At 44.4% G+C, this 144179-nt stretch overlaps 5 protein-coding genes across 8 annotated transcripts in view; 3 read left to right on the plus strand and 2 right to left on the minus strand.

Moving 5' to 3' along the window:
* The first annotated feature begins 30830 nt into the window (after window positions 1-30830).
* slc6a18 (solute carrier family 6 member 18) lies at window positions 30831-40631 on the plus strand. Its single transcript, XM_046361358.1, has 13 exons — window positions 30831-31372; window positions 33125-33265; window positions 33468-33605; window positions 35321-35502; window positions 35802-35912; window positions 36343-36455; window positions 36635-36763; window positions 36937-37093; window positions 37257-37325; window positions 37536-37671; window positions 37875-38034; window positions 39418-39580; window positions 40023-40631. Exons 1-13 carry the CDS (start codon window positions 31222-31224, stop codon window positions 40224-40226), a joined length of 1854 nt encoding a protein of 617 aa, XP_046217314.1. The 5' UTR covers window positions 30831-31221; the 3' UTR covers window positions 40227-40631.
* Window positions 40632-48341: 7710 nt separating this feature from the next.
* LOC124042651 (sodium-dependent neutral amino acid transporter B(0)AT1-like) lies at window positions 48342-74454 on the plus strand. The gene is made up of 13 exons (XM_046360728.1): window positions 48342-48945; window positions 52285-52425; window positions 52629-52766; window positions 52958-53139; window positions 53590-53700; window positions 61812-61924; window positions 62108-62236; window positions 62410-62566; window positions 62730-62798; window positions 66000-66135; window positions 66269-66428; window positions 68411-68573; window positions 73921-74454. The coding sequence occupies exons 1-13, from the start codon at window positions 48795-48797 to the stop codon at window positions 74122-74124; spliced, it is 1854 nt and encodes a 617-aa protein (XP_046216684.1). The 5' UTR covers window positions 48342-48794; the 3' UTR covers window positions 74125-74454.
* Window positions 74455-76136: 1682 nt separating this feature from the next.
* Window positions 76137-96788, minus strand: tert (telomerase reverse transcriptase). 2 transcript variants are annotated; one of them, XM_046361359.1, is made up of 16 exons: window positions 96142-96786; window positions 94315-95845; window positions 93996-94185; window positions 90814-90967; window positions 90549-90716; window positions 89724-89885; window positions 89508-89597; window positions 88132-88217; window positions 87761-87877; window positions 87062-87133; window positions 85134-85322; window positions 79338-79464; window positions 79168-79229; window positions 78205-78329; window positions 77914-78051; window positions 76137-76558 (listed from the first exon to the last, which is right to left on the minus strand). In XM_046361359.1, the coding sequence occupies exons 1-16, from the start codon at window positions 96355-96357 to the stop codon at window positions 76455-76457; spliced, it is 3531 nt and encodes a 1176-aa protein (XP_046217315.1). In that variant the 5' UTR covers window positions 96358-96786; the 3' UTR covers window positions 76137-76454. The 2 variants fall into 2 exon arrangements, with proteins under 2 accessions (XP_046217315.1, XP_046217316.1); XM_046361360.1 differs by lacking the exon at window positions 87761-87877 and having other exon boundaries at window positions 96142-96788.
* A 4138-nt stretch (window positions 96789-100926) lies between these two features.
* Window positions 100927-116220, minus strand: nup42 (nucleoporin 42). The gene is made up of 7 exons (XM_046360729.1): window positions 115965-116220; window positions 108474-108738; window positions 107864-107952; window positions 105940-106016; window positions 105383-105469; window positions 105040-105166; window positions 100927-101436 (listed from the first exon to the last, which is right to left on the minus strand). The coding sequence occupies exons 1-7, from the start codon at window positions 116107-116109 to the stop codon at window positions 100940-100942; spliced, it is 1287 nt and encodes a 428-aa protein (XP_046216685.1). The 5' UTR covers window positions 116110-116220; the 3' UTR covers window positions 100927-100939.
* Window positions 116221-125579: 9359 nt separating this feature from the next.
* Window positions 125580-144179, plus strand: part of LOC124042653 (WAS/WASL-interacting protein family member 3-like) — a 29989-nt gene continuing 11389 nt past the window's right edge. The window contains exons 1-3 of one of the 3 annotated variants that reach the window (XM_046360732.1): window positions 125580-126165; window positions 141044-141140; window positions 143426-143561. In XM_046360732.1, the coding sequence (XP_046216688.1) occupies window positions 141066-141140; window positions 143426-143561 (211 nt within the window). In that variant the 5' untranslated portion in view covers window positions 125580-126165; window positions 141044-141065. Of the gene's footprint in view, window positions 126166-138540; window positions 139169-141043; window positions 141141-143425; window positions 143562-144179 lie in introns of those variants that run through there. The other 2 variants (XM_046360731.1, XM_046360730.1) reach the window with 2 other exon arrangements.

Below are 144179 nucleotides of genomic sequence, written 5' to 3' on the forward strand. Positions count from 1 at the left end.
CCAGTCCTCCAGTACCCCCCAACTCCAGTCCTCCAGTACCCCCCAACAGTACACATTTTCGTTGTGGCCCTGGACAAACATACCTGATTCAACTCATTGAGGACCTGATGATTATATGGTAAGTTGAATCAGGTGTGTTTGTGTACTGTTGGGAGGACTGGAGGACTGGAGTTTGGAACCACAGCACTAGAATACTAGTTATATGCATCTGTACATGGTGCTGCAGACAGCCACAGAACACAGGTTATGTAACCAACAAACCACGTCAGCCCTACGTCTTCCTGTTTATGGGAATTGTTCAAATTTACATGTCAGCACTACGTCTTCCTGTTTATGGGAATTGTTCAAAGGTACACATTAGCCGTACTTCTTTTGGTTTAATCAAATCAAATCAAATGTTAATTGTCACACTTCGTAAACAACATGTGTAGACTAAAGGGCCCTTCACAACAATACAGAAGACAATGCAAAAATTACAATACTAATAAGACAAAAAATGTAACACAAGGAATAAATACATCTATGATCGCAATGAGTAATGATAGCTCGGCTATATATAACAGGAAGTACCAGTACTGAGGTAATAACATGGCTATATACAGGAAGTACCAGTACTGAGGTAATAACATGGCTATATACAGGAAGTACCAGTACTGAGGTAATAACATGGCTATATACAGGAAGTACCAGTACTGAGGTAATAACATGGCTATATACAGGAAGTACCAGTACTGAGGTAATAACATGGCTATATACAGGAAGTACCAGTACTGAGGTAATAACATGGCTATATACAGGAAGTACCAGTACTGAGGTAATAATATACAGGAAGTGTACTGCTATATACAGGAAGTACCAGTACTGAGGTAATAACATGGCTATATACAGGAAGTACCAGTACTGAGGTAATAACATGGCTATATACAGGAAGTACCAGTACTGAGGTAATAACATGGCTATATACAGGAAGTACCAGTAGTGAGTCGATGAGCAGGGGTATGAGGTAATAACATGGCTATATACAGGAAGTACCAGTACTGAGTCAATGAGCAGGGGTACAAGGTAATAACATGGCTATATACAGGAAGTACCAGTACTGAGTCGATAGGCAGGGGTACGAGGTAATAACATGGCTATATACAGGAAGTACCAGTACTGAGTCAATGAGCAGGGGTACAAGGTAATAACATGGCTGTATACAGGAAGTACCAGTACTGAGTCGATAGGCAGGGGTACGAGGTAATAACATGGCTATATACAGGAAGTACCAGTACTGAGTAGATGTGTAGGGGTACGAGGTAATAACATGGCTATATACAGGAAGTACCAGTACTGAGGTAATAACATGGCTATATACAGGAAGTACCAGTACTGAGTCGATAGGCAGGGGTACGAGGTAATAACATGGCTATATACAGGAAGTACCAGTACTGAGTCGATAGGCAGGGGTACGAGGTAATAACATGGCTATATACAGGAAGTACCAGTACTGAGGTAATAACATGGCTATATACAGGAAGTACCAGTACTGAGTCGATGAGCAGGGGTACGAGGTAATAACATGGCTATATACAGGAAGTACCAGTACTGAGGTAATAACATGGCTATATACAGGAAGTACCAGTACTGAGTCGATAGGCAGGGGTACAAGGTAATAACATGGCTATATACAGGAAGTACCAGTACTGAGTCGATAGGCAGGGGTACGAGGTAATAACATGGCTATATACAGGAAGTACCAGTACTGAGTCAATGAGCAGGGGTACGAGGTAATAACATGGCTATATACAGGAAGTACCAGTACTGAGTCGATAGGCAGGGGTACGAGGTAATAACATGGCTATATACAGGAAGTACCAGTACTGAGTCGATGTGCAGGGGTACGAGGTAATAACATGGCTATATACAGGAAGTATCAGTACTGAGTCGATGTGCAGGGGTACGAGGTAATAACATGGCTATATACAGGAAGTACCAGTACTGAGTCGATAGGCAGGGGTACGAGGTAATAACATGGCTATATACAGGAAGTACCAGTACTGAGTCGATAGGCAGGGGTACGAGGTAATAACATGGCTATATACAGGAAGTACCAGTACTGAGTCGATAGGCAGGGGTACGAGGTAATAACATGGCTATATACAGGAAGTACCAGTACTGAGTCGATAGGCAGGGGTACGAGGTAATAACATGGCTATATACAGGAAGTACCAGTACTGAGTCGATAGGCAGGGGTACGAGGTAATAACATGGCTATATACAGGAAGTACCAGTACTGAGTCGATAGGCAGGGGTACGAGGTAATAACATGGCTATATACAGGAAGTACCAGTACTGAGTCGATAGGCAGGGGTACAAGGTAATAACATGGCTATATACAGGAAGTACCAGTACTGAGTCGATAGGCAGGGGTACGAGGTAATAACATGGCTATATACAGGAAGTACCAGTACTGAGTCGATAGGCAGGGGTACCAGGTAATTGAGGTAGATATGTACAGTGCCTTCAGAAAGTATTCATACCCCTTGAGTTATTACACATTTTGCTGTGTTACAGCCTGAATTTTATATGGCTTAAAAATATATATTTTTCTCACCAACACAAACATTTACATAACTATTCACACACATGAGTCAACACATGTTAGAATCACCTTTGGCAGCGATTACAGCTGTGAGTCTTTCTGGGTAAGTCTCTGTTTGCACATTATTCTTTTGAAAATTCTTCAAGCTTTGTCATTGCCATTTTGTTATCAATTGATTAGTCGTATTGCATGGGGATAGAAGCTGTCCAGGAGCCTGTTGGTGTCAGACTTGATGCAGTGGTACCGCCTGCCGTACGGAAGCAGAGAGAATAGTGTATGGCGATTGGGTGGTTGGAGTCTTTAATGATTTTCACACTGCATGATATAGAGGTTCCGAATGGCAAGGAGCTCAGTCCCAGTGATGTGCTGGTCTGTCCCCACCACCCTCTGTAGCGACATGGCAAGGAGCTCAGTCCCAGTGATGTGCTGGTCTGTCCGCACCACCCTCTGCAGCCCCATGGCAAGGAGCTCAGTCCCAGTGATGTGGTGGTCTGTCCTCACCACCCTCTGTAGCCCCATGGCAAGGAGCTCAGTCCCAGTGATGTGCTGGTCTGTCCGCACCACCCTCTGTAGCCCCATGTGATGGAGGGTAGTGGTATTGCCGTACCAAGCAGTGACGCGGGCAGTCAAGATGCTCTCAATGGTACAGCTGTGGAATGTTTTGAGGATCTGAGGGCCCATGCCAAATGTTTTCAACCTCCTGAGGGGGAAGAGGCACTATCACACCTTCTTCACGACTGTGTGTGTGTGTGTGTGTGTGTGTGTGTGTGTGTGTGTGTGTGTGTGTGTGTGTGTGTGTGTGTGTGTGTGTGTGTGTGTGTGTGTGTGTGTGTGTGTGTGTGTGTGTGTTTGGACCCTCGGGCACCCGAGTGTCGCAGCGGTCTAAGGCACTGCATCTCAGTCCTAGAGACGTCACTACAGACCCTGGTTCGATTCCAGGCTGTATCACAACCGGCCGTGATTGGGAGTCCTATAGTGCGGCGCACAATTGGCCCAGAGTCATCCGGTTTAGGCTTTGGCTGGGGTAGGTCAAATTTGTAAATAAGAATTTGTTCGTAACTGACTTGTCTAGTTAAAAAAGGTTAAATAAAAAATATACATATATTTTTAAGTCTTTAGTGACTTGATGCTCTTGACCTGCTCCACTACAGCCTCGTGAATGTGGATGGGGGCGTGCCCGTTTCCTCTAGTCCACGATCAGCTCCTTGATCTTTACGTTGAGGGAGAGGTTGCTCTGGCACAACACTGCCTGGTCAATGACCTCCTCCCTATAGGCTGACTGTCGCCGGTGATCAAGCCGTCGTGGTGTTGATGACGTGCATGGTCACACAATCGTGGGTGAATTTGGAGTACAGGAGGGGACTAAGCACACACTCCTGTGGGGCCCCTTTGTTGAGAATCAGCATCGTGGAGGTGATGTTTCCTGCCCTCACCATCTGGGGTCGGCCCGTCAGGAAGTCCAAGATCCCGTTGCAGAGGGAGGTGTTCAGACACAGAGTCCTAATCTTGATGACGATATTGGAGGGGACAATGGTGTTGAACATTGAGCTGTAGTCAATGAACAGCGCTCTCACATAGGTATTCCTCATATCTAGGTGGGTGAGGGCACCAACAAACTAGCATGGTCCAAAAACACCAAGACAGGCTTGAAGAGGGCACAACAACACCTTTCCCCCCCTCAGGTGACTGAAAAGATTCGGCACGGGTCCTTTGATCCTCAAAAAAGTGCTCCATCAGCACCATGCACACTGGTTGCTTCATTGTCTGGTACGGCAACTGTTCAGCCCTCGACCTGCAAGGCACTACAGAGGGTAATGGGGTCACTGGGGCCAAGCTTCCTTCCATCCAGGGCCTTTTTCCAGGAGGTGTCAGAGGAAGGACCTAAACACTGTCATAACATTTGCTGTGTCAGCCAAGGGAGTACCCCAGGGTCCCACATCCTTCTCAATGTACATCAACAACATATCAAGCAGTAGAAAGCTCTCTCATCCATTTATATACAGATGTTACAGTCTTATACTCAGCTGCACACTCCTCTGATTTTGTGTGAAACACTCTACAACAAAGCTTTCTTAGTGTCCAACAAGCTTTCTCTGCCCTTAACCTTGTTCTGAACACATACAAAACAAAGGTAATGTGGTTTGGTAAGAAGAATGCCCCTCTCCCCACCGGTGTGATTACTACCTCTGATATATGTTACTTTATAGTTTGGATGTGTCAGGATTTGGCCAGGGTTGTTCCGGTTTTTGGTCACTAGATGCCCCCATTGTGCCTTTTGACCTTTTGTTTTCCCTTGATCCCCATTATTATTTGCACCTGTGCCTCGTTTCCCCTGATTGTATTTAAACCCTTTGTTTTACTCAGTTCTTTGCTCTGTGTCATTGCTCCGTCTCAAGTACTGCTGTGTCTGCCTCATCTTCTGGGTTCTGCTGACTATTCGTAGCTCAGTTGGTTTAGTGACTGTTTCTCACTCCGGAGACCTGGTTTCGTAACCGGGTCCTGACAGAAACACAGAGCCAGAAATGAACCCAGAGGCAGCTAGTTCCCAGGACCTTGTTGCCATGCTGTCCCACCACCAGGAGACTGTCCAACGCCACGAAGCCGCCCTAGTTCAGCAAGAGGCCTTAATGGCTAGACATTCTCATCTTTTGTCGGAGATGCTGACTTCCATAAAGCAGATATCTGATCGACTTACCCCGGCAACAGTTCCCGTCCCAGTACCTCAGATTCACGTACCCATGGCAGTTAACCCTCTGGCTGAACCTCATCTTCCACCTCCCCAACGGTTCTCAGGTGATCCAAGTGCTTGTAAAGGGTTTCTCACCCAATGTTCTCTCTCCTTCGAGCTGCAACCCTCGTCGTTCCCCACCGACCGGTCTAAGATCGCATATATCATCACCCTGCTGTCGGAAAAAGCCCTGGCCTGGGCTACTGCTGTGTGGGATGCCCATAGTTCCTGCTGTGCCAGCTACTCTGCCTTTGCTGAGGAATTCAAACGAGTGTTTCAAGGCCCAAGCAGTGGTCCTGACTCAGACAAACAGCTCCTGACTCTCCACCAAGGTCGGCGCAGCGTGACGGACTATGCCATCCAGTTCTGCACGGTGGCAGCAGCGAGTGGCTGGAACAACGAGGCGCTCACGGTGTGCTTTCTGAAAGGCCTTTCCGGCACTATCCAAGATGAACTGGCCACTCGGGAACCACCGGACAATCTCGAGTCCCTGATCAAGTTGGCCTCACGTATTGACCAGTGTCAGAGAGAGAGAACTCAACCGTAGACCTCTAGCCCCTATCAGTCCCAGCTCCGAGTCCCCACCTTTATCCTCGCTGGCTCCACCGGAACTCATGCAGATTGGACGCATCTCCCAGGCTGAGAGAGACCGCCGGATGAGGGAGCGACGCTGTCTATATTGCGGCAAACCGGGCCATTTCCGTTCCACGTAATATATAATAATATATGCCATTTAGCAGACGCTTTTATCCAAAGCGACTTACAGTCATGTGTGCATATATTCTACGTATGGGTGGTCCCGGGGATCGAACCCACTACCCTGGCGTTACAAGCGCCATGCTCTACCAACTGAGCTACAGAAGGACCACGTGTCCCGGGCTCCAGGGAAACGCTCTGTCCCGTACAGACCGGGGGGAACTGTAACGGGAAACATAACCTCCTCCCATCCGTCCAACTCCCGTCTGCTCATTCCAGTCAACCTTTCCTGGGACAACCACAAGCTTCACCTTCAAGCCTTGGTAGACTCTGGAGCCGCAGGTAACTTCATGGATGGTGTCTGGGCGAAGGAGAATGGCGTTCCCTCTGAACCTCTAAGTGACCCCATGAGGGTTACTACATTGGATGGAAGCCCTTTGGGATCTGGACTTGTCACTCATGTCACTACCTCCTTGCGACTTTCAGTTTCACAACACCAGGAATTGATGAACTTTCATTTGATCTCCTGTTCCGAGTTCCCTCTCGTCCTTGGATACCCCTGGCTTCACAGCCATAACCCTCACATCGACTGGTCTGTGGGCACTATCAAGCAGTGGGGTCCTACGTGCCAAGCTACTTGTATTTTCCCGAATTCCCCGAGTTCTACTCCCGAGTCTTTAGAATCTATCGACCTGACCCGAGTTCCCGAGTGTTACCATGACCTCAAACTGGTATTTAGCAAACAGAGGGCCACCATGCTACCACCCCATAGACCTTATGATTGCCCCATCGAACTGTTTCCGGGCACTTGCCCCCCCAGGGGTCGGATCTTTTCCCTATCTCCACCCGAACGAGCTGCTATGGATACCTACATCAAGGACGCTCTGGAAGCAGGCCTCGTGCGTCCACCTCCCTGGCGGGAGCAGGGTTTTTCTTTGTGGCCAAGAAAGACGGTGGATTACGTCCTTGCATCGACTACCGGGGACTCAATGCCATAACCGTCTGTAACCGTTACCCGCTACCCCTTATGGCCACAGCCTTCGAGCTGCTCCAGGAAGCAGTTGTTTTCACTAAGCTTGACCTGCGGAACGCATACCATCTTGTGCGGATCAGACCTGGTGACGAGTGGAAGACCGCTTTCAACACGCCTACTGGTCACTATGAATACTTGGTGATGCCCTTCGGCCTGACCAACGCCCCAGCGGTGTTCCAAGCGCTCATAAACGATGTGCTTAGGGATATGCTTAACATATTTGTGTTTGTTTACTTGGATGACATCCTCATCTTTTCGAGCTCTCTTCAAGAACACGCAAAGCATGTCAGACAAGTACTCAAACGCCTCCTAGACAGCCATCTGTACGTTAAGCCGGAAAAATGTGAATTCCATTCATCCCGAGTACAATTCCTGGGATTTGTAGTGGAACCCGGTCGAGTCCAAATGGACCCCAGGAAGGTAGGGGCGGTAGCGGATTGGCCCACCCCCAAATCCGTTAAGGAAGTTCAGCGTTTCCTGGGCTTCACTAACTTTTACTGCAAGTTCATCAAGAACTTCAGCTTGGTGGCAGCCCCTCTCTCAGCTTTAACCAAGGGTGGCAATGCAAAGTTTTTGTGGGGAAGAGAAGCTGAGACGGCCTTCCAAGGACTCAAGCAGCGCGTCCTCTCTGCTCTCATCCTGATACTACCGACTACGGATGAACCGTTTGTGGTGGAGGTAGACGCCTCAGAGGTTGGTGTTGGAGCTGTCCTATCTCAGAGGGGTGAAGACAAGAAGCTTCATCCGTGCGCTTTCTTCTCACACCGGCTTACCCCGGCTGAGAGGAACTACGATGTGGGGGATCGTGAACTCCTAGCGGTTAAGATGGCATTGAAGGAATGGAGACACTGGCTCGAGGGGGCTTCTCACCCGTTTCAAGTGCTTACGGACCACAAAAATCTGGAGTATATCCAGCAGGCGAAGCGGTTGAACTCTAGACAAGCTAGATGGTCTCTTTTCTTCAATCGATTCCAGTTTATCCTCACCTATCGGCCCGGGTCGAAGAATCTCAAACCGGATGCCCTGTCCCGAGTCTACGCTCCTGCCATTCGAGATGACACGGACATGCCTGTCCTTCCTGCTGCTAAGATCGTGGCTCCGATCTCGTGGCAAGTTGAGGATACCGTGAGACGAGCTCAAGCTATTGAACCGGACCCGAAAGGAGGTCCTGCCAATCGGTTGTTTGTCCCCAAGGCAGTGAGGACTCAGGTCCTTCTGTGGGGGCACTCCTCTCGCCTCACCTGTCACCCGGGCGTAGGTCGCACCTTGGAGTTCATCCAGCGTAAGTTCTGGTGGCCTACCATAAGAGAAGACGTTGCCACTTTCGTCAATGCTTGCCCCGTGTGCTGCCAGGGCAAATCTTCTCACCTCCGCCCGCAAGGACTCCTTCACCCTTTACCTGTTCCCCACAGACCCTGGTCCCATATCTCGTTGGACTTTATTACTGGCCTTCCTCCATCCCATGGCAATACTACTATCCTAGTCATAATCGACAGGTTTTCAAAGGCGGCCAGGTTCGTCCCTCTGACTAAGATACCTTCTACCAAGGAAACGGCTGAGTTGGTAATTAATCATGTGTTCAGAGTCTTCGGCATTCCTCAAGATATGGTTTCTGACAGAGGTCCCCAGTTCGCCTCTAGGTTTTGGAAGGCCTTCTGCCAACTCATGGGGGCTTCTGCCAGTCTATCTTCAGGGTACTATCCGGAGTCCAACGGCCAAACAGAGAGGATGAATCAAGAGCTAGAAACCACCCTCCGATGTATGACTCGTAACAACCCGTCCACATGGTCGTCCTTCATTGTTTGGGCCGAATACGCGCACAACACCTTGCGCTCCTCCTCCACTGGTATGTCCCCGCACGAGTGTCAGTTTGGCTATGCCCCTCCATTGTTCCCGGACCAGGAGGGAGAAGTCAGAGTGCCTTTCAGCCTTGAAGTTCGTCAGACGCTGTCGGCTTATGTGGAGGAAGACCCGTCTTAATCTTATGCGTTCCTCACAGAGGTACCAACAACAAGCCAACAGACGTCGCCGTCCCGGGCCTACCCTGCGCCCCGGCCAGAGAGTCTGGCTCTCCACAAGAGACTTACCACTACGGGTGGAGTCTCGCAAGCTGTCCCAAAAATACATCGGTCCCTTTAAGGTTGCCAGGAGATTTAACCCTGTTTCTTATCGCCTACACTTACCCAGATCCCTTAAGATTAATCCCACGTTTCACATTTCCTTATTAAAACCTGTTGTTTTTTCTCCCCTTGTCCCGGCAGACAGACCTCCCCCTCCGCCTCGTGTCATTGGAGGCCAGCCGGCTTATACCGTCCATTGGATACTGGATTCCCGCCGGGTGCAGCGGTCCTGGCAGTATCTGGTGGACTGGGAAGGCTACGGTCCCGAGGAGCGCTCCTGGGTTCCTGCCAAAGACATACTGGACCCTGACCTCATTCGTCAGTTCAGGGCCCTCTACCCTGAGAGAGCTGGTAGGAATGTCAGGAGCCGTTCCTAGGGCGGGGATTCTGTCAGGATTTGGCCAGGGTTGTTCCGGTTTTTGGTCACTAGATGCCCCCATTGTGCCTTTTGACCTTTTGTTTTCCCTTGATCCCCATTATTATTTGCACCTGTGCCTCGTTTCCCCTGATTATATTTAAACCCTTTGTTTTACTCAGTTCTTTGCTCTGTGTTTGTATGTTAGCACCCAGCCCTAGTACTCTGTGAACTCTTGTTGATCCCGGTGGACTCTCTTGTGGAATTCTGTTTTTTGTTCTTGTTTGTTTGTTTTTGAGTATCTTTTGAGGCTTTTTGTGCTATACCTTCCACCTTGTGGATTTACCTTTTTTGTCTTGGAGGATTACCTTTGTTCTTGTGGAATTCCTTTTGAGGTTGTCGAGTTACATGTTTTCCTGAAGAACTTCACTTTTTACTTCATTAAATACACCGTCTCAAGTACTGCTGTGTCTGCCTCATCTTCTTGGTTCTGCTGACTATTCGTGGCTCAGTTGGTTTAGTGACTGTTTCTCACTCTGGAGACCTGGGTTCATAACCGGATCCTGACAGGATGTCTTCACTATTATTCTACAATGTAGAAAATAGTACACAAAGAAACCCTGGATTGAGTAAGTTTGGTCAAACTCTTGACTGGTACTGTATATCAGTAAATGTATTTTTTTCTATATTTGTACTATTTTCTACATTGTATAATAATAGTGAAGACATCAACACTATGAAATAACACATATGGAATCATGTAGTAAGCCAAAAAGTGCTAAATGTTTTTCCAACAGTCTTGAAGGAGTTCCCACATATGCTGAGCACTTGTTGGCTGCTTTTCCTTCACTCTGTGGTCCAACTCGTGCCAAACCATCTCAATTAGGTTGAGATCAGGTGATTGTGCAGGTCAGGTCATCTGATGCAGCACTCCATCACACTCCTTACAAAGGTGTGTTTCGTGTCATGTTGGAAAAAAAATGATAGTCACACTAAGCGCAAACCAGATGGGATGGCGTATCGCTGCAAAATGCTGTGGTTACGTGTGCCTTTAAGTGTGCACAGACAATGTCACCAGCAAAACACCCCAACATCATCGCTCCTCCATGTTTCACGGTGGGAACCACACATGGTGAGATTATCCGTTCACCTACTCTGCGTCTCACAAAGACACGGCGGTTGGAAGCAAAATTCTCACATTTTGACTTATCAGACCAAAGGACAGATTTCTAACGGTCTAATGTCAATTGCTCGTGTTTCTTGGCCCAGGCAAGTCTCTTCTTCTTACTGCTGTCCTTTAGTAGTAGTTTCCTTGCAGATAATCGACCATGAAGGCCTGATTCACACAGTCTCCTCTGAACAGTTGATGTTGAGATGTGTCTGTTACTTGAACTCTATGAAGGATTTATTTGGGCTGCAATTTCTGAGGCTGGTAACTCTAATGAACCTATCCTCTGCAGCAGAGGTAACTCTGGGTCTTCCTTTCCTGTGGCGGTCCTCATGAGAGCCAGTTTCATTATAGCACTTGATGGTTTTTGCGACTGCACTTGAAGAAACTTTCAAAGATCTTGACATTTTCCACATTGACTGACCTTCATGTCTTAAAGTAATGATGGACTGTCATTTATCTTTGCTTATTTGAGCTGTTCTTGCCATATTATGGACTTGGTCTTTTACCAAATAGGGCTATCTTCTGTATACCACCCCTACCTTGTCACAACACAACTGATTGGCTCAAATGCATTTAGACGGAAAGAAATTCCACAAATGAACTTTAACAAGGCACACCTGTTAATTGAAATGCATTCCAGGTGACTACCTCATGAAGCTGGTTGAGAGAATGCCAAGAGTGTGCAAAGCTGTAATCAAGACAAAGGTTACTTTGAAGTATCTCAAATATAACATTTATTTTCTTTTGTTAAACACTTTTTTGGTTTCTACATGATTCCGTATGTGTTATGTCATAGTTTTGATGTCTTCACAATTATTCTACAATGTAGATAATAGCTAAAAAAACTCTTGAATGTGTCACACCCTGATCTGTTTCACCTGTATTTGTGATTGTCTCTATACCTCCCTCCAGGTGTCGCCCATCTCCCCTCATTATCCCCTGTGTATTTATACCCGTGTCCTCTGTTTGTCTGTTGCCAGTTCGTTTTGTGCCTTGCCCCACTTCACTGGATTATTGACATCTGCCTGCCTTTGACCTGTCGTTTGCCTGCCTTTGACCTGTCGTTTGCCTGCCTCTGTACTAGAAATGAACTTGTTTCTTCGACATTTTGCATCTGGGTCACATGTGATAGATTGAGAAGGTGTGTCCAAATGGGTACTGAAGGTGGATGCAGTGGATTGAGACGCATACAAAAAAAAACATCCCCTCCTTTATTAACAGACATATGTTTTTATTATTATGTTAATTGAATCAACAAACAGGTCAATAATAGACTCTTGAGCTTTCTGGGAAGGGGGTTCCGTTAGCGTCCTCGCCAACAGCCAGTGAAATTGTAGGGCACCAAATTCAAACAACAGAAATCTCATCATTAAAAAGTCCTCAAACATACAAGTATTATACACCATTTTAAAGATAAACTTCTTGTTAATCCAGCCACAGTGTCCGATTTCAAAAAGACTTTACGGCAAAAGCACACCATGTGATTATGTTAGGACAGCGCCTAGCCACAAAAACCATACAGCCATTTTCCAACCAAGGAGAGGTGTCACAAAAGTCAGAATTAGCAATAAAATGAATCACTTACCTTTGATGATCTTCATCTGATGGCACTCCCAGGAATACATGTTACACAATAAATATTCATTCTGTCCGATAAAGTTAATCTTTATGTCCAAATACCTCCTTTTTGTTTGCGCATTTAGTTCAGTAATCCAAATGCACAGTGCGGGCACAAAGTCTAGGCGAAAAGTCAAAAAAGTTCCATTTGAGTTCGAGAAACATGTCAAACGATGGTGTTTTTATCATAAATATTCAATAATGTTTCAACTGGACAATACTGTTTTCATTAGAAAGGAAAGGGAACGGAGCTCGCGCTCATGGCCACGCACGTGACTAAACGCTTTCAGCTGAGCCACTACTTTGACTGGTCTTATTTGCTTCGCTTTCACAATAGAAGCCTGAAACTGTCATGCAGGTGATAGAGGACCCAAAAGCGACTTAACAGAAACAGAGTTTATTCAAGTCCAAACAGGGAATAACAGAAATCCTCTAGTCTGTAGAGGGGAATGACAAGAGAAGCGCCACAGACTGCAGGTCGCTCCTGGCGCAGGCCGTAGTAGACAGAGACACCTGCTCACACGCAGCATCTGATGAAGGCAAAAACACGACAGGACAGGGCGAAACACAATCACAGCATGGTGAATACAAAACAAGGAACCGACAACAGGAACCGGAACACAAAGGAATAAATAGGGACTCTAATCAGGGGAAAGGATCCCCCAGGTGTGGGAAGACTAAATGATGATTAGGGGCATAGGAACAGCTGGGAGCAGGAACCCGGGCGATAGAGAGAGGAGTTCAGAGAGGGAGGGGAGTTCTGGGGCCTAGAAAAGGAACGAACCTAATAAGACCAGCAGGGGGAAACGAACAGAAGGAAAAGCAAATGACAAGATGATATAAGACAAAACATGACAGTACCCCCACTCACCCTGGCGCCTCCTGGCTTTATTACTGGAGGAGGAACACCTCCAACGGAGGAAATCATAGGCAATAAACGGTCCAGCACGTCCAGAAAGAACCCAACTCCTCTCCTCAGGACCGTAAGAAAAACGATAAAAAGGAAACTAGGGTACTAATCAAAAAAAAAATGAGAACTAGGGACAGACTTCGAGACACAGCAAGGGCAGGAACAAGAACAGGAGAGATGCGATGGCAGGGAACAGACTGAGACCCAGCAAGACCAGGAGGGCAGAAAAAAAATTCTGCCAGACTTCTTCAGGGTACTATCCAGTCTGAACACGCAGCCACGAAATCAAGAGCGCGTGTCACGCTCCTGAGACTCGGCCACCAAATGCGCTGTTTGCGAATAGACGCAAACAGTGCCTCGAACACCTGGATGACCAGCTAACTTGGCAGAGTGAGCCCACTGAAGAACAGCCAGACCAGGAGTGGAAACAGGACCAGTGCCTTTCAAGGAGGTTACTAGACAAGCGCGCGGCGATGTGGAGGAAGACCCGTGCGTGAGTCTTATGCGTTCCTCAACCTGTCTTTCAATTCCCAACAGACTGTCAACCCGACAACACGCCCCGGCCAGGAAGAATCCCTCTCAGTAGAAGCCACAGAAGAACTAAACAGACGGGTAAGGTCTCAGGCTTGGTGTTCTTGCTACCCGGACGGTAAGAAATCACAAACTCCCAAAAAAACAACGCCCAACGAGGTTGACCAGGCATTAACCCTTTTCAGAACGGATGTACTTACTTATGGTCTGTCCAAATTTCGACAAAACCTGTTGTTTTTCTCCCCTCCAACCACTGTCAGACCTCCCCTTCGCCTAGGGTAAGCGGATGGCGAGGCCAGTTCACGGTTACCCACATCATTGGTTGCTCAGATGGCGACAGGCGTGAGAAAAATAAGCAGTATCAAGGATGAACCTTATCGTCCCGAGGAGACTGGAAGCGCTGGGTTAGAATGGCTCCCACGCCTACCTCTGAAGTCGTCAACCTCGACAATGAATTGTCTAGTGACGTCAGGAGTAACGAGGATAGGAGCGGACGTGTTCTTTTAGAAGATCAAAAGCTTGTTCCGGAACCGGTCCACTTGCACCCATTGACAGAAGTGCCTTTTGACCTGTTTTCCAGCAACTTGACCCCATTATTATTTGCACCTGTGCCTCGTTTCCCCTGATTATATTTAAACCCTTTGTTTTACTCAGTTCTTTGCTCTGTGTTTGTATGTTAGCACCCAGCCCTAGTACACTGACAGCTTGGACTCTCTTGTGGAATCCATCTGAATTTGCTTGTTTGTTTGTTTTTGAGAAAAGTAACGGAGAGACATTTTGTGCTTCTTCACCTTTACGTAGACAATTCTTGGAGATTACACGTTGTTCTGTGGACATTCTTTTGAGGTTGTCGGAGAAAAATCAGTTTTCGTCAAGATAGACAAAAACAAAATGTTCAAGTACATGTCTCTCAGAACATCATTAACTAATGCCTGAAAAACAGCTGGCGCATTGGCGAGTTGGTTTACTGTTTCTCAACTCTGGAGACCCGGTTCAAAATGCCCTACACGGATGTTCAACGCTACAATGTTCCAAAATAGCGCACAAAAACCCTGGATTGGTCCAGTTTGGTCAAACACTTGACTGGTCCTGTATATCAGTAAATGTATTTTTTCATATTTGTACGGATTTCTAATTGTATAATGTATTCAGCATCAACACGATAAATAACACATATGGAATCATGTAGTAAGCCAAAAAGTGCTAAATGTTTTTAACAAAGAAGTTCCCACAGAGGAAGAAGAGCACTTGTTGGCTGCTTTTCCAAATCACTCTGTGGTCCAACTTCGTGCCAGCCACTCAATATAGTCTTGAGATCAGGTGATTGTGAAGGAGATCATCTGATGCAGCACTCCATCACACTCCTTGAGGAGGAAGGTGTGTTGGCACCGACTGAAGACCGTGCGCAGATCATGATATTCCTCCAAAAATGCACTCCTGTCAAATCGCCAGGTTCCTCCATGGGAAGTAGGGACAGAAGAAACAGGGATGGCAGACATTAAACACTTCACATGACAAAGAAACGTTCCAGGATAGGATAGAATTACTAGACCAATTAATGAAGGATTATGACATACTAGACCAAAGGATGACCCAAAACAACAGGTGTAAACGGTGTTTCTTGGCAAAAAAGAAATAGTCTCACTGTGGTTACCAGATACTTTAGGGTTAAAGTAGTGTCCTCAAATCTGATACCATGGGAAGATGACTACCATCTAAGGCTGAACAGTGATGTTGAGATGTGTTGTTACTAACGGTCTGAAAGGAATGTTATGTTTCCGAACCCATGGCTGGTCCATGAAACAACCCTCAGCCCCAGAGTCAATCAAGGCTTCTGCATGTAGCACCTCATGAGACCAGTCCAGCGTTATATGGACCGACATGATGGTTTTTGCAAGATCTAGATGAAGAGACCAGAGTAGTAGCGCTGTCTTGATCAGTAGCCCTCCGCTTACTGATGGACTCTGGCCTCTTACTGGACATGATATTAAAACTGTCCAGTCTTCCAAATAGAGGCATCAGGCGGTTGGTGATCCACCCCTACCTTGTCACAATCCCTCCCAGCTGCATTGGCTCAAATGTCTCAAAGCCAAAGAATGGTTCCACAAATGAACGGAACAAGGCACACCTGTTAATGAAATGCATTCCAGGTGACTTCCACATGAAGCTGGTTGACGAGAATGCCAAGAGTGTGCAATGGCTGTAATCAAGACAAAGGTCCACATCTGAAGGAACCTCCCGGGATATAACTTTATTTTCTTTTGTTAAACACTTTTTTGGTTTCTCCATGATTCCGATGTGTTATGTCATAGTTTTGATGTCCACTCACTAGATTCTACAATGTAGATAATAGAATAATCTCTTTAATGTGTCACCCCTGATCTGTTTCACCTGTGGCATTTGTGATTGTCCATACCCCTAGAAGCCTCCCTACAAAAACTGAACGGTCAAAACCCGTGTCATCTCCTCTTTGCCAGTTCTGGAACTTGTTCACTGGATTATTGACATCTGCCTCCCAGACCTGTCTGTGCCCCTTTGACCTGTCGGCCAGTCTGTACTAGAAATGAACTTGTTTCTTCGACATTTTGCATCTAGAGTCATGTGTTAGATTGAGAAGAACACAATCCAAACTGGTGACTGAAGGTGGATGCACTGGTGGGCTGCCCGGAAAAACATCCCCTCCTTTATTAACCCATATGTTTTGGATTATGTTAGGAATCAACAAACAGGTCAATAATAGACTCTGGAACTGTCCAGGAAGGGGTTCCGAAACCTGAACAGCCAGTGTTCTCCACGGCATTCAAACAACAGAAATCTGCTCATGTCCTCAAACATACTATTATACGACGGCAGTTTAAAGATAAACTTCTGTTAATCCTGCCACAGTGTCCGGTTCCTTCTGTCATGCACACCATGTGATAGAGGACCCAAAGCGACAAAAGAAACACCATTTATTCAAGTCCAAACAGGGTGTCAAAAGTCAAATTAGTCTGTAAAATGAATGACAAGAGAATCTTCCATCAGACTGCACTCCCAGGAATACATAGTTACACAATAAATATTCATTCTGTCCATAAAGTTAATCTTTATGAAGGCAAAAAACACGACAGGACAGGGCGAAACACAATCACAGCATGGTGAATACAAAACAAATGGAACAGACGGGCACAAAGTCTACAGGAACGGAACACAAAGGAATAAATAGGGACTTAATCAGGGGAAACATGATCAAACAGGTGTTTTTAAGACATAAATATTCAATAATGTTTCAACTGGGACAGGATACTGTTTTCATAGAGAGAGGAAGAGGGAGGGGGAGAGAGAGGGATAGAAAACGCTTTCAACGCTGACCTAATAACTGGACCAGCAGGGGGAAACGAACAGAAGGAAAAGCAAAATGACAAGATGATATAAGACAAAACATGACAGAAACAACTTCTAAAGACTGTTGCCATCTAGTGGAAGCCTAAGGAAATGCAATCTGACCCCACAGACACTGGATATTCGATAGGCATTCAGTTGAAAGCTACAAACCTCAGAATTCCCACTTCCTGGTTGGATTTTCCTCAGGTTTTCGCCTGCCATGTGAGTTTTGTTATAATCAGACGTTATTTTAACAGTTTTGGAACGTTGGAGTGTTTTCTATCCAAATCTACTAATTATATGCATATTCTGTACCATATGCATATACGTGTACTAATTATATGCATATTCTGGCTTCTGCGCCCGAGTAACAGGTAGTTTACTCTGGGCACGCTTTTCATCCAAACTTCCCAATGCTGCCCCCTATCCCTGAAAGGTTTTCAGGATAAAAGCATCAGGGGGCACTTCGGTGAGACAATGTGTTGACCCATAGGTGAGACAATGTGTAGACCCATAGGTGAGACGATGTGTAGGTACTTAGGTGAGACAATGTGTAGACCCATAGGTGAGACGATGTTTAGGTACTTAGGTGACAATGTGTTGACCCATAGGTGAGACGATGTTTAGGTACTTAGGTGAGACAATGTGTTGACCCATAGGTGAGACGATGTTTAGGTACTTAGGTCTTGTCCCCAAGTCAAATCTGACTTGGGGGCATGTATAATGCTCTACAGTCTTCAGATTTAAAATCTAGCCCCAGCTCAGTCATTAGGCAGACGTGTTCCATACTAGACTTGTACGATACTAGACATGTGTTCCATACTAGACTTGTGTTCCATACTAGACACGTGTTCCATACTAGACTTGTACGATACTAGACATGTGTTCCATACTAGACTTGTGTTCCATACTAGACACGTGTTCCATACTAGACTTGTACGATACTAGACATGTGTTCCATACTAGACATGTGTTCCATAATAGACACGTGTTCCATACTAGACTTGTGTTCCATACTAGACACGTGTTCCATACTAGACACGTGTTCCATACTAGACACGTGTTCCATACTAGACACGTGTTCCATACTAGACACGTGTTCCATACTAGACTTGTGTTCCATACTAGACACGTGTTCCATACTAGACACGTGTTCCATACTAGACACGTGTTCCATACTAGACACGTGTTCCATACTAGACACGTGTTCCATACTAGACATGTGTTCCATAATAGACATGTGTTCCATACTAGACATGTGTTCCATACTAGACTTGTGTTCCATACTAGACATGTGTTCCATACTATACACGTGTTCCATACTAGACACGTGTTCCATACTAGACACGTGTTCCATACTAGACACGTGTTCCATACTAGACACGTGTTCCATACTAGACACGTGTTCCATACTAGACATGTGTTCCATAATAGACATGTGTTCCATACTAGACATGTGTTCCATACTAGACTTGTGTTCCATACTAGACATGTGTTCCATACTATACACGTGTTCCATAATAGACATGTGTTCCATACTAGACATGTCCCATACTATACACATGTTCCATACTAGACATGTGTTCCATACTAGACATGTGTTCCATACTCGACACGTGTTCCATACTAGTCACGTGTTCCATACTATACACGTGTTCCATACTCGACACGTGTTCCATACTAGACACGTGTTCCATACTAGACATGTGTTCCATACTCGACACGTGTTCCATACTATACACGTGTTCCATACTATACACGTGTTCCATACTAGACACGTGTTCCATACTAGACACGTGTTCCATACTTGACATGTGTTCCATACTAGACATGTGTTCCATACTAGACACGTGTTCCATACTAGACACGTGTTCCATACCAGATAGGTTTTCCATACTAGACGTGTTCCATACTAGATATGGAACAAGACCTAAGTACCTAGATATACAAGACCTAAGTACCTAGATATACTAGACCTAAGTACCTAGATATACTAGACCTAAGTACCTAGATATAGAAGACCTAAGTACCTAGATATACTAGACCTAAGTACCTAGATAGACCTAATATATACAAGTACCTAGATATACCTAAGACCTAGATATACTAAGTACCTAGATATACTAGACCTAAGTACCTAGATATACAAGACCTAAGTACCTAGATATACAAGACCTAAGTACCTAGATATACTAGACCTAAGTACCTAGATATACAAGACCTAAGTACCTAGATATACAAGACCTAAGTACAAGACCTAAGTACCTAGATATACTAGATACAATGAATGTTGTTGATATCAAAAGTGCGTCCCAAATGACACCCTGTTCCCTTTGTAGTGCACTACTTTTGACCAGGTCAAATGGCAACCTGTTCCCTTTGTAGTGCACTACTTTTGACCAGGTCAAATGGCAACTTGTTCTCTTTGTAGTGCACTACTTTTGACCAGGGCAAATGGCAATCTGTTCCCTTTGTAGTGCACTATTTTTGACCAGGTCAAATGGCAACCTGTTCCCTTTGTAGTGCACTACGTTTGACCAGGTCAAATATATATATATATATATATGCCATTTAGCAGACGCTTTTATCCAAAGCGACTTACAGTCATGTGTGCATACATTCTACGTATGGGTGGTCCCGGGGATCGAACCCACTACCCTGGCGTTACAAGCGCCATGCTCTACCAACTGAGCTACAGAAGGACGGCACCCTGCTCCCTTTGTAGTGCACTACTTTTGACCAGGGCCCAATCGGAGGGACACATTCACTTCTATGCATTTTCTCCTTATTCTAAGTAAAGATTACGTTCTCTTGTTGAAGTTTAACCCATATGTTGCTCTAATGCGTCAACAACTCAGCTGAAAGATCTTTTTCAGGATTACTATTGGTCTAAGTCTTCAACACTTTTTTAAAAGTGGTACCATGCGCCCATGCGTCCAAACAGCTGTTGCACTAAAACCAGTAGCAGCTAATAGGTGACTAAGAAGTTATTTTCCTAATGAATTATTAATCTCGCATGGACTGACTAGGTAAACATACATGGCACCGTAAATGCGTCATGATAAAACAATGCGATTTGTCACTGGTTATTTGGATAAATCACGATTATGCAGGTGTTAGCATCTTTTGAATTTCGGAAGTGGAAGGGGAGATTTGGCCTATAGACGTGTCCGTAAGGAGTTGGAGCTCTTCCTTCTGGTTCTCTTCTCTTAACACAATATGGACCCAGAACTTAATTGAGCATCTGAGCAATTACGCAAAACTTTAGTTCTGGGTTAACCGAGATTAATATATTATCAACAAATGAAAACCCTATTGAGGATAAACAAAATAAAGTTCAGTAAGTGAAGTTAGTTGTTTTGTTGTTGGGCCTGATTTCCTTCAACTCCCAGGTTCCAGGAGGAGTTCCCTACACTGACAGTCCGTCAGTATCCACTCACGTGTAAAAAAACAATTAAACAATGAATTTGTACATTAAGGAAAGAGGGGAATATCTAGTCAGTTACACAACTGAATACATCGGGAGGGGAGTGGGGAGTGGGGTCAACGGGAGGGGAGTGGGGAGTGGGGTCAACGGGAGGGGAGTGGGGAGTGGGGTCAACGGGAGGGGAGGGGGAGTGGGGTCAACGGGAGGGGAGTGGGGAGTGGGGTCAACGGGAGGGGAGTGGGGTCAACGGGAGGGGAGTGGGGAGTGGGGTCAACGGGAGGGGAGTGGGGAGTGGGGTCAACGGGAGGGGAGTGGGGAGTGGGGTCAACGGGAGGGGAGTGGGTCAACGGGAGGGGAGGGGAGGGGGTTCAACGGGAGTGGGGGAGTGGGGAGTGGGGGGTCAACGGGAGGGGAGTGGGGAGTGGGTTCAACGGGAGGGGAGTGGGTTCAACGGGAGGGGAGTGGGGAGTGGGTTCAACGGGAGGGGAGTGGGGAGTGGGTTCAACGGGAGGGGAGTGGGGAGTGGGTTCAACGGGAGGGGAGGGGGAGTGGGTTCAACGGGAGGGGAGTGGGGAGTGGGTTCAACGGGAGGGGAGTGGGTGGGTTCAACGGGAGGGGAGTGGGGAGTGGGTTCAGGGAGGGGGAGTGGGTTCAACGGGAGGGGAGTGGGGAGTGGGTTCAACGGGAGGGGAGTGGGGAGTGGGTTCAACGGAGAGGGGGAGTGGGTTCAGGGGAGGGGTTCAGCGGGAGGGGAGTGGGGAGTGGGTTCAGCGGGAGGAGTGGGAGTGGGTTCAACGGGAGGGGAGTGGGGAGGAGGAGTGGGGAGTGGGTTCAACGGGAGGGGAGTGGGGAGTGGGTTCAACGGGAGGGGAGTGGGGAGTGGGTTCAACAGGGGAGGGGGAGTGGGTTCAATGGGAGGGGAGTGGGGTCAACGGGAGGGGAGTGGGTTTCAACGGGAGGGGAGTGGGAGGGGAGTGGGGAGTGGGTTCAACGGGAGGGGAGTGGGGAGTGGGTTCAACAGGAGGAGTTGGGAGTGGGTTCAACGGGAGGGGTGTGGGGAGTGGGGTCAACGGGAGGGGAGTGGGGACAACGGGAGGAATGTGGGGAGTGGGGCATTTCTCTTGCATTTCAAAGATGATGGCACAATTTATTTTCAAATGTTAATATTTTACCAGATCTAATGTGTGTACTCTTCTACATCAAATGCTTACTTACAAGACCTTAACCAACAGTGCAGTTCAAGAATATTTACCAAATAAACTAAAGTTTTTTTTTTTAAGTAAAAATACTACCTGGGGGCGGCCCATCAGAAAGTCCAGGACCCAATCGCACAAGGCAGGGTCGAGACCCAGGGTCTCAAGCTTAATGATGAGCTTGGAGGGTACTATGGTGTTTAATGCTGAGCTGTAGTCAATGAAAATCATTCAGCCATACAGTTGAAGTCGGAAGTTTACATACATTTAGGTTGGAGTCATTAAAACTCATTTTTCAACCACTCTACAAATTTATTGTTAACAAACTATAGTTTTGGCAAGTCCGTTAGGACATCTACTTAGTGCATGACACAAGTCATTTTTCCAAAAATTGTTAACAGATCGATTATTTCACTTCTAATTCACTGTATTACAATTCCAGTGGGTCAGAAGTTTACATATACTAAGTTGACAGTGCCTTTAAACAGCTTGGAAAACTCTGGAAAATGATGTCATGGCTTTAGAAGCTTCTGATAGGCTAATTGACATCATTAGAGTCAATTGGAGGTATACCTGTGGATGTATTTCAAGGCCTACCTTCAAACATGTAGATGACATCACATTACTTCTGGTGGACCACATAAAACATATTTGCTTGACATCATCGGAAAATCAAATGAAATAAGACAAGACCTCGGAAAAAAAATTGTAGACCTCCACAAGTCTGGTTCATCCTTGGGAGCAATTTCCAAACCCCTGACAGTACCACGTTCATCTGTACAAACAATAGTACGCAAGTATAAATACCATGGGACCACGCAGCCATCATACCGCTCAGGAAGGAGACGTGTTCTGTCTCCTAGAGATTAACGTATGTTGGTGCGAAAAGTGCAAATAAATACCAGAACAACAGCAAAGGACCTTGTGAAGATGCTGGAGGAAACAAGTACAAAAGTATCAATATGCACAGTAAAACGAGTCCTATATTGACATAACCTGAAAGGCCGCTCAGCAAGGTAGAAGCCACTCCTCCAAAACAGCATAAAAAAGCCAGACTACGGTATGCAACTGCACATGGGGACACAAAGATCGTACTTTTAGGAGAAATGTCCTCTGGTCTGATGAAACAAAAATAGAACTGTTTGGCCCTAATGACCATCGTTATGTTTGGAGGAAAAAGGGGGAGGCTTGCAACCCGAAGAACTCCATCCCAACCGTGAAGCACGGGGGTGGCAGCATCATGTTGTGGGGGTGCTTTGCTACAGGAGGGACTGGTGCACTTCCCAAAATAGATGGCATCATGAGGGGAAGATTATGTGGATATATTGAAGCAACATCTTGGTGGCAAATGGGTCTTCCAAATGGACAATGACCCCAAACATACTTCCAAAGTTGTGGCAAAATGGCTGAAGTCAAGGTATTGGAGTAACCATCACAAAGCCCTGACCTCAATCTTATAGAAAATGTGTGGGCAGAACTGAAAAAGCGTGTGCGAGCAAGGAGGCCTACAAACCTGACTCAGTTACACCAGCTACCCTGAAACATTTGACCCAAGTTAAACAATTTAAAGGCAATGCTACCAAATACTAATTGAGTGTATGTGAACTTCTGACCCACTGGGAATGTGATGAAAGAAATTAAAGCTGAAATAAATCATTCTCTCTAGTATTAGGACACTGTCAGGAATTGTGAAAAACTGAGTTTAAATGTATTTGATTAAGGTGTATGTAAACTTCCAACTTCAACTGTAACACAGTTACAGGTGTCTAATGACCCAGAGTACATATAGAGATCACTAGTTCTGCTGACCATTTATTCATTTCTTTAACTAGGCAAGTCAGTTAAGAACACATTCTTATTTTCAATGACGGCCTACAAACAGTGGGTTAACTGCCTGTTCAGGGGTAGAACAACAGATTTGCACCTTGTCAGCTCAGGGGTTTGAACTTGCAACCTTCTGGTTACTAGTCCAACGCTCTAACCACTAGGCTACCCTGCCACTATCCTGAAATGTATAATGGCCACACAATTCTCAATAAATGTCCTTCCCTACAAGCACGCTGAAAGCCTGTCAATTTGTAAAATAGCATTGTATCTGGTCAAACTCAAATGTTTTCGAACTTTGCGTAATGAACATGAGGGGTGACAGAGAGCTGGTTTCAAGCACAGGGCGCAGCAGGTGTTTATTTGTAAAGGACCACAGTTGGAGGCAGGTAGCTGGGTCAGGCAGAAGGTCATACACAGGAGGAGGCAGGTAGCTGGGTCCAGGGGCAGGCAGAAGGTCATACACAGGAGGAGGCAGGTAGCTGGGTCCAGGGGCAGGCAGAAGGTCATACACAGGAGGAGGCAGGTAGCTGGGTCAGGCAGAAGGTCATACACAGGAGGAGGCAGGTAGCTGGGTCAGGCAGAAGGGCATACACAGGAGGAGGCAGGTAGCAGTACAGGCAGAGACAAGGCTAGTAACATAGTCTGGGAGATCAGGGAATAGGTAGCCCGGCTAAAGTACAGGCAGGGAATAGGTAAAGTTAGTGAGGCAGGCAAAAACTATCATACACAGGAGGAGTAAATCATTGTAAACCTAGCGCTCTGAATAGATGTGTGTCAAAAACAAACAATACCTCACAGTGATGGGGTGCAAAGAACTGAACTAAATAGTGTGTGATAATGACATGCAGGTGTGTGAACAGGTGATCAGAATTAAGGTGATTGGGATCTGGAGAGTGAACCGCGTTCAGGGGATGTACGTGTTTGAGAATGTGAGCTGGAAGCAGAGGTAACACTGTGGTTTTCCTAGATATATTATATATATATATATATATATACTATATTGTGATCACTACATCCAAAGGATTTCAAAACTGCTTTCAAATCAATTTTGGCAGAGTTAGTAAAGATATGATCAATACATTTTGATGATTTCATCCCTGTATGGTTTGTAAATACCCTGGTTGGTCATTTAATAACCTGACCCAGGTTGCAGGCACTGGTTACAGTTTGAAGTTTGTTCTTGAGTGGGCGTGGCTTGAGAGCCAGTCAATATTTAAATCACCCAGAAAATATGCTTCTCTGGTATTACATACATTGGCTCATTCATCCCTCTCCTCTCCACTGTAGCTATTCCCCAGGTCGTTGCTGTAAATGAGAACGTGTTCTCAGTCAACTTACCTGGTAAAATAACAGATAAATAAAAAGTACAAAATCAAGCATTTCACACATATTATCCAGATACTGACTGTTAGCACTTGGTGGTCTATAGCAGCTTCCCATCAGAATGGGCTTTATGTGGGGCAGATGAACCTGTAGCCATATTACTTCAACAGTATTTAACATTATCCAGATACTGACTCTTAGCACTTGGTGGTCTATAGCAGCTTCTCACCAGAATGGGCTTTAGGTGAGGCAGATGAACCTGGAGCCATATTACTTCAACAGTATTTAACATTATCCAGATACTGACTGTCTATAGCAGCTTCCCACCAGAATGGGCTTTAGGTGAGGCATATGAACCTGGAGCCATATTACTTCAACAGTATTTATCATTTGATCGTCTCTAAGCTTTACAGGAATGTGGTTTTGAAAATAAACAGCCACACCTCCGCCTTTGGCATTTCATGTATTGCTACCACTTTATCATTAAATGTATTATTTAAGTGAGTTTCAGATATTGTCAGAATATGAATTTCACCTGTCACTAGCAAATGATTGATTTCATGAACTTAATTTCTTAAGCTACATATGTTAACGAATAGGATGGTAAAATCCTGCAGTACAGCGACAACAACTTAGACAGGACGTACAGCCTGTGATAGCTGGGCTGGGATTCAATCCATAGACTGTCCAACTAAAGATATAGTTCTCGGGTCATGTTCTTGAAAACAGCTATTTTGGGCCTTGGTTCTCAGGACTGAATGTGGATGACAACATTCACATGTTGTTTTTTCAAGCCTCCTCTGAACTGTTTCTGTCTCCGTGACAACTGGGAGTTCATGAAAGAACGTACACCTGTTCCAGAGGATCTGCTGAATGGTCATCAGCTGTCTGATGCTGTTGTTTGTGAAGGTGTTCCCACATATGCTGAGCACTTGTTGGCTGGAGTCCAACTCATCCCAAACCATCTCAATTGGTTTGAGGTCGGGTGATTGTGGAGGCCAGGTCATCTGATTCGGAACTCATTCACTTTCCTTGGTCATTTAGCCCATACACAGCCTGGAGGTGTGTTGGGTCATTGTCCTGATGAAAAACACATGATAGTCCCACTAAGCGCTAACCAGATGGGATGGTGTATCGCTGAAGAATGCTGTGGTAGCCATGCTTGTTAAGTGTGCCTTGAATTCTAAATAAATCACAGAAACTGTCACCAGAAAAGCACACCCACACCATCACACCTCCTCCTCCATGCTTCACGGTGGGAACCACACATGCAGAGATCATCTGTTCACCTACTCTGCTTCTCACAAAGACATGGTGGAACCAAAAATCGCAAAGTTGGACTCATCAGGACATATTTCCACCAGTCTAATGTCCATTGCTAGTGTTTATTATTATTGGTGTCATTTAGTAGTGGTTCCTTTGCAGCAATTCGACCATGAAGGCCTGATTTACGCAGTCTCCTCTGAACAGTTGATGTTGAGATGTGTCTGTTATTTGAAATCTGTGAAGCATTTATTTGGGCTGCAATGTGAGGTGCAGGTAACTCTAATTAATTTATCCTCAAGCCCTTAAATTAGAGCTAAGGAGCAGTGAATATTGGGTTGACCAACCTGTTGGTAGTATCACATTTTCACTTCATTTCATTACAGTACAACGGTTTGATTTGTTTGATCATAGCTAGCTACATAGCTAGCTACATAGCCGTCTTTGTATCAAAGATAATTGTGTAGTCTAGAGCGACTTTCTAGGTTAGCTAGCCAGCTATTGTCGTTCTTTTAACGCAACGTAACGTAAACAACACTGCTAGCTAGCCAGCTAGCCCCCGAATAGCAGCACTGTAGAAACTATTACACTCAACGGAACGACTTGATTAGTGTAGTGTCAACAACGCAGCCACTGCCAGCTAGCCTACAAAGTCAACAACGCAGCCACTGCCAGCTAGCCTACTTCAGCAGTACTGTATCATTTTAATCATTTTAGTCAATAAGATTCTTGCTACATAAGCTTAACTTTCTGAACATTCGAGACGTGTAGTCCACTTGTCATTCCAATCTCCTTTGCATTAGCGTAGCCTCTTCTGTAGCCTGTCAACTATGTGTCTGTCTATCCCTGTTCTCTCCTCTCTGCACAGACCATACAAACGCTCCACACTGCCCCTACTCGGATGGTATCGCGCCGTCCCAACCTTCGCTCTCTCTCCCCCGCTACTCGCTCCTCTTCCATCCTATCATCTCTTCCCTCTGCTCAAACCTTCTCCAACCTATCTCCTGATTCTGCCTCCTCAACGCTCCTCTCCTCCCTTTCTGCATCCTTTGACTCTCTATGCCCCCTATCCTCCAGGCCGGCTCGGTCCTCCCCTCCCGCTCCGTGGCTCGACGACTCATTGCGAGCTCACAGAACAGGGCTCCGGGCAGCCGAGCGGAAATGGAGGAAAACTCGCCTCCCTGCGGACCTGGCATCCTTTCGCTCCCTCCTCTCTACATTTTCCTCTTCTGTCTCTGCTGCTAAAGCCACTTTCTACCACTCTAAATTCCAAGCTTCTGCCTCTAACCCTAGGAAGCTCTTTGCCACCTTCTCCTCCCTCCTGAATCCTCCTCCCCTCCCCCCTCCTCCCTCTCTGCAGATGACTTCATCAACCATTTTGAAAAGAAGGTCGACGACATCCGATCCTCGTTTGCTAAGTCAAACGACACCGCTGGTTCTGCTCACACTGCCCTACCCTGTGCTCTGACCTCTTTCTCCCCTCTCTCTCCAGATGAAATCTCACGTCTTGTGACGGCCGGCCGCCCAACAACCTGCCCGCTTGACCCTATCCCCTCCTCTCTTCTCCAGACCATTTCCGGAGACCTTCTCCCTTACCTCACCTCGCTCATCAACTCATCCCTGACCGCTGGCTACGTCCCTTCCGTCTTCAAGAGAGCGAGAGTTGCACCCCTTCTGAAAAAACCTACACTCGATCCCTCCGATGTCAACAACTACAGACCAGTATCCCTTCTTTCTTTTCTCTCCAAAACTCTTGAACGTGCCGTCCTTGGCCAGCTCTCCCGCTATCTCTCTCAGAATGACCTTCTTGATCCAAATCAGTCAGGTTTCAAGACTAGTCATTCAACTGAGACTGCTCTTCTCTGTATCACGGAGGCGCTCCGCACCGCTAAAGCTAACTCTCTCTCCTCTGCTCTCATCCTTCTAGACCTATCGGCTGCCTTCGATACTGTGAACCATCAGATCCTCCTCTCCACCCTCTCCGAGTTGGGCATCTCCGGCGCGGCCCACGCTTGGATTGTGTCCTACCTGACAGGTCGCTCCTACCAGGTGGCGTGGCGAGAATCTGTCTCCTCACCACGCGCTCTCACCACTGGTGTCCCCCAGGGCTCTGTTCTAGGCCCTCTCCTATTCTCGCTATACACCAAGTCACTTGGCTCTGTCATAACCTCACATGGTCTCTCCTATCATTGCTATGCAGACGACACACAATTAATCTTCTCCTTTCCCCCTTCTGATGACCAGGTGGCGAATCGCATCTCTGCATGTCTGGCAGACATATCAGTGTGGATGACGGATCACCACCTCAAGCTGAACCTCGGCAAGACGGAGCTGCTCTTCCTCCCGGGGAAGGACTGCCCGTTCCATGATCTCGCCATCACGGTTGACAACTCCATTGTGTCCTCCTCCCAGAACGCTAAGAACCTTGGCGTGATCCTGGACAACACCCTGTCGTTCTCAACTAACATCAAGGCGGTGGCCCGTTCCTGTAGGTTCATGCTCTACAACATCCGCAGAGTACGACCCTGCCACACAGGAAGCGGCGCAGGTCCTAATCCAGGCACTTGTCATCTCCCGTCTGGATTACTGCAACTCGCTGTTTGCTGGGCTCCCTGCCTGTGCCATTAAACCCCTACAACTCATCCAGAACGCCGCAGCCCGTCTGGTGTTCAACCTTCCCAAGTTCTCTCACGTCACCCCGCTCCTCCGCTCTCTCCACTGGCTTCCAGTTGAAGCTCGCATCCGCTACAAGACCATGGTGCTTGCCTACGGAGCTGTGAGGGGAACGGCACCTCAGTACCTCCAGGCTCTGATCAGGCCCTACACCCAAACAAGGGCACTGCGTTCATCCACCTCTGGCCTGCTCGCCTCCCTACCACTGAGGAAGCACAGTTCCCGCTCAGCCCAGTCTAAACTGTTCGCTGCTCTGGCCCCCCAATGGTGGAACAAACTCCCTCACGACGCCAGGACAGCGGAGTCAATCACCACCTTCCGGAGACACCTGAAACCCCACCTCTTTAAGGAATACCTAGGATAGGATAAGTAATCCCTCTCACCCCCACCCCTTTAAGATTTAGATGCACTATTGTAAAGTGACTGTTCCACTGGATGTCATAAGGTGAATGCACCAATTTGTAAGTCGCTCTGGATAAGAGCGTCTGCTAAATGACTAAAATGTAATGTAAAAATGTAAATAAGAGCTGAGGACCAGTGAATGTTGGGTTGACCAACCTGTTTAAATAAGAGCTGAGGAGCAGTGAATGTTGGGTTGACCAACCTGTTTAAATAAGAGCTGAGGACCAGTGAATGTTGGGTTGACCAACCTGTTTAAATAAGAGCTGAGGACCAGTGAATGTTGGTTTGACCAACCTGTTTAAATAAGAGCTGAGGACCAGTGAATGTTGGGTTGACCAACCTGTTTAAATAAGAGCTGAGGACCAGTGAATGTTGGGTTGACCAACCTGTTTAAATAAGAGCTGAGGACCAGTGAATGTTGGGTTGACCAACCTGTTTAAATAAGAGCTGAGGACCAGTGAATGTTGGGTTGACCAACCTGTTTAAATAAGAGCTGAGGACCAGTGAATGTTGGGTTGACCAACCAGTTTAAATTAGAGCTGAGGACCAGTGAATGTTGGGTTGACCAACCTGTTTAAATAAGAGCTGAGGACCAGTGAATGTTGGGTTGACCAACCTGTTTAAATAAGAGCTGAGGACCAGTGAATGTTGGGTTGACCAACCTCTCCGTACAATAACAATGGCCTGAGTCATTACTATATCTTTGTATATAGTGTGTTATTTTGTGTCTTTTATCACAGAGAAAAGACATGAGAGAATATTGTCAGCTATTCCTTCCTTGTTTCTTTCAGGAACAACTACTTCTAAATTATTAACATTACTTTACTAAGAAACTACCACTCTCACTCCTAAATCATTAACATTCTCAAAGAGGTATATATGTAGGGTAAAACCTCATCAACAGGAAAATCACTTTTACTAACGCGCAAAACATACATAAATAACTTTGTATAAAATACTGGGATACATTCTGTATTTCTTCTAAAGAACTATCCAAAGCATTTTGATGTTATTATCTGTCAAATGAAAAAGCTCCACTATCAATGTATTATCAATAGAATCTGAGAAAAGTCTAAATTTGAACTATCATTTTGCAAACTGAATGATGTTCAGCTATTGCTTCCATAAATATTGGGGTCTAAGGGGGCGACGAACCCTAAGAAGTGATACAATCTCGGATCTCGGCCTCGTATCTCTCTTCACAATCTTCTGTGTTTTTCCACGACCTCTGAACTTTGCCTGGTTCCCGTCTCTGTTCCCATCTGAAACTGATGCAAGATTCCATAAAATAAAAAACAAAAACATAATATGGTTTCTAAATTGTTTACAGCCTGTGTACTCATGACCCCATCTCTGACGGTTAAGTTTTTTTATTGACTGGTGGAGAGGTTAAAGAGGTTGGGACGGTGGTTAGTTACCCCGAGGGATCGACCAGTGGGGGTGGAACCATCATCCGGTTATCCATTAGACAGGAGCTTTCTACAATCTGATTCTAAACAAACAAACAATAAAGAACATTAAATGATGATGTCAAATCACTCTCACACTCTCTTACTGGTGACTAGCTGGCTTTGTTCCCTCCCCCAAATATATACAAGTGTGACATCCCTGATACTGGCTCTTACATCTGAGGGAAGCATCAGACAGACAGATAAGTCAATCCTCCGAGGTAAATCAAGGGGAAGATCATAGCACTGGATGGTGCAGGATAGGATATCATTGAAGGACCTTCACAGCAACCTGCAATGAGACAGAGAAGCGATTCAGATGACCACATTAAAGAGCCACACTGAAGCAGCATCAAACCTGAGAGTGGATTACAGATCAAACACTGGAGTAAAGATACAAACACGCAACCAGTGAATTCAAGTGGACAACAGAATATCTGTGTTCCCTCTACAGAATAAGCGTTGGTTCAGAGTGCTAGAACCTCGGGCTAAAACACACTGGACTAAACTGGAAACCAGAAGGTTGATCTACTACTGAGCTAAAAACTACTGTTGAGATGCCAGAGGAAGGTATGGAGAACAGCAAGGAGGGAGAGGAGAGACCCAAGTGGAACAACAAGGCAGAGTACCTGCTGACCTGCATTGGCTTCGCAGTGGGGCTGGGCAACGTGTGGCGCTTCCCCTACCTCTGCCAGATTTACGGAGGGGGTATAGATGCTTTTACACAGATTTTCTTTTCTTTTGTTTTACAACTTTGTTCATGTTAAAGAAGCCCTCTGGAGACCTGAGCGGTTGTTATGTTTCGGTGAAATTCTATAATTTTAACGTTTTAACTCAATTTAATGAACTAAATTCCCATTGTTTAAACACCATTATTCAAATTGAAACTCCATTTAAAATGAACATTCTAACTCCAAATTAACTATTAAAAAAAATGTAACTCCATTAAACATGTTACCTTTATTTAATATTAATATTATAATATAATACCATTTTCTGTTTGTGTTTCCTTGATTTTAACGTAATTTATATAACATTTTAACTCCATACACTTTTAGGGTATGTCCATTTTTATTTGATTTGTCATTGTTCTGTTTTTATTTTAAAGTATATCTGTGTTTTGTGAAGTATACGCTGCAGTAGCAACTATGACACTTTGCAGACACTTTGTACAGCACTGTGTCCGACTGCAGCAATGACATCAGAACCCACGTCGGTGCGCTCCGGCTGTTACATTTGTATGTTTAATCTCGCCTGTGAGAACCACAGCCATTAGCACCACTGAGTCTGGTTAGACTGAACTGTACCTACCACAGCTTCTGCCATAGAAACAAACGGAACATGGTTTGGTGTGTCGGTGGTTGCACGTTTACTATGCAGAAAAACGCTTGTCTCTAGCCCAAAACCGTGAAAAAAAATTAAAAAGATTTTAGTGGAGCAAAATACAATTATTTCTAGAATGGATTCGCGGGACACTCTTAAAGTGGTACACATAAATTATCATCATGAGTAAACGACTATGAAAATAGCGCAAATAAACCCTATTTAATCTATACAGAATGTTTGTCACAAAAAAACAAACTTTATTTGCAGCACGGATCAGATGAGATGTAGGTCATTACCACTAAATAAATAATAGGTGTTCACCATCATTTTTTTAAAATCCCAGAACAAGGATGGGAACCACTGCCCAACAGTACTTCTACCTGTGACCAATTGAACTGCATATCTTAAATTGTATTGGATCTGGGTCCGGTCTGTAAATCAGGGCTCCAGAATCAAACATTTCCCTGGTGACACTGGTGCTCTTAATTAGGTCTCAAATAGTCAAAGTCCAATCCCAGGAATGCTACTAAAGCTCTATTTAAACTTGGGGCGGCCGGTGACCTTGTTACGGGCCGGAGTTGTCGTAGCAGGCACTTGGAACCTCTCCCTGAATTCCCATGAATTCCAAAAATGGGGTTAAATTTAGGGTTAGGATTAGGGTTAAGGATTAGGCATGGCTAGTTAGTTGAAATGTTGATGACAGTTAGGTGAACATTTACAAACCAAGCATATATTTAGGAAAGTGTTACCATGATCACAAGATCAAAGGCTCCTTTCCAAACGGCACCATATTCCCTATGGGAAATGGTGAAAAGTGCTGTAGTTTACGATATGAACACTTAAAAAGCCTAGGAACAACATCGTTGACTGAAATACTGATACCAATAGATACCGTGTTGACTGAAATACTGATACCAATAGATACCGTGTTGACTGAAATACTGATACCAATAGATACCGTGTTGACTGAAATACTGATGAAAGTAGATACCGTGTTGACAAGGGAATATGGGTCAAAAGTACTGTAGTTTACGATATGGACACTTAAAAAGCCTAGGGACAAACATCGTTCGACTCTGAACTGATTCCACATTAACCTTCGTTTGTCCCGTGTCCCATTTCTCCTCTCTCAAGGTGCGTTTCTGATCCCCTACCTGATCGCCCTGGTGTTTCAGGGTCTGCCTCTGCTCTACTTGGAGCTGGCTATAGGACAGAGGCTCCGCATGGGCAGCATCGGAGTCTGGAACTCCATATCACCCTACCTGGGAGGAGTAGGTAGGTGATGAAACCCTGATGAAGACAGTTTAGCTGTTGAAACATTGGTTAAATCAATTATTTCATTGGAGTCAATCAATTAAAAGTGCAGGTTTTTTTTATTCTCAGGAGTAGGTGGGTGGCGAAAACTAACACCCAGACAGGAAACATCCTCTACTAGCTGCTGTTTGGTGTTTCTGATCTACTATCCCATGTCCATCAGGTGTTGCCTCAATGGTGGTGTCCTTCTGTGTGAGTCTGTTCTACAACACTATCGTGGCCTGGGTCCTCTGGTACCTCTTCAACTCCTTCCAGGAACCCCTGCCCTGGAGCCAATGTCCCCTCAACCACAACAACACAGGTATGAGGCGCTTTGAGAACGTCAATTGGTAGAAAAGCGCTACAGTTGAAGTCGGAAGTTTACACAAACTTAGGTTGGAGTCATGAAAACTCGTTTTTCAACCACTCCACATATTTCTTGTTAACAAACTTTAGTTTTGGCAAGTCGGTTAGGACATCTACTTTGTGCATGACACAAGCAATTGTTTTAACACTCGTTTACAGATCACAATTCCAGTGGGTCAGAAGTTTACATACATTAAGTTGACAGTGCCTTTAAACAGCTTGGAAAATTCCAGAAAATGATGTCATGGCTTTAGAAGCTTCTGATAGGCTGATTGAGTGCTTTGGAGGTGTAGCTGTGGATGTAGTTAAAGGCCTACCTTCAAACTCAGTGCCTCTTTGTTTGACATCATGGGAAAATCTAAAGAAATCAGCCAAGACCCCAGAAAAACAATTGTAGACCTCCACAAGTCTGATTCATACTTGGGAGCAATTTCCAAACACCTGAAGGTACCACGTTCATCTGTACAAACAATAGTACGCAAGTATAAACACCATGGGACCAAGCAGCCATCATACCGCTCAGGAAGAAGACATGTTCTGTCTCTTAGAGATGAGTGTACTTTGGTGCGAAAAGTGCAAATCAATCCCAGAACAACAGCAAAGGACCTTGTGAAGATGCTTGAGGAAACAGGTACAAAAGTATCTATATCCACAGTAAAACGAGTCCTATATCGACATAACCTGAAAGGCCGCTCAGCAAGGGAGAAGATACTGCTCCAAAACCGCCATAAAAAAGCCAGACTACGATTTGCAACTGCATATGGTGACACAAAGATCGTACTTTTTGGAGAAATGTCCTCTGGTCTGATGAAACAAAAGTACAACTGTTTGGCCATAATGACCATTGTTATGTTTGGAGGAAAAAGGGGGAGGCTTGCAAGCCAAAGAACACCATCCCAACCGTGAAGCATGGGGGTGGGAGCATCATATTGTGGGGGAGCTTTGCTGCAGAAGGGACTGGTGCGTTTCAAAAAATAGATGGCTTGATGAATGATAATTATATGGATATATTGAAGCAACATCTCAAGACAAGTTAAATTTTGGTCGCAAATGGGTCTTCCAAATGGACAATGACCCTTACCATACTTCCAAAGTTGTGGCAAAATGGCTGAAGGACAACAAATTCAAGGTATTGGAGTGGCCATCACAAAGCCCTGACCTCAATCCTAGAGAGAACTTGTGGGCAGAACTCAAAAAGTGTGTGCGAGCAAAGAGGCCTACAAACCTGACTCAGTTACACCAGCTCTGTCAAGAGGAATGAGCCAAAAATTCACCCAACTTTTTGTGGGAAGCTTGTGGAAGGCTACCCGAAACGTTTGACCCAAGATAAACAATTGAAAGGCAATGCTACCAAATACTAATTGAGTGTATGTAAACTTCTGACCCACTGGGAATGTGATGAAATATATAAAAGCTGAAATAAATCATTCTCTCTACTATTATGCTGACATTTCACATCCGTAAATTAAAGCTTTGATCCTAACTGACATAAAACAGGGAATTTTTACTAGGATGAAATGTCAGGAATTGTTGAACAGTGAGTTTAAATGTATTTGGCTCAGGTTTATGTACACTTCCGACTTCAACTGTATTTATATATATATATATATTATAACTGTATATATATATATATTTATATACTCCATTCCTTTCAATGATCATTTGAACCAGGGTACGTGGAGGAGTGTGTAGAAAGCACGCCGGTCAACTACTTCTGGTACCGTCAGACCCTGAACATCACTCCTAACATGGAGACCAGTGGCTCTCTACAGTGGTGGATGGTGGTCAGCTTAGCTACCGCCTGGTCTATCGTTTACATCTGTTTTATCAGGGGGATCGAGACCATCGGCAAGGTGAGATGCAGACAGTCTGCTGCATTTTACCTCAGGGGGGGTAAAGCTAGGACCGGGGAGAGAAGTGCTACTTGGACCTGTGCCAGTATTTTAGAGGACAAAACAATGTAAATATTATTAACTGGTTATGACTGACAATTCATAAAGAATGGCCTTTGTTTTCTGCTATGGCAGACGGGCTTTTAAAACATTATAATTACATTAGCCAACTTTGGAATTATGATATTTGTTGAAGTTTTTTGTTGCAGTGTGCAAGCAGCTCAAAACAACATGCTCTTTAATTTCTTGTCGTACTACAGGCTGTGTACGTCACAGCAACGTTCCCCTACCTGGTTCTAACCATCTTTCTGGTGAGAGCCCTGACCCTTCCTGGATCATCTGAAGGTCTGATCTACCTGTTCACACCTGACGTAAGACCTCTGTCTGTCTGTCTGTCTGTCTGTCTGTCTGTCTGTCTGTCTGTCTGTCTGTCTGTCTGTCTGTCTGTCTGTCTGTCTGTCTGTCTGTCTGTCTGTCTGTCTGTCTGTCTGTCTGTCTGTCTGTCTGTCTGTCTGTCTGTCTGTCTGTCTGTCTGTCTGTCTGTCTGTCTGTCTGTCTGTCTGTCTGTCTGTCTGTCTGTCTGTCTGTCTGTCTGTCTGTCTGTCTGTCTGTCTGTCTGTCTGTCTGTCTGTCTGTCTGTCTGTCTGTCTGTCTGTCTGTCTGTCTGTCTGTCTGTCTGTCTGTCTGTCTGTCTGTCTGTCTGTCTGTGTTTCAGAGAGAGCGATGGAGAGACAGAGGGAAAGTGACTTGTCTTGACAATCCACCTCATTTGTAATATTGTCTGTCTGTGTGTCTCATCAGTGGGAGATCCTGAAGAACCCCCAGGTATGGCTGGATGCTGCCACTCAGATCTTCTTCTCTCTGTCAGTGGCCTTTGGTGGACTCATCTCATTCTCCAGTTACAACAGCCAGAAGTGAGTTCAGTGGTCTATTAGTAACATCAACCTTTATGGGTCCAGCATGTCAGTCGTCCCCCAAGGCTTTTAATTTGCCATATCGTTCACCTCCCTTGACAAGCCTCCCTCGCTGTTTCACCGTTGACCAATAATTTGCATTCACTCTGTTTTTTGTTGTTGTCTGTGTGTTTGGTCAGGAATAACTGTGAAAGGGATGCTGTTTTAGTGGGGGTTATAAACAGTGCTACATCTATCTATGCCTCCATCCCCATCTTTGCCATCCTGGGATTCAAGGCCCACACCAACTATGTCACCTGTCTGAATGGGTAGGTGTGATAAAATGGACATTTATTTGGCAACATTTGCTAAATCATGAAATTAGTTTGCAGTCAAGTTGTTAAACCTTTATATTCTACCTTGTGTGTTTGATATCCTCTGGAAAAATAGATGCAAACTCAACCAAAGCAAATGACCAATATGTTTCTCTTGTAACTTACAGTAACATCTTAGCACTGACCAATGAGTTTGACATTAGCGACATGAACATAACGGTTGAAAACTACGAGCAGTGGTTTGACTCTTTAAATGGGACACATCCATCTAGAGTATCCGATCTCAACCTGAAGACATGCGACCTGCAAACCTTCTTGGATCAGGTACTATACTCAGGAGTTGAACTACCTCAGGGCAACAACAACAAAAAACGACCTCAGGACAAATGTGGGTTGAGCCAAGTTTTCTTGTTATTCAACCTACCATCGCTGCATAAAATAAGCTAATTGGTCGTCTTGTTTCCATCTCTCTGCATCCTCCCTACAGAGTGCGTCTGGTACTGGGTTAGCTTTCATCGTGTTCACAGAAGCGGTGATATCGATGCCTGGCTCTCAGGTATGGCCTGACTCTTTTTATTTTTTATTTTATTAGTTCTTTAAAAAGAAACTATAGTTAACATACAGTGTTAAACCCAGTTAAACACATCTGGATCTGATTAGATTCCTGTCTGATTGACCAGGGGTGTGGGCTGTTGTTGATGTGATTCCTGTCTAATCGACCAGGGTTGTGGGCTGTTGTTGATGTGATTCCTGTTTGTTTGACCAGGTGTGGGCTGTGCTCTTCTTCATCATGCTGTTCAGCCTGGGTCTGTCCTCCATGTTTGGTAATCTGGAGGGCGTCCTCACGCCCCTTTATGACCTCAAATTGGTGCCCAAGTGGATGCCCAATGAGCTCTTCACAGGTAAAAGCCAAAAAGGAAATGATCAGATTTTTGAATGTTTCGATATTGAATAATGTAGGACAGACTGCAGCCCTGGTTTACCCCTTGCCAATGTGTGACAAATAACTGTTCGTTTGGGTATGATCTTAACACCATAGTGGTTTTCTCCGTCTCTTCCCACTTTCTCTTTCTTTCCCCCCCTCGTTCGCCTTTTCTCTCTGCAGCGTTGATCTGCCTCGTATCGTTCCTGGTGGCTCTGATATTCACTATGGGTTCGGGGAACTACTGGTTGGAGATCTTTAACAGTTACGTGGGCTCTGTACCTCTCCTCATCATCGCCTTCTTTGAGATCATCGCTGTGGCATACATCTACGGAATAGGACGGTAAAGAGCCTCATAATACTATAGTTGTCCTGGTGTGAACTGTAATGAGCGTCTTCCCACTGGGCACACACACTGGTTGAATGACTATGAACCAATGTGGTATAGATGTTGAATTGACATCTGTGCCTCAGTGTATTTTCTTTAGAATGGGGCAGATTGCTAGGAACATGTCTGTCTCCCCATATGTCTGTTGTTAAAACCTTTAAATATAGCAGTTCACCTTATCTTTGGGTTCAGCATTTTCCACTTGAGCAAATGTATGATTCCTGACACAATCCACTTGTGACCGATTGGGTATTAATCCTGGATCATCTGCAAGTCCTTGATCCAGGGTCACCTGCGAGTCCTTGATCCCAGGACTTCTGCAAGGCCTTGATCAAGGGTCATCTGCAAGTCCTTGATGCTGGGACATCTGCAAGTCCTTGATCCTGGGACATCTGCAAGTCCTTGATCCCAGGACATCTGCGAGTCCTTGATCCAGGGTCACCTGCAAGTCCTTGATCCTGGGACATCTGCAAGTCCTTGATCCTGGGACATCTGCAAGTCCTTGATCCCAGGACATCTGCGAGTCCTTGATCCAGGGTCACCTGCAAGTCCTTGATCCTGGGACATCTGCAAGTCCTTGATCCTGGGACATCTGCAAGTCCTTGATCCCAGGACATCTGCAAGTCATTGATGCTGGGACATCTGCAAGTCCTTGATCCCAGGACATCTGCGAGTCCTTGATCCTGAGACATCTGCAAGTCCTTGATCCCAGGACATCTGCGAGTCCTTGATCCAGGGTCACCTGCGAGTCCTTGATCCCGGGACTTCTGCAAGGCCTTGATCAAGGGTCATCTGCAAGTCCTTGATCCTGGGTCACCTGCAAGTGGCAGTGCAGGTGGCCCTGTATCAATGACTTGCAGATGTCCCGGGATCAAGGACCTGCAGATATCCCGGGATCAAGGACTTGCAGATGACCCAGGATTAAAATAGCCTTGTGGTTAGAGTGTTGGGCTAGTAACCGAAAGGTTGCAAGTTCAAATCCCCGAGCTGACAAGGTACAAATCTGTTGTTCTGCCCCTGTAACCCACTTTTCCTAGGCCGTCATTAAAAATAAGAATTTGTTCTTAACTCAGTTAAGGTCCAAAAAATATATATTTTTAAACAATCGGTCACAAGTGGATTGTGTCGGGAATCGTAAATGTGCTAAAGTTGTGGAAAAAGCTGAATCCAAAGATAAGCTGAACTAATATATTTAATGGTTTAATAGACCAACAACAGACATATGGGGAGGCAGATGCCTGTCTACTCTTTCATCAGATCCTCTTCCATCTCTTCTGTCTGCGCCTGTAATGACATGTTATTTTTAAAGCCTCTTCTGACACGTTTCTGTCTCCGTAGGTTCAGTGATGACTTGGAGTTCATGACAGGACATAGACCCAACATCTTCTGGAAGGTTTGCTGGTTGGTCATCAGCCCTCTGATGCTGATCGTGGTGTTGGTGGCGTACGTTGCCGTCCAGGCCCAGACACATCCCACCTACCCAGCATGGAATCCTGACTATGTAAGACCAAGAGTGCAAAAATTCGGTAACTTTCCCAAGTTTTCAAGAAATCCTGGTTGAAGGATTCCGGATTACCTGCTTATTCCGTCCTGATTCAGGGAATCTTCCAACAGGGATTTCTGGTAAACATGGGAATTTTGTGAATATCTATCAGGAACATGTACGAGGTATTAGTGTGGAGCATTTTATGTATTCTCGTCAGATCAGCTAGGTTGTAGGTGTAATTTAAGAGGCTCAATAGTAGTGCGTGATAATTGTTCATAGTAGTAAGCGGGAATAGGGTTTCATTTGAGAGACAGCCACAGTTAGATGACTACATAGTACTCACCTAATAAGCAGTACACTACAGCCTACAGGGAATAGATGTCATTTGCGATTTCCCTGTGAGATGTAATTTGTTGCAAAGCAATTACATTTTCTGATTCTAATTCTGTCTGTGCAGGTGAACTTCCCCGACACAGAGGTTCTGCCGTATCCAGACTGGGTGTTTGCCATCTGTGTCCTGCTGTCTTCAGTACCAGTTATCTCCATCCCTCTGGTGGCCATCTACAGACTCATCTGCTGCATGTCAGGAAGACACTCTGAAGACCGTCTCCACAACGATCCGAATCCTTATGCCAACGAAGGCTACGTTGTAGAGAGCTAGACCCTAGAAGACACTGTACTTCCTGTTTGAGCTTTTATTGTAAACGGGAATCAGGAGGCCAACGAAGACTACGTTGTAGAGAGCTAGACCCTAAAGACACTCTATTTCTATCTATCCTCATCTGAGCAACACTGTAAAACAACGCTGAGGTGAAGTAATTGCCTCACATCAACTGATCTCGACATTCCTTACACTCATGAATCAAAAGGGTGTTTATTTGTTTTTATTTCGTAATAATGAAGGACGGACGATCGGTTGCACTAAATTTGAACAGTGATTTTTTTAAATGTTTCCAGGAGTAGTTTTTTTGTCTTTTGGGTGACACAAAGAGGATTGGAAAGCTGAGAATCGGTGAATGTTGGGTGTACCAATTTTGACCAATTGAAAATTGAATTGTTGGTCAAAGTATTTTTATTTTATTGTTTCTCACACAGAACATAAAGATAAGAGCTCATTTAAACAGCATAGAGCTTTCCGTGTAAAGATAGTGTCTGTGCCATTATGTTTTCTACTGGAAATGAAATGACATCTCTGATATCAAATGTACTTCCTTATTTCTTTCATAGGTCCTACCACTCCTAAATCATAAACATTAGATATAATACAGCAATTAGATGGAGATTTAACAGAGGCGTTGAAACCACAGTATGACAACATGAAAAGATACTTTTGGTTTTACTAAAGCACAAAACATAAATAACTTGTATTACATATTGGTAGTGTGCAATATTACTTTATTTCAGTCACATCGCACTGACACTAGTAGACTGATCTGTTTGCACTTTAGCTAGCTAACTCCTCTGTCTGTTGTCATGGCACTTTAGCTAGCTAACTCCTCTGTCTGTTGTCATGGCACTTTAGCTAGCTAACTCCTCTGTCCTGTCTGTTGTCATGGCACTTTAGCGAGCTACCTCCTCTGTCCTGTTCGTTGTCATGGCACTTTAGCGAGCTACCTCCTCTGTCCTGTCTGTTGTCATGGCACTTTAGCTAGCTACCTCATCTGTCCTGTCTGTTCTCATGGCACTTTAGCTAGCTACCTCCTCTGTCTGTTGTCATGGCACTTTAGCTAGCTACCTCCTCTGTCTGTTGTCATGGCACTTTAGCTAGCTAACTCCTCTGTCCTGTCTGTTGTCATGGCACTTCAGCGAGCTACCTCCTCTGTCCTGTTCGTTGTCATGGCACTTTAGCGAGCTACCTCCTCTGTCCTGTCTGTTGTCATGGCACTTTAGCTAGCTACCTCATCTGTCCTGTCCGTTGTCATGGCACTTTAGCTTGCTACCTCCTCTGTCCTGTCCGTTGTCATGGAACTTTAGCTAGCTAACTCCGCTGTCCTGTCCGTTGTCATGGCACTTTAGCTAGCTAACTCCTCTGTCCTGTCTGTTGTAATGGCACTTTAGCTACCTAACTCCTCTGTCATGTCTGTTGTCATGGCACCTTAGCTAGCTAACTCCTCTGTCTGTTGTCATGGCACTTTAGCTAGCTAACTCCTCTGTCCTGTCTGTTGTCATGGCACTTTAGCTACCTAACTCTTCTGTCCTGTCTGTTGTCATGGCACTTTAGCTACCTAACTCCTCTGTCCTGTCCGTTGTCATGGCACTTTAGCTAGCTAACTCCTCTGTCCTGTCCGATGTCATGGCACTTTAGCTAGCTAACTCCTCTGTCTGTTGTCATGGCACTTTAGCTACCTAACTCCTCTGTCCTGTCTGTTGTCATGGCACTTTAGCTAGCTAACTCCTCTGTCTGTTGTCATGGCACTTTAGCTACCTAACTCCTCTGTCCTGTCTGTTGTCATGGCACTTTAGCTAGCTAACTCCTCTGTCCTGTCCGTTGTCATGGCACTTTAGCTACCTAACTCCTCTGTTCTGTCTGTTGCCATGGCACTTTAGCTAGCTACCTCCTCTCTCCTGTCCATTGTCATGGCACTTTAGCTAGCTAACTCCTCTGTCCTGTCTGTTGCCATGGCACTTTAGGTAGCTACCTCCTCTGTCTGTTGTCATGGCACTTTAGCTAGCTAACTCCTCTGTCCTGTCCGTTGTCAAGGCACTTTAGCTACCTAACTCCTCTGTCCTGTCTGTTGTCATGGAACTTTAGCTAGCTACCTCCTCTGTCCTGTCCGTTGTCATGGCACTTTAGCTAGCTAACTCCTCTGTCCTGTCTGTTGTCATGGCACTTTAGCTAGCTACCTCCTCTGTCCTGTCCGTTGTCATGGCACTTTAGCTAGCTAACTCCTCTGTCCTGTCCGTTGTCATGGCACTTTAGCTAGCTAACTTCTCAGTCATGTCTGTTGTTATGGTACTTTATCTAGCTATTTCCTCTGTCCTGTCCGATGTCATGGCACTTTAGCTAGCTAACTCCTCTGTCTGTTGTCATGGCACTTTAGCTACCTAACTCCTCTGTCCTGTCTGTTGTCATGGCACTTTAGCTAGCTAACTCCTCTGTCTGTTGTCGTGGCACTTTAGCTACCTAACTCCTCTGTCTGTTGTCATGGCACTTTAGCTACCTAACTCCTCTGTCCTGTCTGTTGTCATGGCACTTTAGCTAGCTAACTCCTCTGTCCTGTCCATTGTCATGGCACTTTAGCTACCTAACTCCTCTGTTCTGTCTGTTGTCATGGCACTTTAGCTAGCTAACTCCTCTGTCCTGTCCGTTGTCATGGCACTTTAGCTACCTAACTCCTCTGTCCTGTCTGTTGTCATGGCACTTTTGCTAGCTACCTCCTCTGTCCTGTCCATTGTCATGGCACTTTAGCTAGCTATTTCCTCTGTCCTGTCCGTTGTCATGGAACTTTAGCTAGCTAACTCCTCTGTCCTGTCCATTGTCATGGCACTTTAGCTACCTAACTCCTCTGTTCTGTCTGTTGTCATGGCACTTTTGCTAGCTACCTCCTCTGTCCTGTCCATTGTCATGGCACTTTAGCTAGCTATTTCCTCTGTCCTGTCCGTTGTCATGGAACTTTAGCTAGCTAACTCCTCTGTCCTGTCTGTTGTCATGGCACTTTAGCTAGCTTTTTCCTCTGTCCTGTCCGTTGTCATGGAACTTTAGCTAGCTAACTCCGCTGTCCTGTCCGTTGTCATGGCACTTTAGCTAGCTAACTCCTCTGTCATGTCTGTTGTCATGGCACTTTAGCTACCTAACTCCTCTGTCCTGTCCGTTGTCATGGCACTTTAGCTACCTAACTCCTCTGTCCTGTCTGTTGTCATGGCACTTTAGCTAGCTACCTCCTCTGTCCTGTCCGTTGTCATGGCACTTTAGCTAGCTAACTCCTCTGTCTGTTGTCATGGCACTTTAGCTAGCTAACTCCTCTGTCCTGTCCGTTGTCATAGCACTTTAGCTAGCTAACTCCTCTGTCCTGTCTGTTGTCATGGCACTTTAGCTAGCTACCTCCTCTGTCCTGTCCGTTGTCGAGGCACTTTAGCTAGCTAACTCCTCTGTCCTGTCTGTTGTCATGGCACGTTAGCTAGCTAACTCCTCTGTCTGAAAAAGAGGGGTGGGCTCATAAGATATTCTGCCCAGCAACAACTACACCTGCTAACGGGAGCGCCTGGGGCTGGGACCAGCCTGTGCGCCAACGATAGGCTGAGTGAGTCTAAACCACGCTCAGCCTCTACTCTGATAGGCCAGCTCAGAAGCGGGAACTACTTATATAAGAGTACATTAGAAGAACTTTGTCAGGAACTAGTTAGTTCTCTGTACTGTCCTGTGTGGTGTTACAGTGAACCCGTATATATGAAAATTGCATTTACCATTTATTGTTTGACTAATAATAAAGACATAGAAGATTCTCGGTGTCTCCGTGTCACCTTCTGTCCTGATGCCAGATTCAATTGACGCAACCCTAACATTAGCTAACTCCTCTGTCCTGTCCGTTGTTATGGCACTTTAGCTAGCTAACTCTTCTGTCCTGTCTGTTGTCATGGCACTTTAGCTAGCTATTTCCTCTGTCCTGTCCGTTGTCATGGAACTTTAGCTAGCTAACTCCTCTGTCCTGTCTGTTGTCATGGCACTTTAGCTAGCTATTTCCTCTGTCCTGTCCGTTGTCATGGAACTTTAGCTAGCTAACTCCTCTGTCCTGTCTGTTGTCATGGCACTTTAGCTAGCTTTTTCCTCTGTCCTGTCCGTTGTCATGGAACTTTAGCTAGCTAACTCCGCTGTCCTGTCCGTTGTCATGGCACTTTAGCTAGCTAACTCCTCTGTCATGTCTGTTGTCATGGCACTTTAGCTACCTAACTCCTCTGTCCTGTCCGTTGTCATGGCACTTTAGCTACCTAACTCCTCTGTCCTGTCTGTTGTCATGGCACTTTAGCTAGCTACCTCCTCTGTCCTGTCCGTTGTCATGGCACTTTAGCTAGCTAACTCCTCTGTCTGTTGTCATGGCACTTTAGCTAGCTAACTCCTCTGTCCTGTCTGTTGTCATGGCACTTTAGCTAGCTATTTCCTCTGTCCTGTCCGTTGTCATGGAACTTTAGCTAGCTAACTCCTCTGTCCTGTCTGTTGTCATGGCACTTTAGCTAGCTTTTTCCTCTGTCCTGTCCGTTGTCATGGAACTTTAGCTAGCTAACTCCGCTGTCCTGTCCGTTGTCATGGCACTTTAGCTAGCTAACTCCTCTGTCATGTCTGTTGTCATGGCACTTTAGCTACCTAACTCCTCTGTCCTGTCCGTTGTCATGGCACTTTAGCTACCTAACTCCTCTGTCCTGTCTGTTGTCATGGCACTTTAGCTAGCTACCTCCTCTGTCCTGTCCGTTGTCATGGCACTTTAGCTAGCTAACTCCTCTGTCTGTTGTCATGGCACTTTAGCTAGCTAACTCCTCTGTCCTGTCCGTTGTCATGGCACTTTAGCTAGCTAACTCCTCTGTCCTTTCTGTTGTCATGGCTCTTTAGCTAGCTAACTCCTCTGTCCTGTCCGTTGTCATGGCACTTTAGCTAGCTAACTCCTCTGTCCTGTCTGTTGTCATGGCACTTTAGCTAGCTACCTCCTCTGTCCTGTCCGTTGTCTAGGCACTTTAGCTAGCTAACTCCTCTGTCCTGTCTGTTGTCATGGCATGTTAGCTAGCTAACTCCTCTGTCTGAAAAAGAGGTGTGGGCTCATAAGATATTCTGCCCAGCAACAACTACACCTGCTAACTGGAGCGCCTGGGGCTGGGACCAGCCTGTGCGCCAACGATAGGCTGAGTGAGTCTAAACCACGCTCAGCCTCTACTCTGATAGGTCAGCTCAGAAGCGGGAACTACTTATATCAGAGTACATTAGAAGAACTTTGTCAGGAACTAGTTAGTTCTCTGTACTGTCCTGTGTGGTGTTACAGTGAACCCGTATATATGAAAATTGCATTTACCATTTATTGCTTGACTAATAATAAAGACATAGAAGATTCTCGGTGTCTCCGTGTCACCTTCTGTCCTGATGCCAGATTCAATTGACGCAAACCTAACATTAGCTAACTCCTCTGTCCTGTCCGTTGTTATGGCACTTTAGCTACCTAACTCTTCTGTCCTGTCTGTTGTCATGGCACTTTAGCTAGCTAACTCCTCTGTCTGTTGTCATGGCACTTTAGCTAGCTAACTCCTCTGTCTGTTGTCATGGCACTTAAGCTAGCTAACTCCTCTGTCTGTTGTCATGGCACTTTAGCTAGCTAACTCCTCTGTCTGTTGTCATGGCACTTTAGCTAGCTAACTCCTCTGTCTGTTGTTATGGCACTTTAGCTAGCTAACTCCTCTGTCCTGTCTGTTGTTATGGCACTTTAGCTAGCTAACTCCTCTGTCCTGTCTGTTGTCCAATTTGTAAGTCGCTCTGGATAAGAGCGTCTGCTAAATGACTTAAATGTAAATGTAAATGTAAATGTTGTCATGGCACTTTAGCTAGCTAACTCCTCTGTCCTGTCTGTTGTCATGGCAAATGCTAGAAAGAGCGAAATATGACACTCTTTGATGCGATGAATCAACAGGACAAAGTCCAAAGATAGAGATGGGAGGAAGTTTTGTCTTGTTGATTTCAAATTCAATCTTTATAGATTTTTTACATGCCATGTTAAAGAGAGACTTTTATGATCCTTATCTCTCTACTGTTTTATATCAATTTAATTATGTTTTGCTCTCTCACTCTCTCCCCCTTTCTCTCTCTCTCTCTCTCTCTCTCTCTCTCTCTCTCTCTCTCTCTCTCTCTCTCTCTCTCTCTCTCTCTCTCTCTCTCTCACCGGGGGCAAACTACCTGCCCTCCAGGACACCTACACCTACACCACCCGATGTTACAGGAAGGCCATAAAGATCATCAAGGACATCAACCACAGGAGCCACTGCCTGTTCACCCCGCTATCATCCAGAAGGCGAGGTCAGTACAGGTGCATCAAAGCTGGGACCGAGAGACTGAAAAACAGCTTCTATCTCAAGGCCATCAGACTGTTAAACAGCCACCACTAACATTGAGTGGCTGTTGCCAACACACTGTCATTGACACTGACCCAACTCCAGCCACTTTAATAATGGGAATTGATGGGAAATGATGTAAATATATCACTAGCCACTTTAAACAATGCTACCTTATATAATGTTACTTACCCTACATTATTCATCTCATATGCATACGTATATACTGTACTCTATATCATCGACTGCATCCTTATGTAATACTTGTATCACTAGCCACTTTAACTATGCCACTTTGTTTACATACTCATCTCATACTGTACTCAATACCATCTACTGTATCTTGCCTTTGCTGCTCTGTACCATCACTCATTCATATATCCTTATTTACATTTAATGTACATATTCTTTATCCCCTTACACTGTGTATAAGACAGTAGTTTTGGAATTGTTAGTTAGATTACTTGTTGGTTATTACTGCATTGTCGGAACTAGAAGCACAAGCATTTCGCTACACTCGCATTAACATCTGCTAACCATGTGTATGTGTCAAATAAAATTTGATTTGATTTTTCTCTCTCTCTGTCTCTCTCTCTCTCTCTCTCTGTCTGTCTCTCTGTCTCTCTGTCTCTCTCTCTCTCTCTCAAATGATCTTGTGAAAAATATGTGTTTTAATCAGGTTGTTTGTGCCAAGTCAAGGATCTGCCAAACCTCAGCCCGCATCATCACTGCATCCCTAGTTAGACCATAACCTGGGATGGTCAAATAAACCAACCACCACCACTCTACGACTATACATTACACCTGGTACTATTTCCACTTGCTTTAAAGTACATTGGTATAAAAAAAATAAGGTAGAGCCAAAACAGAATATTAAAACAAATACTAAATGTCCATATATAAACAGATGCAACAAGGCTCCTTCCTACCTGTGCTGTACTTTGCAGAAACCCTGGTACACTGCAGTGGTTTATTGGCCGTGGAGGAGGGGGCTGAGATTCTCGACTAGGCCCGGATGGCCTTGAAGTCCTCAGGTGTTTTGGGTAGCCTGTCTGACTCGTGCTAGTCTGAAACCACCCAGCTAGTCTGAAACCACCCAGCTAGTCTGAAACCACGCTGCTTATGAGAGCTAAAATGAACTATGGTTTTTACTTTCTAATAACAAAGTCAAGTTTAAACATTAACCCCCATTTGTGTGCTAAATGAATAATTAGCACTAACTTTGCTCTCACATCAGTGCTGATATTGCCACTGTGGTCATTTGTCACATGGCTATTTATTGTCTACTAAGCGGGCCTCTCACCTGTAAAGACAATACTACACGACACCACTTCGATACAGCTATGACCGGAAGTGACCTGTTTGTAGCAGGTTAGGAGAGCATTTTCGCTAAACCTTAACCCTTTTCCTAACCTTAACCTAATTCTCTTGACCAGCTATGTTATTTAACCTAACCTGCTGCATAAGTTCTCCTAACCTGCTACGAAACAAAAAAGTCACTTCCTTTCGTAGCTCTATCGAAGTGGTGGTTTAAAGGAATCTTCACACTACACACCACCAAGGGTCTGACAAGGAGGCTACTGGAAAACTACAAGGACATGGGAAAACACTGGAGAGCTTTTCACACATTGACCATTAACCCAAATGAGCTACTGCGACTTTACACTCTCGTCAGATCTGATATTGGCACTTTTGACTTGGACCCCGTGACCCTTAAGTAACTGTGTTGTTTTCTGTCTCTTTCCTTGCCCCGAGCTGGGCTCAACCAGGGACCCTCTGAACACATCGACATCGACAACGACCACGAAACGTCTTTACGTCACTCCACAAAAGCAAAGGGAAACAACTGCTTCTGGGTCTTAGAACGGGTGAGGATGTAACCTTCCCACTGCTAACTCGGTGGCCCATTTCACATCGGCTGCACTGACTGAACACCACTCTACTGGAAAACTACAGTGGACACGGGAAAAACACAGGAGACTCGTAGAGCGCCCTCACACATTAACCATGTGCTTCAGATCAGACACTGTAGTAAAGATACAAACACGCAACCAGTGAATTCAAGTGGACAACAGAATATCTGTGTTCCCTCTACAGAATAAGTGTTGGTTCAGAGTGCTAGAACCTTGGGCTAAAACACACTGGACTAAACTGGAAACCAAAGGGTGATCTACTACTGAGCTAAAACTAACGTTGAGATCTGAGCATGCCAGAGGAAGGTATGGAGAACAGCAAGGAGGGAGAGGAGAGACCCAAGTGGAACAACAAGGCAGAGTACCTGCTGACCTGCATTGGCTTCGCTGTTGGAGTGGGCAACGTGTGGCGCTTCCCCTACCTCTGCCAGATTTACGGAGGGGGTATAGATGCTTTTACACAGCTTTTATTTTTTTTTCCCCTACAACTTTGTTCACTTCCTCTCAATTTAACAGCTTGTAAGTCGCTCTGGATAAGAGCGTCTGCTAAATGACTTAAATGTAAATGTAAATGTTAACTCCATGCATGTTTTTTCTATGGTGTATTTGAAGATTATTTTATTATGGTATCAGAGATAACTCCTAACATCTTCATCTCTTAGATAAAAAACCTTCAAGCCTCAATCTTGTGATTTCTGTCCATGTTGCATCAATATGTACTGTGCAGACCAACTAGATCATGTTTGAGGATCCAGAGGAACTGACAGAGGTTAAACATTATCTACTCGGTTTCTATATCTGAATATGTAATGAACAGAAACTGCACGATTGTGGCTTAGAAGTGTTATCTATAATATGCCATCCATACAACACCAGGCTTCTATTCTCATAGGCTCTCCTACAACATCAGGCTTCTAATCTCATAGGCTCTGTGTCCTTCACGATTTGCCCAAATGTGGCTGGGTGACTTCACACTAAATGTCATGTAGCTTGCTCATACTTCAAGTTATCAGTCTGAAACTTTGCACATGCACTGTTGCCCTCTTGTGGACACCATCGGAATTACAACCAGAGTGATGGCTAGAACTGGGACCCTGATGTGTGGGACTTTTGTTGCATTTCAAAGATGGTGGTAGAAAGAATATACAAAAAAATATATATATATTTTTTTCTTCTACCATATCTATTGTGTTATATTCTCCTACCTTTCCACAAACTTAAAAGTGTTTCTTTTCAAATGGTACCAAGAATAAGCATATCCTTGAGGTCAGGCAGTTAAATTTGGGTATGTCATTTTAGGCGAAATTAGAAAAAAAAGGGGGCTATCCCTAAGAAAAGCCGTTAATAAATTCTTAAGGCTAGGATGCACTAATTTCACGTCTGGATGAAAAGTGTGCCCAAAGTAAACTGCCTGCTACTCAGGCCAAGATGCGATATGCATATAATGGTAGAGTTGGATAGAAAACACTCAAAAGTTTCTAAAACTGTTTAAAAAAATTGGCAGGCAAAACCCAGAGGACAAACCATCCAGGAAAACAAAATGTTTGAGGTCACTCTCTTTTTAATGACTTTTCTTTGGGGATCGAGATTTCTAAGGCACTTGCTTGCAGTTCCTATCACTTCCACTGGATGTCAACAGTCTTTAGAAATTGGTTGATGTTTTTCCTTTGAGAAATGAAGAAGTAGGGCAGTTCAGAACGAGGGTCGAGTGTAGTGTACTGTTGTGGTTGGGGTGTGTGACCCGAAAGCTCGCTCCACTTTGTTTTTATCCGCTATTGAACACAGTTTATTCCGTCTTAAATTTTATCGATTATTTACATGTAAAAATACCCAAAGTTGGAATAGGGAAGTTGTTTGAAATGTATGGGGGGGGGGGGTCAATGTAAATTGTCCGGTAGCTATTTTATTAATTGGGACGAAGGTTGAGTCATGGGTCCTCTGAAACCCGCCTGGCCACCTGCTTCTTATCACACCGCCTGCTGGACCCGGATGTCAGCCACACCAACGTGTCAGAGGAAACACCGTTCGACTGATGATCGGGGTCAGCTTGCAGGCGCCCGGCCTGGTCACAAGGAGTCACTAGACCACGATGAGCCAAGGAAAGTCCCACCGGCCAAACCCTGCCCTACCCCGTACAGCGCTAGGCCAATTGTGCGCCGTCCTATGGGGCTCCCGGTCACGGCCGGTTGTGACACAGGCTGGGATCGAACCCCAGGTACCGGTACCGAGTCAATGTGCATGGGTACAGATTAGTAATGAGTCTATATACAGGAGGTACCGGTACCGAGTCAATGTGCATGGGTACAGATTAGTAATGAGTCTATATACAGGAGGTACCGGTACCGAGTCAATGTGCAGGGGTACAGATTAGTAATGAGTCTATATACAGGAGGTACCGGTACCGAGTCAATGTGCAGGGGGTACAGATTAGTAATGAGTCTATATACAGGAGGTACCGGTACCGAGTCAATGTGCAGGGGGCACTGGTTAGTAATGAGTCTATATACAGGAGGTACCAGTACAGAGTCAATGTGGAGGCTATATACAGGGGGTACCAGTACAGAGTCAATGTGGAGGCTATATACAGGGGGCACCGGTACAGAGTCAATGTGGAGGCTATATACAGGGGGTACCAGTACAGAGTCAATGTGGAGGCTATATACAAGAGGTACCAGTACAGAGTCAATGTGGAGGTTATATACAGGGTGTTACGGTACAGAGTCAATGTGGAGGCTATATACAGGGGGTACCAGTACAGAGTCAATGTGGAGGCTATATACAGGGTATTACGGTACCGAGTCAATGTGCAGGGGTACAGATTAGTAATGAGTCTATATACAGGAGGTACCGGTACCGAGTCAATGTGGAGGGGTACAGATTAGTTGAGCTAATTTGTACATGTATGTAGGGGTAAAGTGACTATGCATAGATGAATATACTTTTTTAGGAAACAGACTGAGGAGGATCTGACTCTAAAATGGCCAATGCGATTAGCATGAGGTTGTAAATAACAAGAACATTTCCCAGGACATATATATCTGACATTGGCAGAAATCTTAAATTCTTGTTAATCTAACCGCACTGTTCAATTAACAGTAGCTATTACAGTGAAATAATACCATGCTATTGTTTGAGGAGAGTGCAAAATTTTGAACATGAAAAGTTATTAATAAACAAATTAGGCACATTTGGGTTGTCTTGATACAACATTTTGAAAATAAATGCAATGATTCTTTGGATCAGTCTAAAACTTTGCACATACACTGCTGCCATCAAGTGGCCAAAAACCTGAATTGCACCTGGGCTGGAATAATACATTATGGCCTTTCTCTCGCATTTCAAAGATGATAGTACAAAAAAAATACTAAAGAACGGTTGCTTTTTTCATTGTATTGTCTTTTACCAGATCTAATGTGTTATATTCTACAACATTCCTTTCACATTTCCATAAAATTCAAAGTGTTTCTTTCAAATGGTACAAAGAATATGCATGCCCTTGCTTCAGGGCCTGAGTTACAGGCAGTTAAGTTTGGGAAAATTGAAAAAAGGGGCTAATCTTTATTAACTTATTCGAACCCGACCCAAATCCATTACAATGTAAAACTATATGGAGACCAGTATATCACAAAAGAAAGAAATGTGTACATATAATGGGAATTTGTAGGGTGTTCATGAGTAAAATAAGTAACTAGCCTATAAGGTTCCAGGGTTTAAATGTAGGGTTAATGGATAATTAGATTGTTGACAGTTAGTTGAACATCTATTGAACATCTCCTTCCCCAGGTGCGTTTCTGATCCCCTACCTGATCGCCCTGGTGTTTCAGGGTCTGCCTCTGCTCTACTTGGAGCTGGCTATAGGACAGAGGCTCCGCATGGGCAGCATCGGAGTCTGGAACTCCATATCACCCTACCTGGGAGGAGTAGGTAGGTGATGAAACCCTGATGAAGACAGCTTAGCTGTTGAAACGTTGGTTAAATCAATTATTTCATTGGAGTCAATCAATTAAAAGTGCAGGTTTTTTCTTCTTCTCAGGAGTAGGTGGGTGGCCAAAACTAACACCCAGACAGGAAACATCCTCTACTAGCTGCTGTTTGGTGTTTCTGATCTACTATCCCATGTCCATCAGGTGTAGCCTCAATGGTGGTGTCCTTCTGTGTGAGTCTGTTCTACAACAATATCATGGCCTGGGTCCTCTGGTACCTCTTCAACTGCTTCCAGGAACCCCTGCCCTGGAGCCAATGTCCCCTCAACCACAACAACACAGGTATGAAGCGCTTTGAGTACAACAGTTGATAGAAAATGGCTATATACTGTAAATCCAATTCATTATTATTGTTAGTTCATTCTAGCTATTTGTTCATTTGTCAGGAACCACAGTTTGTAGGTTGGACCATAGTTGAAGAATGAATAGCAACATTATGTAATTTGACCAAGGTCAATGATCATTTGAACCAGGGTACGTGGAGGAGTGTGTAGAAAGCACGCCGGTCAACTACTTCTGGTACCGTCAGACCCTGAACATCACTCCTAACATGGAGACCAGTGGCTCTCTACAGTGGTGGATGGTGGTCAGCTTAGCTACCGCCTGGTCTATCGTTTACATCTGTTTTATCAGGGGGATCGAGACCATCGGCAAGGTGAGATGCAGACAGTGTGTTGCATTTTTAAAGCTCGGAACAATTACAGCCAAGATGATTTCATGCAATTTTAGAACAAAGTTTGCTCAATCTGAAACCTCTAGTTTTAGAATGTCTCATATCGGCTGCTGGAGTTACCAAGATTTAAGTCTTAAGCTATAGACTTGAGACGAGATTGATCTGTTTAGCCAGAGAACAGTGTGCTGACGACCTGTGTTTAGCCAAGCAGACAGCTAGCTAGCTAGCTATTTTACTACAGTTAGGTAGCCCTAGATTGCTGATATTTCTCTGACATCTTTTAGCCCTATCAGCTGTTCTACAACACAATATTCTAAAAGTAGCCAACATCTGTCTACTTTAGAATGTTGATCTTTGTTTTAGTTTGTTGTGGCAGTGTGCAAGCGGCTTAAAAAAAAAATATATACCTTTTCATCACCTGTCTTATCACAGGCTGTGTACGTCACAGCAACGTTCCCCTACCTGGTTCTAACCATCTTTCTGGTGAGAGCCCTGACCCTTCCTGGATCATCTGAAGGTCTGATCTACCTGTTCACACCTGACGTAAGACCTCTGTATGTCTGTCTGTCTGTCTGTCTGTCTGTCTGTCTGTCTGTCTGTCTGTCTGTCTGTCTGTCTGTCTGTCTGTCTGTCTGTCTGTCTGTCTGTCTGTCTGTCTGTCTGTCTGTCTGTCTGTCTGTCTGTCTGTCTGTCTGTCTGTCTGTCTGTCTGTCTGTCTGTCTGTCTGTCTGTCTGTCTGTCTGTCTGTCTGTCTGTCTGTCTGTCTGTCTGTCTGTCTGTCTGTCTGATCACTTGGTCAATCTCAAACGCTAGTTTCTCCACCGCGTCCTTTTTCATTTGCATAGGAGGTCTTAGCCACGCGATTGGAGTTCAGTGTATTTTTTAAGTTTGATCATGTACACAAAAAAACGTGTCCATTAGCTTGCTAAGCCTGAGCCTGCCACTTTATATGAAACAAAAGAGAAGCTTACCAGCTAGTGGAACACTAAATGACGATGTTCCTTCTATTAGCTAGCTAGCTACTGTAGTAACATTATTTTATTATTTTATCACATGAACATTAATGAAGCAGCAAATGGCCTCTTCTGCCCCGAGTCAGTACAATACAGAGTCTACTCTGCTGTGCCCTTAGCTGACCCAACATCAGTACAATACACAGTCTACTCTGCTGTGCCCTTAGCTGACCCAACATCAGTACAATACAGAGTCTACTCTGCTGTGCCCTTAGCTGACCCAACATCAGTACAATACACAGTCTACTCTGCTGTGCCCTTAGCTGACCCAACATCAGTACAATACAGAGTCTACTCTGCTGTGCCCTTAGCTGACCCAACATCAGTACAATACAGAGTCTACTCTGCTGTGCCCTTAGCTGACCCAACATCAGTACAATACAGAGTCTACTCTGCTGTGCCCTTAGCTGACCCAACATCAGTACAATACAGAGTCTACTCTGCTGTGCCCTTAGCTGACCCAACATCAGTACAATACAGAGTCTACTCTGCTGTGCCCTTAGCTGACCCAACATCAGTACAATACAGAGTCTACTCTGCTGTGCCCTTAGCTGACCCAACGTTACAATGTAGCGATTGTGTGCTCGGCAAACATGCTGAAGTACGGAATGACTGCTTCATCATCAAGCTGTCATACTATCGTAGATAAGTGACAAGCCACATGCTGTTCATCAGTGCCAAACATCCTTAGCTAACTTTACATCGTTTTGTGTGTTAGTGAAGCTAGCTAGCTAGCAGGCAGGCTACAGCCACTGAGCTTATAAGGCTACAATAAGCTAAATCAGCTGATGAAATCAGCGAAACACTTGCAAATATTTTGTGCAGGAGTAGAGATGTCATTTTGCTTTTATAAATGCTTCACTTTCTATCTATCTGTGTCTGCCCGAGGGCCTATATTTCATATCTAGTCATGATACAGGACATGTCAAGGAGACATTTCGGAATATTGACAAATTGCAGTTGGGACGTTGAGTGTGCAGCGTTTCAATTCACATTTTGCCCAAAAACACTTGCAGACTTGAGCGATTACTATCAAACATATAGGCAAGTGGTCAAACTCAAATGTTATTTATTTTGTCACATGCTTTTGTACACAACAGGTGTAGACTAACATTAAAATGCTTACTTACAGGCTCTTCCCAACAATGTAGAGAGAAATCATAGAAAGACTACAACACAAGGAATAAATACTGTTGATTAACAATTACTTGGCTATAAACACGAGGCGCGAGTACTGAGTCGATATGTACGAGTTAATTACACTATACAGTATGACTGCAGTCGTGGCCAAAAGTTCTGAGAATGACACAAATATTAATTTTCACAAAGTCTGCTGCCTCAGTTTGTATGATGGAAATTTGCATAAAATCCAGAATGTTATGAAGAGTTATCAGATGAATTGCAATTAATTGCAAAGTCCCTCTTTGCCCTGCAAATTAATTTAATTACCCCCCCACCAAAAAAAACCCATTTCCACTGCATTTCAGCCCTGCCACAAAAGGACCAGCTGACATCATGCCAGTGATTCTCTCGTTAACACAGGTGTGAGTAGCTGGAGATCACTCTGTCATGCTGATTGAGTTCAAATAACAGACTGGAAGCTTCGAAAGGAGGGTGGTGCTTGGAATCATTGTTCTTCCTCTGTCAACCATGGTTACCTACAACGAAACACGTGCCGTCATCATTGCTTTGCACAAAAAGGGCTTCACAGGCAAGGATATTGCTGCCAGTAAGATTGCACATAAATCAACCATTTATCGGATCATCAAGAACTTCAAGGAGAGCGGTTCAAGGAGGATGGCCTGGTGTCAAGATGGGCAGCAAAGAAGCCACTTCTCTCCAGTAAAAACATCAGGGACAGACTGATATTCTGCAAAAGGTACAGAGATTGGACTGCTGAGGACTGGGGTAAAGTCATTTTCTCTGATGAAAGCCCTTTCCGATTGTTTGGGTCATCCGGAAAAAAAGCTTGTCCGGAGAAGACAAGGTGAACGCTACCATCAGTCATGTGTCATGTCAACAGTAAATCATCCTGAGACCATTCATGTGTGGGGTTGCTTCTCAGCCAGGGGTGTGGGCGCACTCACACTTTTGCCTAAGAACACAGCCATGAATAAAGAATGGTACCAACACCTCCTCAGAGAGCAACTTCTCCCAACCATCCAGGATCAGTTTGGTGATGAACAATGGCTTTTCCAGCATCTTGGAGCACCTTGCAATAAGGCAAAAGTGATAACTAAGTGGCTCGGGGGACAAACATTGATATTTTGGGTCCATGGCCAGGAAACTCCCCAGACCTTAATCCCATTGATAACTTGTGGTCAATCCTCAAGAAGTGGGTGGACAAACAAAACCCCACAAATTCTGACAATCTCCAAGCATTTATTATGCTAGAATGGGCCGCCATCAGTCAGGATGTGGCCCAGAAGTTAATTGACAGCATGCCAGGGCGGATCGCAGACGTCTTGAAAAAGAAGGGTCAACACTGCAAATATTGAGTCTTTGCATCAAGTTTATGTAATTGTCAATAAAAGCCTTTTGACACTTATGAAATGCTTGTAATTATACTTCAGTATTCCATAGTAACATCTGACAAAAATATCTAAAGACATTGAAGCAGCAAACTTTGGAAATTAATATTTGTGTCATTTTCCAAACTTCTGGCCACGACTGGACACTGAACAGATATATAAAGGCAATGGAACAGTTCATTTCAGGAAATCAGTCAATTGAAATAAATTCATTAGGTCCTAATCTGTGGGTTTCACAAGACTGAGAATACAGATATGCATCTGTTGGCTACAGATACCTTAAAAAAAAAAAAGTAGGCGGCGTGGATGTTGTGACCACCATTTATCTCATGCAGCACGAGGCCTTCGTTTAGAGTTGATCAGGCTGTTGATTGTGGCCTGTGGAATGTTGTCCCACTTCTCTTCAAGGGCTGTGCGAAGTTGCTCTATATTGAACTGGAACACGCTGACATACACATCAATCCGGGGCATCCCAAACATGCTCAATGGGTGACATGTCTGGTGAGTATGTGGGCGATTGAAGAACTGGGACATTTTCAGCTTCCAGGAATTGTAAAGCTGAAAATTGTGTGCAGATCCTTGTGACATGGGGCAGTGCATTATCATGCTGAAACATGAGGTGATGACGGTGAATGAATGGCACAACAATGGGCCTCAGGATCTCATCATGGTATCTCTGTGCGTTCAAGTTCCCATTGATAAAATGCAATTGTGTTTCACTTCTGCCTGCCTGCCTGCCAGCCCATACCATAACCCAACCCCCACCATGGGGTGCTCTGTGTCCACAACATTGACATTAGCAAACCACTCGCACACACTGCCATCAGCCCGGTACAGTTTAGCACACTTCTCCAGCATACCAGTGGCCATCGAAGGTGAACATTTGCCCACTGAAGTCGGTTACGATGGCGTACTGCAGTCAGGTAAAGACTCTGGTGAGGATGACGAGCAGGTGAGCTTCCCTCAAGACCCTGGTCAGTACTTTGTTGACACACCTTTGGTAGCGATTACAGCATCGATTCTTCTTGGGTACGACACGACAAGCTTGGCACACCTGTATTTGGGGACTTTCTCCCATTCTTCTCTCTTCTCTGCAGATCCTCTCTAGCTTTGTCCGGTTGGATGGGGAGCATCGCTGCACAGCTATAGTACCAGTCAACAGTTTGGACACACCTACTCATTCAAGGGTTTTTGTAGAATAATAGTGAAGACATCAAAAGTATTAAACAAACTTGTAGGCTGCTTTTTATTCACTCTGAGGTCCAACTCATCCCAATCCATCTCAGTTGGGTTGAGGTCGGGTTATTGTGGAGGCCAGGTCATCTGATGCAGCACTCCATCCCTCTCCTTCTTGGTCAAATATCCTTTACACAGCCTGGAGGTATGTTGGTTCATTGCCCTGTTGAAAAACAAATGATAGTCCCACTCAGCAAACCAGATGGGATGGCGTATCGCTGCAGAATGCTGTGGTAGCCATGCTGGTTAAGTGTGCCTTTAACTCTAAATAAATCACAGACCGTGTCATCAGCAAAGCACCCCCACACCATCACACCTCCTCCTCCATGTTTCACGGTGGGAACCTCACATGCAGATATCATCCTTTCACCTACTCTGCGTCTCACAAAGACATCACACCTCCTCCTCCATGCTTCACGGTGGGAACCTCACATGCAGATATCATCCGTTCACCTACTCTGCGTCTCACAAAGACACGGCGATTGGATATAAAAATCTAACATTTGGACTCATCAGACCAAAGGACAGATTTCCACCAATCTAATTTCCTTTACTCATGTTTCTTGGCCCAAGCAAGTCTCTTCTTATTAGTAGTGGTTTCTTCGCAGCAATTCAGACCATGAAGGACTGATTCACGTAGTCTCCTCTGAACAGTTGATGTTGAGATGTGTCTGTTACTTGAACTCTGTGAAGCATTTATTTGGGCTGCAATTTCTGAGGCTGGTAACTCTAATGAACTTATCCTCTGCAGCAGAGGTAACTCTCGGACTTCCTTTCCTGTGGCGGTCCTCATGAGAGCCAGTTTCATCATAGCGCTGAATTGTTTTTGTAATTGCCCTTGAAGAAACTTTAAAAGTACTTGAAATATTCCGTATTGACTGACCTTCATGTCTTAAAGTAATGAAGGACTGTCATTTCTCTTTGCTTATTTGAGCTGTCCTTGCCATAATATGGACTTGGTCTTTTACCAAATAGGGCTATTTTCTGTATACCAACCCTAACTTGTCACAACACAACTGATTGGCTCAAACGTATTAAGGAAAGAAATTCCACAAATTAACTTTTAAGAAGGCACACCTGTTAATTGAAATTTATTGCAGCTGGTTGAGAGAATGCCAAGAGTTCGCAAAGCTGTCATTAAGGCAAAGGGTGGTTACTTTGAAGAATTAACACTTTTTTGGTTACTACATGATTCCAAATATGTTATTTCCTATCTTTGATGTCTTTACTATAATTGTACGATGAGGAAAATAGTACAAATAAAGAAAACTCCAGAGATGTTCGATCGGGTTCAAGTCCAAGCTCTGGCTGGGCCACTCAAGGACATTCAGCCGCTTGTCCTGAAGCCACTCCTGCATTGTCTTGGCTGTGCTTAGGGTCATTGTCCTGTTGGATGGTGAACCTACACCCCAGTCCTGAGGTCCTGAGATCCTGTCTGCTTTATCAAGGATCTCTCTGTAGTTTGCTCCGCTCCTCTTTCCCTTGATCCTGTCTAGTCTCCCAGTCCCTGCTGCTGAAAAACATTCCCACAGCATGATGCTGCCACCACCACAGATTGATGAGATTATTTTTAAATCCATTTTAGAATAAGAATAAGGTAACAAAATGTGGAAAAGTTAAGGAGTCTGAATGCACTGTATATTATCCAAGTTTTTCGCTACACCTGCACTAACATCTGCTAAACATGTGACCAATAAAATCTGATTTGATGTCCTTGTTCAGCCACAACTCTGAAAAACATAGGATATCACAGTTCTTCAGGTCCTGTTGATAGAATAGTCTCCATCCAGTTTATTCTCCAGTGATTAGTACGTTCACCAATAGAACGGATGGTAGAGGCGGTTTATTTCATTTGCCTGTCTTGCACCGTCTCTTCCTCTTCGAGTCCCGAGGGTTAAGGTCCGGAACGAGCAGACTCGTTGAAGTAGAACTCTAATCAAATCAAATCAAATCAAATCAAATCAAATTGACTGTAGACCCTGCCACATGCCTCTTGTGTCTGAGCCATTGAACTCTTCGTCCAAATCAAGTTTTCGTATTCCTCTTCTGATGTCCAAAAGCTATTTCTGGTCAGGAAATGCTGGTGGAAATATTATGTACAAAAACAAGTTACGATCAGTGTTAAAAAAAGGGTGATAAAGGGGCTTCCGTTTGTGTGTGAGAGAGACCGAGAGAAAAAGAGATCGAGAGAAAAAGAGATTGAGAGAAAAAGAGACCTGTATGTGAGAGAGACCAAGAGAAAAAGAGATTGAGAGAAAAAGAGACCTGTATGTGAGAGAGACCGAGAGAAAAGGAGACCTGTATGTGAGAGAGACCGAGAGAAAAGGAGACCGAGAGAAAAAGAGACCTGTGTGTGTGAGAGACCGAGAGAAAAGGAGACCGAGAGAAAAAGAGACCTGTGTGTGAGAGAGACCGAGAGAAAAGGAGACCGAGAGAAAAAGAGACATGCGTGTGAGAGAGACCGAGAGAAAAGGAGACCGAGAGAAAAAGAGACCGAGAGAAAAGGAGACCGAGAGAAAAGGAGACCTGTGTGTGAGAGAGACCGAGAGAAAAGGAGACCGAGAGAAAAAGATACATGCGTGTGAGAGAGACCGAGAGACAAAGAGACCGAGAGAAAAAGAGACATGCGTGTGAGAGAGACCGAGAGACAAAGAGACCTGTATGTGAGAGAGACCGAGAGACAAAGAGACCTGTGTGTGTGAGAGACCGAGAGAAAAGGAGACCGAGAGAAAAAGAGACCTGTGTGTGAGAGAGACCGAGAGAAAAGGAGACCGAGAGAAAAAGAGACATGCGTGTGAGAGAGACCGAGAGACAAAGAGACCTGTATGTGAGAGAGACCGAGAGAAAAGGAGACCGAGAGAAAAAGAGACCTGTGTGTGAGAGAGACCGAGAGAAAAGGAGACCGAGAGAAAAAGAGACATGCGTGTGAGAGAGACCGAGAGAAAAGGAGACCGAGAGAAAAGGAGACCTGTGTGTGAGAGAGACCGAGAGAAAAGGAGACCGAGAGAAAAAGAGACATGCGTGTGAGAGAGACCGAGAGAAAAGGAGACCGAGAGAAAAGGAGACCGAGAGAAAAAGATACATGCGTGTGAGAGAGACCGAGAGACAAAGAGACCGAGAGAAAAAGAGACATGCGTGTGAGAGAGACCGAGAGACAAAGAGACCTGTATGTGAGAGAGACCGAGAGACAAAGAGACCTGTGTGTGTGAGAGACCGAGAGAAAAGGAGACCGAGAGAAAAAGAGACCTGTGTGTGAGAGAGACCGAGAGAAAAGGAGACCGAGAGAAAAAGAGACATGCGTGTGAGAGAGACCGAGAGAAAAGGAGACCGAGAGAAAAAGAGACCGAGAGAAAAGGAGACCGAGAGAAAAAGATACATGCGTGTGAGAGAGACCGAGAGAAAAGGAGACCGAGAGAAAAAGAGACATGCGTGTGAGAGAGACCGAGAGACAAAGAGACCGAGAGAAAAAGAGACATGCGTGTGAGAGAGACCGAGAGACAAAGAGACCTGTATGTGAGAGAGACAGAGAGACAAAGAGACCTGTGTGTGAGAGAGACCGAGAGAAAAGGAGACTTGTGTGTGAGAGAGACCGAGAGAAAAGAGACTGAGAGAGAGACAGAGAGACAAAGAGACCGAGAGAGAGACCGAGAGAGAGACAGAGAGACAAAGAGACCTGTGTGTGAGAGAGACCGAGAGACAAAGAGACCTGTGTGTGAGAGAGACCGAGAGACAAAGAGACCGAGAGAGAGACAGAGAGACAAAGAGACCTGTGTGTGAGAGAGACCGAGAGACAAAGAGACCTGTGTGTGAGAGAGACAGAGGGAGAGTAACATGACAACCTACAATATGTGTTTCTGCCTGTGTGTCTCATCAGTGGGAGATCCTGAAGAACCCCCAGGTATGGCTGGATGCTGCCACTCAGATCTTCTTCTCTCTGTCAGTGGCCTTTGGTGGACTCATCTCATTCTCCAGTTACAACAGCCAGAAGTGAGTTCAGTGGTCAATCCTTATTAGTAACATCAACCTTTATGGTCCAGCATGTCAGTCGTCCCCCAAGGCTTTTAATTTGCCATATCGTTCACCTCCCTTGACAAGCCTCCCTCGCTGTTTCACCATTGACCAATAATTTGCATTCACTTTGTTTTTTTTGTTGTCTGTGTGTTTGGTCAGGAATAACTGTGAAAAGGATGCTGTTTTAGTGGGGGTTATAAACAGTGCTACATCTATATATGCCTCCATCCCCATCTTTGCCATCCTGGGATTCAAGGCCCACACCAACTATGTCACCTGTCTGAATGGGTAGGTGTGATAACATGGACGTTTATTTGGCAACATTTGCTAAATCATGAAATTAGTTTGCAGTCAAGTTGTTAAACCTTTATATTCTACCTTGTGTGTTTGATATCCTCTGGAAAAACAGATGCAAACTCAACCAAAGCAAATGACCAATATGTTTCTCTTGTAACTTACAGTAACATCTTAGCACTGACCAATGAGTTTGACATTAGCGACATGAACATAACGGTTGAAAACTACGAGCAGTGGTTGGACTCTTTAAATGGGACACATCCATCTAGAGTATCCGATCTCAACCTGAAGACATGCGACCTGCAAACCTTCTTGGATCAGGTACTATACTCAGGAGTTGAACTACCTCAGGGCAACAACAACAAAAAATGACCTCAGGACAAATGTGGGTTGAGCCAAGTTTTCTTGTTATTCAACCTACCATCGCTGCATAAAATAAGCTAATTGGTCGTCTTGTTTCCATCTCTCTGCATCCTCCCTACAGAGTGCGTCTGGTACTGGGTTAGCTTTCATCGTGTTCACAGAAGCGGTGATATCGATGCCTGGCTCTCAGGTATGGCCTGACCCTCTGTTTTATTATTATTTTTATAATAATTTATATATATATTTTTTAAATATGTATTTTTTTTAAATAAAGTGTATAACTTTATTGTTAACTTTTAACTTTTTTGTTGTTGATGTGATTCCTGTCTGATTTTACCAAGGGCTGTGTTGTTGATGTGATTCCTGTCTGATTTTACCAGGGGCTGTGTTGTTGATGTGATTCCTGTCTGATTTTACCAAGGGCTGTGTTGTTGATGTGATTCCTGTCTGATTTTACCAAGGGCTGTGTTGTTGATGTGATTCCTGTCTGATTTTACCAAGGGCTGTGTTGTTGATGTGATTCCTGTCTGATTTTACCAGGGGCTGTGTTGTTGATGTGATTCCTGTCTGATTTTACCAAGGGCTGTGTTGTTGATGTGATTCCTGTCTGATTTTACCAAGGGCTGTGTTGTTGATGTGATTCCTGTCTGATTTTACCAGGGGCTGTGTTGTTGATGTGATTCCTGTCTGATTTTACCAAGGGCTGTGTTGTTGATGTGATTCCTGTCTGATTTTACCAGGGGCTGTGTTGTTGATGTGATTCCTGTCTGATTTTACCAAGGGCTGTGTTGTTGATGTGATTCCTGTCTGATTTTACCAGGGGCTGTGTTGTTGATGTGATTCCTGTCTGATTTTACCAGGGGCTGTGTTGTTGATGTGATTCCTGTCTGATTTTACCAAGGGCTGTGTTGTTGATGTGATTCCTGTCTAATTTTACCAAGGGCTGTGTTGTTGATGTGATTCCTGTCTGATTTTACCAAGGGCTGTGTTGTTGATGTGATTCCTGTCTGATTTTACCAAGGGCTGTGTTGTTGATGTGATTCCTGTCTGATTTTACCAAGGGCTGTGTTGTTGATGTGATTCCTGTCTGATTTTACCAAGGGCTGTGTTGTTGATGTGATTCCTGTCTGATTTTACCAAGGGCTGTGTTGTTGATGTGATTCCTGTCTGATTTTACCAAGGGCTGTGTTGTTGATGTGATTCCTGTCAGATTTACCAGGTGTGTTGTTGACTTGTAGATGACCTGGAGCCAGTGGGTCTGGCGACGAATATGTAGCGAGGGCCAGCTGACTAGAGCATATAGGTCGCAGTGGTGGGTGGTATAAGGTGCTTTAGTAACAAAACGGAGGCCACAGTGATAAACTGCATTCAGTTTGCTGAGTAGAGTATTGGAAGCTATTTTGTAGATGACATCGCCGAAGTCGAGGATCGGTAGGATAGTCAGTTTTACTAGGGTAAGTTTGGAGGCGAGAGTAAAGGAGGCTTTGTTGCGAAATAGAAAGCCAACTCTAGATTTGATTTTAGATTGGAGATGTTTGATATGAGTCTGGAAGGCCGGTTTACAGTCTAGCCAGACACCTAGGTACTTATAGATACCCACATATTCTAGGTCGGAACCATACAGGGTGGTGATGCTGGTCAGGCGTGCGGGTGCAGGCAGCGAACGGCAGTTGGATGCCACGGAAGGAGTGTTGTACGGCATTGAAGCTCGTTTGGAGGTTAGATAGCACAGTGTCCAAGGAAGGGCCAGAAGTATACAGAATGGTGTCGTCTGCGTAGAAGTCGATCAGGGAATCGCCCGCAGCAAGAGCAACATCAATGATATATACAGAGAAAAGAGTCGGCCCGAGAATTGAACCCTGTGGCACCCCCATAGAGACTGCCCTCCGATTTGACACACTGAACTCTGTCTGCAAAGTAGTTGGTGAACCAGCAAGGCAGTTATTAGAAAAACCGAGGCTACTGAGTTTGCAGATAAGAATATGGTGATTGACAGAATCGAAAGCCTTGGCCAAGTCGATGAAGACGGCTGCACAGTACTGTCTTTTATCGATGGCGGTTATGATATCGTTTAGTACCTTGAGCGTGGCTGAGGTGCACCCGTGACCGGCTCGGAAACCAGATTGCACAGCGGAGAAGGTACGGTGGGATTCGAGATAGTCAGTGATCTGTTTGTTGACTTGGGTTTCGAAGACCTTAGATAGGCAGGGCAGGATGGATATAGGTCTGTAACAGCTGGGGTCTAGGGTGTCTCCCCCTTTGAAGAGGGGGATGACTGCGGCAGCTTTCCAATCCTTGGTGATCTCAGACGATACGAAAGAGAGGTTGAACAGGCTGGTAATAGGGGTCGCGACAATGGCGGCGGATAGTTTCAGAAATAGAGGGTCCAGATTGTCAAGCCCAGCCGATTTGTACGGGTCCAGGTTTTGCAGCTCTTTCAGAACATCTGCTATCTGGATGTGGGTAAAGGAGACGCTGGGAGGCTTGGGCGAGTAGCTGCATTGCATGAAGTTTAAAATACATTGTCATTACTAAATGTTTAATGTGCTATATTTTTTTTAACGTTTAACATAAAAAACATTTGATTAATAAAATATTTAATTCAGTTGTTATCCTCAAATGAAGGGGATGACGCAATACTTGCAAGAGGGAGAGAATCTGATTTCATTGGTCCTCAACTCACGGCTCAGTTGTTTCATTCAGGGTCAGTAGAGTTAGCCGTGATTTAGTCTGACCCAGAGTAAGTTAGTTCATTGCCATAGACATTTACCTGGCTTAAAGGTGAGCCACTTTCGTATGATCGGTTATTCTGAGTTGACCTCAGAGTTGACCAAAGTTACCTCGCAAAATCCTCAAACCTGCCTCGTAGGATATCCTTCTGGTGTGGGCTATGTTGTTGTGAATCCTGTCTGATTGACCAGGTGTGGACTGTGTTGTTGTGATTCCTGTCTGATTGACCAGGGGTGTGGGCTGTTGTTGATGTGATTCCTGTCTGATTGACCAGGAGTGTGGGCTGTTGTTGATGTGATTCCTGTCTGATTGACCAGGGGTGTGGGCTGTTGTTGATGTGATTCCTGTCTGATTGACCAGGGGTGTGGGCTGTTGTTGATGTGATTCCTGTCTGATTGACCAGGGGTGTGGGCTGTTGTTGATGTGATTCCTGTCTGATTGACCAGGGGTGTGGGCTGTTGTTGATGTGATTCCTGTCTGATTGACCAGGGGTGTGGGCTGTTGTTGATGTGATTCCTGTCTGATTGACCAGGGGTGTGGGCTGTTGTTGATGTGATTCCTGTCTGATTGACCAGGGGTGTGGGCTGTTGTTGATGTGATTCCTGTCTGATTGACCAGGGGTGTGGGCTGTTGTTGATGTGATTCCTGTTTGTTTGACCAGGTGTGGGCTGTGCTCTTCTTCATCATGCTGTTCAGCCTGGGTCTGTCCTCCATGTTTGGTAATCTGGAGGGCATCCTCACGCCCCTTCATGACCTCAAACTGGTGCCCAAGTGGATGCCCAATGAGCTTTTCACAGGTAAAAGCCAAAAAGGAAATGATCAGATTTTCGTATCTTTCAATATTGCCAATGTGTGACGAAAAACTGTTATTTTCGGGAACGGTCCTAACGCAGTCTTCTTGTTTTCTCGCTCCACTTTCTTTCCCTCCAGCAATAATCTGCCTGCTATTGTTCCTGATGGCTCTGATATTCACTATGGGTTCAGGGAACTACTGGTTGGAGATCTTTAACAGTTACGTGGGCTCCGTTCCTTTTCTCATCATCGCCTTCTTTGAGATCATCGCTGTGGCATACATCTACGGAATAGGACGGTAAAGAGCCTCATAATACTATAGTTGTCCTGGTGTGAACTGTAATGAGCGTCTTCCCACTGGGCACACACACTGGTTGAATGACTTTGAACCAATGTGGTATAGATGTTGAATTGACGTCTGTGCCTCAGTGTCTTGTCTTTTAGAATGTGTCAGATTGCTAGGAACCTCTCAGAGGAACATGTCTGTCTCCCCATATGTCTGTTGTTGGTCTGTTGCAACCCTTGTTCACCTAATCTTTAAGTTTAGCATTTTCCACAACTCGTGCAAATTTACGATTCCCGACATCATACACTTGTGACCGATTAGGTTTTAATCCTGGATCGTCTAAATGTTATAGAACCTGCGTAGAGTTGCACAATTCCAGTAACTTTACCCAAATTCCAAGATGTTAAAAAATAAAAATCCTGTTTGGAGGATTCTGGATTTCTTGCTTACTGAATCAGGGAATCTTACAATGGAGGTTTCTGGACACCCTGGGATTTTAGCGAAAGTTACTGGAATTTTGCAACCCTAAACCTGAGTCATCTGCAGTTCTGAGGCATTAGTTCTGCTTTCATCTGTTCCTGTTCCATCTCTTTCTCCTTTCTTCTGTCTGAGCCCAGGCTACGACAGGGTTGTAGTGGCCTGAAGGGGGGGGGGGGTGGCTCAGACGGGGTTGTAGTGGCTCAGACGGGAGGCTCAGACGGGGTTGTAGTGGCTTGGGGGGCTCAGACGGGGTTGTTGTGGCTTGGGGGTGGCTCAGATGGGGTTGTAGTGGCTTGAGAGGGGGGTTCAGATGGGGTTGTAGTGGCTTGAAAGGGGGGCTCAGACGGGGTTGTAGTGGCTTGGGAATGGGCTCAGTCGGGGTTGTAGTGGCTTGGGGGGGGCCTCAGACGGGGTTGTAGTGGCTTGGGGGGTGGCTCAGATGGGGTTGTAGTGGCTCAGACGGGGGCTCAGACGGGGTTGTAGTGGCTTGGGGGGGTCTGAGATGGGGCTGTAGTGGAGCAGGTTGAGAGCTTCAAGTTCCTCGGTGTCCACATCATCAACAGACTTTCATGGTCCAAACACACCAAGACAGTCGTGAAGAGGGCAAGACAACCTATTCCCCCTCAGGAGACTGAAAAGATCTGGCATGGGTCCTCAAAAAGTTCTACAGCTGCACCATCGAGAGCATCCTCACTGGTTGCATCACTGCCTGGTATGGCAACAGCTCGACCCCTGACCGCCAGGCACTACAGTGGGTAGTGCAAACAGCCCAGTACATCACTGGGGTCAAGCTTCCGACCATCTAGGACCTCTATACCAGGCGGTGTCAGAGGAAGGCCCTATAGAGGGTGGTATGTACGGCCCAGTACATCACTGGGGTCAAGCTTCCTGCCATCTAGGACCTCTATACCAGGCGGTGTCAGAGGAAGGCCCTATAGAGGGTGGTATGTACGGCCCAGTCCATCATTTTGGCCAAGCTTCCTGCCATCCAGGACCTCTATACCAGGCGGTGTCAGAGGAAGGCCCTAAAAATTGTCAAAGACTCCAACCAACCTATTCATAGACTGATCTCTCTGCTACCGCACGGTACCGGATCCCCATGGCTAGGTCCAAAAGGCTTAACAGCTTCTACCACCAAGCCATAAGACTCCTGAACAGCTAATCAAATGGCTACCCAGAGTATTTACATCGTTACCCCCCCCCCCCCCCCCCACCGCCTCTTTTACACTGCTGCTACTCGGTTTCTTATCTATGCATAGTCACTTTAATTCAAACTACATTTACATATTACCTCAACTAACCGGTGCCCCTTGACTCTGTACCGGATCTCCGCCTTCCTTGTTATTTTCCTGCTGTTCTTTAGTTATATTTTTTACGTAACACTTATTTTTCTTAATATTGTTAGTTAATAGGCTTGTAAGTAAGCATTTCACTCTAAGGTCTACACCCGTTGTATTGGGTGCATGTGACAAATATAATTGGATTTGATTTAAAGCCTCTTCCTGTCTCCGTAGGTTCAGTGATGACTTGGAGTTCATGACAGGACATAGACCCAACATCTTCTGGAAGGTTTGCTGGTTGGTCATCAGCCCCCTGATGCTGATCGTGGTGTTGGTGGCGTACGTTGCCGTCCAGGCCCAGACACATCCCACCTACGCAGCATGGAATCCTGACTACGTAAGAGCCACCACTGCTAACGCAGCCTTTTCAAACCTCTCCTCGGGGACCCCCACAGAATTGCACCTCCCATTTTGCCCTCAGAACAGCCTAAATTCAGATCAGCTTTCACATTCTAGATTGAAGCAACAATCAATGTAATTTGCTGCATCATTTCCAATCCCTTTATACAGACATACATAACTCTCCCCTTAGATTCAGTCTGATGTAGAAACGTTTGAAATTGTGTTTTTTATTCTATTTTTTTTTTTACATTAGATAAAAGTAGAGACTTGTAGCTACAAAATGTTATTTCATACACTACATTTGAGGAACACTGGGAAAGTAATTCTGACACACACATACACAGTACCAGTCAAAGGTTTGGACACACCTACTCATTCAATGGTTTTTATTGGTATTTATCTTTATTTGTACTATTTTCTACATTGTAGAATAATAGTGAAGACATCAAAACTATGAAATAACACATATGGAATCATATAGTAACCAAAAAAAAGTGTACAATATATATGGAGATTCTTCCACCCTTTGCCTTGATGATCGCTTTGGACACTCTTGGCATTTTCTACAACGTAAAATAAATAAAAGAAAACCCCTGGAAAGAGTAGGTGCCCAAACTTGACAAAACACTACGTTTAAAAATATATATATTTTCTACATTGTAGAATAATGACCCTCTGTGGCTTAAATCTGGAACCCCTGGAAAGAGTAGGTGTCCAAACTTGACAAACCACTACGTTTAAAAATATATATATTTTCTACATTGTAGAATAATGACCCTCTGTGGCTTAAATCTGGAACCCCTGGAAAGAGTAGGTGTCCAAACTTGACAAACCACTACGTTTAAAAATATATATATTTTCTACATTGTAGAATAATGACCCTCTGTGGCTTAAATCTGGAACCCCTGGAAAGAGTAGGTGTCCAAACTTGACAAACCACTACGTTTAAAAATATATATATTTTCTACATTGTAGAATAATGACCCTCTGTGGCTTAAATCTGGAACCCCTGGAAAGAGTAGGTGTCCAAACTTGACAAACCACTACGTTTAAAAATATATATATTTTCTACATTGTAGAATAATGACCCTCTGTGGCTTAAATCTGGAACCCCTGGAAAGAGTAGGTGTCCAAACTTGACAAACCACTACGTTTAAAAATATATATATTTTCTACATTGTAGAATAATGACCCTCTGTGGCTTAAATCTGGAACCCCTGGAAAGAGTAGGTGTCCAAACTTGACAAACCACTACGTTTAAAAATATATATATTTTCTACATTGTAGAATAATGACCCTCTGTGGCTTAAATCTGGAACCCCTGGAAAGAGTAGGTGTCCAAACTTGACAAACCACTACGTTTAAAAATATATATATTTTCTACATTGTAGAATAATGACCCTCTGTGGCTTAAATCTGGAACCCCTGGAAAGAGTAGGTGTCCAAACTTGACAAACCACTACGTTTAAAAATATATATATTTTCTACATTGTAGAATAATGACCCTCTGTGGCTTAAATCTCCGCTGTAATGGTTTTAAATTATTATATTTATATAGACGGGAGTAATTCTATAATTCTGACAAGTTGAATTGAAATTCACTTTAGGGAAAGCTTAGTCTATTGGAAGCGCGCCGCCTACGGTTGACAAGTTGAAGTAGATCTATAATAATATAATATAATATAATACATTGAATGGCTGGCAGTCCTCGAGGAGAGGTTTGGAATCAAACATTTAAAAAGCCATGGTAGATCAAATCAAAGTGTATTTGTCACGTGCGCCGAATACAACAGGTGTTACAGTGAAATGCTTACTTACAGGCTCTAACCAATGCTGCCAAAAAAAGGTGTGTGTGTGTGTGTGTGTGTGTGTGTGTGTGTGTGTGTGTGTGTGTGTGTGTGTGTGTGTGTGTGTGTGTGTGTGTGTGTGTGTGTGTGTGTGTGTGTGTGTGTGTGTGTGTGTGTGTGTGTGTGTGTGTGTGTGTGTGTGTGTAGGTAAGTAAAGAAATAAAACAACAGTAAGAAGACATTTGAAAAACAGATATACAGACACCTGTTAGTCAGGCTTATTGGGGTAGTATGTACATGTAGGTATCGTTAAAGTGACTATGCATATATAGAGAGTAGCAGTAGCGTAAAAGAGGGGTTGGTGGGTGGTGGGACACAATGCAGATAGCCCGGTTAGCCAATGTGCGGGAGCACTGGTTGGTCGGCCCAATTGAGGTAGTATGTACATGAATGTATAGTTAAGGTGACTATGCATATAAGATAAACAGAGAGTAGCAGCAGCGTAAAAGAGGGGTTGGGGGGGGAGGCACACAGATAGAATGTTCCTGAAAAATATTGAACTGTATTATATATATATTATATATATTATATTATTATATATATATTATTATATTATATATTATATATATCATTATATTATATATATTATATAATATATTATATATATTATTATATATATTATATTATATATTATATATTTTTCAGTAACATTCTGTATGTAGTGTGAAGCATTTCTCTGCCCAGATCAGCTAGGCTGTAGGTGTCATTTAAGAGGTTTAATAGTATTATTATTATTTTCCACCAGGTAGGCCAGGTGAGAACAAGTTCTCATTTACAACCTGGACAAGATAAAGCAAAGTAGTGAAGCAAAAGCACAGTTAAACGTGGGGTAAACAACAACACAGAGTTTACACGTGGGGTAAACAACAACACAGAGTTAAACGTGGGGTAAACAACAACACAGAGTTAAACGTGGGGTAAACAACAACACAGAGTTTACACGTGAGGTAAACAACAACACAGAGTTTACACGTGGGATAAACAACAACACAGAGTTTACACGTGGGATAAACAACAACACAGAGTTTACACGTGGGGTAAACAACAACACAGAGTTTACACGTGGGGTAAACAACAACACAGAGTTAAACGTGGGGTAAACAACAACACAGAGTTAAACGTGGGGTAAACAACAACACAGAGTTAAACGTGGGGTAAACAACAACACAGAGTTTACACGTGGGGTAAACAACAACACAGAGTTAAACGTGGGATAAACAACAACACAGAGTTTACACGTGGGGTAAACAACAACACAGAGTTTACACGTGGGGTAAACAACAACACAGAGTTAAACGTGGGATAAACAACAACACAGAGTTAAACATGGGATAAACAACAACACAGAGTTTACACGTGGGATAAACAAAAGCACAGAGTTAAACGTGGGATAAACAAAAGCACAGAGTTTACACGTGGGATAAACAACAACACAGAGTTAAACGTGGGATAAACAAAAGCACAGAGTTTACATGTGGGATAAACAACAACACAGAGTTAAACGTGGGATAAACAACAACACAGAGTTAAACGTGGGATAAACAAAAGCACAGAGTTTACACGTGGGGTAAACAACAACACAGAGTTAAATGTGGGATAAACAAAAGCACAGAGTTTACACGTGGGGTAAACAACAACACAGAGTTAAATGTGGGATAAACAAAAGCACAGAGTTTACACGTGGGGTAAACAACAACACAGAGTTAAACGTGGGATAAACAAAAGCACAGAGTTTACACGTGGGGTAAACAACAACACAGAGTTTACACGTGGGATAAACAACAACACAGAGTTAAACGTGGGATAAACAAAAGCACAGAGTTTACACGTGGGGTAAACAACAACACAGAGTTAAACGTGGGATAAACAAAAGCACAGAGTTTACACGTGGGGTAAACAACAACACAGAGTTAAACGTGGGATAAACAAAAGCACAGAGTTTACACGTGGCATAAACAACAACACAGAGTTAAACGTGGGGTAAACAAAAGCACAGAGTTTACACGTGGGATAAACAACAACACAGAGTTTACACGTCAATAACACAATAGAAACACCTGAATACAGTATGGGCAAATGGAGTAAGATTAGGGAGGTAAAGGCAATAAATAGGACAAACTGGCAAATTAAGTAAGATTAGGGAGGTAAAGGCAATAAATAGGACAAACTGGCAAATGGAGTAAGATTAGGGAGGTAAAGGCAATAAATAGGACAAACTGGCAAATGGAGTAAGATTAGGGAGGTAAAGGCAATAAATAGGACAAAGTGGCAAAATAAATACAATTAACACTGGAGTGATAGATGTGCAAGTAGAGATACTGGGGTGCAAAAGAGCAAAAATAACTAACTATGGGGATGAGGTAGTTGGGTGGGCTACTTACAGATGGGCTGTGTACAGGTGCAATGATCGGTAAACTGCTCTGGCAGCTGGTGCTTAAAGTTTGTGAGGGAGATATAAGACTCCAGCTTCAGTGATTTTTGCAATTTGTTCCCGTCATTGGGAGCAGAGAACTGAAAGGAAAGGCGGCCAAAGGAGGAGTTGGCTTTGGGGATGACCGGTGAAATATGCCTGCTGGAATGCATGCTATGGGTGGGTGTTGCTATGGTGACCAGTGAGCTGAGATAAGGCGGGGCTTTACCTAGCAAATACTTATAGATGACCTGGAGCCAGTGGGTTTTTTATTTTATTTATTTTATTTTACCTTTATTTAACCAGGCAAGTCAGTTAAGAACATATTATTTTCAATGACGGCCTGGGAACAGTGGGTTAACTGCCTGTTCAGGGGCAGAACGACAGATATGTACCTTGTCAGCTCGGGGGTTTGAACTCGCAACCTTCCGGTTACTAGTCCAACGCTCTAACCACTAGGCTACGCTGCCGCCCCGGTTTGGTGAGGAGTATGAAGCGAGGGCCAGCCAACGAGAGTGTACAGGTAGCAATGGTGGGTAGTATATGGGGCTTTGGTGACAAAATGGATGTCACTGTGATAGACTACATCCAGTTTGCTGAGTAGAGTGTTGGAGGCTATTTTGTAAATTACATCGCCGAAGTCAAGGATTGGTAGGATGGTCAGAAGTATACAGAATGGTGTCGTCTGCGTAGAGGTGGATCAGAGAATCACCAGCAGTGAGAGCGACAACCTTAATATATACAATAGAAGTGCATGATAAACGGGACTAGGGTTTCAGTTGAGAGACAGCCACCGTCAGATGACTACATAGTACTCACCTAATAAGCAGTGCACTACAGTCTACAGGGAATAGGTGTCATTTGAGAGACAGCCACCGTCAGATGACTACATAGTACTCACCTAATAAGCAGTGCACTACAGTCTACAGGGAATAGGTGTCATTTGAGAGACAGCCACCGTCAGATGACTACATAGTACTCACCTAATAAGCAGTGCACTACAGTCTACAGGGAATAGGTGTCATTTGCGATTTGCCCTGTGAGAAGACAATAACATTTTCTTTATTCTAATTCTGTCTGTGCAGGTGAACTTCCCCGACACAGAGGTTCTGCCGTATCCAGACTGGGTGTTTGCCATCTGTGTCCTGCTGTCTTCAGTACCAGTTATCTCCATCCCTCTGGTGGCCATCTACAGACTCATCTGCTGCATGTCAGGAAGACACTCTGAAGACCGTCTCCACAACGATCCGAATCCTTATGCCAACGAAGGCTACGTTGTAGAGAGCTAGACCCTAGAAGACACTGCACTTCCTGTTTGAGCTTTTATTGTAGACAGGAATCAGGAGGCCAACGAAGACTACGTTGTAGAGAGAGCTAGACCCTGGAAGACACTGCACTTCCTGTTTGAGCTTTTATTGTAAACAGGAAATCAGGAGGATATAATTATGGTTATATTTGTTAAAGGGAGAGAGAGAGAGAGAGAGCCTTGTAAATGCGTTTGTGGTTGGAGTAAAAAGTGACCAAGAATGTTGTTCGCTTCTCAGTGCACAGGTGACATGCTGGTAAAAATGTGATAAAAGGGATGACAGTTTGCCTTCATTAAAAACCTTCGACTACGAGAAGCGCCACTTTTGGATGTGCTTTTTCTTGTTTTCTTATGGCCATAAACAGCTCGTTGAGCGGTGTTAGTGCCAGCATCAGTTTGTGTTGTTAAAAATCGACAAAGACTCTTGAGAAACATACAGTGAGCTCCGTAAGTATTGGGACAGTGATTGGTTTACTCCGTATGTACAAAAAGTGCTGTAAAAAATACCCTCAAATTAAAAATCGGACAGTCTGCACTTTAACCTCAAGTCGTTGTATTTCAAATCCCAAAGTGCTGGAGTGCAGAGCCAAAAACAAAAAACATGTCACTGTCCCAATAGTTTTGTAGCTCACTGTAGAATATTACAGTTGTTCAGCTCCTGATAGAACTCATCCATTGTTCCATTGTTCTCCAGCACGTTCACCATCGGAACAGGGAGGGCAAAATGGCGGGTCTATTTGTTGGCCGATATAATCTCATTAAGTGGCCGCAAGCCGCTTCCTCTTTCCGGTCCCGGTGAATAGGGCCCGTTCCGGAGTAAGCAGAACGTCCATAGCTGTCCCCTTGTTCTGGACTAGTAGGGGAACCAGCTGTCCCCTTGTTCTGGACTAGTAGGGGAACCAGCTGTCCCCTTGTTCTGGACTAGTAGGGGAACCAGCTGTCCCCTTGTTCTGCACTAGTAGGGGAACCAGCTGTCCCCTTGTTCTGGACTAGTAGGGGAACCAGCTGTCCCCTTGTTCTGGACTAGTAGGGGAACCAGCTGTCCCCTTGTTCTGGACTAGTAGGGGAACCAGCTGTCCCCTTGTTCTGGACTAGTAGGGGAACCAGCTGCCCCCTTGTTCTGGACTAGTAGGGGAACCAGCTGTCCCCTTGTTCTGGACTAGTAGGGGAACCAGCTGTCCCCTTGTTCTGGACTAGTAGGGGAACCAGCTGCCCCCTTGTGCTGGACTAGTAGGGGAACCAGCTGCCCCCTTGTTCTGGACTAGTAGGGGAACCAGCTGCCCCATTGTTCTGGACTAGTAGGGGAACCAGCTGTCCCCTTGTTCTGGACTAGTAGGGGAACCAGCTGCCCCCTTGTTCTGGACTAGTAGGGGAACCAGCTGCCCCATTGTTCTGGACTAGTAGGGGAACCAGCTGTCCCCTTGTTCTGGACTAGTAGGGGAACCAGCTGCCCCATTGTTCTGGACTAGTAGGGGAACCAGCTATTTGGACATGAACCCACAGTTTCACCTTCGTCGTCTAAGGGAGGGAGAGCCGACACCTACAGCCAACACTGGATAGCCAGGCCAAGACATACAAAGAATAACTAATTGTTGTCGAGTAGGAAACAAGGAGAACCATACCAACTCCAGCAGACACCGTCTAGAAGGTGAGCACAGTATATCAATCAGTAAGGGACAGTTTTGTTTCGCAAGGCGGTCTCGTGTTCCAATTGTTTGTTTTAGCAGTGTGCATTGTTCCTGTTCACACAGCGGTGAACAGTGAAGGAATTCATCTGATCCTTAACCGCTCATCACCTGTTTAACGTGGTGCTTTCAAGCGAGGAACAGATTTCATTGGCCTTGTCGGGTGTGATTTTCGGTCCTTCAACAGAAGTCGCGAGACTGTGACTCTCCGGAGTATGTTATACCCAGGACGACTGACCCGAAAGGAACTGCCTTTCGATTACTGAGCACTCGATGAATCAACAGACAAAAGTCCAGACAAAGAGATGGGTCTGTTGATCTTATAGAAATCTTTATTACATATACTTTAAAAAAAAAAGACAGCCTTTTATGATTCATCCTTATCACTCACTGACCTACAACCTCGGTCTGCTTTAAAAAGTACAACAGAAGCAAAACATGAGCTAGTATTCAACCAAACCAAAATATTGAACCAAACAATTTACAATTGTCCACACAGTATTCTGACCCGACTGTTTAAGCCCCCCCCTCCCCTCCCTGCTGTGCACAGTTATAGGGTTAAGAGGTTATAGGGTTAAGAGGTGACAAGGAGCAGAGAGCAAGAGGTCACAGTAGTGGAAATTCTCCTCTAGGCCCGGATGGCCTTGAAGTCTTCAGGCATTTTGGGTGTGGCAGCTTGTCTGATTCGTGCCAATCTCAAACCCCCCAGCTTCCCCTCCAGCTTCCTCTTACCTGTAGAGCCAGAGAGAAACACACAGTTAAAGCTGACTATGGCAGGTAAATGAACAGTTAAGTGGTCGACAGATAGATGTGTCCGATCCAGTGGGATGTTCCCATCTTTAGAAATGAACTCGACGTGGCCCAGGGTGGTCTACCTGACTAAGACCATGCCTCTGGAGCACATGTACCGCCTCTGGGTTCACATCAGCACCATCTCTCCTACCTTTCACCTCACTCTCCAGTTAACACACAACAATATATATATATAAATTAACTTAATGACAACCTCCACACTTACTGACCCTTTACTCTGAGTGTAGGCACCTCTGGACCTGCACTGCCTGCGGCCTGTGTTGCCCACACCCGTCCTTCCACTATCATGTCAATACTGGATCAATAACCACTAACCTGATCATATCAATAACCACTAAACTGATCATGTCAATACTGGATCAATAACCACTAACCTGATCATGTCAATACTGGATCAATAACCACTAACCTGATAATGTCAATACTGGATCAATAACCACTAACCTGATCATGTCAATACTGGATCAATAACCACTAAACTGATCATGTCAATACTGGATCAATAACCACCAACCTGATCATGTCAATACTGGATCAATAACCACTAACCTGATCATGTCAATACTGGATCAATAACCACTAACCTGATCATGTCAATACTGGATCAATAACCACTAACCTGATCATGTCAATACTGGATCAATAACCACTAACCTGATCATGTCAATACTGGATCAATAACCACTAACCTGATCATATCAATAACCACTAAACTGATCATGTCAATACTGGATCAATAACCACCAACCTGATCATGTCAATACTGGATCAATAACCACTAACCTGATCATATCAATAACCACTAAACTGATCATGTCAATACTGAATCAATAACCACTAACATGATCATATCAATACTGGATCAATAACCACTAACATGATCATATCAATACTGGATCAATAACCACTAACATGATCATATCAATACTGGATCAATAACCACTAACCTGATCATATCAATACTGGATCAATAACCACTAACCTGATCATGTCAATACTGGATCAATAACCACTAACATGATCATATCAATACTGGATCAATAACCACTAACCTGATCATGTCAATACTGGATCAATAACCACTAACCTGATCATGTCAATACTGGATCTCGCCGTCTTCAATGCCAGTAAGAACCATGATATATACCTTCACAGTGTTGCAGTTATCTTGCAGGTTTAATGCATTTACAGTCTAGTATATTTCAGGAATATATTGGTGAAGGGAGACAACAACAACAACAACAACAACAAGGTGGAGTAGGGTGGGTACGTACGTGTGCGTAGCGGAGCGAGGAGATGGTAGTAGAGGGGCCGATGACGGGACAGAACCAACAGGAAGGCCAGACAGTATATCAGTTCTACTGCCTCATATTGAAGGCTACCTGTTAAAGCCTTACAGCCTAGAGACAGACCTGGGGGGGGAATAAATATCAGCACACTTAGCTAATCAAAACCACAGTGACGATGAGGGGACAGAGATGGAGAAGGTGAGAGTGAGCTGGAAGCTAAAAACACACAGAGAGCACGGGGAGTCCTATATCATGTAGTAAACATCTCAGGCTTGCCTTTGTTGCAGAGTCTGACTAGCTGGTTGGTGTACTCCGCCAAGTCCCAGATCAGATTGAGGAAGTAAGAGTGGTTTCCGCCCACTTTCTGACCAAACGGCAAACTCTGTGCACAGGCATGGAACCTAACGCCACAACCACAAAAAATAACATACATATTAATCTGCTATGGGTGACTAGAAGGACCATAAATATTAATCTGCTATGGGTGACTAGAAGGACCATAAATATTAATCTGCTATGGGTGACTAGAAGGACCATATATATTAATCTGCTATGGGTGACTAGAAGTTCCACGCATATTAATCTGCTATGGGTGACTAGAAGTTCCACGCATATTAATCTGCTATGGGTGACTAGAAGTTCCACGCATATTAATCTGCTATGGGTGACTAGAAGGACCATAAATATTAATCTGCTATGGGTGACTAGAAGGACTATAAATATTAATCTGCTATGGGTGACTAGATGTTGAAATGGTTAAGAGAAATTAAATGTGTCCACTCTTGGAATAACAGGTAACCCCCCCCCAAAAAAATCAATGATTGACTCCATTACAGATAAATGAATAAAAGTGATTTAATTTATAAACCCGGGGAAACATTAACCATAGAGAGATATACACTTTCTACTACTGTGTATTACTGCATCTATAAAACAGTTAACCATCAATCTGCTCCATCCAGACACATTCCTCTTATAAAGGAAGCTAGTGTGTCTCTGGGTTTCTTCCAGACAGAGAGGCTAAAGTCCTTCTCTGTTTACTCTGGCTGAAGGAGACAGGGACAGGCACTGTGTGTGTGTGTGTGTGTGTGTGTGTGTGTGTGTGTGTGTGTGTGTGTGTGTGTGTGTGTGTGTGTGTGTGTGTGTGTGTGTGTGTGTCACACGTTTCACGTAGGGCCGAAACGAGACGTCAAACCACTGAAAAGGTCATTTTTCGGGTCAGACCAAAGGCTACCTTACCTGAACGCGTGCAGCAACACTAACTTATAGATGTTGCTATAGACCGCCTCCAGGGAGTTGGTCTGAAATATACACAACAGGGATTGGATGACAGTCCCACGTCAGGTAGGATAGAGAGTGGACAAGCAATTGATTGACAGGTGGTCATCATATAGCAGAGCACGACTCACTTTGAGGTCCAGGAAGAGGGCGTGGCACTTGAATCTAAGGATGGACATGAGCTTCCTCTTCATTTGCTGCCCCGCGCAGTGGGCGGAGCCTAGCGTCAGGCTGTAGCGCAGGGATAGGCCAGCGTAGCTGAGAAGAGAGGGGAAGAAGAGCTCAGGTTCCGTTGTGCCCTACTTATCATAATGAAAACATCCAGTTAGTTAAAGAGTCGTCATTACCAACTCTATTCATATTCATCCGATTAGACCGGTTGGATTGACCCATTAACAATCTGAACCCCCCCCCCCCCTCTCCAGTGCCACTAGGATGGGTGTCTACTGTTGCTCAGAGGGAATTTAAGAGAACTCTATACCAGTAAGTACAGCCAGGGTTCAAGGAAGTTTAGCACAATTTACCAGAACCCATAAAGGCAATAACTGAGAGACACAGGAACGATAACAGTAGATTGCCTGCCAGCTTGGAATCAGAGATAGTAGGACTTCAGTAACAGAGAATTCATCCTCCTAAATTCCCCTCTAGTACAAAAGGCTAAAATAACCATCTAAAATCCAGCCAGAATTTATGTTGCTTGCAACAAAAGTTGCATCAGGGTTGGTCAGTGTGTCCCCTCTGAAAACGTTGCCTGCAACAAAGTTGCACGACAAAAAGATTGAAATCATTCCTATAATATGAAAGTTATAAAACACACACACACACACACACACACACACACACACACACACACACACACACACACACACACAAAATGTTTTAGAACTACTCATTCAAAAGGTTTTTCTTTATTTTTGACTATTTTGTACATTGTTGAATAATAGTGAAGACATCAAAACTATTAAACACCACATATGGAATCATGAAGTAACCAAAAAAGTGTTAAATCAAGATATATATTTTATATTTGAGATTCTGCAAAGAAGCCACCCTTTGCCTTGATGACAGCTTTGCACACAGGCATTCTGTCAACCAGCTTCATGAGCTAGTCACCTGGAATTCATTTCAACTAACAGGTGTGCCTTGTTAAAAAGGACAATTTGTGCGTTTGAGTCAGTTGTGTTGTGACAAGGTAGGGTTGGTATACAGAAGATAGCCCTATTTGGTAAAAGACCAAGTCCATATTATGGCAAGAACAGCTCAAATAAGCAAAGAGAAACGACAGTCCATCATTACTTTAAGATATGAAGGTCAGTCAATATGGAACATTTCAAGAACTTTTAAAGTTTCTTCAAGTGCAGTCGCAAAAACCATCAAGCGCTGTGATGAAACTGTCTCTCATGAGGACCACCACAGGAATGGAAGATCCAGAGTTACCTCTGCTACAGAGGATACGTTCATTAGAGTTACCATCCTCACAAATTGCAGCCCGAATAAATGCTTCATAGAGTTCAAATAACAGACAACATCAACTGTTCAGAGGCGACTGCGTGAATCAGGCCTTCATGGTCAAATTGCTTCAAAGAAACCACCACTAAAAAGGACACCAATAAGAAGAAGAGACTTGTTTGGGCCAAGAAACACGAGCAATGGACATTAGACCGGTGGAAAATCTGTCCTTTGGTCTGATGAGTCCAAATGTGTAATTTTTAGTTCCAACCACCATGTCATTGTGAGACGGAGTAGTTACATCGATGATCTCCACATGTGTTTCCCACCAATGCCAAGCACCAGCTGGAGTCTTCCGGCGCCGACTGAGATGGCCGCCTCGCTTCGCGTTCCTAGGAAACTATGCAGTTTTTTGTTTTTTTTACGTGTTATTTCTTACATTAGTACCCCAGGTCATCCTAGGTTTCATTACATACAGTCGAGAAGAACTACTGAATATAAGATCAGCGTCAACTCACCATCAGTACGACCAAGGATATGTTTTCCGCAACGCGGATCCTGTGTTCTGCCTTACAAACAGGACAACGGAATGGATCGCATGCAGCGACCCAAGGAAACGACTCCGAAAAAGAGGGAAACGCGGCGGTGTTCTGGTCAGACTCGGAAAAAGGGCACATCGCGCACCACTTCCCAGTATTCTTCTTGCCAATGTCCAGTCTCTCGACAACAAGGTTGATGAAATCCGAGCAAGGGTGGCATTCCAGAGGGACATCAGAGACTGCAACGTTCTCTGCTTTACGGAGACATGGCTCACTGGAGAGACGCTATCCAGGGCGGTACAGCCAACGGGTTTCTCCACGCATCGCGCCGACAGAAACAAACATCTATCTGGTAAGAAGAGTGGAGGGGGCGTATGCCTCATGACTAACGGGACATGGTGTGATGAAGGAAACATACAGGAACTCAAATCCTTCTGTTCACCTGATTTAGAATTCCTCACAATCAAATGTAGACCGCATTATCTTCCAAGAGAATTCTCTTCGATTATAATCACAGCCGTATATATCCCCCCCCCAAGCAGACACATCGATGGCTCTGAACGAACTTTATTTAACTCTTTGCAAACTGGAAAACATTTATCCGGAGGCTGCATTCATTGTAGCTGGGGATTTTAACAAAGCCAATCTGAAAACAAGACTCCCTAAATTTTATCAGCATATCGATTGCGCAACCAGGGGTGGTAAAACCTTGGATCATTGTTACTCTAACTTCCGCGACGCATATAAGGCCCTGCCCCGCCCCCCCTTTCGGAAAAGCTGACCACGACTCCATTTTGCTGATCCCTGCCTACAGACAGAAATTAAAACAAGAGGCTCCCACGCTGAGGTCTGTCCAACGCTGGTCAGACCAAGCTGACTCTACACTCCAAGACTGCTTCCATCACGTGGACTGGGACATGTTTCGTATTGCATCAGATGGGAATATTGACGAATACGCTGATTCGGTGTGCGAGTTCATTAGAACGTGCGTCGAAGATGTCGTTCCCATAGCAACGATAAAAACATTCCCTAACCAGAAACCGTGGATTGATGGCAGCATTCGCGTGAAACTGAAAGCGCGAACCACTGCTTTTAATCAGGGCAAGGTGTCTGGCAACATGACTGAATACAAACAGTGCAGCTATTCCCTCCGTAAGGCTATCAAACAAGCTAAGCGTCAGTACAGAGACAAAGTGGAATCTCAATTCAATGGCTCAGACACAAGAGGCATGTGGCAGGGTCTACAGTCAATCACGGACTACAAGATGAAATCCAGCTCAGTCACGGACCAGGATGTCTTGCTCCCAGGCAGACTAAATAACTTTTTTGCCCGCTTTGAGGACAATACAGTGCCACTGACACGGCCTGCAACGGAAACATGCAGTCTCTCCTTCACTGCAGCCGAGGTGAGTAAGACATTTAAACGTGTTAACCCTCGCAAGGCTGCAGGCCAAGACGGCATCCCCAGCCGCGCCCTCCGAGCATGCGCAGACCAGCTGGCCGGTGTGTTTACGGACATATTCAATCAATCCCTATACCAGTCTGCTGTTCCCACATGCTTCAAGAGGGCCACCATTGTTCCTGTTCCCAAGAAAGCTAAGGTAACTGAGCTAAACGACTACCGCCCCATAGCACTCACTTCCGTCATCATGAAGTGCTTTGAGAGACTAGTCAAGGACCATATCACCTCCACCCTACCTGACACCCTAGACCCACTCCAATTTGCTTACCGCCCAAATAGGTCCACAGACGATGCAATCTCAACCACACTGCACACTGCCCTAACCCACCTGGACAAGAGGAATACCTATGTGAGAATGCTGTTCATCGACTACAGCTCGGCATTCAACACCATAGTACCCTCCAAGCTCGTCATCAAGCTCGAGACCCTGGGTCTCGACCCCGCCCTGTGCAACTGGGTACTGGACTTCCTGACGGGCCGCCCCCAGGTGGTGAGGGTAGGCAACAACATCTCCTCCCCGCTGATCCTCAACACGGGGCCCCACAAGGGTGCGTTCTGAGCCCTCTCCTGTACTCCATGTTCACCCACGACTGCGTGGCCACGCACGCCTCCAACTCAATCATCAAGTTTGCGGACGACACAACAGTGGTAGGCTTGATTACCAACAACGACGAGACGGCCTACAGGGAGGAGGTGAGGGCCCTTGGAGTGTGGTGTCAGGAAAATAACCTCACACTCAACGTCAACAAAACTAAGGAGATGATTGTGGACTTCAGGAAACAGCAGAGGGAACACCCCCTATCCACATCGATGGAACAGTAGTGGAGAGGGTAGCTAGTTTTAAGTTCCTCGGCATACACATCACAGACAAACTGAATTGGTCCACTCACACTGACAGCGTCGTGAAGAAGGCGCAGCAGCGCCTATTCAACCTCAGGAGGCTGAAGAAATTCGGCTTGTCACCAAAAGCACTCACAAACTTCTACAGATGCACAATCGAGAGCATCCTGGCGGGCTGTATCACCGCCTGGTACGGCAACTGCTCCGCCCTCAACCGTAAGGCTCTCCAGAGGGTAGTGAGGACTGCACAACGCATCACCGGGGGCAAACTACCTGCCCTCCAGGACACCTACACCACCCGTTGTTACAGGAAGGCCATAAAGATCATCAAGGACATCAACCACCCGAACCACTGCCTGTTCACCCCGCTATCATCCAGAAGGCGAGGTCAGTACAGGTGCATCAAAGCTGGGACCGAGAGACTGAAAAACAGCTTCTATCTCAAGGCCATCAGACTGTTAAACAGCCACCACTAACATTGAGTGGCTGCTGCCAACACACTGTCATTGACACTGACCCAACTCCAGCCATTTTAATAATGGGAATTGATGGGAAATGATGTAAATATATCACTAGCCACTTTAAACAATGCTACCTTATATAATGTTACTTACCCTACATTATTCATCTCATATGCATATGTATATACTGTACTCTACAACATCGACTGCATCCTTATGTAACACATGTATCACTAGCCACTTTAACTATGCCACTTTGTTTACTTTGTCTACACACTCATCTCATATGTATATACTGTACTCGATACCATCTACTGTATGCTGCTCTGTACCATCACTCATTCATATATCCTTATGTACATGTTCCTTATCCCCTTACACTGTGTATAAGACAGTAGTTTTGGAATTGTTAGTTAGATTACTTGTTGGTTATTACTGCATTGTCGGAACTAGAAGCACAAGCATTTCGCTACACTCGCATTAACATCTGCTAACCATGTGTATGTGACAAATAAAATTGGATTTGATTTGATTTGAGTCGGGTAAAGCTCATCGCCATTGGACTCAGGAGCAGTGGAAACACGTTACCTGGCGTGATTAACCGCACTTCACCATCTGGCAGTCCGACGGACTAATATGGGTTTGGTGGATGCCAGGAGGGCGCTACTTGGCCAAATGCATAGTGCCAACTGTAAAGTTTGGTGGAGGAGGAATAATGGTCTGGGGCTGTTTTTCATGGTTCCTTAGTTCCAGTGAAGGGAAATCTTAACGCTGCAGCATACAATGACATTCTAGAGGATTCTGTGCTTCCAACTTTTTGGCAACAGTTTGGGGAAGGCCCTTTCCTGTTTCGGCATGACAACGCCCCCTGTGCACAAAGCGAGGTCCATAGAGAAATGGTTTGTTGAGATCGGTGTGGAAGAACTTGACTGGCCTGCGCAGAGCCCCGACCTCAACCCCTATGGAACATCTTCAGGATGAATTGGAACAACCGACAGCGAGCCAGGCCTAAATCGCTAAAACATCCGTGCCCGAACCTCACCAATGCTCTTACGGCTGATCGGAAGCAAGTCCCAGCAGCAACGTTTCAACATCTAGTGGAGCAGCATTCGCAGACCACTGGAGGCTGGTATAGCAGCAAAGGGAGGACCAACTCCAGAGTGTAATATATATTACCTGGCGTAGTTGTTGTGGACGTCCAGGGTGTGTGTATTCAGCAATAGTCCACACCAGGGGAACAGACAGTGTAAAGGCAGCAGGCGTACCCCAGCAGGACAGGACCCCCCCTCACCCAATGGGAAGTTAACAGCCACCTTCTGGGGGTTCACCACACACCCGTACTGTGGTACCCCCGCCACCAGAGTCCTAAGAAAAGGAGGAAATGACATCATCGACAGGAAATACATCAAACATGTGGGGATGGGGAATATGGGGACCCACTGGAGACACCTGAAATATAGAAACCAACGATTTTACAGACTTGTGTAACAATTTCTGCCTCCAACAAAGACATGACCTCAACAAAATGTGAAATTTACTTTCACATTGTATAGTTGGCCTGAGCCACTGATCCACTAAGCTATATCTCATATTTACATTTACATTTACATTTAAGTCATTTAGCAGACGCTCTTATCCAGAGCGACTTACAAATTGGTGCATTCACCTTATGACATCCAGTGGAACAACCACTTTACAATAGTGCATCTAAATATTTTTATCTCATCCACATATGCTAATGGTTAGCACAGGTCAGGAAGGTTATATATTATATATAGGTTATATATGGTTAGTACAGGTCAGGAAGGTTATATATAGTAATGGTTAGCATAGGTCAGGAAGGTTATTTATTATATATAGGTTATATATGCTAATGGTTAGCATAGGTCAGGAAGGTTATATATTATATATGCTAATGGTTAGCATAGGTCAGGAAGGTTATATATGGTAATGGTTAGTATAGGTCAGGAAGGTTATATATTATATATAGGTTATATATGCTAATGGTTAGCATAGGTCAGGAAGGTTATATATGGTAATGATTAGTATAGGTCAGGAAGGTTATATATGGTAATGGTTAGCATAGGTCAGGAAGGTTATATATGGTAATGGTTAGCATAGGTCAGGAAGGTTATATATGGTAATGGTTAGCATAGGTCAGGAAGGTTATATATGGTAATGGTTAGCACAGGTCAGGAAGGTTATATATGGTTAGTATAGGTCAGGAAGGTTATATATTATATATAGGTTATATATGCTAATAGTTAGCATAGGTCAGGAAGGTTATATATGGTAATGGTTAGCATAGGTCAGGAAGGTTATATATGGTAATGGTTAGCACAGGTCAGGAAGGTTATATATGGTAATGGTTAGCATAGGTCAGGAAGGTTATATATGGTAATGGTTAGCACAGGTCAGGAAGGTTATATATGGTTAGTATAGGTCAGGAAGGTTATATATTATATATAGGTTATATATGCTAATAGTTAGCATAGGTCAGGAAGGTTATATATGGTAATGGTTAGCATAAGTCAGGAAGGTTATATATGGTAATGGTTAGCATAGGTCAGGAAGGTTATATATTATATATAGGTTATATATGCTAATGGTTAGCATAGGTCAGGAAGGTTATATATGGTAATGGTTAGCATAGGTCAGGAAGGTTATATATGGTAATGGTTAGCATAGGTCAGGAAGGTTATATATGGTAATGGTTAGCATAGGTCAGGAAGGTTATATATTATATATAGGTTATATATGCTAATGGTTAGCATAGGTCAGGAAGGTTATATATGCTAATGGTTAGCATAGGTCAGGAAGGTTATATATTATATATAGGTTATATATGCTAATGGTTAGCATAGGTCAGGAAGGTTATATATGGTAATGGTTAGCATAGGTCAGGAAGGTTATATATGGTAATGGTTAGCATAGGTCAGGAAGGTTATTTATGGTAATGGTTAGCATAGGTCAGGAAGGTTATATATGGTTAGTATAGGTCAGGAAGGTTAAATATGGTAATGGTTAGCAAAGGTCAGGAAGGTTAAATATGGTAATGGTTAGCACAGGTCAGGAAGGTAACATAGAAGAGAAATGGGACCTACTTGAGGAAGGTCTGTGCCTGGCTCAGGTCAGGAGTGATGAGGAGGAAATCGTCAACCAGTCTCATCAGACACCTGACAGAGAAAGGCAGAGATAACAGGTTAGAGAGGCAGAGATAACAGGTTAGACGCCTGACAGAGAGAGGCAGAGATAACAGGTTAGACGCCTGACAGAGAGAGGCAGAGATAACAGGTTAGAGAGGCAGAGATAACAGGTTAGACGCCTGACAGAGAGAGGCAGAGATAACAGGTTAGAGAGGCAGAGATAACAGGTTAGACACTGGATACTTGGTTCTTTCAAAGGTTGCCCTCTGATGGTGAGTTGGGAGTTATTCAAGAAGTTTGACTGACAGACAAGAGGAATTTGATCCAAGGTGAATGAAACGTTCGGGGATTTGGGTTTAGATTAAATCACATGCACAGCAGATCACAACACTGACGTTATTTAATATCTGAAAAGAAGAGAAAAGTCACTGGTCATATCCACTATGCTTCTCCGTCAGTCAGTCAAAGGTTATTTATACAACCCCTCGTTTAACTTCCCAACCTCCTCCTTACCCTCCTCTCTGACTTGTTTAACTCCCCAACCTCCTCCTTACTCTCCTCTCTGACTTGTATAACTCCCCAACCTCCTCCTTACCCTCCTCTCTGACTAACGTTATTTATACAACCCCTTGTTTAACTCCCCAACCTCCTCCTTACCCTCCTCTCTGACTGACGTCAGGGAACAGAAGGTTCTCCATGTGGCCGTAACAGAGGCAGCACAGCAGAGACGACACCACGGAGCCCTGAGGAATCCCCTGACACTGACGGAACGTTCTACAACACAGGGGGGACATTAGACAGGGGGCGGCATTAGACGGGGGGGGACATTAGACAGGGGGGACATTAGACAGGGGGTCATTAGACAGGGGGTCATTAGACGGGGGGGTCATTAGACAGACTGAAGTATGAAGAGACTTCAGAGAAACTCAGTCATTAAAGAATAACGGGATAATTTGACACAAAAACAAAGTATGTAAATGTTTTTTCTATATAAAAATGTAGAGAAAGAGAAAATATAATCGTCTCACTTCTTCCCAAACTGGACAACACAACTAGAGAGCATCTGGGTAAAGAACTCCAAGACGTCTTTGCCATGAATATCTGTGGAGAAATGCTGACAGAAGAGAACACTAGATTTAGAACGCCCTAGATGTAGAACACCCTAGATGTAGAACGCCCTAGATGTAGAACGCCCTAGATGTAGAACGCCCTAGATGTAGAACGCCCTAGATGTAGAACGCCCTAGATGTAGAACGCCCTAGATGTAGAACGCCCTAGATGTAGAACGCCCTAGTGTTAGAATACACTAGCGTTAGAACACCCTAGATGTAGAACACCCTCGATGTAGAACACACTAGATGTAGAACACACTAGATGTAGAACAACCTAGCGTTAGAACACCCTAGATGTAGAACACCCTAGATGTAGAACAACCTAGATGTAGAACAACCTAGCGTTAGAACGCCCTAGATGTAGAACGCCCTAGATGTAGAACGCCCTAGATGTAGAACGCCCTAGATGTAGAACACACTAGATGTAGAACACACTAGATGTAGAACACCCTAGATGTAGAACGCCCTAGATGTAGAACGCCCTAGATGTAGAACACCCTAGATTTAGAACAACCTAGTGTTAGAACACCCTAGATTTAGAACAACCTAGTGTTAGAACACCCTAGATTTAGAATACACTAGCGTTAGAACACCCTCGATGTAGAACACCCTAGATGTAGAACGCCCTAGATGTAGAACACACTAGATGTAGAACAACCTAGTGTTAGAACACCCTAGATTTAGAATACACTAGCGGTAGAACACCCTCGATGTAGAACACCCTCGATGTAGAACACCCTCGATGTAGAACACCCTCGATGTAGAACACCCTCGATGTAGAACGCCCTAGATGTAGAACGCCCTAGATGTAGAACGCCCTAGATGTAGAACGCCCTAGATGTAGAACGCCCTAGATGTAGAACGCCCTAGATGTAGAACGCCCTAGATGTAGAACGCCCTAGATTTAGAACGCCCTAGATTTAGAACGCACTAGATTTAGAACGCCCTAGATTTAGAACGCCCTAGATTTAGAACGCACTAGATTTAGTACGCCCTAGATTTAGTACGCCCTAGATTTAGAACGCCCTAGATTTAGAACGCACTAGATTTAGAACGCACTAGATTTAGAACGCACTAGATTTAGAACGCACTAGATTTAGAACGCACTAGCGTTAGAACGCACTAGCGTTAGAACGCACTAGCGTTAGAACACCTCAGCCAGGAAGAGTTGGGATTTACTATTAAAATGGGTGCTGTGCTGGGACAATTCTAGAAGGAATGAAATAGTTATTGGTATGGTAGGACACCGCTGTAGCACTTCTTCAAAAATGGCTGCCATTCCATCCTCTCACCTGCTCCACCAGTATGGCATCGTGAACTTTGCCCTCTCTCTGCAGTGCCATCACAAAGCCTTTCATGTTGGTGGACGCCACAGTGTCTGCCTACACGGAAGACACACAAAATGGACACAAGAACACAGACAAATGTAAACGAAACAAAGTTGTGCGGGGGGGACAAGTTTGGCGAGACAAAGGACTGGTAAGACTGTGTGTGTGTGTGTGCTGTACCTGTCTGACAAAGGTCTTTTTGAGGCCCTCATGGGTGTCTGCCCACACCTTGGCATAGCATCGCACGGAGAATAGCTCTTCCTGCACATGTGACAGGACCTGACCAATCACCTCCAAGAGCTGAGTGTGGGGTAGACTGTCGTAGGCCCCACTCACATCCACCTGAGAGAGGGGTGGTAAGAGAGATGACATTTAGGTTTATTTATGTTCCCTTACGTACTTTAACTAGTTGCACTTCGTTACAACACTGTATACAGCCATAATATTACATTTTAAAATGTCTCTATTCCTTTTAAACTTTTTGTGACTCTAATAATGTTTGTTAATTTCTGATTATTTCACTTGCTTTGGCGCCGTTAACACGTTTCCCATGCCAATAAAGCCCTTTGAATTGAGAGAAAGAGAGAGGGGGGGGTAATGTACAGTACATACTGGTGTGGTAATGTACAGTACATACTGGTGTGGTAATGTACAGTACATACTGGTGTGGTAATGTACAGTACATACTGGTGTGGTAATGTACAGTACATACTGGTGTGGTAATGTACAGTACATACTGGATACGGTAATGTACAGTACATACTGGATACGGTAATGATTAACAACAGTCTCATAGCCTACAGTTCTCTTGACATTTTGTTTTCATCGTGATAGGCTCATGTTTTACCGGTAGGGCGTACCCACACTATTTATTTTACCGGGACGCCGTACCATACCAGCTTACTTTCACCCCTGGGGGAGAGAGAGAGAGCAAGTGGAGAGAAAATGAGAGGGGGGGGAGGGGGGTAAAGGTATAGAACTATGGAATGAAACGGTCAGATCAACCTTGACAAAGTAGAGCGGCTGTGGTTTGTCTTTCTGAGCAGGGGTGATGGAAGAGAGGACTCTGTGGATGTCGGTCAACCCCCACACTGTAGAGCCCAGGAGAGAGGGAGAGGACCGTACACAGACACCTAGCACATCTAACAGCTCCTTCACACGGGTCTGGAACAACTGGAGGGGACAGACGACACACACACACAATCAGCAAGACGGATACAAATATAAACTTCTGAAAACACTTCTTATTAAAAAGGGGTCAAAGTCATACCCTCGTTTTGGCGTCCGCCCCTATGACCCGTGTGATGGGTCTCATGCCTTCGGTCTTGGGGATGAAGCGGAGGCGGGAGGTGACAGTGGTTTTGGGGAGCGACGTCATCTGGGCCAGGGTCAACTCTGACATCTGACTTTTAGAGAGGTGACCACTGGGAACAAGGTCATAAAAATGAGTCAACGCTGACCACAGAGTTAAAGTGAGCGAGACACAGCGAGACACAGAGACAGAGCGAGACACACAGACAGAGCGAGACACAGAGACAGAGCGAGACACAGAGACAGAGCGACACAGAGACAGAGCGAGACACAGAGACAGAGCGAGACACAGAGACAGAGCGAGACACAGAGAGACACAACGAGACACAGCGAGACACAGAGAGACACAGCGAGACACAGCGAGACACAGCGAGACACAGAGACAGAGCGAGACACAGCGACACAGAGAGACACAGCGAGACACAGAGACAGAGCGAGACACAGAGACAGAGCGAGACACAGAGACAGAGCGAGACACAGAGACAGAGCGAGACACAGAGACAGAGCGAGACACAGAGACAGAGCGAGACACAGAGACAGAGCGAGACACAGAGACAGAGCGAGACACAGAGACAGAGCGAGACACAGAGACAGAGCGAGACACAGAGACAGAGCGAGACACAGCGAGACAGAGCGAGACAGAGCGAGACACAGAGACAGAGCGAGACACAGAGACAGAGCGAGACACAGAGACAGAGCGAGACACAGCGAGACAGAGCGAGACACAGAGACAGAGCGAGACACAGAGACAGAGCGAGACACAGAGACAGAGCGAGACACAGAGACAGAGCGAGACACAGAGACAGGGCGAGACACAGAGACAGAGCGAGACACAGAGACAGAGCGAGACACAGAGACAGAGCGAGACACAGCGAGACAGAGCGAGACACAGAGACAGAGCGAGACACAGAGACAGAGCGAGACACAGCGAGACAGAGCGAGACACAGCAAGACACAGACACAGCGACAAATCAAATCAAATTTTATTTGTCACATACACATGGTTAGCAGATGTTAATGCGAGTGTAGTGAAATGCTTGTGCTTCTAGTTCCGACAATGCAGTGATAACCAACAAGTAATCTAACTAACAATTCCAAAACTACTGTCTTATACACAGTGTAAGGGGGTAAAGAATATGTACATAAGGATATATGAATGAGTGATGGTACGGGGCAGCATACAGTAGATGGTATCGAGTACAGTATATACATATGAGATGAGTATGTAGACAAAGTAAACAAAGTGGCATAGTTAAAGTGGCTAGTGATACATGTGTTACATAAGGATGCAGTCGATGATGTAGAGTACAGTATATACATATGCATATGAGATGAATAATGTAGGGTAAGTAACATTATATAAGGTAGCATTGTTTAAAGTGGCTAGTGATATATTTACATCATTTCCCATCAATTCCCATTGAGCGAGACACAGCGACAGAGCGAGACACAGAGACAGAGCGAGACACAGAGACAGAGCGAGACACAGAGACAGAGCGAGACACAGAGACACAGCGAGACACAGCGAGACACAGCGACAGAGCGAGACAGCGACAGAGCGAGACAGCGACAGAGCGAGACAGAGACAGAGCGAGACACAGAGACAGAGCGAGACAGAGACAGAGCGAGACACAGCGACAGAGCGAGACACAGCGAGACACAGAGACAGAGCGAGACACAGAGACAGAGCGAGACACAGAGACAGAGCGAGACACAGAGACAGAGCGAGAGACAGAGACACAGCGAGACACAGAGACACAGCGAGACACAGAGACACAGCGAGACACAGAGACAGAGCGAGACACAGAGACAGAGCGAGACACAGAGACAGAGCGAGACACAGAGACAGAGCGAGACACAGCGAGACACAGAGACACACAGAGACACAGCGAGACACACAGACAGAGCGAGACACAGAGACACAGCGAGACACACAGACACAGCGAGACACAGAGACAGAGCGAGACACAGCGACAGAGCGAGACACAGAGACAGAGCGAGACACAGAGCGAGACACAGCGAGACACAGCGAGACACAGCGACAGAGCGAGACACAGCGACAGAGCGAGACACAGAGACAGAGCGAGACACAGAGACAGAGCGAGACACAGAGACAGAGCGAGACACAGAGACAGAGCGAGACACAGAGACAGAGCGAGACACAGAGACAGAGCGAGACACAGAGACAGAGCGAGACACAGCGACAGAGCGAGACACAGAGACAGAGCGAGACACAGAGACAGAGCGAGACACAGAGACAGAGCGAGACACAGAGACAGAGCGAGACACAGCGAGACACAGAGCGAGACACAGAGACAGAGCGAGACACAGAGACAGAGCGAGACACAGAGACAGAGCGAGACACAGAGACAGAGCGAGACACAGCGACAGAGCGAGACAGAGACAGAGCGAGACACAGAGACAGAGCGAGACACAGCGAGACACAGAGCGAGACACAGAGACAGAGCGAGACACAGAGACAGAGCGAGACACAGAGACAGAGCGAGACACAGAGACAGAGCGAGACACAGAGACAGAGCGAGACAGAGCGAGACACAGCGAGACACAGAGACAGAGCGAGACACAGCGACAGAGCGAGACACAGAGACAGAGCGAGACACAGAGACAGAGCGAGACACAGAGACAGAGCGAGACACAGAGACAGAGCGAGACACAGAGACAGAGCGAGACACAGAGACAGAGCGAGACACAGAGACAGAGCGAGACACAGAGACAGAGCGAGACACAGAGACAGAGCGAGACACAGAGACAGAGCGAGACAGAGCGAGACAGAGCGAGACAGAGCGAGACACAGAGAGAGCGAGACACAGCGACACAGCGACAGAGCGAGACACAGAGACAGAGCGAGACACAGAGACACAGCGAGACACAGAGACAGAGCGAGACACACCGACAGAGCGAGACACACCGACAGAGCGAGACACACCGACAGAGCGAGACACACCGACAGAGCGAGACACACCGACAGAGCGAGACACACCGACAGAGCGAGACACACCGACAGAGCGAGACACAGAGATATTTTGTTTAAGTCTGAGTGACTAAACCACTGAGGGCTGTGTATGATAGTGAGACAGATAAATATGATCATGTTCGTACATGTGTAACTGTGTATAATACCTGAGAGCCAGCTCCTGCAGCTTGGCCCAGACCTGGTATCTGTAGAAGCGCAGTGCGTTCTTCTGTCCCATGCTCTCTGTGACGTAGAACATAGCTTTCACCAGGCCTAGCACATAGCCATCCAGCAGCCAAGCCAGGAGCTGGCCTAGCACTCGCGTCCGATACGACAGCTCACTGGGCGGGCAGCGGCCTGGGGATGAGAGGGGTTAGAATGGGTGGAATGAAGGTAAGTAACAGATTTAATGGAAGCTGGATGGAGAAGGAGAGAGAGAAGGGGGCAAGGTTAAGAGTCTGGGAAAGTAGTGGAAGAGGAACTGACCTGTCTTGCTGATCTTCAGCCAATCACAGTCATTCACCTTCATCTTCCACATCAGCTCAGCCAATGACATCCTCTCAAACTTGCCCATGGACAGGAAGTTCCTGACTGCGGACAGGAATTTGAATCGGTTATGGTCCGACCCCCAGAACTCCGAGGGGACCACCGCGTTGAGGCACTCTCTGACAAAGAGGTACACCCGGTGAGGTGCACTGTGCTGGGGCAGGAGGGAGGCCATATCCCCCTGTCCCACTGCTGGACAAACCCTCTGCAGTATCTTAGAATAGGGACACCTCCTGTGTCGCCGTAGCAACTGACAAAACAGAGGCACCAAGGTGAAAAACCTTCTGGGAAGTCTCTCAGGCTTCCTTTCTGCTCCGTTCAGATAGGCCACGCCTTCAAAGAAGACCAGTCTCACTAAGTCTCTCCCCTGCAGACGCCTGGGCCCCTCGTCCCTACTTTTCCTCTTCTTGTTCAGTAGGAAGCGGCGCATGCCCCGCCCTCCGTAGAGCATGCCCAGGGTGCGGATGAAACACTGGGAGTGGGGGAGTGGTGGGAACGACCCTGTTCTCCAACTAGGACCCCCCTCTACATGGACGGTGGCCGATACGGGTCCAGACTGTTCTTGTACCGGTCTTTGGACTACAGCCGCTGGCCTTCTATGTCCTGTTTTCATCGACATCTGCTCGATATTACCTGTGCCGTCGGAGACCTGTTTAGAGCTCTCGGCGGGCGCTATGGTGACCATCACAGCCTCTAATGGTCTTCCGGGTCCAGCCGGTTGCTCCATTGGCTTCCTGAGCCATTCCATTTCTGCGGACACCTGTTCCACATTGCTAGAACCTTTGAAAACCTGTAGGCTCTGTGTGGGTCCCTTGGTGAGAGAAATAACCTCCATTGGTCTCTTGACCCCATTTGTTTCCAGTGTTCTGTGCTTACGATCGCTAGTCCCACTGGAGACTGTGGGAGATTCTCTTTGAGTGCATCTCCTTTTTCCAGGCAAACACCCACCTCCTTCCACCTCTTCCCTCTTCCTCTTCCCTCCCAAACGGACCTCATCTCCCTTCCTTTTCCCAGTGTCTCTACCTCCATCCCTTCTCCTTTTTCTCCCAGCAGAACCCTGAAATACCCATCCCCCGTTTCCGACCTCCTTACTTCTCCCTCGGCTGTTCCTAGTAGTACCATTCCGTCTGTATCCCAGGTGGAACCTAGAGATACCCGTTGACATGGAAACGCGGTCGTACGCAGGCACGCCGCACACCTGGAACGCGGACGACGGCGGCACCGTCACGAACAAGGAACAGCTCTCCAGGAGGTACTTGGAGACGTCCGTGCCGAGGCGCTGGCAGATCCTCTTCCATAAGTCGCTGCCGTGGATGTACGCGGCACTCTGAGTGATCTCGCCATGAAACTTAAACTGGTCTGCGTCGCGGTCCTGGAACGTGTAACCATAACCGTGCGCCAGGACATTCCTTTTCTTCTTCCTCTTGATGTTGTTCAACACGAACGCCAACAGCTCAGGCACGGTGCTGATCTAAGGAGGACATTTAAATCAATACATCAACATAACTGGCACAAATGTTGTGTGTTGTGTGTGTCTGTCTCTGTGCATTTTAATCCATGGCTTTTTTTGGGGGGGGGGGTCAAACATAGCACTGTAAAACAATACAAAACACCTCTCTTAAAGTCAAATGTCATTTCAAAACGTTGCATTTCATTGCAAACATTGAACTAAGCTGGCTAAGTAAAAACTCGGCTACTCCATGCGGTTAGATAGCTAGTTACTTAAGACTATGTTTTAGTTCTGTACCCAGCCAACTACACATGTACCTGATTGCAGCTGGGGACGTCCTGTAGGGTTTTATCCGTGCAGACAAACACTCCCCGGACAAACGATATGAAGCGCGTTGTATCTGTCGGTTCGATGAGCACCACTCTCTGTCCCTCTCTGAATACAATATGGTTTGCAAACTCCTCCAGGGTCTCCACGTGCCGATACAGAGAGCTGAGTATGCCGAGCACACGCGTCATATCGCCACTGGGCATTTTGAGCGCATATCCTTACTACTACTACTATCTCGTAGTAAAGCTGGATTGTTGTGCCCATTTATTAATGTCACTCTGTGTAGCCTAGAGAGATGTTGTTTGTCTGTTTCGGAATCGGACAACCAGCGATGCACCGTTCATACTTGTTCCTGATGCCACTTTCAGGCGCTCAACGAATCGGAAGCTAGAAAACGTCACCCTCTAACGTTAGTCCAAAATCAAGGTTTATTGGTCGCGTTATACGGTTTAGCAGATGTTATAACGAGTGTAGCGAAATGCTCACGTTACCAGCTCCTAACAATGCAGTAAATTGTTCACAATAATAAAAGTAAACTGTGATAATGAACTGGAAATAGAGAAATGTCGGAGAGAATGAACCCAAATTGCATTCTCAAGCACCGGAAGCAGACATTCAACTTGCTCTTCATCTGCTTCTCAAGTTTAATAATGTCCAAATAAATTCGGTACTTACCAAAGAATGGTGTTTCGCTGAGCAACTATTTTTATAATGGTCGTTATGTACTTCTAAAAAAAGGACGAAATAAAAATGACATGCAACCCCCCCCAAAAAATCCCGTGTCTGAATTAAAATCAAAGTATTGTTTTTGACCTATTCTGCACCCCCAATAAAATCACTCGGTTTATTTAGAAATATGGCGTCACTGTAAAAAAAAAATGTATATTGTCTACTTAATCTACTTTGATGAAATATTATTGTATTCCGTGTAGCGCAGTGAAACAACAGATGTATGTATATGTGTAACAGTATAACTTTAGAACGTGCCCTCGCCCCGACCCGGGCGCGAACCAGGGACCCTCTGCACACATTAGCAACAGTCACCCACAAAAGCCGAGGCCACTACTTCAAGGTCTTAGAGTCACCGATTGAAATGCTAACGAGCTAGCCATTTCACATCGGTTACATATGACATATGTTTTGTAGGTGGCACAGTGATTTCCTACTGCCGAATCAGCCGACCTGTGCTTGGCAGTAATGACCAGTGTTGCCAACTCATTTTCAGGGGAAGTTGCTTCAAGCAGGTTTTTTTATTTTATTATATTTTTAAACTATATATATTTTTAAACAAATACCAACCAACAAAAGAGGAATAGTCACATGCAAACAAGCATACAAACAAACTATTTACATTGCAGTAATCCTAAACAAATAAATCATATTCATTACTAATACAAGTTTTAATTGCCTTTTTGTTTTTAATTTTAGTTAAAGTAGTGCCATATTGTTTAAACTCATTTATAAAGTGAAAAAAGTTAGGTTTTTGAATTAGACCATTTGTGAATGTGAAATTTACCTAGTATTATTAGCAGTTGAATTAAATATACTACATTGCTAAATGACGTTGTGGTGTCATTACGTAGAATACACAATAACGTTGACTGCCATCTTGGCAAAACAAATCATATTTGTTCAGGTAGAGACACCCACTGGCCATCTCGGCAAAACAAATCATATTTGTTCAGGTACAGAGACACCCACTGTCCATCTCGGCAAAACAAATCATATTTGTTCAGGTACAGAGACACCCACTGTCCATCTCGGCAAAACAAATCATATTTGTTCAGGTACAGAGACACCCACTGTCCATCTCGGCAAAACAAATCATATTTGTTCAGGTACAGAGACACCCACTGTCCATCTCGGCAAAACAAATCATATTTGTTCAGGCAGAGACACCCACTGGCCATCTCGGCAAAACTAATCATATTTGTTCAGGCAGAGACACCCACTGGCCATCTCGGCAAAACTAATCATATTTGTTCAGGTAGAGACACCCACTGGCCATCTCGGCAAAACTAATCATATTTGTTCAGGTAGAGACACCCACTGGCCATCTCGGCAAAACTAATCATATTTGTTCAGGCAGAGACACCCACTCTTTTCTGTACTTCTGGCTGTACAATTGTTTGATTGACACATGTTGATTGATGTTGTAAATTATGTTCAAGATCAAAACATTCGTGAGCAACTAAATTCATTGGGTTTGTCTCGTTGAACCCGTACTACTGCAGTCAGACAACAATGACTTGTAATTTACTGAAATTGCTGCAAGCCTTCCGCACTCACAATGCAGCCAGGCACGTGTGTTGTGACTTGAGTGTGTGCCAAGAGAAAATCGTTTTTAGTGTCATTTAGAGGGAAAATGCGTGCATTTTAGCATTTGAGTCACTTTTCAAAAGTTGTTACAAGTTCCAAAAAGTTGTTAAAAGTGGCCAAATTTGTTCCTAGGTGCTGTTTGAAAAAAAAGTTGTCATGGTAGTCTGATAAATTGCTAAATCTAGCAACACAATTGCTAAATTGGCATCATGGGTAACGACGGAGATGCTGGAGATAGTTTGCGCATGCGCACTTGGTCATAAGCGAAATTTTCAGACAGGGTATTTTTTTCAGTTGCATGTAACTTTTTATTTCTATTTTTTTTTTGTAAATACATACTGGCCATAGATGCGAAATGTACGGGTGCTGCACCTTCTGCACCCCCTGAAATAAAAATAATTTAAAGTTTCCCCAGGAACCCAATCAGCTGACAAAAAAATATCGCATCACCCCCCACGCATAAACTACTTCCCACGGCTATAATACTGACCATAACGAAACAGCTGGTAAATGGCAAACCATGATCGTTGTTGACTCTAGATTTCCCTCTTTCTAAATTTCCACCGGATATTTCCATCTCTGTCCATGAAACCGCTCGCAAATGGTATGAGCATTTTATAATGGTGTTTTCCCCACAAATTGCATTTTGGAACGTGCGTGTGTATGTTAATCAACATTGTAACATTGTGATCTGTTCAGCCTTATTCATTTATATGGCGTATACCTCCACTACACTACTTTTATACTCCTCGTGGAGATTGAGTATACGCAGAATCCACTATATTGTGACGACCCATCGGAAATCGACCCTGCCGCACGAGCCATGCATTTGCGACACAGTCGATAGTTCGCCGGACCTCGGGCTCGAAGGTCGAGACCTGGGTTCGAGACCTGCTCCCTGCTGTTTCATTACAATACAAATAAAATATGCGCTGTTGTATAAAACAGTGTAACTAAAATACAACGTAGAGTAGTAGAACTATAATGATCCGTGTCGAGAATACAGTACTTAAATACACAGTACAAAACCCCCATGGTAAAATGTATAGAATTGCAAGAAATTAGCTTCCAGGACTCAAAATATATATGTGTGTGTATATGACCAGTGTGTGAATAGAAAAAGTGTCTATTTGCAGTAGTTATACAGGATGAGCCAGGACGAGTCCAATCAGAGAGCCTCATTCATGGTGGCCGTCTGGTATAATGTGAATTGTATAGGACCAATAAGAAAAACGTCTCATCTGCTACTGTACACATGTTTTATGTTCTGATGAAATCATAAGACGGTTTTAGTTTAATGAAGGACAGAACAAAGTATTGTTTATACAATATACACCTGGGACACACACACACACACACACACACACACACACACACACAAGATGAACGCAAACAAAAACAGACCATAATTTGGTTCAAAGCAAAAATACCACCAACCATAATTAAAACACACTTATTTAAATTTTAAAATAGCAAAAACAGTAGCCTATTTTAGTCCCTGGTACAGTCAGACCTCCAGTAGTCTGACTATCATCTGTTTTACATTCTGCTCCACCCTTTCATTTTAAAAGGAAACGTTTCAACCAAATGACATGGCACTTATTACCAGGAACACCATCTTGGTTGAAACTTGACATCCTTCAGAATCCATTTGATAGATTTCTTCTTCTTCTTCTTCTTCTTCTTCTTCTTCTTCTTCTTCTTCTTCTTCTTCTTCTTCTTCTTCTTCTTCTTCTTCTTCTTCTTCTTCTCTCCCCCCCCAGTAGAAACTAGTCAGATTAGTGATTACATCAAGGATGAGGGAGAGTCTGTAAATTAGCGGTGGTTTTTTACTCATCAAAAAGGCTTCAGAGATATTCAGTCCAGCTCTTTTCCATCAGGTCAGTTAAAAGGAAAGGAGACGAGCCATTTTAAATGTCCATGGTGGGATCAGACCACCTGCTCATTAACGGGGGGTTGAGTGGTGGGATCAGACCACCTGCTCATTAACGGGGGGTTGAGTGGTGGGATCAGACTACCTGCTCATTAACGGGGGGTTGAGTGGTGGGATCAGACCACCTGCTTATTAACGGGGGGTTTGAGTGGTGGGATCAGACCACCTGCTTATTAACAGGGGGGTTGAGTGGTGGGATCAGACCACCTGCTTATTAACAGGGGGTTGAGTGGTGGGATCAGACCACCTGCTTATTAACAGAGGGGGTTGAGTGGTGGGATCAGACCACCTGCTTATTAACAGGAGGGGGGTTGAGTGGTGGGATCAGACCACCTGCTTATTAACAGGGGGGTTTGAGTGGTGGGATCAGACCACCTGCTTATTAACAGAGGGGGGTTGAGTGGTGGGATCAGACCACCAGCATATTAACGGGGGGGGTTTGAGTGGTGGGATCAGACCACCAGCATATTAACGGGGGGTTGAGTGGTAGGATCAGACCACCTGCATATTAACAGGGGGGTTGAGTGGTAGGATCAGACCACCAGCATATTAACAGGGGGGGGTTTGAGTGGTATCTGTCCCAGGGTGAACCTCTTCCCTCCAAACTCCTTCAGTTCCTCTTCACTCAGCTGGCTCTGGGGGGTGAAGAGACTGTCTGCTGGGGCCATAACCCCAAACCCTCCACTCGCCTGTCCAAAACCACTTGCAGCCACTGGCGCTGCACTCCCGAAACCACTCCCTCCAAATGCTCCTCCTCCACCAGCGACCGTCGAGGTGAAGCTAAACCCGGACGCAGAGGCAGGAGCTCCGAAACCGGCTGTAGTTGGCTCCTTGTTGGCAGCAGGGGTGGCAAAGGAGAAACCGGCTGCAGAGGGAAGAGTGGTGGCCATCGAGCCAATCCCAGTGGGAGCTGGTGCGACGGCTGACGCAGCACTGCCGAGAGCAGCAGAAGCTGCACCTGGTCCAGCAAAGCTGAAATTACTGGCACCCGAGGTGTCCTGGACTGGGACCTGAGCCGGCACTCCGAAACCTGAGGAGAGGAGGGAGAGTCCAGTTTGAGAGAAGTAGCAGATATATAAACTCAGCAAAAAAATAAACGTACCCTCACTGTCAACTGCGTTCATTTTCAGCAAATTTAACATGTGTAAATATTTTTATGAACATAAGATTCAACAACTGAGACATAAACTGAACAAGTTCCACAGACATGTGACTAACAGAAATGGAATCATGTGTCCCTGAACAAAGGGGGGGTCAAAATCAAGAGTAACAGTCAGTATCTAGTGTGGCCACCAGCTGCATTAAGTACTGCAGTGCATCTCCTCCTCATGGACTACACCAGGTTTGCCAGTTATTACTGTGAGATGTCACCACACTCTTCCACCAAGGCACCTGCAAGTTCCCAGACATTTCTGGGGAGGAATGGCCCTAGCCCTCACCCTCTGATCCAACAGGTTCCAGACCTGCTCAATGGGATTGAGATCCGGGTTCTTCGCTGGACATGGCAGAACACTGACATTCCTGTCTTGCAGGAAATCACATACAGAATGAGCAGTATGGCTGGTGGCATTGTCATGCTGGAGGGTCATGTCAGGAGGAGCCTGCAGGAAGGGTACCACATGAGGGAGGAGGATGTCTTCCCTGTAACGCACAGCGTTGAGATTGCCTGTAATGACAACAAGCTCAGTCCATTGACGCTGTGACACACTGCCCCAGACCATGACGGACCCTCCACCTCCAAATCGATCCCACTCCAGAGTACAGGCCTCGGTGTAACGCTCATTCCTTCAACGATAAATGTGAATCTGACCATCACCCCTGGTGAGACAAAGCTACGACTCGTCAGTGAAGAGCACTTTTTACCAGTCCTGTCTGGTCCAGCGATGGTGGGTTTGTGCCCATAGGCAACGTTGTTGCCGGTGATGTCTGGTGAGGACCTACCTTACAACAGGCCTATAAGCCCACAGTCCAGCCTCTCTCAGCCTATTGCGGACAGTCAGAACACTGATGAAGGGATTGTGTGTTTCTGGTGTAGCTCGGGCAGTTGTTGTTGCCATCCTGTACCTGTCCCGCAGGTGTGATGTTCGGATGTACTGATCCTGCGCAGGTGTTGTTACAAGTGGTCTGCCACTGCGAGGACTATCATCTGTCCATCCTGTCTCCCTGTAGCGCTGTCTTAGGCGCCTCACAGTTCGGAAATTGCAATTTATTGCCCTGGCCACATCTGCAGTTCTCATGCCTCCTTGCAGCATGCCTAAGGCACCTTCACGCAGATGAGCAGGTACCCTGAGCATCTTTCTTTTGGTGTTTTTCAGAGTCAGTAGAAAGGCCTCTTTAGTGTCCTATGTTTTCATAACTGTGACTTTAATTGCCTACCGTCTGAGCTGTTAGTGTCTTAACGACCATTCCACAGGTGCATGTACATTATTTCTTTATGGTTCATTGAACAAGCATGGGAAACAGTGTTTAAACCCTTTTACAATGAAGATCTGTGAAGCTATTTGGCTTTTTACGAATCGTCTTTGAAAGACAGGCGTTTCTTTTTTGCTGAATTTATATCATCCTACGAGCCCACTATACTCCTATCCCTCAGGCACAAACATTGGCACTCTCTCATGGAAACATTATGTTCAATATAGGAATGAAGAGGATTAGGAACGCAAGTAAATATTTAAAAGGACAACTGCATGTCCCACTAACATAGGAGTTACAGGGGGTCTTAGCCAGTTAATATAGGAGTTAAATGGTCTTATCCAGTCAACCTAGGAGTTACAGGGGTCTTAGCCAGTCAACATAGGAGTTAGAGGGTCTTAGCCAGTCAACATAGGAGTTAAAGGGGGTCTTAGCCAGTCAACATAGGAGTTAGAGGGGGTCTTAGCCAGTCAACATAGGAGTTATAGGGGTTCTTAGCCAGTCAACATAGGAGTTATAGGGTCTTAGCCAGTCAACATAGGAGTCAGAGGGGGTCTTATCCAGTCAACATAGGAGTTACAGGGGGTCTTAGCCAGTCAACATAGGAGTTACAGGGGTCTTAGCCAGTCAACATAGGAGTTACAGGGGTCTTAGCCAGTCAACATAGGAGTTATAGGGGGTCTTAGCCAGTCAACATAGGAGTTATAGGGGGTCTTAGCCAGTCAACATAGGAGTTAGAGGGTCTTAGCCAGTCAACATAGGAGTTACAGAGGGTCTTAGCCAGTCAACATAGGAGTTATAGGGGGTCTTAGCCAGTCAACATAGGAGTTATAGGGGGTCTTAGCCAGTCAACATAGGAGTTAGAGGGTCTTAGCCAGTCAACATAGGAGTTACAGAGGGTCTTAGCCAGTCAACATAGGAGTTAGAGGGTCTTAGCCAGTCAACATAGGAGTTACAGGGGTCTTAGCCAGTCAACATAGGAGTTACAGGGGGTCTTAGCCAGTCAACATAGGAGTTAGAGGGGGTCTTATCCAGTCAACATAGGAGTTAGAGGGTCTTAGCCAGTCAACATAGGAGTTGGAGGGTCTTATCCAGTCAACATTGGAGTTTACAGGGGGTCTTAGCCAGTCAACATAGGAGTTATAGGGGGTCTTAGCCAGTCAACATAGGAGTTAGAGGGTCTTAGCCAGTCAACATAGGAGTTATAGGGGGTCTTAGCCAGTCAACATAGGAGTTATAGGGGGTCTTAGCCAGTCAACATAGGAGTTATAGGGGGTCTTAGCCAGTCAACATAGGAGTTATAGGGGGTCTTAGCCAGTCAACATAGGAGTTAGAGGGTCTTAGCCAGTCAACATAGGAGTTACAGAGGGTCTTAGCCAGTCAACATAGGAGTTAGAGGGTCTTAGCCAGTCAACATAGGAGTTACAGGGGGTCTTAGCCAGTCAACATAGGAGTTACAGGGGGTCTTAGCCAGTCAACATAGGAGTTATAGGGGGTCTTAGCCAGTCAACATAGGAGTTACAGAGGGTCTTAGCCAGTCAACATAGGAGTTAGAGGGGGTCTTAGCCAGTCAACATAGGAGTTAGGGGGTCTTAGCCAGTCAACATAGGAGTTAGAGGGGGTCTTAGCCAGTCAACATAGGAGTTACAGGGGTCTTACTCAGTCAACATAGGAGTTAAAGGGGGTCTTAGCCAGTCAACATAGGAGTTAAAGGGGGTCTTAGCCAGTCAACATAGGAGTTAGAGGGTCTTAGCCAGTCAACATAGGAGTTAGAGGGGTCTTAGCCAGTCAACATAGGAGTTAGGGAGTCTTAGCCAGTCAACATAGGAGTTAGAGGGTCTTAGCCAGTCAACATAGGAGTTACAGGGGGTCTTAGCCAGTCAACATAGGAGTTAGAGGGGGTCTTAGCCAGTCAACATAGGAGTTAGAGGGGGTCTTAGCCAGTCAACATAGGAGTTAGAGAGGGTCTTAGCCAGTCAACATATGAGTTAGAGGGTCTTAGCCAGTCAACATAGGAGTTAGAGAGGGTCTTAGCCAGTCAACATAGGAGTTACAGAGGGTCTTATCCAGTCAACATAGGAATTATAGGGGGTCTTAGCCAGTCAACATAGGAGTTACAGAGGGTCTTATCCAGTCAACATAGGAGTTAGAGAAGGCCTCCACGCCCGTATTCCATTTGTATTGTCTTCCTATGAAGAACACAGGCTACAGCAGATCTTACCTGTTCCGAAGCCAGATGGTGCTGAGGACCCAAAGCCGGTCACTGGTGTCGACCCAAAGCCGGCCACTGGTGTCGACCCAAAGCCTCCAGACGCTGCCTGTGGTGCTGGGTTGTCCAGCTCTGCAAGCTGGGAGAGACGAGAGAGTATTACTCACCTGGTACATACAAGGCTTTCTATTTGTCATATTACTACAGAAAGTAAGTGTGTGTGTGTGTGTTAGTGTGTGTGTTAGTGTGTGTGTGTGTGTGTGTGTGTGTGTGTGTGTGTGTGTGTGTGTGTGTGTGTGTGTGTGTGTGTGTGTGTGTGTGTGTGTGTGTGTGTGTGTGTGTGTGTGTGTGTTACCATAGCGACCCTGGTGTTGCCGCTCATAGCCCTCAGCTCCTGGACTCTGCTTCTCCATTGGTTGACCAGCTGATTGATGACATTAGCCTACAAACACAAGGAAGGCTGCTGTCAGTATTGATTGAAACCACAGACATATATATGTTATGTGATGCTATCTGGAATCCCTGTTCTTAAGTTAGAATCACTGTTGGGAACAAGGAACTTAAGCCCCTAAACTTCTCGTTGGGCGCTGCACTGCGGATGATTCAGCCTCTCCTACATCATGTGTGACCTCTCTCTCCCCTCTCCTACATAATGTGTGACCTCTCTCTCCCCTCTACTACATAATTTGTGACCTCTCTCTCCCCTCTCCTACATCATGTGTGACCTCTCTCTCCCCTCTCTCTCCTCTCCTACATAATGTGTGTATATCAGAGGGGTTGATTAAAAGCAGAAGACAAATGTCTGTCTCATATGTATCAATAAAGTATTGTTCATGACATTGAACCCCAGTGCAGAGATTCCTTCACGTTATCCAGTTCATGCAGATAAAGGAACACATGCATTCAACTCACATATCCCTGCAGGTCTCCAGACGGCTTGGTGTTGTAGTACTCCAGTCTCAGTTCCTCTGGAGAGAGCTCTGTGAACCCTGCACAGAGGAGGAGACCAGGTTCAATGCCGTCCACATCCATTCAATATACTGGAGTTAACATCACAGCCAATCTAATTTAGCCTGCTACTTCTGCTACTACTACAGCTACTACTATTACTACTACAGCTACTACTACTACTACTACAGCTACTACAGCGAGTAATACTACTACTACAGCTACTACTACTACAGCTACTACTACAGCTAGTAATACTACTACAGCTACTACTACAGCTACTACAGCTAGTAATACTACTACAGCTACTACTACAGCTACTACTACTACTACTACAGCTAGTAATACTACTACAGCTACTACTACTACTACTACAGCTACTACTACAGCTACTACTACAACTACTACTACTACAGCGAGTAATACTACTACAACTACTACTACAGCTACTACAGCTAGTAATACTACTACTACTACTACTTCTGCTACTACTACTACAGCTACTACAGCTACTACTACTACTACTACTACTACAGATACTACTACAGCTACTGCTACAGCTACTACTACAGCTACTACTACAGCTACTACTACTGCTACTACTACTACTACTACTACAGCTACTACTACTACAGCTACTACTCCTACTACTACAGCTACTACTCCTACTACTACAGCTACTACTACTACTACAGCTACTACTACTACTACAGCTACTACAGCTACTACAGCTACTACAGCTACTACTACTACTACAGCTACTACTACTACTACAGCTACTACTACTACTACAGCTACTACTACTACTACAGCTACTACAGCTACTACTACTACAGCTACAGCTACTACTACAGCTACAGCTACTACTACAGCTACTACTACAGCTACTACTACAGCTACTACTACTAATAATAATGATACTACTACTACTACTACAGCTACAGCTACTACAGCTACTACTACTACTACAGCTACTACTAATACTACTACTACTACAGCTAATACTACTACTACTACTACTACAGCTACTACTACTACTACAGCTACTACTACTACTACAGCTACTACTACTGCTACTACTGCTACTACTACAGCTACTGCTACTACTACAGCTACTGCTACTACTGCTACTACTACTACAGCTACTGCTACTACTGCTGCTACTACTACTACTGCTACTGCTACTACTACTACTACAGCTACTACTACTACTACTAATACTACTACTACTACTACTGCTACTACTACTACTAATACTACTACTACTACAGCTAATACTACTACTACTACTGCTACTACTACTACTACTACTACTACTACTACTGCTACTGCTACTGCTACTACTACTACAGCTACTGCTACTACTACAGCTAATACTGCTACTACTACTACTACTACTGCTACTACTACTACTACTACTACTACTGCTACTGCTACTACTACTACTACATCAAGATCTATCCAAGATGTTCCTTCCATCCCAACTGAGCTAATGGTAAACAACTGTGTTTTTATTTATTTATTTTATTTCACCTTTATTTAACCAGGTAGGAAATGTATCAAATTAACACTGGTGATAGATGTGCAGATGAGGATGTGCAAGTAGAAATACTGGTGTGCAAAAGAGAGAAAAAAATCAAATAAAAATATGGGGATGAGGTAGGTAGTTGGATGGGATATTTACAGATGGGCTGTGTACAGCTGCAGCGATCGGTAAGTTGCTCAGATAGCTGATGCTTAAAGTTAGTGAGGGAGATATGAGTCTCCAACTTCAGTTATTCAGTCAAACTAACCAGACCATCCTATAGTGGGACAGACCAAAGCTAAGCTGTTTCTCTTACCTGAGATGGTTGCTTTGAGGACAGAGTAACTAAGCTGTCTGTCTTACCTGAGATGGTTGCTTTGAGGACAGAGTAACAGGAGAAAAGCCACTGTCCTGAAGTCTCCCAGATCTCCATATCTTTCTGGATGGTCTCCCTGGTGAGGAGACAAGGCATTCTGATAACAGGCCATTTCATTTACAGACTACTTTGTCAGGGACTCATTTTTATATATATATATATTATATGATGGTGGAAAATAGGATATATATAATAATAATAATATATATATAATATACGTATTTTAAGTACTAAGACTACTTTTTCAGGGACTCATTTATTTATATATATATTTATATTTTCCACCATAATTTGCAAATCAATTCATTAAAAATCATACAATGTAATTTTCTGGATTTTTTCCCCTCATTTTGTCTGTCATAGTTGAAGTGTACCTATGATGAAAATTACAGGCCTCTCTCATCTTTTTAAGTGGGAGAACTTGCTGACTAAATACTTTTTTCCCCCACTGTGTGTGTGTGTGTGTGTGTGTGTGTGTGTGTGTGTGTGTGTGTGTGTGTGTGTGTGTGTGTGTGTGTGTGTGTGTGTGTGTGTGTGTGTGTCAATTCTGAATCCCATTGAGATAATTGTTTCCACACAAGCAATCAGTGGACTTACAAGTGTTTTTCATTGTCTTCCCCTTCTCCTCTCCCACCTTTGTCGAAGCTGCTTTGAGTGTTTAAGGCAGAAAATCTGTTTTGGTTTGGAGAGGAGGCTGCGAAACTGAAGTTAGAGCTCTGGGCTTGGCTGTCCCTTCCTCCTCCTCCTCCTCCTCCTGGACCCCAGTTGTTGCCACCCTGCTGGGAAGAGAAGGATGACGGCTGGACGTAGTTTCCTCCTCCAGACCTCTGAGCTGGGTTCACCCACACTCTGTTCCCAAACCCTAAAAACAGGACGTTCATAGATTTGACTACCCTTATATTGGACGGGAGAAATGTGTTTCTAGGCTGCATAACATGATGACCCACTTTCAATCCATTAGCTTCAAAAGCCCATCTGTTTCTGTTTTTTTTTTAAGTTTGTGTTTTTACTTGCCAGAACCTCTGCTGAAGGTTTAATGCAAGAGTACTCTCACCAGCCCAGAGCCAAACCTCGCACCCGAAGGTTCACCAGCCCAGAGCCAAACCTCGCACCCGAAGGTTCACCAGCCCAGAGCCAAACCTCGCGCCCGAAGGTTCACAGCCCAGAGCCAAACCTCGCGCCCGAAGGTTCACAGCCCAGAGCCAAACCTCGCACCCGAAGGTTCACAGCCCAGAGCCAAACCTCGCACCCGAAGGTTCACAGCCCAGAGCCAAACCTCGCGCCCGAATTAGGTGCATTTGGAGAGTCTTGATACAAAATTTGAACAGAAATCTAATGGTTCATTGGATCGCTCTAAAACGCTGCAAACCCATTGCTGCCATCGAGTAGCCAAAATGTACATTGCATCTGGGCTAGAATAATACATTATGGCCCTTCTCTTGCATTTCAAAGATGATGGTACAAAAAAAATAGTTTTTTTTTCTTTGTATTATCTTTTACCAGATCGAATGTGTTATATTCTCCTTACACTCATTTCCGCAAACTTCAAAGTGTTTCCAGGTCCTGAGCTACAGGCAGTTAGATTTGGGTATGTCCTTTTAGGTGAAAATTGAATAAAAAGGGGGAGGATCCTTAACCTCTTGCTCCTACCTGGCACGCAGGAGTCCCATCTAGAGCTCTGGAAATGCAAATGCGCTACGCTAAATGCTAATAGTATTAGTTAAAACTCAAACATTCATTAAAATACACATGCAGGGTATTGAATTAAAGCTACACTCGTTGTGAATCCAGGCAACAAGTCAGATTTTTAAAATGCTTTTCGGCGAAAGCATGAGAAGCTATTATCTGATAGCATGTAACACCACAAAAGACCCGCAGGAGACTTAAACAAAATAATTAGCATATTCGGCGCTACACAAACCGCACAATAAAATATAAAACATTCATTACCTTTGACCATCTTCTTTGTTGGCACTCCTAGATGTCCCATAATCACTATTGGGTCTTTTTTCCGATTAAATTGGTCCATATATAGCCTAGATATTGTTCTATGTAGACTGTGTGATAAACGGAAAAAAATAGCATTTCATAACGTAACGTCATTTTTTTAAATTCAAAAAGTCGACGATAAACTTTCACAAAACACTTCGAAATACTTTTGTAATGCAACTTTAGGTATTAGTACACGTTAATAAGCGATAAAATTCATCAGGAGGCGATGTAAATTCTTTAGCTGTCCGTGTCGAAAACATGTCTGAAGAGAGTTCGACCAAAACATCCGGTCGGAGACCGGAGGGAATTGGTTCCCTTGATTCGGTTAGACCAAGAATCAATTGCGAATCAAATGACAAGACTCTAGACAACGTGTGGAAGCTGTAGGCACTGAAACCTCGGTCTCATGTAATTCGGTTTACTTTGAACAATTCCTGGAAGTAGCGCAAGGATATTTATTTCCATTTTCAGTGATCAGGTTTTCCTGCGCTTTTCGATGAAACGCACGTTCTGTTATAGTCACAGCCGTGATTTAACCAGTTTTATAAACGTCTGAGTGTTTTCTATCCACACATACTAATCATATGCATATACTATAATCCTGCCATGAGTAGCAGGGCGCTGAAATGTTGCGCGATTTTTAACAGAATGTTTGAAAAAGTAGGGGGTAGGAGTAACAGGTTAAGAGGTTTTTAATTAACAAAGTACTGAGTAAAGGGTCTCAATACTTATGTAAATGTGATTTCTATTTTTTTTTTTTTATAAAATAGCAAACATTTAAAAAATCTCAAATTTGGAAGTTGGTGTGTGAAAGCAACTTTGCATGAAAGAAAGCACCGGCACTCCGGCGAAATCAGATCTCGCATTGTTTTCAACACACGGTTTGAACAAAGCACATAATCAACCAAATCTTTCGGAGGTCATTGATGATGTGGCTGCTTTGAAACGAGCAACCAAGATTTTTTTTTTAAACTAACTAAACATTTACAAAGGACGGTGGCTCCATTGCATGATTTAGGATTTTAAATTTTAAAAAACTGAACAGCCAATCGAAACTAATAATTAAAAAAGATTAAAAACTGGTACTGTAAGTATTGTGATAATATCGTATTGTGATTTTCTTGGCAAAGAAAACTTTATTAAAAAAATTGAGCGATCTTTCCACCTGCAAAGGTGAAATATCTTGATAAAAAAAGCTTCCAGCAGTAGTCGGCTCCTGTCAGTTCTGGGATCATGGATTTTAATGGTCACGGAACTACATGAGATTGTATTTTGAATTACGTGGTCGCACACAGATGTGGGTGCAAGTGTGATTCACAAATGTGTATTTTCACTCGTTAAATCTTTCACACGTCATTATACAATTATTGAATCCATTCAACAAGAACTGAAAGCATTATTTATTTATTTTATTTATTTTCACAATGATTACAAATCCATTTACGAGCATTGATTCTGCTGCAAATTTTGAATCTTCACATTTTCTGTCACGTTACCAAGAGATTCGTAAAGCTTTTAGAAAGTTTAGTAAATTTGTAGAAAGTGATTCACAAGTAAAAATGCGATTCAAATTGCCATGAATAAAATGCAATTTTGTTCGTTGTCCGTAGTTTATACTTGCCCACACCATAACCCCACCGTCACCATGGGGCAATCTGTTCACAACGATGACCTCATCAAACCGCTCGCATACATAACGCCATACACGTGGGACTGCGGTTGTGAGGCTGGTTGGACATAATGCCAAATTCTTTAAACCGATGCGGAGGCGGCTTATGGTAGAGAAATGAACATTCAATTATCTGGTAACAAACCTGGCGACCATTGCTGCGGTCAGCATCCCAATTGCAGAGACATCTGTGGCGTTCTGTTGTGACAAAACTGCACATTTTAAAATAGACTTTTATTGTTCCCAGCACAAGTTGCACCTACGTAATGATCATGCCATTTAATCATCTTTTTGATATGATACACTTGTCAGGTGGATGGATTACCTTGGCAAAAGAGAAATTATCACAAAAACAAATGTATGGACAATTTTGGAGAAATAAGCTTTTTTTTGTCCATATGGTACATTTCTGGGATATTTTATTTCAGCTCATGAAAAATGGGACCAACACATTACATGTTGCGTTTATATTTTTGGTCAGTATAGATCCCACGTGGATTACGACAGTCCCCTTCTTCTGGTGTAAAACGATAGGAAGCAGCCTAATGCGCTGTACCCGAGCCCTAGGATAGGTTTCTGCCCCGGGAGATGATTGTGAACTAAGGAGATGATTGTGGACTTCAGGAAACAGCAGAGGGAACACCCCCCTATCCACATCGATGGAACAGTAGTGGAGAGGGTAGCTAGTTTTAAGTTCCTCGGCATACACATCACAGACAAACTGAATTGGTCCACTCACACTGACAGCGTCGTGAAGAAGGCGCAGCAGCGCCTATTCAACCTCAGGAGGCTGAAGAAATTCGGCTTGTCACCAAAAGCACTCACAAACTTCTACAGATGCACAATCGAGAGCATCCTGGCGGGCTGTATCACCGCCTGGTACGGCAACTGCTCCGCCCTCAACCGTAAGGCTCTCCAGAGGGTAGTGAGGACTGCACAACGCATCACCGGGGGCAAACTACCTGCCCTCCAGGACACCTACACCACCCGTTGTTACAGGAAGGCCATAAAGATCATCAAGGACATCAACCACCCGAACCACTGCCTGTTCACCCCGCTATCATCCAGAAGGCGAGGTCAGTACAGGTGCATCAAAGCTGGGACCGAGAGACTGAAAAACAGCTTCTATCTCAAGGCCATCAGACTGTTAAACAGCCACCACTAACATTGACTGGCTGCTGCCAACACACTGTCATTGACACTGACCCAACTCCAGCCATTTTAATAATGGGAATTGATGGGAAATGATGTAAATATATCACTAGCCACTTTAAACAATGCTACCTTATATAATGTTACTTACCCTACATTATTCATCTCATATGCATATGTATATACTGTACTCTACATCATCGACTGCATCCTTATGTAACACATGTATCACTAGCCACTTTAACTATGCCACTTTGTTTACTTTGTCTACACACTCATCTCATATGTATATACTGTACTCGATACCATCTACTGTATGCTGCTCTGTACCATCACTCATTCATATATCCTTATGTACATGTTCCTTATCCCCTTACACTGTGTATAAGACAGTAGTTTTGGAATTGTTAGTTAGATTACTTGTTGGTTATCACTGCATTGTCGGAACTAGAAGCACAAGCATTTCGCTACACTCGCATTAACATCTGCTAACCATGTGTATGTGACAAATAAAATTTGATTTGATTTGGGAACCAAGATGTTTCTTGCCATAAAGCTGATGATTATAACGGCTGGTGAGAGGAGGTTCCGGAGGAGCCGGTGTGTCAGGCAAGACAGAGTAGCCACTTCTTCTCTATGCCAGTAAACAATTGTTGCACTGAAACAACCGGTTGATCCACATTGTCCCGGAAAAGCGCATAGTAAATACAACTCCTCCACAAAATGCTCCATGTTTCCTCTGAACAGGGAAGCCTCCATGAGAAGAGACATAGCAACAGACTCCAGAGATAAAGACTACTGGGCGTATTGGTTGGGTATCATTTGACATGAGTGTTAACCTAGTTACTGACTGACTAGACAGTATTGTTATTCCTCTTTTTCTTATTTAATATCAGGTGTAGAGGGAGTCAGAACACTAGAAAGCAGCATACTGCCAGACCACCACAGGACCCTAGAGGTATTACAGTCAAATGACACAATGACACATTACATCAATGACACTAACAAAATGGTTGGATTGTTCAGCAGGGATAGGGTAAGAGCTAAGAATAACAAATAATTAAAGAGCAGGTGGAGATAAAAAAATAGAGGCTATATACAGGGGGTACCGGTACAGAGTCAATGTGGAGGCTATATACAGGGGGTACCGGTACAGAGTCAATGTGGAGGCTATATACAGGGGGTACCGGTACAGAGTCAATGTGGAGGCTATATACAGGGGGTACCGGTACAGAGTCAATGTGGAGGCTATATACAGGGGGTACCGGTACAGAGTCAATGTGGAGGCTATATACAGGGGGTACTGGTACAGAGTCAATGTGGAGGCTATATACAGGGGTACTGGTACAGAGTCAATGTGGAGGCTATATACAGGGGGTACCGGTACAGAGTCAATGTGGAGGCTATATACAGGGGTACTGGTACAGAGTCAATGTGGAGGCTATATACAGGGGGTACTGGTACAGAGTCAATGTGGAGGCTATATACAGGGGGTACTGGTACAGAGTCAATGTGGAGGCTATATACAGGGGGTACCGGTACAGAGTCAATGTGGAGGCTATATACAGGGGGTACCGGTACAGAGTCAATGTGGAGGCTATATACAGGGTATTACGGTACAGAGTCAATGTGGAGGCTATATACAGGGTGTTACGGTACAGAGTCAATGTGGAGGCTATATACAGGGGGTACTGGTACAGAGTCAATGTGGAGGCTATATACAGGGGGTACCGGTAGAGAGTCAATGTGGAGGCTATATACAGGGGGTACCGGTACAGAGTCAATGTGGAGGATATATACAGGGGGTACCGGTACAGAGTCAATGTGGAGGCTATATACAGGGGGTACCGGTACAGAGTCAATGTGGAGGCTATATACAGGGGGTACCGGTAGAGAGTCAATGTGGAGGCTATATACAGGGGGTACCGGTACAGAGTCAATGTGGAGGCTATATACAGGGGTACCGGTACAGAGTCAATGTGGAGGCTATATACAGGGGTACCGGTACAGAGTCAATGTGGAGGCTATATACAGGAGGTACCAGTACAGAGTCAATGTGGAGGCTATATACAGGGGTACCAGTACAGAGTCAATGTGGAGGCTATATACAGGGGGTACCAGTACAGAGTCAATGTGGAGGCTATATACAGGGGTACCGGTACAGAGTCAATGTGGAGGCTATATACAGGGGTACCAGTACAGAGTCAATGTGGAGGCTATATACAGGGGGTACCAGTACAGAGTCAATGTGGAGGCTATATACAGGGGGTACCAGTACAGAGTCAATGTGGAGGCTATATACAGGGGGTACTGGGTAGAGAGTCGATGTGGAGGCTATATACAGGGGGTACTGGGTCGAGAGTCAATGTGGAGGCTATATACAGGGGGTACTGGGTAGAGTCAATGTGCGGTGGCACCAGTGTCCAAGGTAATTGAGGTAATATGTACATGTAGGTAGAGTTATTAACGTGACTATACATAGATAATAACAGAGTAGCAGCAGAGTAGACGAGGGAGGGGGGCAATACAAATAGTCTGGGTAACCATGATTACCTGTAAATGTCAAATTACAAGTTTCCAGCCGTTGTTAAATCTTTCACACATCATGATACAAACTTGCGAACTTAAATTACACATTTGCTAACCGTACTTTCAAACACATCTCAATGTGCGACCACGAAATTCAAACTCGCATCATGTTGTCATCGTTATAATCCCGTATTCAGGTGACAGTGTGACGTCATCATCGCGTAGTATTGTTACGCTTAGAACACACCGACAGCGTTCTCATGTCGGTCCAATGTAATTACATTCATTCCCAATGAAACGCTGCGTTTGGCCTTTGTGGTGCACATGTTGAATTTGTTTATGTTGAATTTATCGAACGTATGCGTAGACGTAACAGTGCTCTTCTTGCAATAAGATGCCATGTTGAGTAGGTGAAGGCAAGACAAACTCAAACCAAAAACCCATTGGCTTAACAATAAAGTGGCAAGGGGAATCACCAATATAACCCTGTTACATAGACGGCTTAACAGAAATGGTAGCAGGAGGTGAATGTTGAACACACATCCAGATGATGGTGCGTACTATTTTAGCGCAATGACAACGTCGGTGCGTTTGAAGCGTTCGTGTGACACAAGCGTCGATACGTTGTGTGGAATCAGTAGTGTTTTTTTTAAAAACTAAATCAGATCCCCGTTCTCAATCGTTCCATGACTAGCTACAGTATAGCAGGAGAAGACTGGGAGCTACTACAACTAGGTACTCCTTACCTCCTCCACCGCCTCTGTTGGACTGTTGAGGGGGGCGGCTGTTGTACTCTCCACCGTAGCCGCCACCGCCTGCTTTTGGGTGCTCATTCCAACACTTGTCGCCATATCGACACCGGCCTTGCATCCAAAAGTTACACACCGGCATAGTGTTGCAGGATTTAAAGTTGTCGGTGCGGTGAATGAAACAAAATCCTCTCGTTTCCCACTATAGTTTTCATCACCACATTATTTTTGTTCAGATTACGCCATTTTGAAAATGTCGCAGGGCTATGACGTCGTTTTTAAAGTGGGTTTAATGCAACAGGGCGCCCTTGTGTTTGGTTTTGGTACTGCAGACAGGAAAGTAACTCAATCAACAAAAATCATCAGACCGTGTAGAAAATAGTACAGTAAATAATTATATACGGGTAAATAGGCAATTAAATAATTATATTACCAAAGACTATACAATTTATAGTATTATTGTGTGTGTGTGTGTGTGTGTGTGTGTGTGTGTGTGTGTGTGTGTGTGTGTGTGTGTGTGTGTGTGTGTGTGTGTGTGTGTGTGTGTGTGTGTGTGTGTGTGTGTGTGTGTGTGTGTGTGTGGGTGTGTGTGTGTGTGTGTGTGTCTACGTGTGTATATGAGTGAGTGTCACATGCATGTGGGTGTTCAAATGCTGTAAATAAATAGCCTATGTTTAGAGCATCAAAATTGTCTTGATTGTCAGTCTCGATAGTACAGTTGCTATCTAAACTGTTATTTTTAGCTTATAGATGAAAGTATTGCGAGACAGAGAGGATGGAGGGAGTGAAAGAGGGGAGGAGGAGGGAGTGAAAGAGGAGAGGAGGAGGGAGTGAAAGAGAGGAGGAGGAGGGAGTGAAAGAGAGGAGGAGGAGGGAGTGAAAGAGGGGGAGGAGGGAGTGAAAGAGGGGAGGAGGAGGGAGTGAAAGAGGGGAGGAGGAGGGAGTGAAAGAGGGGAGGAGGGAGTGAAAGAGGGGAGGAGGGAGTGAAAGAGGGGAGGAGGGAGTGAAAGAGAGGAGGAGGAGGAGGGAGTGAAAGAGAGGAGGAGGAGGGAGTGAAAGAGAGGAGGAGGAGGAGGGAGTGAAAGAGAGGAGGAGGGAGTGACACAGAATGAGTGTCTGTGGGATTTGCCAACTCCACCGTTTCACCGGTGGTGGCGTAGTCTTTAGGGGCTTTGCCATGACAACACACAACCTGTTGAGGTGCATCTCATGTTCCTTTTACCTGGAGGTCCGTGCAGCGTTCACACAGTACCACAGTCATTTCGGTTACTGGCCTAATGCTCTAACCACTAGGCTACCTACCGCCCCCATACAGATAGAGACGGCAGGGTAGCCTAGTGGTTAGAGCGTTGGACTTGTAACCGGAAGGTTGCAAGTTCAAACCCCCGAGCTGAAAAGGTACAAGGTACAAATTTGTCATTCTGCCCCTGAACAGGCAGTTAACACACCCACTAGGCTGTCATTGAAAATAATAATTTGTTCTTAACTGACTTGCCTGGTTAAATAAAGATAAAATAAAAAAGGCTGGGAGGAAAACCTGCTGAATGACTGGGCCACGTCCAACAAACTCTGGATATGCTTTTCAAGAGACCCTCCATAACCTACCCCACTCACCCCTAGAAGGACAGGAAGTACCAGTGCTATCAAAAACAAACTACTGTATCTTGGTTTTCATCTAGACTCTAACCTCAGTGGTGACACTTGTGGAGCAGTCAGTGAGGAAGGCCTCAAAACGTTCTTGACAGAAATGGCCTACCAACTGAAGAACCGGGTCACAGTATACACTACACTGGTCAGGCCTTGTATGGAATACGGTGGAGTGCTGTTAGTTGGATGTAACAAAAAGCAGCAGGCCCAACTGGACAGGGTGCAGATGAGGGCTCTGAGGATCATCTCTAGAGGTGTAGCAGTCCAACCACAGCTCCCACCATTACAGAGTAAAACCAGAACGGGCTGCAGTGCACAACCAGGCTCCAAAGAAACAGACAGACATGGTTATGTATTGTTGCCCGTACGAGCCGCCTAAAAAACAACACCACGCCCTTCTGTCAGACTGTACAACAACTATTTTACCCCCCAAAAAATGTTTTTCAACAATCACATTTTTTCAGCTCCCATCATGAAAAAATGTCCTGCAAAGTTTTAACTGTCCTGTATTCAATTTATAAACTATATATATAAACTATAAACTATATATATAAACTATATATATATATATATATATATATATATATATATATATATATATATATATATATAGTTTATATATATAGTTTATAGTTTATATATATAGTTTATAAATTGAATACAGGACAGTTAAAACTTATATATATATAAACTACCAGTCATTTATTGGTTATTTACCAATGTTTCAGCATCACTGTAACTTCTTCAGGGTGATGTCATGAAGACTAGAACCAGGTTATGTAGACAAACAGTGCAATTAGTGCAACCAATGACAATCGTGAGGGGTGTGTCATAATTATTACGTTAATTAGAAGTAATTAGTGAAACTGTTAAAACAATAGTTTATACGTATTAAATATATATGGATATTGTTCTCATATCGAAAAAGATTGAATATTCTACATCATATTAGCATACATACATACATTATTGTTTAATTCAATTTCACATAATTTGTTTGGTATTTCATTGAATATTTGTTACATGTAATCTTTTGGTTCAAACTTAATGTATAATGAGTATCATCAACAGGGGGAACATATTAGGGGTTCGCTAATAAGCTGTAGAAAGAATAAATACATTCATAAAACAAATAAAGAATTGTTCATAAGAAGGGCCTGAGATCAAAGTCAATATTCAGACCACTAGGGGTCAATGAATTTAGATAGGACATCCAGTAAGCCTCCCTTTGTAGTAGGAGGATCTCGTTGTTACCACCTCTCCTTGTTAGAGCAACATGCTCAATGCTTGCGTATTTAAGAGAGGAGATTGGATGGTTAGCTTCGACAAAGTGAGCTGCTACTGGATAGTCAATGCGTTGTTTTAATTGTCTTTTTGTTTGTCCAACGTAGGCTGAATTCTATTTACAACATCTGTTATGTATTTTTAAATGAGTGCTTAGTCCTTTATTTATGATTTCAAACCTTCAGTTTTATTTGTGAGCAAGAATCAATCAATCAACTCAAACTCTTTATTTTGCTCTCTCTCTCGCTCTCGCTCTCTCTCTCTCTCTCCCTCTCTCTCTCGCTGTCTGTCTCTCTCCCTCCCTCTCTCTCAAACACACACACACACACACACACACACACACACACACACACACACACACACACACACACACACACACACACACACACACACACACACACACACACACACACACACACACACACACAGCTAACACTCCTTAGTTATTGTGAGACGACTCTAGCATTTTGACACATACACACACACACATTTCATCACAAATTCAGTCACGTGAAAAATTGATTGGGAGGGGTCGGCCTGCGAGAGTTTTTTTTGGCCCCCCCAAAGTATTTAGTACGAAAACAAATTGGTCAAAGGAGACAATCACCAAGAATTCAGCAAAAAAAAAAGATTTCAGGTAATCTTTTCCCAAGTATTCCTACAAATAAAAATAGATAAATAATAAAAACAGCGCACAATTGGCTCAGCGTCGTCTGGGAGTAGGCTGTCATTGTAAATAAGACTTTTGACTAAAGGTAAAACACATTTTTATTTAGGTTTTTAAGCTGATAGATATTGTTGTAATTCTTTTGTCACTCAAATATCACTTGAATTCACATTAGACATGGCAAAATCGTGAGAATTGCAACCACAAAAAAATGCTTGAAAAATGCTAAAATGTCTTTGCACCTCATGACAAAATGTGAAGAATTGCAGGAAATAAGCTTTAAACCTGCAAAATTCTCTCCAACAATAGGGGTGTGAACAGTTTGTGATGGACAGTGTTTGTGCCGATAGAAAATGAGATGTTCCCCAATGCTGGGAGGGGGGTGGCCCCGAGTTTAAAAAAGAAAAGTTTTGGGAACCCCTGATATACAGAGTACCATGATATTGTCTGGCTGACTGCCCAAAAACTTATTCTAAAGAGGACTGATATAGTCATCTAAGAAACAACTACTACACATTTGTTATCAAATTAAACTTCTCTCCCACTCACCGTCTCTGTAACTATTTAAACATACAGAACAGTCTGATATTACCAATTATTTGCTCGGTCATATCAAAACACTCACCACCCAGAGTAAGTTCTAGAGGAGGCGCAGGCGATGATGTAATACAGAGACATATTTAAGTATTAATGCCCGAGAAACTGGTGTTAGTAGGATATATTGTCACGGATGTTAGGCCGGAGAAGATGTTGACAAACCGTGCCAAGATATCCTCCAGACACCGGCTATAAGGGCATTATCACTTTTATACAACACATTGCCAACATATTCAAATAATGATTGACATATATATATTTTTTAATGAATTTATTAATACTATTTTATCCTTCCACGAGATATAGTCCCGACACAAATCTAGGGTTGCTACCCAAACCGGCTGGTAATTTGTTCTATCGGTTCGGTTGCCAGAGAGTTTCTGTATCTATGATTCTTCCCATCCAATCAGAGATAACAATAACCTTATACTTGGACCCATGAACTCTGTGTGCACTTATGATTCAAAACCCCTTACCTAGTTATTCTTCCTCCATTGCTTATTTACACCCTATTGTGGTTTGGTACCCCACACACGTATAATCTATAGGCTACTGTAGCTGTTGTTATCCAACACAGCCAAAACAGTGTGTGCGTGTGTTTGTGCATGTGGGTGTGAGACAGAGATTATAAAACTGTTAAGAGAAATTTAAATCCAGAAACGCTAATGAATATACAGTGTGTGTCCATGCTAAAGCATCTGGAACCTACAATATCCTACAAGCTGCACAACAGGTGAAATTGGTATCAGTCCAGGCTTCGTTCACTATGAAGCCTGGACTGGTTAGAGCGTTGGACTAGTAACCAGAAGGTTGCGAGTTCAAACCCCCGAGCTGACAAGGTACAGAAAAATCTGTCGTTCTGCCCCTGAACAAGCAGTTAACCCACTGTTCCCAGTCATTGAAAATAAGAGTTTGTTCTTAACTGACTTGCCTGGTTAAATAAAAAAAATAAAAATATATGTTTTTTGTAATCAATGTGGCAGTAGCTTTTGAAAGGACCCACGATTCCTCTCATTCCTACCCTCTCTTTAAAAATAGAGAGACACTAATGTTGCTAACTAGCTAGCTGTATTTAATTCACCCTCACCATGCTGCAACTAACGTTACCCCATACTCCTGCCATTAACACCCAGACTCAGAGCCATGTCTTTAGTTTGCTAACGTTAGCTACCTAGCTAAACGGTTAGCGTCGGCGCTAGCATAACAGGCTACCTAGCTAAACGGTTAGCTTCGGCGCTAGCATAACAGGCTACCTAGCTAAACGGTTAGCGTCGGCGCTAGCATAACAGGCTACCTAACGGTTAGCGTCGGCGCTAGCATAACAGGTTAACTAGCTAAACGGTTAGCGTCGGCGCTAGCATAACAGGCTAACTAGCTAAACGGCTAGCATAATATGCTAGCTAGCTAACTAGCGTAAACCGTTGCAACCCAACCCTCATTCCATACCTTGCTTGCCATGACATTGGCTATTAGCTAGTTAGCTAACCAAGGAAACCAGAGTATATGTTTGATATGCTATAGCTAACTAGCTAGCTTTCAATCAGACCTGGTCAGCTAAAATTCCTGCTAGCTCACGTTAGCTAGTTAGCTTGTTTCAACTCTGATTTGCTAGCTAAAACAAATCTGTAGCTGACTGTTCTCATTTAAAAAAATGTTTTATTTAGTGTAAAAATGAATGAAGGATTCAGCTATGTTGTTAATTAATGTAATGTTTGACTACTTTTAAAATGTCAGTGGAAACAGGGCTTTATTAAATGTCTCAGCTAATTTTAGAACTGATTGCATTTTCATCTATGTGTTGCAGGAGGCTGAGGGTGGAAAACATATATACGAATTGTAATCTGCCTAGTTCTATCCTTCACTAACTCAGTGGCCTTGTGGTTCGAGTGACTGCCGCCAGGTTGGGAGTTCAATCCCCGCCCAAGTCCTATCAAAGACCTTGGTACTGAAGTGGACTAACGGTAAAAGCACTGTAAAAAAAAAAACACGTTACCTTGTGAAACGGGAGCTATGTTTCCACCGATTTGCATAAACCAGTTTTTGTCAAATGCAACCGATAGAATTAGTGTTTCACCTCACCGTTGAAATGTTTGTTCCATAAAAAAGCATTCTACATTCCATTGTGGCGTTTTAATAAACTAACCAATTAAACTCTCTAGAATAATCTGGAATAATTGCAACTTCATTTGGGGCCTGTGACTCTATTGTTTTACAGTGCCTTTATGTATGTCAACCTGTATGTCAGGTAATGTGAGAGGTGCAGCACGTTGCCAGGTAACCCTAAAGCCCTTCCCTTTTCATCAACATCATTATCAATTATATCTCTAAGATGATTATACCATGATGTTCTTGTTGGACAGTAATAGTCTATGAATATGAATACATTCATTTATTTGCAAACAAACAAAACAGCACACAGTCTATAATATCTATGTGGTGTAAAACATGTTTAATTAGCCATAAGAACAGCGCTATAATTCCCTGCTCAGCTATGCTCTAAGCATCTCTCCACCAACGGGGCATTCATCTGCACTTTCCGGGCTGGGATTGGGACGGAACCAACCTGGATGAATTGGAACACTTCAAGAATGAATTTAAGTCCATGTTAATGTAAAAAAAAATATCCATGTTTGACCTCTTGTGGCGTCAGTAGAAACAACCATTCTGCTGTGCCTCCGAAAAGTGAGTGCACGGATTCTCAGCGCACGCTGAGATTTATTCTCTTTCCAAGGTTGAAAAACGATCAACCTCACCTGTCATTCATTGTTGTTTCAGTGAATCTGGGTATCTTCGGATAAATTGACAACTTCATAGGAGTCTGTTGTTTACTTGACCTGCAGGTTTTAGTCTCAGAAACTGTCCGCGGTGAACCGCTCAGGTGAGCCGCGTTCAGGAGTATCAATGAGAAGGGAAGATTGGGCTTTCGGGTTACCTGGCAACGTGCTGCACCTCGCACATTACCTGACATACGGGTTAATATGCTGCTGAGAATGTTAGGTGTAAAACCTTAATATACACTGTGCCAAACCCTCCCCTAACCCGGATGACACTGGGCCAATTGTGCACCAACTTTGTGACTACCGATCACGGCCGGATGTAATACAGCCCGAAATGGAACCCTATTCCCTATTTAGACCACTATTTTACACCAGGGTCCGATGGCACCCTATATTCCCTATTTAGTGCACTACTTTAGACCAGGACCCATAGGGCTCATAACATATAGGGAACATAGGGCATATATATGGAACATATAGGGAACATATAGGGCATATATATGGAACATATAGGGAACATATAGGGAACATATAGGGCATATATATGGAACACATAGGGACCATATAGGGAACATAGGGCATATATATGGAACATATAGGGCCCATATAGGGCATATATATGGAACATATAGGGCATATATATGGAACATATAGGGAACATATATGGCACATAGGGAACATATAGGGCATATATATGGAACATATAGGGACTATAATAGGAATATATAGGGACTATAGGGTGCCGTTTGGGACAAAACTATAGTCAGACAGTCATGTGATTGTCAGAGGGGTTGGCTAAAAGCAAGCACACAGATCTGGGACCAGCCTGTGAAATGATAGCTTCACTCTGATGTTAGTCTGACTGGGGTTTGACTGTGAACTGAGATCTAATGGCATGTCTGTACTGTGTCATCTCTGGTGTCTATTCTGGGCAGGGGGGGGGGGGGGAATTGGGAAAGCCCCATGGTCTGTGTGCTCCACTTCTTAGGGTTTGGTGTAATCTTTTAACTTCTCCACTAGCGGGTGGATGTTCTCTCTGTCTACTGTACATCAGGATCCCTGCAAGTAGGTTACCACTGGCTTCTGTAGCGACAAAGTCAGAGTCCACAGACACAAAGTCAAATTCTACAGCCACACAGTTAAAAGGGTCTAATTTAAAATTAGGGATAGGCTAACGTTTCCCAAACTGTTTTGGCCCGTGACCCCATTTTGATCCCCCCCCCCCCCCCAAAAAAAACAGACCCCAGAGAGTCAGGACACGTGTTTAACGTCCCATCCAATGAATGGCACCCAACACAGGGCAATGTCCCCAATCACTGCCCTGGGGCATTGGGATAAAAACATATTAGACCAGAAGAAAGTGTGCCTCCTACTGGACCTCCAACACCACTTCCAGCAGCATCTGGTCTCCTGTCCAGGGACCAACCTTGAATAGCTTCAGAGGCAAGCCAGCAGTTGGACGCAGGGTGGTATGCTGCTAGTCATAATTTGAGTTATGACAGTCTATTACAAATCAGTCTGACAGTACTTTTGACAGTATTTCAGTCTGAAGAAAGTTTGGTTTGAAGTGACTGAAATACATCAGAAAGGTATTGGGAAGTTCAGAACCCCATCAGGCATTACTTGTGGTATGATCTCCTGTGTAGAAAAGAGCATCAACATTGATTATGTTCTTTTTCTCCCAGTCTGATTTAGTGAATGGTCTTGTCCTACTTGGGGTCGCGTCTCCTAGTTTGGGAAACTGATTTAGTGAATGGTCTTGTCCTACTTGGGGTCGCGTCTCCTAGTTTGGGAAACTGATTTAGTGAATGGGCTTGTCCCACTTGGGGTCGCGTCTCCTAGTTTTGGAAACTGATTTAGTGAATGGTCTTGTCCCACTTGGGGTCGCGTCTCCTAGTTTTGGAAACTGATTTAGTGAATGGTCTTGTTCCACTTGGGGTCGCGTCCCCTAGTTTTGGAAACTGATTTAGTGCCTGGTCTTGTCCCACATGGGGTCACGGCCCCTAGTTTGGGAAACGCTGGCTAGGTGTAAAGTTAGCAGTGATGTTAAGGTTTAAGAGGGTACATTTTAGAAAAGGGAGAGGTTTATGATTTTGTGCATATTCCCTTAACCCTGTTTGTCACAACCTGCTGCTCTCATACAATGACAGGTGTATTGATTGGGAAAGTTCCTTGCGACATATATGCTGCGTTCACCTGCTATCGGAGTTATCAGAAGTTCCTAGTTCTAACTGGGAAGTTTGACTTGGAACAACCATTCAAATCGGAATTAAAAGTGAAAAACACATTTTCAAACAACATATAACAACAAATCCGTTTTTGACAACTACAATATGGGTAAGGTATAATGTGGCTAGTTTGATCATAGTCTCAATGTTCGGCAATCTAGCTAACTTAACCATAAGCAACATTAACTAGCATATCAAGCTAGCTGAAATCATATTGGTTGAATAATTGCACCGACCAAAATGCACATGAATGAAACAAAGTCGTATTTCCGACGTTACGGCTATGAAATAGGAATCTCCGACGGGGCAGATGAACGCAGCATTAGTGCCCCTTCTGGAGCGCGCCCACTAACGACTTCTGATTGGTCAGAGGCTTGGGTTCCTCGAAGCGACAAGGTGTGCCCCCTTGGTGTCCCAACTTGTCAACACGGCGTGGTAAGAGATATTACGCACAAACAACCGTAGACTAGAGAAGAGGAGAAGTCACTTCACTTCAGAACAAACTTTTTTTGTTGTGTTCACTAGCATACATTTAATGAGACATTTGGCTGTGTTGTATCTGTCGTTACACTCACCATTACCAGTTGACACTTGGTGGAACTTCAAATGAACCGTTTTTCTTTTTCTGGAATAGCCAACGACCGACGCCGGACTACAAACCTATCACAACATTGTTGCTGTCTCCAGGGGTTGTGCTTTCCAGCTGTAGCGGAATATAGCGGTGCGCTCGTTATACGGCTTGAATCCGACGTCTGTAACTGTAGCCAATGACTGTAGTCTTTCTCCCCATTAATACTACAGTATTTGCCGGGTCAGTACCTGTGGTCAGTATCTTTCGGGTCAGTATCTGCCGGGTCAGTATTTGCCGGGTCAGTACCTGTGGTCAGTATCTTTCGGGTCAGTATCTGCCGGGTCAGCGGCACACGATCTGCGGGCAGAGTGCTGACGGACTTGTCGCGCCACGAACGAAATCCTCCCCGTAATACATAGGCGAGGAGGTAAGTAGACCTTCAACATAACGGAATGCAAAATGTTGATATTGAAAAAATAACTTTTTAGCGTAGGCCTATCTATGTATTTTTTCTCCTGGGTATGCTATTTTGTTGTCGGTTGCATAACATGGAAAACAGACATGTGTTGTCCTCCCGCAAAATATGGTTGCTTGATAGTTTGCATATCTTGACCCCATGCCCTTTGGCCTATAGACTATATTTACGCTGACGGACAAGGTCTGTTGTTACCACAGCAACATGACACCTTGCCTTCCCAGTTGCGCGATAGTTTTCTCTGTGCACGTTACATGAAATATTCACCTGTTCTATTTGCATTCTCAAAACCAATCAGTATATTGTACAATATAGATTATGGTGAGGCAAATGTGCATTAAAATCTATATATTTTTTAAACCCTTTTTTGATAGTGGAGTATGCGCATAAAAAAAAACACAAAAAAACACACATTTGTTAATGGAGGTGTAAACGCACGTCAAATACGCGCTAATTCGGGATAATACGGCTTTTATAATACGGCAGTGTGCAACGCCCATGGTGGGGTTTTACTCTCCGATTGAGATATTTAGGATTACCCGTTTCAATTCCTGCTTGGGTTGGATAGGAGAGGTTTTCATTTTTTACATGCCACACACGACAGAAGTGGGGGTGGCTGGTTGTGTTGGGCAGCGTGTTGCTTGGGTCAGCTGCTCAGAACAGATCAGTGGCCAATATCCACAAAACAACTCAAGAGTAGGAGTACTGGTCTAGGATCAGGTCCCCACCTGTCCATATCATCATATTCAATACTATGTCAAATGTAAAACTGATCCTAGATCATCGCTCCTACCTCTGAGACACTTTGTGAATGGGCCCAGTCCATTATCTACAGACAGTACAGACCTTTGGTTACTGTCTCAGTCACACCTGTTCGGGAAAATGTTCAGGCAACTATTGCCTTATTTTCCTCCTTCTGCATTTCTCATTATAGTTCTCTATATATAGGGAATACACTGTAGTTTCTCATTATAGTGCTCTATATATAGGGAATACAGTGTAGTTTCTCATTATAGTGCTCTATATATAGGGAATAGAGTGTAGTTTCTCATTATAGTGCTCTATATATAGGGAATACAGTGTAGTTTCTCATTATAGTGCTCTATATATAGGGAATACAGTGTAGTTTCTCATTATAGTGCTCTATATATAGGGAATACAGTGTAGTTTCTCATTATAGTGCTCTATATATAGGGAATACAGTGTAGTTTCTCATTATAGTGCTCTATATATAGGGAATACAGTGTAGTTTCTCATTATAGTGCTCTATATATAGGGAATACAGTGTAGTTTCTCATTATAGTGCTCTATATATAGGGAATACAGTGTAGTTTCTCATTATAGTGCTCTATATAAAGGGAATAGAGTGTAGTTTCTCATTATAGTGCTCTATATATAGGGAATACAGTGTAGTTTCTCATTATAGTGCTCTATATATAGGGAATACAGTGTAGTTTCTCATTATAGTGCTCTATATAAAGGGAATAGAGTGTAGTTTCTCATTATAGTTCTCTATATATAGGGAATACAGTGTAGTTTCTCATTATAGTGCTCTATATATAGGGAATACAGTGTAGTTTCTCATTATAGTGCTCTATATATAGGGAATACAGTGTAGTTTCTCATTATAGTGCTCTATATATAGGGAATACAGTGTAGTTTCTCATTATAGTGCTCTATATATAGGGAATACAGTGTAGTTTCTCATTATAGTGCTCTATATATAGGGAATACAGTGTAGTTTCTCATTATAGTGCTCTATATATAGGGAATACAGTGTAGTTTCTCATTATAGTGCTCTATATATAGGGAATACAGTGTAGTTTCTCATTATAGTGCTCTATATATAGGGAATACAGTGTAGTTTCTCATTATAGTGCTCTATATATAGGGAATACAGTGTAGTTTCTCATTATAGTGCTCTATATAAAGGGAATAGAGTGTAGTTTCTCATTATAGTGCTCTATATATAGGGAATACAGTGTAGTTTCTCATTATAGTGCTCTATATATAGGGAATACAGTGTAGTTTCTCATTATAGTGCTCTATATAAAGGGAATAGAGTGTAGTTTCTCATTATAGTTCTCTATATATAGGGAATACAGTGTAGTTTCTCATTATAGTGCTCTATATATAGGGAATACAGTGTAGTTTCTCATTATAGTGCTCTATATATAGGGAATACAGTGTAGTTTCTCATTATAGTGCTCTATATATAGGGAATACAGTGTAGTTTCTCATTATAGTGCTCTATATAAAGGGAATACAGTGTAGTTTCTCATTATAGTGCTCTATATATAGGGAATACAGTGTAGTTTCTCATTATAGTGCTCTATATATAGGGAATACAGTGTAGTTTCTCATTATAGTGCTCTATATATAGGGAATACAGTGTAGTTTCTCATTATAGTGCTCTATATATAGGGAATACAGTGTAGTTTCTCATTATAGTGCTCTATATATAGGGAATACAGTGTAGTTTCTCATTATAGTGCTCTATATATAGGGAATACAGTGTAGTTTCTCATTATAGTGCTCTATATATAGGGAATACAGTGTAGTTTCTCATTATAGTGCTCTATATATAGGGAATACAGTGTAGTTTCTCATTATAGTGCTCTATATATAGGGAATACAGTGTAGTTTCTCATTATAGTGCTCTATATATAGGGAATACAGTGTAGTTTCTCATTATAGTGCTCTATATAAAGGGAATAGAGTGTAGTTTCTCATTATAGTTCTCTATATATAGGGAATACAGTGTAGTTTCTCATTATAGTGCTCTATATAAAGGGAATACAGTGTAGTTTCTCATTATAGTTCTCTATATATAGGGAATACAGTGTAGTTTCTCATTATAGTGCTCTATATATAGGGAATACAGTGTAGTTTCTCATTATATCAAATCAAATCAAATTTATTTATATAGCCCTTCGTACATCAGCTGATATCTCAAAGTGCTGTACAGAAACCCAGCCTAAAACCCCAAACAGCAAACAATGCAGGTGTAAAAGCACGGTGGCTAGGAAAAACTCCCTAGAAAGGCCAAAACCTAGGAAGAAACCTAGAGAGGAACCGGGCTATGTGGGGTGGCCAGTCCTCTTCTGGCTGTGCCGGGTAGAGATTATAACAGAACATGACCAAGATGTTCAAATGTTCATAAATGACCAGCATGGTCAAATAATAATAAGGCAGAACAGTTGAAACTGGAGCAGCAGCACAGTCAGGTGGACTGGGGACAGCAAGGAGCCATCATGTCAGGTAGTCCTGGGGCACGGTCCTAGGGCTCAGGTCCTCCGAGAGAGAGAAAGAAAGAGAGAATTAGAGAGAGCATATGTGGGGTGGCCAGTCCTCTTCTGGCTGTGCCGGGTGGAGATTATAGTGCTCTATATAAAGGGAATAGAGTGTAGTTGTCATGTTTGTCATTTATTATCATGTCTTGTCCCTGTGCTCCCCATTCTGTTCGTTTCCCTCTGCTGGTCTTATTGGGTTCTTTCCCTCTTTCTATCCCTCTCTCTCCCCCTCCCCCTCTCACTCTCTCGCTCTCTCTTCTCTCTATCGTTCCGTTCCTGCTCCCAGCTGTTCCTATTCCCCTAATCATCATTTAGTCTTCCCACACCTGTTCCCGATCCTTTCCCCTGATTAGAGTCCCTATTTATTCCTTTGTGTTCCGTTCCTGTCCCGTCGGTTCCTTGTTTTGTATTCACCATGCTGTGATTGTGTTTCGCCCTGTCCTGTCGTGTTTTTTGCCTTCATCAGATGCTGCGTGTGAGCAGGTGTCTCTGTCTACTACGGCCTGCGCCTACCCGAAGCGACCTGCAGTCTGTGGCCGCTTCTCTTGTTATTCCCCTCTACAGACTAGAGGATTTCTGTTATTCCCTGTTTGGACTTGAATAAACTCTGTTTCTGTTAAGTCGCTTTTGGGTCCTCTATCACCTGCATGACAGAAGGAACCGACCAAGGAATGGACCCAGCGACTTCAGACGCTCGTTACACTGCCGTCAAGATCCAAGGAGCCATGCTCGGCAGACACGAGCAGGAATTGTCTGCTGCTCGCCATGCCGTGGAGAACCTGGCCGCTCAGGTTTCCGACCTCTCTGGACAGTTCCAGAGTCTACGTCTCGTGCCCTGTTACTTCCTGGCCTGCCGAGCCTCCAGAACCTAGGGTTAATAACCCACCTTGCTACTCCGGGCAGCCCACTGAGTGCCGCTCCTTTCTCACGCAGTGTGAGATTGTGTTCTCTCTCCAACCCAACACATACTCTAGAGAGAGAGCTCGGGTTGCTTACGTCATTTCACTCCTTACTGGCCGGGCTCGAGAATGGGGCACAGCTATCTGGGAGGCAAGGGCTGATTGCTCTAACAAGTTCCAGAACTTTAAAGAGGAGATGATTCGGGTTTTTGACCGTTCAGTTTTTGGTGGGGAGGCTTCTAGGGCCCTGGCTTCCTTATGCCAAGGTGAACGGTCCATAACGGATTATTCTATTGAGTTTCGCACTCTTGCTGCCTCTAGTGAGTGGAACGAGCCGGCGCTGCTCGCTCGTTTTCTGGAGGGACTCCACGCAGTGGTTAAGGATGAGATTCTCTCCCGGGAGGTTCCTTCAGATGTGGACTCTTTGATTGCTCTCGCCATCCGCATAGAACGACGGGTAGATCTTCGTCACCGGGCTCGTGGAAGAGAGCTCGCATCAACGGTGTTTCCCTGCTCCGCATCGCAACCATCTCCCTCCTCTGGCTTTGAGACTGAGCCCATGCAGCTGGGAGGGATTCGCATCTCGACTAAGGAGAGGGAACGGAGGATCACCAACCGCCTGTGCCTCTATTGCGGAGTTGCTGGACATTTTGTTAATTCATGTCCAGTAAAAGCCAGAGCTCATCTGTAAGCGGAGGGCTACAGGTGAGCGCAACTACTCAAGTCTCTCCATCAAAATCCTGTACTACTTTGTCGGTCCATCTACGCTGGACCGGTTCGGGTGCTACATGTAGTGCCTTGATAGACTCTGGGGCTGAGGGTTGTTTCATGGACGAAGCATGGGTTCGGAAACATGACATTCCTTTCAGAGAGTTAGAGAAGCCTACGCCCATGTTCGCCTTAGATGGTAGTCATCTTCCCAGTATCAGATTTGAGACACTACCTTTAACCCTCACAGTATCTGGTAACCACAGTGAGACTATTTCTTTTTTGATTTTCCGTTCACCGTTTACACCTGTTGTTTTGGGTCATCCCTGGCTAGTATGTCATAATCCTTCTATTAATTGGTCTAGTAATTCTATCCTATCCTGGAACGTTTCTTGTCATGTGAAGTGTTTAATGTCTGCCATCCCTCCCGTTTCTTCTGTCCCTACTTCTCAGGAGGAACCTGGCGATTTGACAGGAGTGCCGGAGGAATATCATGATCTGCGCACGGTCTTCAGTCGGTCCCGAGCCAACTCCCTTCCTCCTCACCGGTCGTATGATTGTAGTATTGATCTCCTTCCGGGGACCACTCCTCCTCGAGGTAGACTATACTCTCTGTCGGCTCCCGAACGTAAGGCTCTCGAGGATTATTTGTCTGTGTCTCTTGACGCCGGTACCATAGTGCCTTCTTCTTCTCCGGCCGGGGCGGGGTTCTTTTTTGTTAAGAAGAAGGACGGTACTCTGCGCCCCTGCGTGGATTATCGAGGCTGAATGACATAACGGTTAAGAATCGTTATCCGCTTCCCCTTATGTCATCAGCCTTCGAGATTCTGCAGGGAGCCAGGTGCTTTACTAAGTTGGACCTTCGTAACGCTTACCATCTCGTGCGCATCAGAGAGGGGGACGAGTGGAAAACGGCGTTTAACACTCCGTTAGGGCATTTTGAGTACCGGGTTCTGCCGTTCGGTCTCGCCAATGCGCCAGCTGTTTTTCAGGCATTAGTTAATGATGTTCTGAGAGACATGCTGAACATTTTTGTTTTTGTCTATCTTGACGATATCCTGATTTTTTCTCCGTCACTCGAGATTCATGTTCAGCACGTTCGACGTGTTCTACAGCGCCTTTTAGAGAATTGTCTCTACGTAAAGGCTGAGAAGTGCTCTTTTCATGTCTCCTCCGTTACTTTTCTCGGTTCCGTTATTTCCGCTGAAGGCATTCAGATGGATTCCGCTAAGGTCCAAGCTGTCAGTGATTGGCCCGTTCCAAGGTCACGTGTCGAGTTGCAGCGCTTTTAGGTTTCGCTAATTTCTATCGGCGTTTCATTCGTAATTTCGGTCAAGTTGCTGCCCCTCTCACAGCTCTTACTTCTGTCAAGACGTGTTTTAAGTGGTCCGGTTCCGCCCAGGAGCTTTTGATCTTCTAAAAGAACGTTTTACGTCCGCTCCTATCCTCGTTACTCCTGACGTCACTAGACAATTCATTGTCGAGGTTGGCGCTTCAGAGGTAGGCGTGGGAGCCATTCTATCCCAGCGCTTCCAGTCTGACGATAAGGTTCATCCTTGCGCTTATTTTTCTCATCGCCTGTCGCCATCTGAGCGCAACTATGATGTGGGTAACCGTGAACTGCTCGCCATCCGCTTAGCCCTAGGCGAATGGCGACAGTGGTTGGAGGGGGCGACCGTTCCTTTGTCGTTTGGACAGACCATAAGAACCTTGAGTACATCCGTTCTGCCAAACGACTTAATGCCCGTCAAGCTCGTTGGGCGTTGTTTTTCGCTCGTTTCGAGTTTGTGATTTCTTACCGTCCGGGTAGCAAGAACACCAAGCCTGATGCCTTATCCCGTCTGTTTAGTTCTTCTGTGGCTTCTACTGATCCCGAGGGGATTCTTCCTTATGGGCGTGTTGTCGGGTTAACAGTCTGGGGAATTGAAAGACAGGTTAAGCAAGCACTCACGCACACTGCGTCGCCGCGCGCTTGTCCTAGTAACCTCCTTTTCGTTCCTGTTTCCACTCGTCTGGCTGTTCTTCAGTGGGCTCACTCTGCCAAGTTAGCTGGTCATCCCGGTGTTCGAGGCACTCTTGCGTCTATTCGCCAGCGCTTTTGGTGGCCGACTCAGGAGCGTGACACGCGCCGTTTCGTGGCTGCTTGTTCGGACTGCGCGCAGACTAAGTCGGGTAACTCTCCTCCTGCCGGTCGTCTCAGACCGCTCCCCATTCCTTCTCGACCATGGTCTCACATTGCCTTAGACTTCATTACCGGTCTGCCTTTGTCTGCGGGGAAGACTGTGATTCTGACGGTTGTCGATAGGTTCTCTAAGGCGGCACATTTCATTCCCCTCGCTAAACTTCCTTCCGCTAAGGAGACGGCACAAATCATTATTGAGAATGTATTCAGAATTCATGGCCTCCCGTTAGACGCCGTTTCAGACAGAGGCCCGCAATTCACGTCACAGTTTTGGAGGGAGTTCTGTCGTTTGATTGGTGCGTCCGTCAGTCTCTCTTCCGGGTTTCATCCCCAGTCTAACGGTCAAGCAGAGAGGGCCAATCAGACGATTGGTCGCATACTACGCAGCCTTTCTTTCAGAAACCCTGCGTCTTGGGCAGAACAGCTCCCCTGGGCAGAATACGCTCACAATTCGCTTCCTTCGTCTGCTACCGGGTTATCTCCGTTTCAGAGTAGTCTGGGTTACCAGCCTCCTCTGTTCTCATCCCAGCTTGCCGAGTCCAGCGTTCCCTCCGCTCAAGCGTTTGTCCAACGTTGTGAGCGCACCTGGAGGAGGGTGAGGTCTGCACTTTGCCGTTACAGGGCACAGACGGTGAGAGCCGCCAATAAACGCAGGATTAAGAGTCCAAGGTATTGTTGCGGCCAGAGAGTGTGGCTTTCCACTCGCAACCTTCCTCTTACGACAGCTTCTCGTAAGTTGACTCCGCGGTTCATTGGTCCGTTCCGTGTCTCCCAGGTCGTCAATCCTGTCGCTGTGCGACTGCTTCTTCCGCGACATCTTCGTCGCGTCCATCCTGTCTTCCATGTCTCCTGTGTTAAGCCCTTTCTTCGCACCCCCGTTCGTCTTCCCTCCCCCTCCCGTCCTTGTCGAGAGCGCACCTATTTACAAGGTACATAAGATCATGGACATGCGTTCTCGGGGACGGGGTCACCAATACTTAGTGGATTGGGAGGGTTACGGTCCTGAGGAGAGGAGTTGGGTTCCGTCTCGGGACGTGCTGGACCGTTCACTCATCGATGATTTCCTCCGTTGCCGCCAGGATTCCTCCTCGAGTGCGCCAGGAGGCGCTCGGTGAGTGGGGGTACTGTCATGTTTGTCATTTATTATCATGTCTTGTCCCTGTGCTCCCCATTCTGTTCGTTTCCCTCTGCTGGTCTTATTGGGTTCTTTCCCTCTTTCTATCCCTCTCTCTCCCCTCCCCCTCTCACTCTCTCGCTCTCTCTTCTCTCTATCGTTCCGTTCCTGCTCCCAGCTGTTCCTATTCCCCTAATCATCATTTAGTCTTCCCACACCTGTTCCCGATCCTTTCCCCTGATTAGAGTCCCTATTTATTCCTTTGTGTTCCGTTCCTGTCCCGTCGGTTCCTTGTTTTGTATTCACCATGCTGTGATTGTGTTTCGCCCTGTCCTGTCGTGTTTTTTGCCTTCATCAGATGCTGCGTGTGAGCAGGTGTCTCTGTCTACTACGGCCTGCGCCTACCCGAAGCGACCTGCAGTCTGTGGCCGCTTCTCTTGTTATTCCCCTCTACAGACTAGAGGATTTCTGTTATTCCCTGTTTGGACTTGAATAAACTCTGTTTCTGTTAAGTCGCTTTTGGGTCCTCTATCACCTGCATGACAGTAGTTTCTCATTATAGTTCTCTATATATAGGGAATACAGTGTAGTTTCTCATTATAGTGCTCTATATATAGGGAATACAGTGTAGTTTCTCATTATAGTGCTCTATATAAAGGGAATAGAGTGTAGTTTCTCATTATAGTGCTCTATATAAAGGGAATAGAGTGTAGTTTCTCATTATAGTGCTCTATATAAAGGGAATACAGTGTAGTTTCTCATTATAGTGCTCTATATATAGGGAATAGAGTGTAGTTTCTCATTATAGTTTTCTATATATAGGGAATAGAGTGTAGTTTCTCATTATAGTTCTCTATATATAGGGAATACAGTGTAGTTTCTCATTATAGTGCTCTATATAAAGGGAATAGAGTGTAGTTTCTCATTATAGTTCTCTATATAAAGGGAATACAGTGTAGTTTCTCATTATAGTGCTCTATATATAGGGAATACAGTGTAGTTTCTCATTATAGTTCTCTATATAAAGGGAATAGAGTGTAGTTTCTCATTATAGTGCTCTATATATAGGGAATACAGTGTAGTTGCTCATTATAGTGCTCTATATATAGGGAATACAGTGTAGTTTCTCATTATAGTGCTCTATATAAAGGGAATAGAGTGTAGTTTCTCATTATAGTGCTCTATATAAAGGGAATACAGTGTAGTTTCTCATTATAGTGCTCTATATATAGGGAATACAGTGTAGTTTCTCATTATAGTGCTCTATATATAGGGAATAGAGTGTAGTTTCTCATTATAGTTCTCTATATATAGGGAATAGAGTGTAGTTTCTCATTATAGTTCTCTATATATAGGGAATACAGTGTAGTTTCTCATTATAGTGCTCTATATATAGGGAATAGAGTGTAGTTTCTCATTATAGTGCTCTATATATAGGGAATACAGTGTAGTTTCTCATTATAGTGCTCTATATATAGGGAATACAGTGTAGTTTCTCATTATAGTGCTCTATATATAGGGAATACAGTGTAGTTTCTCATTATAGTGCTCTATATATAGGGAATACAGTGTAGTTTCTCATTATAGTGCTCTATATATAGGGAATACAGTGTAGTTTCTCATTATAGTGCTCTATATATAGGGAATATAGTGTAGTTTCTCATTATAGTGCTCTATATATAGGGAATACAGTGTAGTTTCTCATTATAGTGCTCTATATATAGGGAATACAGTGTAGTTTCTCATTATAGTGCTCTATATAAAGGGAATAGAGTGTAGTTTCTCATTATAGTTCTCTATATAAAGGGAATACAGTGTAGTTTCTCATTATAGTTCTCTATATAAAGGGAATACAGTGTAGTTTCTCATTATAGTTCTCTATATAAAGGGAATAGAGTGTAGTTTCTCATTATAGTGCTCTATATAAAGGGAATAGAGTGTAGTTTCTCATTATAGTTCTCTATATAAAGGGAATGGAGTGTAGTTTCTCATTATAGTGCTCTATATATAGGGAATACAGTGTAGTTTCTCATTATAGTGCTCTATATATAGGGAATACGGTGTAGTTTCTCATTATAGTGCTCTATATAAAGGGAATAGAGTGTAGTTTCTCATTATAGTGCTCTATATAAAGGGAATACAGTGTAGTTTCTCATTATAGTGCTCTATATATAGGGAATACAGTGTAGTTTCTCATTATAGTGCTCTATATATAGGGAATAGAGTGTAGTTTCTCATTATAGTTCTCTATATATAGGGAATAGAGTGTAGTTTCTCATTATAGTTCTCTATATATAGGGAATACAGTGTAGTTTCTCATTATAGTGCTCTATATAAAGGGAATAGAGTGTAGTTTCTCATTATAGTTCTCTATATAAAGGGAATACAGTGTAGTTTCTCATTATAGTTCTCTATATAAAGGGAATACAGTGTAGTTTCTCATTATAGTTCTCTATATAAAGGGAATAGAGTGTAGTTTCTCATTATAGTTCTCTATATAAAGGGAATAGAGTGTAGTTTCTCATTATAGTGCTCTATATATAGGGAATACAGTGTAGTTTCTCATTATAGTGCTCTATATATAGGGAATACAGTGTAGTTTCTCATTATAGTTCTCTATATAAAGGGAATACAGTGTAGTTTCTCATTATAGTTCTCTATATAAAGGGAATACAGTGTAGTTTCTCATTATAGTTCTCTATATAAAGGGAATAGAGTGTAGTTTCTCATTATAGTGCTCTATATAAAGGGAATAGAGTGTAGTTTCTCATTATAGTTCTCTATATAAAGGGAATAGAGTGTAGTTTCTCATTATAGTGCACTATATATAGGGAATACAGTGTAGTTTCTCATTATAGTGCTCTATATATAGGGAATACGGTGTAGTTTCTCATTATAGTGCTCTATATAAAGGGAATAGAGTGTAGTTTCTCATTATAGTGCTCTATATAAAGGGAATACAGTGTAGTTTCTCATTATAGTGCTCTATATATAGGGAATACAGTGTAGTTTCTCATTATAGTGCTCTATATATAGGGAATAGAGTGTAGTTTCTCATTATAGTTCTCTATATATAGGGAATAGAGTGTAGTTTCTCATTATAGTTCTCTATATATAGGGAATAGAGTGTAGTTTCTCATTATAGTGCTCTATATATAGGGAATACAGTGTAGTTTCTCATTATAGTTCTCTATATATAGGGAATACAGTGTAGTTTCTCATTATAGTGCTCTATATATAGGGAATACAGTGTAGTTTCTCATTATAGTGCTCTATATATAGGGAATACAGTGTAGTTTCTCATTATAGTTCTCTATGTATAGGGCATAGAGTGTAGTTTCTCATTATAGTTCTCTATGTATAGGGAATAGAGTGTAGTTTCTCATTATAGTGCTCTATATATAGGGAATAGAGTGTAATTTGGGATGCCACCAGAGTCAGTGCCATTGAAGCTGCCTGACACACTTATGAGGATGGAAATAGTAAGAGAGGAGTACATTCTACCAGTTGCACACATATACTGTACACAGGTTTTCCTGGTCGGGACACTTCTGATGACAGTACGATGAATCACTTACTGTACTGTACACTATTACCACCCCTTCTCTTTTATCTACTCTCTCTATACCTCTTCCACCCTCTCTCTATTCCTCTTCCACCCTCTCTCTATTCCTCTTCCACCTTCTCTCTATACCTCTTCCACCCTCTCTCTATACCTATTCCATCCTCTCTCTATACCTATACCTCTTCCACCCTCTCTCTATTCCTCTTCCACCCTCTCTCTATTCCTCTTCCACCCTCTCTCTATTCCTCTTCCACCCTCTCTCTATACCTCTTCCACCTTCTCTCTATACCTCTTCCACCCTCTCTCTATACCTATTCCACCCTCTCTCTATACCTATACCTATTCCACCCTCTCTCTATTCCTCTTCCACCCTCTCTCTATTCATCTTCCACCCTCTCTCTATTCATCTTCCACCCTCTCTCTATTCCTCTTCCACCCTCTCTCTATACCTATACCTATTCCACCCTCTCTCTATTCCTCTTCCACCCTCTCTCTATACATATACCTATTCCACCCTCTCACTCTCTCTGTCTCTCTGTTTCTCTCTCTCACACACACACCGTTGAGATATCGGAACTCATTGGGAAACCTCATGTCATTCATTTGGGCAAAACATTGACAAACAAAACCATGTTCTGTTCTGGTTGTTATTCGAAAGCGTTGCTAAGTAACCTAATTCCACCCTACCTAAGCATGAGACAGTGATGAACAGAAGACACACGGGTGTCTCGCTCTGGAAGACAGCTCTTCTAAGGAAATCCTGGAAGATTTATGAAGTTGTAAAATGTGGGTGGAAGTCTCTGTCTGACTGTCAACGCTTCAGCCAAACATCTGCTGATTTTTCTATCAAAAAAAAAAAAAAAAATCTTCTCAGATTCCATTCCTGAAACTGGAACTAAATATTCCAACTAATTATTCCAACGAAGAAGAATTCCATTTTGTACTACATTCTGCAAGTTTGTGGGTTGCCTGCTTTCTTAAGATGTTTCTGCAACATAGTCTTGGGTCGAGGTATGGAAGGAGGAAATCGAGTGTGAAAAAAGGAGAAGTTGTAGAAAGGAAGGAAGGAGAAGAAATGAAAGAGGAGGAAAACAAAGAAGAAGAAATGAAAGAGGAGGAAAACAAAGAAGAAGAAATGAAAGAGGAGGAAAACAAAGAAGAAGAAATGTGGGTGTTTGTTGCAGATTTTCAAAGGTGTTCATTTTCTGTTACTACAAGTTACAATTGTTGGAGGCAAATGTGGTATTGAAAATTCATGTCTTAATGTATGTGGAATATAGCGTACTCAGTCGGTACCTGAAACGTTCTTGAAATTTTTTTTTTTACTCTTTGAAAACTATGTTCTTGAAATAGTTTTTTGCTCTTGGCATTATTTTTATTGAAGCGTTCTTGAGAGGTTCTTGTTCTTGAAAAGTACGTTCTTAAAACGTTATTGCTCTTGAAAAGTACGGTCCTTAAACATTCAGCTAATGAGTTTTCCAGCCTGTCTGTACGTAATGCCAACGGAGGCATTTGGCCTGCTAGGCAAAGCTAAGGGGTCTTGAGGTTAGAGTGCTGCTCCCGAGACAACAGAGGCCATTGTTAAACCACTCTGTGTCCCCTCTCATACACACTTATGCGCTCCCACACACACACACACACACACACACACACACACACACACACACACACACACACACACACACACACACACACACACACACACACACACACACACACACACACACACACACACACACACACACACACACACACAAAGACGTACGCACATACATGTACACACACATTTGTGTGCGTGTATACACACACACATACACACACACCCACCCCTGGGTGACCGCCGAGCATTGTGGGAAGGGGATCTCATATTTCCCCGGAGAGGAAGGAGTGTTCCGCTGCTTCCTGTTTTCTGTGTCCCGTGGTGGAAACATCCTATCCAGTGAGATGGGAACGAGGTCGGGTCAGGATGACCCCTGACCCCTTGAATAGAAGCTGCTCCTGGAAAAATCTAAAAGTCCCACAACAATGGATCTCATGTTAAAGTTGGATCAAACTCTCGTCTCCTTAATCCCAGAGGAAGTAGTTGATCCAGGTTAAACCCGCTACCAGACTGAAAACAATCTGGGTCAGTTTCTGTCTGGAATGGGCCTGATTCCAAACGGGGAAAGTGTTTCTGTCTGTAATGGGCCTGATTCCAAACGGGAAAAGTGTTTCTGTCTGAAATGGGCCTGATTCCAAACGGGAAAAGTGTTTTTGTCTGAAATGGGCCTGATTCCAAACGGGAAAAGTGTTTCTGTCTGTAATGGGCCTGATTCCAAACGGAAAAAAGTGTTTCTGTCTGTAATGGGCCTGATTCCAAACGGGAAAAGTGTTTCTGTCTGAAATGGGCCTGATTCCAAACAGAGAAAGTGTTTCTGTCTGTAATGGGCCTGATTCCAAACGGGGAAAGTGTTTCTGTCTGTAATGGGCCTGATTCCAAACGGGAAAAGTGTTTCTGTCTGAAATGGGCCTGATTCCAAACGGGAAAAGTGTTTCTGTCTGTAATGGGCCTGATTCCAAACGGGCAAAGTGTTTTTGTCTGAAATGGGCCTGATTCCAAACGGGGAAAGTGTTTCTGTCTGTAATGGGCCTGATTCCAAACGGGAAAAGTGTTTCTGTCTGAAATGGGCCTGATTCCAAACGGGAAAAGTGTTTCTGTCTGTAATGGGCCTGATTCCAAACGGGCAAAGTGTTTTTGTCTGAAATGGGCCTGATTCCAAACGGGAAAAGTGTTTCTGTCTGAAATGGGCCTGATTCCAAACGGAAAAAAGTGTTTCTGTCTGTAATGGGCCTGATTCCAAACGGAAAAAAGTGTTTCTGTCTGGAATGGGCCTGATTCCAAACGGGGAAAGTGTTTCTGTCTGTAATGGGCCTGATTCCAAACGGGAAAAGTGTTTCTGTCTGAAATGGGCCTGATTCCAAACGGGAAAAGTGTTTCTGTCTGTAATGGGCCTGATTCCAAACGGGAAAACATATCCCTTTCCTTCATTCCTTCTCACTAATTTTCTGTTCATTTCTTGTGTTCTGCAGGCCAGAGATTCTGTGGTCAGCCATGCCTGTCCCCCCTCCTCCCCCTCCCCCTGCACCTCCACCACCTCCACCACCCTGTACTGCTCACCCACCGCAGGTAAGATACACACACACACACACACACACACACACACACACACACACACACACACACACACACACACACACACACACACACACACACACACACACACACACACACACACACACACACACACACACACACACACACACACACACACACACACACCATGTGTCAGCCACCTGTCTGTTATTTGAATAATTTATTAGAGGTACAGTTACACACACACACACACACACACACACACACACACACACACACACACACACACACACACACACACACACACACACACACACACACACACACACACACACACACACACACACACACACACACACACACTAGGGTAGATAACAGACACCATATGAAGCTGGTGTCATATTTACAGAGTAAGCGCTCAGTGTTCTCATGTTAAATTTCATTTGATGGCTGGCAAAGCATGTCTATATAGGTCAGTGTGTCTTTTTCTGACCTGGTGTCAGTTTGATATTCCTCACACTGACAAAGATAGGTCCCTTTGTAATGTACTCTTTCTCTCTCTCTCTCCCTCTCTGTCTCTCCCTCTCTCTCTCTGTCTGTCTCTCTCTCTCTCTCTCTCTCTCTCACTCTCTCTCTGTCTCTGTCTCTTCCCCCCTCTCTCTCTCTCTCTCTCTCTCTCTCTCTCTCTCTCTCTCTGTCTCTGTCCCCCTCTCTCTCTCTCTCTCTCTCTCTCTCTCTCTATCTCTCCCTCTCTCTCTCTGTCTCTCCCTCTCTGTCTCTCCCTCTCTCTCTGTCTCTCTCTCTCTCTCTCTGTCTCTCTGTCTCTGTCTCTCCCCCCTCTCTCTCTCTCTCTTTTCTCTTTGTCTCTGTCTCCCCCTCTCTCTCTCTCTAGTTACTGTTGATAATGTTGTTGAGACCTGTTGCTAATGGGCCATCTAGTTACTGTTGGTAATGTTGAGACCTGTTGCTAACGGGCCGTCTAGTTACTGTTGGTAATGTTGTTGAGACCTGTTGCTAACGGGCCGTCTAGTTACTGTTGGTAATGTTGTTGAGACCTGTTGCTAACGGGCCGTCTAGTTACTGTTGGTAATGTTGTTGAGTCCTGTTGCTAACGGGCCGTCTAGTTACTGTTGGTAATGTAGACGAGCGTTGAATAGTACGAAGCACGGGCACTTTCCTGTTTGAGTTTCTGCCTATAGGACGGGAGGAGCAAGATGGAATCGTGGTCAGATTTGCTGAAAGGAGGACGAGGGGGAGGACCTTGTAAACATCCCGGAAGTTTAAATAGCAATGGTCGAGAGTCTTAGTATGTTGATAGAATTTCGGCAGCCTAGTCCTCAGATTTGTTTTGTTAAAATCCCCAGCTACAATAATTGCAGCCTCAGGATATGTGGTTTCCAGTTTGTGTAAAGTCCAGTGAATCTTGCTGCTGTGGTATTTCACCCAATAAATATGGGAGTTTATCAAAATGGAATTTGTTTCTATGGTCATAAATTCCACCTCATTTTGTGGGCAGTTGCTCATAGCCTGTATTCTCCTGAGAGCCAGGTCTGCCTTCAGCCTCTCTCACATAGCCTGTATTCTCCTGAGAGCCAGGTCTGCCTTCAGCCTCTCTCACATAGCCTGTATTCTCCTGAGAGCCAGGTCTGCCTTCAGCCTCTCTCACATAGCCTGTATTCTCCTGAGAGCCAGGTCTGCCTTCAGCCTCTCTCACATAGCCTGTATTCTCCTGAGAGCCAGGTCTGCCTTCAGCCTCTCTCACATAGCCTGTATTCTCCTGAGAGCCAGGTCTGCCTTCAGCCTCTCTCACATAGCCTGTATTCTCCTGAGAGCCAGGTCTGTCTTCAGCCTCTCTCACATAGCCTGTATTCTCCTGAGAGCCAGGTCTGTCTTCAGCCTCTCTCACATAGCCTGTATTCTCCTGAGAGCCAGGTCTGCCTTCAGCCTCTCTCACATAGCCTGTATTCTCCTGAGATTTACTGTCAGGGCCCAGGTCTGGCAGAATATGTGCAGAAGATCTAGGTGCTGCTGTAGGCCCTCCTTGGTTGGGGACAGAAGCACTAGAATTTGTGTCCACTTTTGTGGATTGGGGTGATCAGTCTTTTTTTTCCAAATAGTGGAGGAGATGCCAGAGCTAAGGATGATGTTAAAGAGTTTATGTTTAGCCAATTGGAATTTGTGGTCTGTATATTTTATCATTTAATTTCGGACACCATCAACACCACAGGCCATTTTTGGCCTATATTGTAGTTCATTCAATCCAGTGGGTTTTGGTAGTCTTTAATAGCTGATCATGTATATGTTTTCTCCCCCCCTAGTCTCGGCCAGACCCTCCTAGTCTCCAGAGTGTTGGAGGAAGAGGAGGGAGGAACGCCCTGTTAGTAGACATTCAGAAAGGAGCCAGGTTGAAGAAGGTTTTACAGGTCCATGACCGTAGCGCACCAGTTGTCGACAGTGAGTACACACACACACACACACACACACACACACACACACACACACACACACACACACACACACACACACACACACACACACACACACACACACACACACACACACACACACACACACACACACACACACACACACACACACACACACACACACACACACACACACACACACACATACACACATACACACATACACACACACATACACATACACATACACATACACATACACATACACATACACATACACATACACACACACACATACACACACTTACCTTCTTGTTGTCTCCTCAAACATCCCCCTCACAAAAATCCTCGTTGACCTCTTAAACCAGTCCCCAATTGACATAGCTGAGAGAGAGTCCACAGGACTCAGATAAAGAAGGTATTTCAGCTGAGTTTCACTGTTAACTGATTCTCACAAGGGATATCTGTCTATGACTCACTGTCATGGGGAACAAAATGAGACAGGGAGGGAATTGGGAGAGAAAGAGAGAATGTGTGTTTGTTTGGGATAGGGAGAGAGAAAGAGGAATGGAATCGTAGAGAGGTGTAGAGCAGAGAGAGAGAGGAAGGGAATTGTAGAGAGGTGTAGAGCAGAGAGAGAGAGGAA

Source organism: Oncorhynchus gorbuscha, linkage group LG09 (assembly GCF_021184085.1).
Source record: "Oncorhynchus gorbuscha isolate QuinsamMale2020 ecotype Even-year linkage group LG09, OgorEven_v1.0, whole genome shotgun sequence".
Taxonomy (NCBI): Eukaryota; Metazoa; Chordata; class Actinopteri; order Salmoniformes; family Salmonidae; genus Oncorhynchus; species Oncorhynchus gorbuscha.

Bases quoted from the DNA above. Each gene is read 5' to 3' on its own strand.
- tert (XM_046361359.1), bottom strand. From the start codon at position 96,357: ATGCCCAGTGGCGATATGACGCGTGTGCTCGGCATACTCAGCTCTCTG. The intron at 94,186-94,314 runs GTCAGTTCCTCT...TCTCATCCCCAG, and splicing joins GCTGAAGATCAGCAAGACAG to GCCGCTGCCCGCCCAGTGAG. The intron at 90,717-90,813 runs GTATGACTTTGA...TGTCCCCTCCAG, and splicing joins GGGCGGACGCCAAAACGAGG to TTGTTCCAGACCCGTGTGAA.
- LOC124042651 (XM_046360728.1), top strand. From the start codon at position 48,795: ATGCCAGAGGAAGGTATGGAGAACAGCAAGGAGGGAGAGGAGAGACCC. The intron at 61,925-62,107 runs GTGAGTTCAGTG...GTGTTTGGTCAG, and splicing joins TCCAGTTACAACAGCCAGAA to GAATAACTGTGAAAAGGATG. The intron at 68,574-73,920 runs GTAAGAGCCACC...CTGTCTGTGCAG, and splicing joins CAGCATGGAATCCTGACTAC to GTGAACTTCCCCGACACAGA.
- slc6a18 (XM_046361358.1), top strand. From the start codon at position 31,222: ATGCCAGAGGAAGGTATGGAGAACAGCAAGGAGGGAGAGGAGAGACCC. The intron at 33,606-35,320 runs GTATGAGGCGCT...CATTTGAACCAG, and splicing joins CCTCAACCACAACAACACAG to GGTACGTGGAGGAGTGTGTA. The intron at 37,326-37,535 runs GTATGGCCTGAC...TTGTTTGACCAG, and splicing joins TATCGATGCCTGGCTCTCAG to GTGTGGGCTGTGCTCTTCTT.
- nup42 (XM_046360729.1), bottom strand. From the start codon at position 116,109: ATGCCGGTGTGTAACTTTTGGATGCAAGGCCGGTGTCGATATGGCGAC. The intron at 106,017-107,863 runs GTAAGACAGACA...TCCTCTGTGCAG, and splicing joins CCTCAAAGCAACCATCTCAG to GGTTCACAGAGCTCTCTCCA. The intron at 105,167-105,382 runs GTAACACACACA...CGTCTCTCCCAG, and splicing joins GCAACACCAGGGTCGCTATG to CTTGCAGAGCTGGACAACCC.